Raw genomic sequence first — 121,896 nt, forward strand, 5'->3', positions numbered from 1 at the left:
AGAATAAAATGGAAATCTTGTACATTCTGGTGCCGAGTGTGGCCATTCCCCTGGCCATCGCCTTCCTCTTCTTCTTCATCTGTGTCTGCCGCAATAACCAGAAGTCATCATCACCGCCAGTCCAGAGGCAACCAAAGCCCGTCCGAGGACAAAATGTAGAGATGGCCATGCTGAATGCGTACAAGCCCAAGGTAAGATGGGTGGCATGCCTCATGCCTCTGGGGGGAGCATGGACCACTGCAACCCTCCCTCTTAGCACCAGAGGAGACACACAGTCAGAGTCCAGCCAACACTGGCCCTATACCTCTGCCTTTGCCAGGGCTGCTCACGCTTCCTTTCAGCAGTGCATCTGCCCTAGACCAGGCCAAGCCAGACCACAGCCTTAGACTGGAGCCACCCAGCCAGAAGGGCTCTCTGCCAGGCCCCTGGGGCTCAAAGTGTGAGCTGGTTTTCAAATTCAAAGAAGGAAATTCCATGCTGTTTTAACCAAAGTGAAAAAAAAAAAAAAGAGCTATCTAACATTGTTTACAAACTCGCCTGTTTTATGGCACATGATATGAACATAGAAATCTCTTATACTATACTATATAATTTTGAATGATTAAGATGGTAAATTATATGTCATGTACTTTTTTTTGCTATGATTTTTTTTTTTAAGAATTCTTTTTTTATGCCTAATTTAAATCCATTTCCCTTTGCTTTAATCTTTTAGTAGAAAGGTTTTTCTCCCGGCCGTCTTTGAAGCTGTCCTATGATAGTCCACCTGGGCCTTCCCCCCTCTCTGCTAGACTCACCCCCTCCCCCTTTTCTTGTTGCTGTTCCTATACGTCTTTCAACATGTAGGCTACTTGAGGTCCTGGTGAGGATCCCGGGGTCACTGGCCTTGCTCTGAATGCAGCTACTGTTCAAGAGCATCACTGTAGTCTAGCAAGTGCTGCCTCTCAGGGAGGCCAGCATCTCAGTCCCAGGCCCTTCTGCAGGGACACATTTCAACAGCTCAGAATTCTTGTTTCCAACTGCTTAGCTTTTCATCTTCTTCCAACTCCAGAGGATCCTGCATGCAATGAACGTCTGACTCCTCTCTGTGTTAGGGGCCACATTATTCTTTTGACTTTGATAATAAACTTTTAGGAAAAACAATGTCTTCACACTCAAATTAACTCATCATCTTGCTTATTAAGTATAATGGAATTATGGAGACTATCATATCTCATATTATTTTGTTTTGCTTGATGTTGTAGACATTTTTTAAGTCTTCAAAACACATTTGCAGGTACAAAGTCTATTTTTTGGTGAAGTTTTCAGGTTCTTTACATGCCAAAAATTCACTTTCAAATACTGTTTCTTAGGCCAAACCACTGCTCAATAGTTAAATGTATATTTCTACCACTTGTTAAAAAATAATAATAGTCTACACTCCTAGAGGAAAGTTCATGTCATGGAGACTGTGGGTGGTGAGAGTAGAGCTTTAATGCTTTTGAAGTTCCAGCTTCTGGCTAGCTAGTATAGGCGTTAGAGTATTTAATGTTATGCCATACTCAATTTTTTTTGTTTTTGTTTTTGTTTCTTTTCTTTCTTTCCTTTTTTTTTTTTTTTTTTTTTTTTTTTTTTTTTTTTTTTTTTTTTTTTTTTTTTTTTTTGTTTGGTTTCAAGACAGGGTTTCTCTGGGTAGTGTTGGCTGTCCTGGACTTGCTTTGTAGACCTGGCTGGCTCAAACTCATAGCAATCTGCCCACCTCTGCCTGCTGAGTGCTGGGATTACAGGGACACACCACCACAAGTGGCAGTCATACTAAGTTTTGACTTCATATTACTGCAAGGGTGAAGAAACGAGAAGGGGCTGGTGTCAGTGCACATTCTCAAAGTAACAGTGGCCTTTGCAAGTACTTTTACGTATGCTACACCTTCAGCAGTCCCATGCAACACTCACAGTTTATTTCCCTATCATTTCTGTGTCACTCAATTAGTTGGTTGCAATGGGCACAGCATGCAATAGCCACTGTCCTGTGGAGATAGCCCTGACAACTGCGCTGGAATCCATGGAAAGTGACTTCCATTCAGGAAAAAAAATCCATTTTGTAGATTAGCCTTGCTTATTACCTTAATTCTATTCTTTGTGGAGGCTTGCTTGTAGGACACAGTCTCTAAGAGGCAGGAATGTCTGAATGAACAGTTTTTTCAAAGAAAAAATCAGAGACCTCTGTGGTCTAAACACAGAATGTTAATATAGACCGATTAATACAAATTACCAAGGCGTATATATTGGGAGCTTTTACTCTCATGATCACTTTTGACCTTCATAGCTACTATTAGGCTGTTGTAGAAATATGGAAACCTAGCCATGAAAAAAACAGATATCACAGCCAATATCAAAGCCTCAATAATCTGTGGATATAAAATGGGAATAGAAGATTTCCCAATTCTAAAGAAAACCCCTGGTCTCGCCAACACATAAACTTTTTGCAAAGAAAAGTGGGAAGGAAGGATCAGTAAGCAACTGGTGGATCCACTTGGCCAGTGCATGCTGGGTAGCCAGAGGCACCCCTGGCTTCTCAGAAAGCTTAGAGGCCAGGATTAGTAGTGATAAGACCCAATGCCAGGAGAAACATGTAAATTTTCCAATAAGAGGCCAGAGTAAAACCCTTCTCCACCCTCTGTGATCAAAGGGACAAACGTAAGAGATATTGCCAGAGACAAATGTACCAGACTAGATAGGGCAGACACTGTTTTCATTGTTTCTGACAACTTTTTGACATGTTCCTTGAAAATTTTCCCGGTGTGGAGACTTCCCCAATGCAGGATTTGGAATTTAGCCATCAAATGGCTCCACAAGCTTTTCTGGACCAAACAAACCAGGAAGTAGGGCTGCCTTGAGTTCTTGACTGCTTTGGGGAAAAGAAACAACAAAACTAAGCGCTATCTCCCCCGCCCCACACCCTCGCTTCTCCTAAGAGAGTTGGCTCTGGGTTACCCAGCGGTTTGTTTTGGTTCTTACCGAGTGCCTGTCCTGAAAGGGCTTTGTGGCCCTTCAAGAAAACTCCCAAATGCAAACAGTCAATCTCTACATCTTCTTTGAAAGGTCACTGCCACATAAATATGGCGTGTGTCTATAAAATCGAGGTGGAAGAGACACACATAAGAAAGGAAGGGGAGAGCCCTGAGATCAAGCAAGCTACCAGAGCCGAACGGAAAGGCTGTTTGGCACCAGGGGTGAAAAAGGATTGAGGGGTCTATGCTGGCCTTCTTCAGATTTGTCCTTGTCCTATTAAAAAGGCAGAGACTGCCCACCCCCACCAGCCCCCAAGATTCAGAGTGCCTTTCAGAGTGGAAACTATCTGTTTCCATCTTCCCTCACTGTGGAGCTGCTAACATTCCCCCTTCAGTGTTTGCATTAAGGAGAGACTTCTCCTGGGAATGAGAAACCAACCCCACCGCCCTCCTTCCCAGAAAACAATAAGCAGCAGACAATCTGTCTGTGAGGTGGGCCTGGGCCCCAGAGCAAGGTAAGGTTGGGATGCAGCAAGGAAAGGCTCTTGGTGGGCCCCAGTTCGCCAGAGAGGTGGCTAAGCAGAGGCGTGGGCAGACATGGGAGGTGGGACACTCTCCCCAGGGACCCTCTCATGGCCCAGAGCCTCTAAGAGGCCTCCTAGCCCTTCATCACTTTCTCAGCTCTTCAGAGAAAGCCGACTCTGTCTGGGGGAAGGGCTATGTTTCTTTGTTTGTTTGTTCGTTCGTTCGTTTGTTTTCCAGTAAAAGATTTCAAGCGGCTTAATGTTTTTAAATGTGTTTTCAAGTGGTGCCTAAACTAAACCAGGTTTTTCCGTGTTGCATGTGAGTTTTATAGTTGATGGGAGTTCATGCTTGCCTTCTTTTCTGTCTTTGGGTACTTTGGATTGGTGGAGTACTTTAGAAAACGAGGAGCCTGAAAGCAGGCTTCTCTCGGATTCTTTCCCTCTGCCTCCACTTTCCCAGACCTTCCCTTTCCTCAAAAAAACAGATCATCCTGCCTCATGTATGGCGAGAGTGTGTGTCCATGGAATATGTTCCTCAGCCAAGACAGAGGACATTGAGCCTTCTCACCTGTCTGCCTTTGGTTAGGCAGGTGGAGAGGCGAGGGGGTGGGGGAGTTTTAGAACAGCAGGAGGAGAGGAGGGCAGGCCTAGGCAGGCTGAGGCTCAAGTCCAGGTAGCTCCTGACGGAGAGAGCTAGAGCTGCCAGGCTTTCAGAAGCTGACAGCCTCAGGTGAGTTCACCCTCATCTCTTGCCATCTGTTCTGTTTTTTTAGCTTCCAGGCTAAACTTCTGTCTTTCCTCTTCAGCCAGGTTAATGGCTGAATGTGCTGAAATTTGTTGTACACATGTTTGGACCCATCTTTTTTGCCCTGCTGTGGTCTGGCTGCCCTTTTTGAACAGCTGTATTTTCCATGTGTCGGGTGTCACACCCTTTTGTCATGAACTGTCTATGATAACTTTCCCCGTCAGGGGCTTCAGATATGGTTCAAGCTTTAAGAGTACCAGCTGCTCTTCCACAGGAGCTGGCTTCAGTTCCTGCCACCCACATGGCAGCTCATGACCACTAGTAACTCTAGCTCCAGGACATCCGATGGCCTTTTCCAACTTCCATGGGCACCATGCATGTAGTGCACAGACATATGTGCAGGCAAAACACCCAAATACATATTTTTTAGGAAAAGCCTTTTCTATTTAGTCTTCCAAAGCTTTCTAGCTCACTGTCCTATTGACACGGCCTTCTGGGTCCCCCTGATGGTATGACAATGCAGCCATCCTCTCCAAGACCTCATCCTCTTTAATGTCACTAAAGCTTCTAATAATCTTAACCACCATCGTAAGATCCTTCCTTTCTTCTTGGTTTTCCTCCTGTCTCTTTTCTTTCATTTCCTTTTCTGTGGCTGCTCCCTCACTTCCCTGAAGGGAAATATCTCTTTTCTATTTTCTCTGTCTCATTCCGTTCTCTGGTGGGCCTGTAGCTCCCCATGGGTAAAATGACCAGTGTCAATCTCTAAAGTTCATCCCCGCATCCCAGAGTCCCCCTCGTCTGAGCCTAACTGTTCCTAGCCACATTTTTCTCCCAGGGTACTGCTAGGAGGTAGTCTGATAGTCTTCAAAGAGCTGGGATTTAGAGGTAGAAAGATTGGATTACAGGTCTTGGCTCCATTATCCACTGGCATGAGATCTTAAACAAATCGGTTACTCAACACGTCTCTGAACCTTTATTTTTCTCACCTGTGAAGGAAAGATAAAAATAGTGCTTAAGAAAAATATGTTTGACACTTAGAGGTAGTATGTCTGGCCCCTTGCAGGTAGAAATGGCCAGAGGTTGCTATTGTTTTGGTTGCAGTGATAATTCCAAACCTTCCTGAAGCCTGTTGCTCTGACTAGGGCAGTGTGGGTTTAGAGGAAAGCGAAAGAGCCCATCAGCCCCCAGCACAAGTGGGAAGAAAGACAGGCAAGAGGTTCAGAGTTAAGACATAGACCTAACTCTTCGGACGGCTGTGGTCTTGCTGGTGCCCATCCTGGTGGAGGAAATTCCAGCCTCACTTCCCGGATAAAATGCCTAAGGGTTGCTGTAAGGGCATCTGCTCCCTCACCTCAGCTGGAGAGGCCCTGTCCACAAACCGCTTGTGGGGAATGGGCCCCATCAATAGGTGTCATGAACGGGTTGACTTAATATATGTCATCACTGAGGAATGGCTGTGGCATCTTGACAGATTTTGCATAACTTCCTTGGGAAGAAATTCTCATTTGAGTCTAAGTTTGGGGTGAAAAAAAAGAATGAAGCTTGAGATTAGTAATTCCCCACAGTCTCACAGCCAGCAGGAAAAGCCAAACCTCCTACCCACGGCTATATGTCCAGGGTCCAAAGACTTCTTTTTTAAATCCACTGCTGTAAGTTTCATGTTTGCAGAAGCACATGAGCCCATAGGACCAGAGTGCTCGATCTGGTCTCAGAATTGTAGACTGGAGATCACTAATCAAATTAGTGACTGGAGATCAAAACCAGGGGCTAGAGAGATGGTGAGGCAGTTAGGACCATGCGCTGCTCTTGCAGTAGACAGGAGCTCAGTTCCTAGCACGGGCGTTAGGAAGCTCATAACCGTAGTTCAGAGAATGGCAGCCTCTTCTGAACACAGGTATATGCACTTGTATCCATGTGTGTGTGTGTATGCGTGCGCACGCACGCACACACACACACACATACACACAAACACACATACACACACACACACACACACACACACACACACACACACCTATTTAAAAAACAAAACAAAAAAACCAGACCTCTGTTCTGTTGAATTTCTGAGTAAAAGAGAAACCTACCCATGGACATTTTAAAGAAACTCCCAGAATCAATACGAGGCACCACCAAACACTCACATGATCAGACAGTTGCAGAGAAAAGCAATACTTTAAAGTTAAATCCCCTCCACTGAGGGAATCTCAGATCAAAAGTAGCAAAGTCTGGGTTGAACCTTCCAACAGAATTTGATTGCATAACCCAGAAGCCTCTTAGTTAAGCTATAACAGGAACAGCCAAACCTCCTACCCAGGCCTGTATGTGTCCAGGGTCCAAAGACTTCCTCTTTTAACCCACTGTCTTAGTTTTCATGTTTGCTGAAACACATGAGCCCATACCATACGGATAATTTGAAACTATCAATAATCTTCCCAAGGGCTGGGTGCTGAGCTTTTACTAAAAGAATGTAGTCATCTCTGTTTTATGACTGGAGTCTATTGTTTCGCAGACCCAACGCTGTTTACCCAAGAACCAGGAAAGCATACTGGAAAGGAAGGTGGGCTCTCAAGGCAGAGGCCACATGCTAAGGCACCTCCCATTTAAGTAACCTTCTAGGCTCTTGTGCTTATTTCAGTCAAAGGTGCCATCCCTAGGTTGTGTTCACTTACCCAGTAACCAACAGAAAGTCAATGGGTAAGGTCAAGCTCAGAGGCCAGAATATTCCTCAGTTTTGGACATTCTACTTGTGTACCAGTAGTCACCATGGTTTTAGGATGGAGAGCTCTTCGGGGATCAAGTGAAAAACTCCACAGCCCTTTCTAGAAAAATGCTAAACTTTGGAATCAGATTTACTTGGATTTGAATCTTGGCTCCCTCAGTGAAGGGTCATGCTTCTCTAAGCCAGTTGTTTAACTGCCAAAAGCTTTATTATCTTCATTCATGAAATGGAGAAATCACAGGATGAACTCCAAAGAACTATGATAAGGATCAAAGCAAGCTGTGGAACAAGTACTTATGACAGAGAGACAAGAAAACATCGTGGAGTTGATAGCAAAAGAGTTCTGAAGTCTGAACTGAGCTTCTACTAGCCACCTATACAACCATTCAAACCTAACATAGGAGGAAAACATTATATATACATATAGAGTAATATTCTATATAATATATATATATATATAAAACCAAAATTATGCCCTTGAAGTTTAGCACATGACAAGGATTCGATATGTGCCTGCCATAGGCTGAGATTATGACATTAATGAAGGAGCTGTGTTTCCTCTCACACACAAGTCAGTATGCAAACCCTGGCTATTCCAGAGTATTAGTATCTATGTTAGCACAGGATCTAGTATATTAATATAGATTGGAAAAGTTGTATGACAAGCTGTAACCAGTCAATAAAACACATCTTAAATATCTGGATTTATGTTGAAGGCATAGCCCAGGCTTCATGAAGAACCTTGAATCTCACTAATAATACCACAGGACCTGCTGATACAGCGTGAGACAGAACATAAGCCAGGAGCTGGTCACTGCTCGGTGGCTTGTACTTTCCGTCCACCTGCAGTTTCCAGGGCACCTCTTTAAGCACCTTGCTTGGGTCAGAATTGCTCTAACAAGGCATTGTCTAGGTAGATCTAATGTTTGCTTAATGAAGATGTGCTGATTGGTATTTGAGAGTCAGAAAAGAGTGTGTCTCCAAGGCAAGCAGACTTCAGGGAAAACTGTGCTGCCCAAGAAAAGGCAGACCTGGTGATACCCTCTTCTAACATCCTACTACCAAAACTACCTCTTTCGTTTTTGTAGGGCCAGGGCCCATCTCATCACTCATAAGGTAGGCCAGCACAAATACCATGGTGTAGGACCTTCTCTGCCATTCCGAAAGTTTGCGTTCAGGTACCATCTGCTTCTAAAACAAAACACCATGGGGTCATAGCTGGCCTGGACATCAAAACATGGGAAGTGATTTTGCCTTGAGTGACAGGGATGGCAGGGGATGCCAAGAGAAGCTTCATGGTGGCCCTGTGGCTATGAACTTTGGTCTCCCCCCACTACTGGAGCTCCCTTCCTGCTCTCGGCTCCCTGCCCATCCCATTACTATACTGTAGCTCCTTCCAGTGCCAAGGAGTGGAAAGTCGTAAAGAGACCTTAGTATTGTAAATGGAGAAGTCCATAGAATCTCACCTCACTTCCTCCAGTCACCTAATCACCTGTGCAAAAGGAGGAAGTGGTAGCAAGCCTAACATTGGGTGCTTGGAGCATCATTTCATTCACATTCTCACGTGAGGTGAAACGCCCCCCAAGGTTAGAAGGATACAACCATTGAGATGGCTATCGCTACCCATCGGTGCCCATCCCTATCCTAAAAGCTGTTTTAAAACTCTGTCCATGACTTATCACTTCCATATCACACATTGACAGATAGGATAAAGGGACGGCTCTACTCACTGCTCATCCCCGAAGCAAAAGGGCACCACCATCATCTTGGCCTCAGGATCTGGGTCTTGGCAGACCTAGACCAGGTACCTATCAGACTCTTAACTTGGATGGTCTTCCCTTTCTTTTCTGCAGAGAGCTCACTTCCACTCTACTCCAGTGGCTCTCCAAAAACAACTAGGGGAAGAAGCCCAATTAGACCCTGGCCAATGTATCAGCTTCTCCCCTCCCCCTCCACCGAAAATTATATAATTTTTAAAGCTGAACTGAGGCAGATGTGTGTTTACTTTGAGAAGTAAAAATGTTAACATTTAAACTGAAAGCCTGTTTCAGTTTTAAGGTACTTAATTGCCTTACAGTGCATAATAAACGCAGCCCGTCTTGTCATTCAACTAATGGAGGGGTGATGAAGAGATAGGAGCCCGGGACCCTGTTCTTTCCAGGGTGCCTTTGTACTTGGTTTACTTTGGCACTGTGCCTCGTGTGTATTTTACACTTCTTTACATTTTGTACATCCCTGTATGACAAATACTTGTCAAACAAAAACTAAACAGATTTATAACCCCTTAACTTGAAATGAGCCAAAATTGAACTGCCAAAACTTTATGACTTCATTTTCTTTCATAGTTTTCCACTGCGTTGGTTCAAACAGACAAACCCCACTTGAGGTCAAGCAGAGGTCATTTCACTTTCATTACTAAAATATAATTTACAATATGCCAGACCTAAACAAGTTTAGCCTAAAGGGTTTGTCTAATGTAAACCATCTGTTCCTTAACAATACAGCTAATTTCCTGCCATCTCCGAGCAGTCTACTGACGCCTTCTTTTAAGGGGTTTTATGATTTTTTAACTAGTTTAGGATTTATGGAAAATTTGAAAATGAGTCTGTAGTTAAGACTCATTTGTACCAAGTAACTTGAGCATTTTTTTTAAATGCAAATCACTGTGTGAACGGCTCTCCTGAAACCAAGCATGGAGTCACTGGTTCTGGCCGTGCTCTAGGCTAGCTGCTGCACAGGTGTTCAGAGGAAAGCTTTGCCAAACTCTGCCATCTTAGGTGTTTCCCTTCTCGTTCCCAGAGCAAGGGCTCAAATTTGGCTCTGGGTGACTCTTGTAAACCTCTCCTTCCTTAGATAAGTTAGAGAGGACACACTTAGCTGCATGCTGCCTAGCTGACCAGTGTTGATGCCAAGAAGCAACTGGGTCAATGTGTAGCCTTTTGTGTGTGTGGATAGAAAGGAGGAGCCATCTGCAGCACCCTAGGGTATACCACCATGAGACAGGTGAGTCTCAGAGCCCTGCTCAGCCTCCTGAGCCATAGCTCTGCCCGGTTTTGCTGGCCAGGACTTCAGGACAGCCTTCCTGAACAATCTATTCTTCCTCCTCTCCCCCTTCTTTGGCTGTAAAACGACAAGTCCTTGGAAAGGTGGATGTGAAGGAAGGAATGTGCTTAGCTCAGTGGAGGGGAAGGACAGCTCCAAAGCCTGGGACCATAGGCCAAGCCCTAGACACCCTCTCTTCTTGTTCCCAGAAATTTGGCCTGTTCTTGTCTCTGTTCCACTTGATCTCTGCCTCCACCCACACATCTCAGAAAGAGGAGCAGTCTGCAGGCTACACCTCACCTGCCTTCAGGGTCCAAATGACTTCTACATCAATTTGAAGAACCCTTTTTAAAGAAACTAAACAATTATACCAGAACAGAAAAAGTCTAACAATGAAAAAAACCTAAAACACATTTTTTTTAATAAAAGGAATCACAAGAACTCGGTAGAACTAATTAAGGCTGTATGTAAATCTAAATCATTCACAAAATTTAATTCACTTCTGGATGGGTGCAGAGAAGTTAAAAAAATTTTCTTTCAAGGTCATCAGCTACCATGTAGGACCTACCCTGCAGGTCGTGGTTAAATGCTGTTCAGGAATTAGCCTATATGAAAAAACAAGCCCCGGGTTAATTATTGAATTATTCTTTTTTGTTGTTGGTTCACTTCAAGATGTGTAGCAGAGGGCACTCCAGTTCCAAGTTTTGTTTTCAGTGTGATAGTCTAGTGATATATTTCCTGATTCTCATTTTCCTGAAAGGGATTAGAGTGCTCGGGCCGCTGCACTTCTCTACCACCAAAACCTGGAAATCTGGTTCAGGTTGAAAAGTAGTTACTACCTACTATACTGTTTAAGAGGCCTGGGCACCCATTGGCTCCCTTTGGGGTTATTTCATTACTGTCAGCTATCATGGGAGTCCTTACCTCAACACCACAAGGGAAGGATGCATCTTGGGTTATTCTCACCAGAAAATGTAATACCATCCCATGCTATGAAAAAAAGCAGTCAGTTTAACTTATTGCATTTCTCATGGCCACACCTTCTCTCACAAAGGAAGTCCATCAGTTTCCACAGAGCCACACCCTAGAGGGTGAGGCTGGAGTGTGGTAGCCAAGTGTGCATAGCATGGTGTGGCATGGGGCCCTGGATTCAGTCACCTGAACCAAAAAGCAGAAAGAAACAATCTAGACCAGCGGTTCTCAATCTGTAGGTCGAGATCATGGGGAAACATATTTCCGGTGAGAAACTGAGACATGACACTGCTCAACAGCAGAATTAGTCATTTTCTACCTGTTATACCAACGGTTCTCAACCTGTAGACCACAACCCCTCTGGTTGAAGAAAGACCTTTTCACAGAGGTTGTCTAAGACCATCAGAAAACACAAATATTTACATTACGGTTCATATGAGTAGCAAAATTGCAGTTATGACGTAACAATGAAAATAATTTTATGGCTAGGGATCACCATTACATGAGGAAGCATATTAAAGGTGCATAGTTAGGAAGGTTGAGGACCACTGCTATAGACCTGTAACTGCAGAAATGAAATTCCTGAGTAGTCAGATGGAAAGATTAACCTATTATTTTCTTGGCTAATTAACGTTACTTAACCTAGTCCTAAAATGTTAAAGTGTAAAAAGCATGAGATGCAAATCTCTCCGGCCACTGCTTTTCTAATTCCCACTCTGTATTCCCTAACGGCCACTGCTGTTCTGAGCCTCCTTTTATCTGTTTCCTGTTCTCTTACGAGTACAAAGAAATAGGAACAGTCTCTTTCTGTTTCTCCTCCTTAAGACAAAGGTTATGTATGGCATTAGCTGCTTTGCTTTTTATGTTGAACTAAAAGCCTTTGTTGTTGTTGTTGTTGTTGTTGTTTCAAGACAAGGTCTCTCTGTGTAGCCTTTGCTGTCCTGGAGTCGCGTTGTAGATCAGGCTGGCCTCAAACTCACAGAGATCTGCCTGCCTCTGCCTACAGAGTGCTGGGATTAAAGGCGTGCGCCACTATGCTCTGCTTTCTGAATGCTGGGAATGCAGACATATGCTACCATGCCTGGCTCTACCTTCCCCCTCCAGCATCCCCTTTTCTGTTTACTTATTTGATCTTTTGGGGTTTTGTTCCATTGTTTAGATAGGGCTCACTGGGTAGTCTAAGATACCCTCAGTCCTCCTGCCTCACACTCCAGAGTGCTAATATTACATGCATCTGCCACCACACCCAGCTTCTTCAACAGTTATTAAAATCAGTCTCCTCCAGGGAGATGCTTGAGTCATTCCAGTCCCACAATGGGCAGGACTGCATAAACAAGCCTCGATCTGCAGGCAGCTGCAAGCACCTTACCATTACCTTCAGCACAAGTATCCCATTTTTTACCTTTGATGTATGCTCCACCCCTCCTTTCAGTGCCACGATGTCTTGCTTTAAGAAAGGTTTTAGCCGGGCGGTGGTGGCACACACCTTTAATCCCAGCGCTCGGGAGGCAGAGGTAGGTGGATCGCTGTGAGTTCGCCACCAGCCTGGTCTACAAAGCGAGTCCAGGACAGCCAAGGCTACACAGAGAGACCCTGTCTCAAAAACACACACACACACACAAAAAAAGTTTTAACCCACACTTTCCTTTTGTTACAGAGCAAGGCTAAAGAATTGCCTCTTTCTGCTGTACGTTTCATGGAAGAATTGGGTGAATGTACCTTTGGAAAAATCTATAAGGGCCACCTCTACCTCCCAGGCATGGACCACGCACAGCTGGTGGCTATCAAGACTTTGAAAGACTGTAACAACCCCCAGCAGTGGACAGAGTTTCAACAGGAAGCCTCTCTCATGGCTGAGCTACACCACCCCAATATTGTATGCCTTCTAGGTGCTGTCACCCAGGAGCAACCTGTGTGTATGCTCTTTGAGTACGTGAACCAGGGCGATCTCCATGAGTTCCTCATCATGCGATCCCCACATTCTGATGTCGGCTGCAGCAGTGATGAAGACGGGACAGTAAAGTCCAGCCTGGACCATGGGGATTTCTTGCACATTGCAATTCAGATTGCCGCTGGCATGGAATACCTGTCTAGTCACTTCTTCGTGCACAAGGACCTTGCAGCTCGCAACATTTTAATTGGAGAGCAACTGCATGTAAAGATTTCAGACCTTGGGCTTTCCAGAGAAATTTACTCTGCCGATTATTACAGGGTACAGAGTAAGTCTTCATTGCCCATTCGCTGGATGCCCCCTGAGGCCATCATGTACGGCAAGTTCTCCTCTGATTCTGATATCTGGTCTTTTGGGGTTGTGTTGTGGGAGATTTTCAGCTTTGGACTCCAGCCATATTATGGGTTTAGTAATCAGGAAGTGATTGAAATGGTGCGGAAGCGACAGCTGTTACCATGTTCTGAAGACTGCCCTCCGCGAATGTACAGCCTCATGACCGAGTGCTGGAACGAGATCCCTTCCAGGAGACCGCGCTTTAAAGACATCCACGTCCGGCTTCGATCCTGGGAGGGCCTCTCAAGTCACACCAGTTCTACCACTCCCTCGGGTGGAAACGCCACCACACAGACCACCTCCCTCAGTGCCAGCCCTGTGAGTAACCTCAGCAACCCGCGCTTTCCCAATTACATGTTCCCGAGCCAGGGGATTACACCACAGGGTCAGATCGCTGGTTTCATTGGCCCAGCGATACCTCAGAACCAGCGCTTCATTCCCATCAACGGATACCCAATACCTCCTGGATATGCAGCCTTTCCAGCTGCCCACTACCAACCTGCGGGGCCTCCCAGGGTGATTCAGCACTGCCCGCCTCCAAAGAGTCGGTCCCCAAGCAGCGCCAGTGGGTCGACCAGCACTGGCCATGTGGCCAGTTTGCCCTCATCAGGATCCAATCAGGAAGCAAACATTCCTTTGCTACCGCACATGTCAATTCCAAACCACCCTAGCGGAATGGGTATCACTGTTTTCGGCAACAAATCTCAAAAACCCTACAAAATGGACTCAAAACAACCATCTTTGCTTGGGGACTCCAATATTCACGGGCACACCGAATCTATGATTTCTGCAGAAGTGTAAAATGTGAGACTTTTGTAAAATACACTATACCGGAAAAAAAAAAAAAAAAAAAAACTAGCAGATGTCAGGAAAGATTTATATTCAAATGTTTTTATTGAAGGTTCTCATTTAGCAGACGTTGCAACCAGTATCTTCTGTGAAGTTTAACTGTGTCTTAGGAGACAGACACCAGCCAGGAAAACTAATGCATTGTGGGCTTTGCACTCCACCAGAGTGTGTGATGTGTCATTGGGAACAGACCATTTGAAGTACTGAAAACTTCCAAACCAATGAAGAGGAATGGAACATTGTAATTAAATAGCAAACCAAAAAAAAAAAAAAGTGTCAAATGGTGCTGTGTAGTTGCCTTTGGTCACCATGACTGGTCTACTCCCAAAATGTATAGACTGTAGCATGTGTCTACCTGCTGTCTCTACTTCAGGACAGATGTTCAAGAACCATGTTGATTCAACTTAGACTCTAGGCATGTTTGAATCAACATGGTACTTAGCACCACAGAGGGAGCTTTAGGCTACATTTTAAATCTCGCATGGAAATGAACCATACAGATGTGCCCTGACCACAGAAGTCCTCTCAGTAGCCGGACTTCTCGGGGATGGTATGGTATCTCCGTGTGAACCTCCTCTTCTCGCCACGAAGGCCTTTTCCAAAGTCTTTTCCCACAACGTGTTTACACATGCCCTAAAGAAGGTAGATGCAGATGCTAGAAATGGCTGTAGATTACAACTTGGGTTATTGCTTTTGGAATGGGCCACCCAAGAAGGTAAATGGTCCCTCAGCCTACATCAGTGTCCCTGGGAGGGGAATAGGGTGGTTTCACTGCTTCTGTATCAACCTCTCTAGGAGCTTTCCTAGACCACTCATGCTGCGAACAGGTAATGCTAGAAGCACGCACACCCACACCCCATGCCTTGTAGCCTGTTTACAAATTGGCCAAGGTCTCAGGGGTGCTTACTGTCAACAGACTGAACGGGAGGGAACCCTGTCCTGATACCAGTAGCTGAGAAACTTAAGCTCTCACTTTTCTTCACGTCTTTCCTGGAGATGTTCACCGATTCTATTCTAGTGCCGAGAATGGAAACATTTTATTTGTAGAACTAGCTCTAATCCAAAGACAATACATACTATTTTGCAAAGCATAAATGCTGAGGTCTCTCAAAGATTACAAAACTCTACATTCCTTAACTTGGCAAATAAGAAATTTGATCCTTCTTGCCTTCCTGGGGGAATGACATCAAGTATGCCCATCCTGGCATTTACTTGCCAACCATCTTTTACCAAGTTCAGAATCCTTATAGATTTAAGTTCTACATAAAAAAAAGAGATTTTAGATTTGATTTTTTCTTTTATTAAAAAAACTCATTATAGATACTTAAACAAGATGCATAATAAATGCTGGAAATATTTCATGAGGGGAATTATGGAGTTAGGAAGATCCTGATATTTCTGCGTTTAAAGGTAGAATTTGCGTAAGAGATCAAGGAAATCTGTCAACCAAAATGTGCCTAGGTTTTCCCAAACAGACGTGAACTTACAGGTACTGTGAACTCAAAAGAGTTGGCTATATTCAGATTTACTGGGCAATAAATTAAGACCATTTTGTGACATGAATAAGCTGATTCTATGTAACATTTCTTGAAGTGGAGTAGAGGAGAAGATTTGTGTCCTTTTGTTGCTATGCAACTGTTTAGTGATGACGCTTCAAACCACGATTTTGTATATCATATGACAATCAACTGTTTTCCAAGAATATTTATTTTGAGTAAACTCGGTCTCAGTGAATCTGAGTTTTCAAGGAATCCCTTAAAGAGGGGATTAACATTCCATGAGCCAGTAAGATACCATCTCTGGAAAGTCATTATTATGGTTAAAAAATAAATAAATTCAACTTAGTTTTTTATAAAGAACTATAACATTTATTTTTAAGCCTTTTATAATAACTGAAGCCATTAAGGTGAGGAAAAAAATCTCAAAACCACTTGTAATAATGTATTAAAACAGCACTGTGGTGCTGCAGAAAGCAGCCTCTTTTGTATTAAATGGTACCTTTTTCACAAGCTGAAAAATCTCTTTCACTTTGTTAACAATGTTTTGTAAGGTGATTTTATTTTTCACGTTTTTTCCCTCTGCACAAAATTGTTTATGGTTTGTATCACAGAAATGAAAATATATCTGCATTTTTATATCTGGTCTGTTTCCTTGTTTCCTTTGCTTGTTTTTAACTCAATGTAGATTTTCTTCAAATATATAATGGCAATGTTCAGATAGCTCACTTTACCATATCTTTCTTTATTCTCACTGCATGCATTTAATCACTGTATCGCTTAATGTTTGTTCTTATGGGCATTCCAAATAGAAAAGCATGGACTTGTAATGGCCAAAAGACTATTTTATATTAAGGATATATGCATTTGTATTTCACCACCAGAGATGATATTAAACACTGATTATTTTATGCTGCTGTTTATTAAAATGTTTACTATAAAATATGTCCTGAATATTGCTGTCATGGGAGCATTTGGAAATCTTCACATTATTTTTAATGATTGACATTTCTTAAAAAGAGAAAGCACAATTCTTCTTTTTGTCTTACTTCAACTAAGTCATATTTTTGAGTGTAGTTTTAAACTATACTCGCAGGGCTGGGAGCACCGCTCAGCCATGCAGCACTTGCCCAGCATGCATGATGCTCTGGGTTCAAGCCCCAGCACTACAAAAGAAGCCAGACATAGGCATTGCTGTGTTAGTGACCACAGTGGGGGGGGGGGAAGATTCCTGATGATTTCATAACCAAGTATAATCTGCCTGTAGATGGCAAGCTTTGGACTTCTAAAATCAAAATGATATATTTATCACAGAATGCAAACAACTGGAAATAAGACTGAAGATGAATTATCTTCTACCTTGATGTTTCCATGCGAACGTAACAAAACTCGTGCTTTCAGTCTCTTAAGATTAGGGTATGTGTACCCTATCATGTCTAACTTAGAGTCCAACCATCTTGGTAAAATAAAAGAGATGTAGCCATTTATTCGACACAACTTATCACTATAACCTAATTTGCCCAGAAGAAAGAGCTCCCCATCCAGCAATTAATACACACAGTCAAGAAAAAGGAGTATCGTTATGAAAGTTGAAAGGACGTGTTCATCTCTGCTGTTTAACGCAGAGGGGAGCAGAAGAAAACCTTCAGGGCCTTCCTCCATCTGTTTTAAGTATAGTTCTTGTCACCACCTCAACCATCAAACTCAAAAAAACCAACCGCATCCCAACACAGTGGGGTCTGTGTGGGATTCTGCCTCACACTTGAACGCCTGGATCTGCCCTTCACTCCTACTTACTCTTGATGTCTCTCCTGACTCCACTCAAGCCTGCGGCCCTTCATTCCCCTAACTCCTAATTATCAACATGTGCAGGTTCCTGGTACCACACCACATAACCTGTTAGCACTAAGGTACTGGATTAGTTCCTCTCTCTACATGCCCTCAAGGATGATTACCCATTTTACTGTTTCTTCCAGAACCAGCTACCAAGAGCACCCAGGAACGTGCCAGCAATGTAAACTATCAAGCACTTTCTTGACTGAAGTACTAAATCTACATTTCTAAGAACCCAGCAATCTGTGTTTCAAGAATCATCCATGTGCAGGGGGGTGGTGTTGCTCACTTTAATCCCAGCACTCGGGAGACAGAGGTGTATCTCTGAGGTCCAGGACAGCCAGGGCTACATGGAGAAATCCTATCTTGAGAAAACAAAATCAAACAAAAAAGAATCTTCCATGTGATTCTGACAGACAACAAAAATGAGAACTACAGAATTAAAAGGAACAGGGTAGAGATGGGTGGCCTTTTCATCTTTAGTAATGTGACTGGTATGCACTAGTCCTCTTAAAGAAAACCTGGTCACCCAAAACTAGAGCACTAAACTTGGAGCCATTTGAGACTAAGTTGCACTTTTCTGAAGCTAGGGCTATAGACTCAGTTGGCAAATTGCTTGCCTAGAATTTGCAAAGTTAGGGGTAATGCCATCAACAATCCTCCTCCCAAAAGTTATATTTTTCTATACTTATTCACTTGGATAGGAAATGAATAACAGGCCACTGAGCTGGCTCAGAAGTCATAGTCCTTGTCCCTGGCACCCTAAGTTTCTTCTCTCCCTCCATTCTTTACACTGATTCGAGGGGAACAGACTCTCCAAAGTTGCTTTTACCACCTCATGTGTTCCATGGCGTTGTGGATCCCTACACAGTAATTAAATAAGACACAAACACATTTTTAAAAAGAAATAAATGCAGCACAGGCTGTAGGTCCATGGCATCCTAAGGGCATCCTGAAAACTCTAGGAGGCTCTGTATCTTCCGCACCCTTCAGAGGGTAGGATGGGGAGGGAAGGTAGGAGCCAGGGACCCCTCCCTCACCTTCTTGGGTCCTGAATAAATGCATTTTCCCTTCCTATGAGCAAGCTCAGAGAAGCTGTTTTCTTAGTGCAGCTTTGTAAAAAATTTTTAAATATTTATTTATTTATTATGTATACAGTGTTCTGCTTGCCTGTACACATCTACACCAGAAGAGGGCACCAGATCGCTTTATAAATGGTTGTGAGCCACCATGTAGTTGCTGGGAATCGAACTCAGAACCTTTGGAAGAGCAGACAGTGCTCGTAACCTCTGAGCCATCTCTCCAGCCCAGCTTTTTGAACTTCTAAACTGATGGTTGAAAAAAAAAGTAGAGGGATAGAGAGATGGCTCAGAGGGGTGTGCAGGCACACATGCTGTATAAAGAATAAATAAAATATTTTTTTAAAAAAGAAAAAAAAAGTGAAAAGAATTCCCTCAGTGCTGTACCAAAAAATACAAAAACAAAACAACAACACAACACATAAACAGAAACCTCTAAAACGCAGGGAGTCTTGTCTGTGACGTTTGGTGGAAGTGCCATGCTTTTTTCTGCATCACCTGCAGTCCATCAGCATCCTAGGAGGTGTCCTGTGTGAAGGCCTAGCTCTCCAGGGAGCTACAGAGACTAAAGCTCAGGGGGAGGACAGCAAGAGGGATCAGAATGGTGTCAGGATGAAGTTCATACTCTTAATTTATAGAGCTATTTTTTTTTTTTCAGTCCATAGCTCAAATGCTAAAGAGGAAATACCAGATCGGAGAACAAAAAGAAGTAAGGAAGCACACACAGTGGTTTTGCAGCCCACGTCAGACCTGCACCTGAAGTTAGTTACCATAAACGCCAAGAGCACTGGGTCACTGAAACCTCGGGAGAGTGAGCCTTACAAACCATCAAAGCTTCAAGGTCAAGGCAATCCACTGGGAAGTTAGTGTGGGAAGTTTTAAAAACATGGGGATGTAGAGGAAGATAGACTGCTGACACATTTATGACTAGTTGAGTTTTAATCACTTAAGAGTTGCTTGTTAATAAATAAATACCATAACACTGGCTGCCCGGGCTGGCCAAGACCCAGACTCTTTCCTAAGTGACTATGTCAATGAATGTTCTCATCTGCTAGCGAGGAAAATCCTGCCTGCAAATTGGTAGAACATGGTAATGTGCAGAAATAAGAACTCATGGGATGTTTAATGTGAAGAAAACGAGCCTACCTGTCAGTTTTCATGGGCCTGAGTGCTTGACTGGAAACGTAGACATTAAAAGGACTAGCTCCACAAAGCCACAGATCAATGCTCAAATTCTCCTGATCTTGGAAGCAAAGTGGAACTCACACAAACAACAGGTATCACCCATGCCTGCCGGAGGAAAGTGTGCTGTGGCTTGCCTGTGTGGGGTCCCTGAAGAACATCTGTTTCGTGGCATAGAGAAAGCGAGAGTCCTAACAAAGACACAATCACTCCTCCGATCTTAGCTCAGACTTGCTGCTTATTAGCTCACAGCTGCCTGTCAATACAAGTTCTGAGGCCAAACCTGACTGGACAGCATCATCAATTTCCACCTGTTAAGAGGCAATGAAGGTCTCATGGTCCTGAGAAGGATTCGAATATTAATCACTCTTAAAATAGCTTGTGTATTAAACAGTGACCGTCACCATGGCGTTTTAAAACATATGTCATTGTATTTTGCTCACAACCAGCCCCTATAAAATTTCCTTGTTGGCTCTCCCACCTTTCCCCACCAGTCCCCTCCCTCCCCAAAAATGGCTCCTCTTCTGATTTTAATCATATGATGGTTGATAGATGATAGATAGATAGATAGATAGATAGATAGATAGATAGATATGGATAGATTCCACATATGAGAAGAATGTAGTATTAGTTATCCTTCCATCATTTTTCCTTTCATGTCCCCATCATGTCTTCTATTTTAATGTCATTAATACATCACATAATTATATATTTAAATCTAAATTTTGCATATAAAAGAAAACTTGATATTTGTCTTTCTGGGTCTTTGTTTCACTTAACATGATGATAAGCCCTTTTCCTGAAAATGACATAATTTCACTTTTTAATAGCTAAATACAACCCCATAGCACCCATATGCTACATTTTCTTTACATATTGCCTGTTGGTGGGCATATGTGCTGGTTCCATATTTTAGGAATTATAAACAGTGTAACAGTCATATGGCTGTGCAAACACCCCTGTGGTGTGGGGATGTAGATTCCTTTGGAGATATAACAAGGAGCGCTGTATAGCTGAAACATAGGGTAGCTCCATTTTGTAGCTCTATGAGGAATGTCCCTATTAACTTCCATAGTAGAGGCACGAGCTTGCACTCACACCAGGAATGTCTAAGTGTTCTCTTTCCTCACATTCTCAACAGCATTTGTTTTCTTGTGGATAGCCTTTCTCATGAAAGTGAGGTGGAACTCAAAGCAGTTTTCTTTTTTCGTTTTTTTCATGGATTAATTTTAACTTATTATAATTTATTCAGATTATATTCTGAATGTTATCCCCTCGCTTGTATCTTTCCATTCCCACTCTTCCTCCCTCTTTCACCCTATTCCCCTCCTCTAGATCTCTGACAGAGGGGACCTCCTCCCCCACCATATGGCCACAGCCTATCAGTTCTCATCCAGATAGCCTGCTTCCCCTTCCTCTGTGTGCTGCCAGGCCTCCCCACCAAAAGGAAGTGATCAAATCGGGGCACCAGAGTTCATGTCAGAGGCAGTCCCCGCTCTCTCCATGAGATGTCCATTGGCTTTATTGCATACATTGTCCTTGGTTGGTGCAACAGTTTGTGCAGGGCCCCCTGGGTCCAGATCCACCAACCTTGATGAAGACCATCAACGTAGTCTTCGTTTCTACTTCCCTGATGGCCAAGGAAGCTCAACATTTTTCATTTATTTATTGCCCGTTTCTATTTCTATTTCTTCTTTGAACTATCCAGTTTATTTTCATTTATTGAGTTACTGTGATTTTTTGTTTGTTTTGGGTTTCTTTAGTATGTATATTTTGGAGGTTTAATATAGTTAAGATACTAATCTTCTAACAGATGTATAGCGTTAATAAATATTTTCTCCCATTAATGCAGGCTCTCTCTTCTCCTTTGTTGTGCAAAAGTTTTTTTTTTTAATTTTATACAATCCCATTTGTCAATTCTTGTAATTACTTCTCGAGCTGCCTAAATCCTTCCAGAAAGTTCTTGCCTATGCTTAAATTTTTTCAATTTTTGAGATTATAATCACATCATTTTCTCCTTCACTTTCCTTCCTCCAAACCCTCCCATATACCCCTCCTTTCTCTCTTTCTAATTCATTATATCCCTTTTTCATTAATTGGTGTTATGACATATAGAGACATATTCCTAAATACATAAACACAACCTGTTCAATATGTTTAATGTTCATTGTTTGAATGTTTTCAAGATTGCCCATTTACTATTAAATAGTCCCTAGGGAAGATGATTTCTCCCATTCACAGTGTTCCAGTGTTCCTCAGTTGTCTTTAGTTCTTTTTGTAGGGTGAGGCCTCATAGACTTTCCCTTGTCCACTTTGGATGTTTATTGTTCTCTTTCACCTTATGAGTAGGCAGTCATTTTGGTGAGATTTTATGGGTGTAGCATCTGACACTCCTCGGACACACGTAGCAAACTTCCTGATCCTCTGCCTCATAAATCTGTCCTCTAAGCTGTATGTGAAGAGGTTGATTTGTAGGTATGTCCATTGGGACTGGCCTCCACAACTCTCATTTTGATTGGTTGTGGTTTTCTGTAGTAGTCACTCAAAGAAAAGTTTTCTTGATGAGGGGTGAGAACTACACTTATCTGTGAGTATAAGAATAAATACTTAGAATGTAGTTAGGGATTGTGCTGGTTTAGTACAGTGGCAGTTGTGGGTTCTCCTCCAAGATCCATGACTTCACTGGCCCTGAGTAGTTGGCTAGATTTCCATTACTAGACATGTTTCCATCTTGTTGAACAGGTCTTTAGTGCAATTAGAGATCTATTGGTTACTGCCAGGGTAACGCATGCCACCACTTCATCAACCTAAGGGGTATGGTCATGCTAATTGTTGTGGTCCATGGGCATTATAGCAGGGTAGGACTGTTGGTTGCTTTCCTCCTTTGGAAAGCTTGCATGGTGCCTCTGGTTCCATGAAAGCTAGGCATCATGAAGGAAGCTTCTGAGTCCAGCTCAGTAGCCTTGTGTCCTGTTTTCTGAAGTGCATAGAGTCTTCAGCAATAGAAACAACTTCTACCCAGTTGTTGGGGAGAAAGCTACCAAGAAAAATAGAAATGGTCTTTTGGACAACAATTCAAAGGAGGACTTTTTTCATGCCTGGTTTTGATAATATGACAATCATGAGTATTAATTTTTTCTTAAAGATTGATAGACTTTATCTGTGAACACACCTGGTTTTTATTTATAGGGAGACTTTGTTTCCACTTCACCATCATTGCCTGTTACAGATCTATTAAGTCATAGTTTGACTTAATTTTGGTAGCTCATAGGTATCTGTGAGTTTATCCCTTTCTTCTAGATTTTTTCATAGTTCTAGAATATAAGCATTTAAAGTGCTGCCTGTTAAATCTCTATATTTCATTGGAATCTATAGTAATGTCCTCTTTTCTCCTAATTTTATTAATTTGGACCTCTTTCTTTTGGTTGAGGGTCATTCAATCTTGTCTATTTTAGCTATTTTTCTGATTCCCTTACTGTACATTTCACTAATTTACATCCTGATTTTTTTCTGTCTACTGTTTTAAGCTTTACTTTTTTAATTTTCCTGAGACCTGAAGGCACGTGATTATAATATTTGAAATGGCCCTGGTCTCTTAGTGTAAGTACATATACCCATAAACTTTTCCCCTAGAACTGCCTTCACTGTATACTAAAAGTCTTGATAAGTTGTGCTTTTATTTTCATTTCATGTGTTTTTTAAAATGTTCTTCCCTAATTTAAATAACTCCATGCATCCTACCTGACCATCACAGACTGAAGCTGAATATCAGCAACAACAGAAAAGGCAAAGGTATACAAACTCATGGAGACTAAAGAACTCACTTCCGGCTGAAAAATTATGTCAAGGCAGAAATTTAAAAGGAAATTAAAACTGAATGAAAATGAAAACAAAACATAACCCAACCAATGGAACACAATGAAGGCAGTTCTAAGAGGAAGGCTAATAGCACTATATGCCTATGTAAAATATTAGAGAGATCTCATATTAACAACTTAATGGTACACCTGAAACCTCTAAAACAAAAAGAAATAACACACAAGAAGAATAGATGGCAATAAATAATCAAACTCAGGGCTGAAATAAATAAAAAGAAACAAAAAATCAATAAAACCAAGAGTTGTTGCTTTGAGAAAATCAATAATATTGATAAACCATTAGCCAAATTAACTAAAAGACATAGAGAGAAGATCCAGATAAATAAAATTAGAGATAAAAAGGAGAGCACCAGGCAATAAGGAGTGCCAGAGATTCATAAGGACACACTATAAAATTTGTATTCTAGACAACTGGAAAATATAAATGAAATTGATTAATTTCATGATAACAACCTACCAAAGTTATATCAAGAAGATAATCAATTTAAGCAGATCCATAACCCCTAGTAAAATAGAAACAGTAATTGAAATTCTCTTAACAGAAGAAACCCAGGGCCAGATAGATTCAGCACAGAATCCTACCAGACCTTCAAAGAATAATTAACACCAGTACTTCTCAAATTATTCTGCAAAATAGAAACTAAAGAAACATTTCCTAATTCTTTTTTCATGGCCTCAATTAACCTTAACCTGATACCAAAATCATCCAAAGATCAAACAACGAAAGAGAATTACAGACAAATGTAAAACTTCTCAATAAAATACTTGCAAACTGAGTCCAAGAACACACCAAAAAGATCACCTACCATGATCAAGTAGGCTTCTCCAAGAGATGCAGAGACAATTCAATATACTTAAACAAACAAATTTAATCCACCACATGAAGAGACTGACACAAAAATCACATGATCATGCCAGTGGATATAGAGATGGCCTTTGACAAAATCTAATATCCCATCATAATGTAATTCCTGGAGAGATTTGGAAGACAGGGGACATATTGCAATATAATAAAGAAGAATTAAAGCAAACCCACACCTATCATCAACTTAAGTGGAGAGAAATGCTAAGCCTTTCCGGTAAAATCAGGAACAAGACAGGGTTTTCCACTCTTTCTATTCCTATTCAATATAATACTTGAGTCTTAGCTAGAGCAATAAGATGACTGAACGAGATCAAGGGGATGCAAATAGGAAGAAAGAAGAAAGGAAAAAGTCAAAGTATCTTATTTGCTTATGAAATTATTTTATGCATACGTTATTTTATATACAAAAAAAAAACAGTGAACTTCTACAGCTGCTAAACATTTTCACCAAAATAGCAGGATATAAAATTAACACACACACACAAAACAAAACAAAAAAACCAAAAAAACAAAAAACAAAAAACAAAAACAAAAAAAAGAGTCACCTTCCTATATACAAATAACAAACAGACTGCATTCAACAAATAAAATATCTTGGGATAATTCTAATCAAGCAAGTGACAGAATTATATAATAAAATTTAAGACTCCAAAGAAAGAAGTTGAGGAATACATCATCAGAAGATAAAAAGATCTCCCAAGCCTACAAACCAGTAGGATTAACGCAATGAAAATGGCCATCCTACCAAAAGCAATCTACAGAGTCAATGCAATCCCCATCAAAAGTCCACAATGATTCTCCTCTACAAACTTGAAAGCACAATTTTCAGCTTCATATGGAAAGACAAAAGGCTTTGGATAACTAAAACAATTTTGACTAATAAGAGAACTTCTGGAATTATCCCCATCCCAGATCTCAAGTAGTACTACAGCTACATAGCATTAAAAGCAGCATGGTATTTACATTAAAACAGACACATTGATCAGTAAAATCAAATTGAAGACCATGACATAAGTCTACATATCTATGGACAGCTGTTATTTTGACAAGGAAGCAAAAAATATATACTGGGTTTTTTTAGACAGCGTCTTCAACAAATGGTCAAACTGGATGGCTGCATGTAGAAAAATCCAGATAGAACTGTATGTATCACCCTGCACAAAACACAACTCCAAATGAATCAAAGACCTCACCATAAAACCAGATATACTAAATCCAATAGAAAAGAAAATTGGAAATAGCCTTGAAATCATTGACAAAGGAAAAGACCTTCTGAACACTGATAGCATAGGAACTAAGAATAACAATTAATAAATGGTACCTTATGAAACAGAAAGGCTTCTTATGGCAAAGAACTCTGTCATTCAGAGAAAGCAGCAGGCTACAGAATGAAAAATATTTTTAACCAGATGGATTTAACCAGGTGGATCTTATAGAGGCCTAATATACAAAATATATAAAGAGCTTTAAAAAATAACATAAAAATTAAATCCAGAAATCATCATATAGTCCAATTTTAAAATGGGGTACAGACATTCTTTTTTAAAAAAGAAAGTAAGAAAGAAACACAACCTCTTTTTAAAATGTTCAACATACTTAATCATCAGAGAAATGAAAAGCAAAGCTACTTTGAAATTTCATCTTATACAAATCAGAATGGCCATGATAAAACAAACAAACAAACAAATGGCAGCTCTGCTGGCAAGAATGTAAACTAAGGAGAATATTCATCCATTGTTAGTGGAAGTCCAGACTTGTACAACAACTGTGGAAATCAGTGTGGTAGTTTCTGAGGAAGCTTGGATTTAACCTCAAAATCCACCCACTCCATTCTTAAGCTTATATCCAAAGGATTCCACATTCTACTACAGAGAGAGATACTTGGTCATCCATGCACATTGCTCTTCTGCTCATAATAGAACTTGGAAACAGCCTGTATGTCTACCAATGGGTGAATGGATAGTGAAAATATGGCGCATTTACACAAGAGAATGTTAATTGGCTGTTGAAAAAAAAATGAAATTTTCAGGTAAATGTATGGAGCTAGAAACAACCATCTAAGGTATCCCATCCCAAATGGCAAATATTGTATGTATTCTCTTAGATGTTGGTGTCAGCTTTCAATACTTGTGTACGCATATTACAATCCATGTTACCATTGAGGGTATAGATATATCGTTAGGTATAGATTAAAGGACTGGTGTGGCAGAGAGGAACTCCAAGGGAAGGGGGTGTAAAATATATAGCTATGGAAACAGAGCAGAAACTATAGCAAGAGTATAAAAAAGAAAAGGGAGTGGAAGAGAGGGGTGGGGGGATACGGAGAGGAGCAACTAACACTAATGACGATTTGAGGGATCATATGGAAACCTACTACAGGAGAAGCTTTTTAAAATACATAGAAAAAATCTAAATGGAATCACCAAATAATGGGGGAGTTAATGCCCCTAGACATCTTTTGGCACCAAGTTCAACCTCTAGTGCTAGGAATGAATTGCATCTAATCAAGTTGTTGGCCAAAGAGTCCCCATAGAAGCCACCCAAACAACCTAGGCTTATCATCAAAGCTCTTGGTTGCGCTTCACAAACTGATGGTAAAGGTTTGTTTCTAAAGATATTACTTAAATATCTCTTTGAACACAGAGAAGTCAAGCTGGTACCTACCTAGAGCTTTCATCCGTACTGACTAGTGTTCATGGTCCTGGAAGGTTTTCTGCATGCTTTGAGAGGAGAAAGGCAAACACCAACCCATCTACAAAACCTGTGATCTACAAAGGTGACCTGCCTTCATGGCATGCTGGTGCAATAGTGGCACCAACACTGTGTGAGCAACCAACCACTCTCTGGATGGATTTAAGGCCCATTCCACAAGGTGGAACACATGCCTGACTCTGTTAAAGTGGCCAAAATCCTGAGACTGGATAGGCCATGGGCCCAGGGAAAAACCAAATAGCTATTTTTCTGTTAAAGAACCATCACAGTAAAATGTCTCCTAATGACATTCTGCTATACTCACAGATGAGTGTCTTACTCAGCCGTCATCATAAAAGCTTCTCCTTCTAGTACACAGAAACCCACGTCTGTGCAAAGTACAGAGAGTAAGAGAAATTGGAACACTCAGTCCTAAATGAGATATCTTCATCAAACCACTCCCCACTGAGAAAAGGAGCCAATTGTATGAGATAGAGGGGATGGGTAACACAAAGAAGAGTGTCTTTCAGACACAACAGAACAGATGCACATATGAACTCATAGGGACTGTGGCATGCACAGGGCCTACATCGGTTCAAGTCAGAGATGGTTCCAGCAGTGAAAGGGAGAAAGTGGACAACCAAGAAGCTGTCTCCAACTGACATCCACTTGCAAAGAAAAAATTAGTTTTCCCCAATGGTGTCCCATTGAGTTTATTAATTACAGTTAAGGGTAAGCTTCATGCCCAGCAGTAGAGAACACAAAATGAATTCAGTGATATTTTTGTAAAGACTTTTGGTCTCATATTGCTCTGGTTATGTAATTTTTTGTCTTATTTGTCTTTTGTTTGTCTAATATTGTTTCTGATTTTGTACTTTCAAGGGTTTTGTTTTGTGGGGGTTTTTACTATTCTGTTTTCTAAACGGAGAGATAAAGAAAGGACTTGAAATTGGGGAGGAGGAGGGTGTGGGAGGAGTTGAAGGAGGGAAAACATTTTTTGTATACCAAAAAGTCGATAAAAATATTTTAAAATAAAATAATTTAAAAATAAAGAACTTCAACATATTAGACTAGACAACCTAGCACTCAGTCAGAAAAGCTTAATAATCAATGACATATATTAGGTACCCTTGTGCCATAGTAATCATTGTTTAGTTTGGTTATTGCCACACTCGCCTACAAAGTATAACCCATCAAGACTACTGCAGAATGTATCATAAAAGGCGCCTAAGAAAAAGTTCTTAGACATAGCATGGATCACCATATTCAGGCTTCCTTTTTTTTTTTTTTTTTCCTCTTTTCTTTTTCTTTTTTCCTTTTTTTCCCTCTGTTATCCCTCCCTTTGAGACAGAGTTTCCTGTGTGTGTAGATTTGGCTGTCTTAGACTCATTTTGTAGACCACGCTGACCTCAAACTCACAGAGATTTGCTTGCCCCTGCCTCCTGGAGTGCTGGGATTATAGGCATGTACACTGTACCTGGCTGGCTTCCTTTTTCTTAATGAAAGAGTAGAAACCTGTTTTCAACTCCAGCAGCAGAGGAGCTCATGGCTGGCCATGAGTAACTAATGCACCCTATTTCCTTATCTAGGGTATGGTCTAAGTATAGCATTATGGTTAAAAGGGTTCTGGGCTGAGAGTATAGGTGAGTTACGGTAAGGTGCATGCTTAGTGAACTCAAGGACCTGGCTCAATCACCAATATCATCAAAGAAAGGCAAACCTTGTGTTATCTCCCTATCACTCACTCACGGACATATGAACTTCAATTACTGAGCCAGTTTCTTCACCCCAACCTATATCAGTTTCATAAGATCTTTAAAATGAGCTAAATCATTGTAATTTTAGAGAAAAAGCCTGACCTAAAGTTCTCAGAAAATTCAGTCTATACGATTTTATAGCTTTTTTGTAAAACCAATCAACCAGAACATCTAGTAAAAGTATACTTACATATGTACATGTAGATAGAGACATAAATATATATTATGAACAAATAAGTATCTGGTATATGGTACTTGCTCAAAAAATAGTAATATTACAATTTCTCCTGTTTTATACATTTTTATAAAAGGATACATTATTTTCAAGTGAAGTTAATAGAGCTCAGAACATTCTTTTTATTCATGCCTATGTTATAATGTAGAACACCCCAGCACTGATGCTGAAGATGTGGGGGTGTGCTTTGTCCATCAGTAGTTTCCATCATCTCTTTTCTAGCCAGCCCTCATAAGCACACAATAAGTAAAAACAGCTTCAAGAAGCATCCCTAAGCCATCCCTAAACCATATGTCATCCCTACCCTTGCAAGCTGACTACCACCTCAAAGGCTCACCCGTGTTGAATTTCTAGATCTACCCCTAGAGGGCAACTGAAAACACCATGGAAAGGTATATTAAAGTGACATGCATGAAGGAAGCCTGGAATAATTGTGCCTTTTAAACGCCCATCCACAATTGCACTCAGACATTATAAATGCTGTGCCTCTCGACAGATGGCATTTTCCGGTGGGGAAATGAAAAGAGACCCTGTTCTCCTAAAACACTTCAGCACATGTAGCGTCCCTGGTGGACCCTGCACACCTTCATCACAGACACCTCCAGCATCTTCCCCTAACATGATTTGAGCATGACTTTCATAACTTTGATTGTGGGGGCTTGAATGCCAGCCTGTCATAGGAAAGAAATTGGGTGCTTTTTAATGGCCAAGTTCCAAAACAAGTAAGTGGCTTTTATCAAGTTATTACACAATTCCCACTAAAGAAGAGAAAAAAAAGTACCATGGAACTGAAGCTCCCATGACAAACCAAGCCAGTTTGCTCGGGACTCTTCCAGGGTTGGCACTGCCAAGTCTTTTGTCCCAGGCACAGCAGGGTCATACCAGCCAAAGCAAAGATGGCCAAATAAAGGCCAGTGTGTGTTGGTTCTGAGGTCTTCTGTTATTCATATTTAGCTCTAAATAAAGATTAGGGGTCTTGCATCTCAGGTGTCTCAACAGCAAAAGGTCAAGTTACGTTGTTAAATAATTCTGAAATCCGGGGGCTCCAACTTTGAAAAGAAGAGCAAGTGTGCCTTCAGCTGAGGCTTTTTATTAGTGAAAATAAATGTTTTAAATGAGAAATTTCAAGAATTCAAGCCACTGAGTTTGGCTGCCCACCTCTTTCTTCCTGTTTGATCTTTGAAGATTAGCATTCGGTACTTTTCGTGACATTTATATTGAGGAAGGAATATAAGATTATTAAAAGCAGAGAAACTCAATATTGGGAACGCACATCAAAAGGTCTTCAAGACAAAGAAGAGATCATCTGATTTGAAACCCGTGACTAGAAGCATGTGTGCTGCACTTAGTTTTCTGGTTAACAGCGTATCATACGTCAAAATATGATCTAAAACACGTCTCACAGCTGAGCTGACATTTGGCGTCCCTCCATCTCCTTGTGCTCTTGAGGATGGGGGTTCAAATCCAAACGAGGTTAGCACTTTGTACTGGGACATATTCCTGGTGGATGAGGAAAACAGTCTTTTCGTTGAGGCAAAATGAAAACATCTGTTCAAGTCCTGAGGGAAAGAATTATTTTTAAAAAGGAAGGGGGGATGGGATGCCTGGTTTCAAAGCTGGAGACAGCCTCAGTAACATTGCATACGTCAAACAATTACACAGTCTGATGCCAGGCTCACCAAGGATGATGAAAATTTGTATGTGAGCTCTAGCTGATCTTGAATTTTAAAGATTGCTTGTTCATATTTATCCCCTTACCTTGGCCAAAGTGAAGTGGGAATAGCTACTCACTGGTTTCAGGTTCTTTTTGCAGCAAACCGGGATAAACACAGGTCAGTAAGGGGCCAGTTTTCCATGATACAATATTTCTTGCTCAACAGTTGTGTCCTCTGGATAGATGCTGTATTTATTCAATATTGATGCAATATGAAATAAAGTTGAACATCCTTGATCCAAAAATCCAAAATATGAAGGTCTTCAAAATCTGAAACTTTCTGAGTTGCTAGCTTCAGATCTTGGTGTATTTTGGACTTCAGACTTGGGGACTAGAAGTGCTCACCCAGCACAGTACATAATAAATGTTCCAAGGTCAGAAAAACTTGGAAACCAGTTCTACCCCTAATTTCAGATGCAGCATGCACAAACTGCATATAACTTAGCATCTCAACATAGCATCCACTGATTACAACAGTTCCATCAACATGATCTCAGCATAGCTTGATGTCATTATCTGCTCAGGGTCTCACAGAGTGCTGGATGTTATGATCTGGAATTCTAGTTCCCTTCCAAACTTAGGAGATTGTGGCAGAACTCCGTGTTTTGCAGTTGGTGGATAGATACTCTGAGTCTCTATTGCTGCTGGCCTTTTGCTCCTTGCAGCTCTTGGATGCTGCCCACACCATCACATGGCCTCTTCCATTTCCAATGTAGCACGAGAGAATCAACCTGTCATGCGTGGATTCCCTTGCGTCTTATGAACCACTGACTTCTGGAAGGCCTTAGACTCACTAGTGCTCACTTGAGTTGGTTACGCTCACACCACAAAATTTCCTCCTCTCAAAAGCAAATGTTCACTTAAGTGTAGAACAAAACCCATCATATCCCCCAGTCTGAAGATGGTGCAAGGGGTGTGTGCATACGTGCTGCGTGCATGTGTGTTCGTGTGTGTGTGTGTGTGTGTGTGTGTGTGTGTGTGTGTGTGCGTGTCTTAGTGTCTATGCCTGTCATAAAAGTAAAACCTTTCAAACCCATAGGCCCATTTTTAGGAGGAAAAGACAAAAGTAAAACTCTGAGACGCCCTTACTTAAATCTCCTTTCCACCCGATGGGATGAAAATACTAAAATAAAACATATGATAAACTATTCTCAATGGCTAAGCATTTTAAGCCATATATATATATATATATATATATACATATATATATACATACATACGTATGTTACAGAAATCAGAGACCGTCCTTAATGAATAGATAATGTTCAATCAGGACTCACCTTTAGTTCCAAGTTGGAGATGGACACTGTTCCACACAGTGATGGTCTGCCTTTCCTGGATGGACAATTTCGTGAGATAGAAGCTCCAAAAGCTACAGGCTGGCCCCACCTGCTTTTCCTGCTCTCCTGCCAATCTCTAAGCTTCTGCTAAGAGCCATCTCCCTACCTATGAGACCACCCAGTCTTCCCACATTCTCTTCCAGGGTCTAGCCTGGTGAAATACCCCTACTACCACTCAATGCTCATTTGCTGCAACCTATTAGATTTAGCCTGGGTCCCATAACTAGTGCAACAGCTTTATCTGGTCTTTCCCGTATTTTATTGTAGGGGAGCTCTAGGTTTGGCTAATTGCCTGCCAATCCACAGTACTCTTCCATGTCATATCCAAACTTTCCCCTCAGACCTTTCTATGCTCACACTCCCAACTTAGAACAGGAAGCACATCCTGTACACCAGGTCAGCCCGCTCTGTCCATATGACTTCATTCCACCCAAGCTATTTTCAACCTCTAGACCCAACACATCTTATCTTTCCCAGAAACTTACTTCATCCATTAAAAAAAGACCTTAGAACTAACAGAGGAAATCCACATGCCCAGATCTCATTGCAAGAATACCAACAACATGAAATACCAAGCCAGCATCTTCTCTCTAAGACCTACCAGTCCTATAGAACTACTTGCCAATGGTAATTACCTAGATGAATTCCAGGATACTGAATTTAAAAGAATCATAATCCTCATCAAAGGATTCAAGGAATTTAAAGATAACACAAAGAAACAACTCAGTGAAATCAAGGAGAAAGAGCTAAAAGAGAATGAATGCCTGAGTGATGCCCAAGAAAACATAAGTATAAGGTTGATGGAAATGACAAAACAGTTCAAGACTTGAGAATGGAATTCAATCAGGAGATGAAAACATTGCAGAGGACTGAAACAGAAATGGAGATGGAAAAAAAAAAAAAAAAAAACAATATACCAACTAGAAAATTCAAAGGAAAGCCTTACAAGTAGAATGCATCAAACGGGAGACAGAATATCAAAATATCAAAATAAAGGGTCTAGGCAGTAGTTCTCAACCTGTGGGTGGCAATTTCTTTGGGAGGCCAAACGACCCTTTCACTGTCAGAAACCATGAAATGCTGATGGTTTGAGGAACTGAGACACTGTTCCTCAATCCATGCCTGGCAGGTCCCCCCACACGCAGATACACATGCATAACAACAGCATCATGCCAACCCATCCCATACACCTAAAACAAATACAAGTGTATGAGACAGGGTTGGTGCCATAAGGTACCTACAGCAGACAAGTCACACATGTAGAGAGTGTCTACTGAGTTAGAACCAGCAGTATTGGAGGTAAAAACAACACTGCATGAACTATAATTACTGGGTAAATGTAAAATCATGTACCTGTAAAATCATCAACTACTGCAGTGTGTGTGTGTGTGTGTGTGTGTGTGTGTGTGTGTGTGTGTGTGTGTGTATGTGTGTGTGTACCAGTCTAACTTAGTCTGGATCCTACTTGGTCTTTTTATATTTCAGCTGAGGCTGGCGTGAATATTGCCCCCTTGTGATGGTAACAGGTATGTAAACACACACAGAGAGAGAGAGAGAGAGAGAGAGAGAGAGAGAGAGAGAGAGAGAGAGAGAGAGGGAATGGTAAATCACAGGAAGCCCTAATGAACTGTATTGACTGAACTATGTCATGTATCAGCTTCTGTGTCGTTAAGGCTATTGTTATGTATCATTTTCATTAGAAAGCCATTGCATGACAATGGATCATCTAGAAAAGAATGTTAATGAAAAAATATCTCAGCAAACTGTCTTTGTCATCTCATTTGCCAAGTTATTAACCTGCACTCCCTGTATACACAGGTAAACTGATTTTATTCCTCAAGTCTCTGATGGTGTTGAAGACCAAATAGTTTAGTTTTACTATTAAGCTTAGTTGTATAGGGGCTAAGATGTTTTTAGGTCTAGATAGATATTTTAAGTTGATAATGATGAGATATGATAGATATTAAATTACATTCAGAATTTTAGATGCACCAAGATAGGAAAGTTTTTTCTTCAAAGCTGCCAAATACAAATAGCCAAAACACTAAGAATGGAACATTTATATCATTTCTGATTGTTTCATGGTTCTTCTTGCTGTAGGTAGTTTATTGTATATATGTGTAGTATATAAATGTATATGTAAAAAATAAAAAATATTTAATAAAAATACATTAAAATTATTTAAACTTGTAAAGAGCTATTATTTAATATAAATTCACTAAAGCTATTTGAAAGACAAAAAAAAGAAAAAATATGTAGTGAGGATATTTTACAGTAGGGTTTTACCTCAATAATTACAGGAGGAATTGAGAAACTAAAATGTGTTATTTGTTGTGAAGTTCTATCAGCTGAATCTATGAAGTGGAACAAACTAAAATGCCCTTCTGATAGCAAGCATCCAAGGTTTGGGAGCAAGGACACCAACTATTTTAGAAGCAAAGCTGATAGACTCAAGAAAGCCAAACTTGACACTAGCGGCAAGTACCGCAAACAAAACAAAGCAGCCACTGACGTTTCATATTTGATCGTGCTCAGAGTCACCAGAGCCATGAAACCTCATACCATTGCTGAGGATTTACTGTTGCCAGAAGCCAAAGATATTGTTTGAGTTATGATCAGAGACAAATTTGTTACACAATTGAGTGTAATTTCCTTATCTAACAACACTGCAGAATAGGACATGTTTCTTGGTTTTTTAAAATATTTGTTTTATGTATATGAATGCACTATCGGCATGTACACCTACATGCCAGAAGAGGGAATCATATCATAGTATAGATGGTTGTGAGCCATCTTGGGATTGCTGGGAATTGAACTCAGGACCTCTGGAAGAGCAGACAGTGCTTTTAACCACTGTCCATATGTCCAGTGCCTCTGCTGATATTCTTGATCAGGTAATCCTGGAAATTAAATCTGTTCCACTTCCAATATTTAATATCCATCTTGATAAATCTATAGATGCTTCAAGCCATTCACAGTTACTGGTTTATGTGAGGCATGTTAATGATGGTGACTTTAAAGGTGAGTTTCTTTTCTCCACACCTCTTGAGACAACTACTGCACATAACATACTTATCACCGTTGGTTGGCTCATTTCTAAAAGAGCACAAGATCTCTTGGGGAAAGGTCTGTGGGGTTTGCATATACGGCGCTCCAGCTACACTAGGGTGTTGATCTGGATTTCAACATTTGGTACCAGATGAGCCAACAGAATTCACCAGAATTCACTGTACAATTATTGGCAAATACTAGCAATTAAGACACTGCCACAGCGTTACAAGAAGTGTCATAAGTTCCATCAAAATTTGTAAAGGTGAGCACTCTCGTTGTCACTGTGAAATGATCTGGATGGTTGTCAAGGGGGAAAAAAATTTTAAACATGTTCTTGAGCTTCGTGATGAACTCAAAACATTTTTTTAACCAAAAAACAAAACCATATTTCAGAGCACTTTTCAGCGATAAAAGTGAATTACAAAAAAACAACTTACTTGGTTGACATCTTTGCCATTTGAATGAGTTGAATTTATCACTGCAAGGACCAAATGCAACATACCTTGGTTTGTCTGAAAAAATCTGATCATTCCAAATGAAACTGCACTTTGGGGGGGAAAGGATGAAAATAAAATTTGCATGTTGCTTACATTATCTGCTTTCTTTGAAGGACATGACACTGAATCAGACAAAAGGACTATGGTGATCATTTCTGTGAAAGAACACTTGTATATGCATATAGATAAAATTTCATCATATTTTCCAATTTTACCTGACACACCATTTGCACTTTCCAGAAGCCCATTCACAGTCAAAGTTGATGCTTCTAAGATAGCACAAGAGGACTGTACTGAGCTTACTAACAATGATGCAGTGAGAGTTGATTTCTCTACAATGCCAGGTAGAAAATCCAGGATTAAGTGTTTGTAGTCATATCCTGTTCTGAGACTTTGTTGCACCTTCTTCTTTCATTTCCAAAAACACATCTCTATGAAACAGGGTTTCTAGCTTGTTGGTTATGAAATCTAAATATGGATGAAGATTTGTTGTGGAACATGATCTTCGCTGTGCTCTTGCAAAGACTACCCTGAGAACTTCAGATCTGGTGAGGAAGAACCAATCCCAGTCTTTGCACTGACCTTGCAAAGGATTTTCACTCATACTGTCATAAAATATAGTGATGTAATTTACTGTTGTTGTATTGAGACTGTTATCAGAGAGGGACAAGATGGCGGCACACAATATATACCATGTCTAGAGAAAAGAGGAGCAAAGGCTGGGAAATGGACTGACCAACCTCCCACTTCATCGCAAATGGACAACTCCCAGTTCGGAAAGCACAAACTTTGAACACCCTGCACTCCTCTGAATATTGAAGAGTGAAGAGCCCCTGGATAACAGAGCTATTACTCCAAAACACAGTCTTGGGGACTTCTCAGACTGAACAATTGAGAAGGTTCAGAAGAAGCCCCCATGTCCACCCCATGGTGGCTGCACATACCCCAAGTTTGGGAGTCACACCCTGAGCATCCTGTACTCCTCCAAATACTGGAGGGAGTGCAGGCCCCATGGGGAGCAGAGGTTCAGAAGCTCAACAATGCTCATGACCAGACAGGCTGCCGGTGCAAATCCCACTCTTGGGGACTTCTCAGACTGAACAATTGGTATGGATAAGAAGAAGTCCCCTCAGGGTTGGAGATATGGCTCAGAGGTTAAGAGCACTATCTGGTCTTCAAAAAGTCCTGTGTTTAATTCCCAGAAAGCACATGGTGGCTCACAACCATCTGCAATGTGATCTGATGCCCTCTTCTGGCCTGCAGGTGTACATGTAGGCAGAGCACTGCATACATAATGAATAAAAAAATTTTTTTAAAGAAGAAGAAGCCCCCATCCCCACCCCCACCCCCACTGTAGCTGGACTTTCTTCACCATTGGGAATCACACACTCCAAACATTCTGCACTCTTCTGAGCACTAGAGCAGGTAGTCCCCCTGTGGAACAAAGGATCAATGCACTGGAAACAACACAGCATTTTCTTCTACTCTGTGGCTGACTCCTTTGAGGAGAACAAGTAGTCAGAGGAACTCTACTAAATTCCAGATCCAACATGGCAGAGCTTAGATGAATCTAGCTCCAGGAGGACAGTGTCTGCCAACCCAGTAAATGAAGCAACTACTTTCCAAAGGTACTCACCCCCCATGACTGCCAGCTTAGAAATCCCAAGCTCCCTCAGCAGATGCCTAAAGGAAAGGATAAGAAGACAAACAAAACTGAAGACAACGTGGCTCCAACAGAAAGCCCAGACAACAACAGATACTCTAATGCAGCTGAATCTCATGAAAATGACATGAAAGCTATGCTTATACAATTATTTGAGCATTATAAAGAGGAAATGAATAGATCCTTCCAAGAACTCCAGGAAAATACAAACAAACAAATAGAGGCCATTGAGGAGAAACAGGAAACCACAGTCAAACAGGCAAAGCAAATACGTAAAGCTGTTCAAAATATGAAAACAGAATTAGAAGCAATTAAGAAAATGCAAATCAAGAAGACTCTTGAAATGGAACAGTTAGAGAAGAAATCAGGAATCCAACAGACAAGTATAACCAACAGAATTCAACACATGGAGGAGAGACTCTCAGAGGATGAAGAGACAATAGAAGAAATTGATATGGCTCTCAAAGAAAATATTAAAACATAAAAATTCATGACACAAAGCATCCAAGAAATCGATGACACCATGAGAAGGCATAACCTCGGGATTATAGGAGTAGATGAAAAGGAAGATGCCAGGTTCCAAGTACCAGAAAATGTTTTTAAGAAAATCATAGAAGAAAATTTCCTCAACCTAAAGAAAGAGATACCCTTGACCATACAAGAAGCTACAGAACACCAAATAGGCTAGACCAGAAAAAAAAAATTCCTCCTGCTACATAATAATCAAAACACTAAATCTGCAGAACAAAGAAAAGATATTAAAAGCAGCAAGGGGAAAAGCCATAACATAGAAAGACAGACCAATCAGAATTACTCCTGATTTCTCAACAGACCATGAAAGCCAGAAAGGCCTGGGATAAGGTCATCCTGACACTAAGAGACCAGAGATGCCAACCCAGACTACTATGTCCACCAAAACTTTCAATCACCAAAGATGGAGAAAACAAGATATTCCATGACAAAACCAAATTTAAACAATATCTAAACACCAACCCAGCTCTACAGAAGATAGTAGAAGGAAAACTGCAACACAATGAGGTCAACTACACCCAAGAAAATACAGTATATAGATAATCTCACAACAGCCAAACCAAAACAGGCACAGCCACACACAATCACCACTAACTACACAATAAAAAGATCCAACAATCTCTGGTCACTAATACCTCTCAACATCAATTGCCTCAACTCCTCAATAAAAAGACACAGACTTGGGGCTGGAGAGATGGCTCAGCGGTTAAGAGCACTGACTGCTCTTCCAGAGGTCCTGAGTTCAATTCCCAGCAACCACATGGGGGCTCGCAATCATCCACAATGAGATCTGGTGCCCTCTTCTGGCCTACAGTACATGCAGGCATAATACTGTATACATAATAAATAAATAAATATTTTTTAAAAAAAGACACAGACTAACAAAATGGAGGCAGAAACAAGATCCAACATTCTGCTGCATTCAAGAAACACACCTCAGCAACAAAGGTAGACATTACCTGAGAGTAAAGGGCTTGAAAAAGATTTTCCAAGTGAACAGACCCATGAAGCAAGCAGGAGTAGTCATTCTAATATCTGATAAGTAGATTTTCAATTAAAATTGATCAAGAAATATGGAGAAGGACACTTTGTTCTCATCAAAGGAAAAATCCACCAAGAGGACATTAAAATCCTGAATATCTATGCCCCAAATGATAGGGCATCCACATTCATAAAGGAAACACTATTAAATATTAAATCACACATTGATCCCAACATAATAATAGTGAGAGACTTCAACACCCTATTCTCACCAATGGACAGCTCTTCAAGGAAGAAAATAAATAGAGAAATAAGCTAACAGAGGTCATAAATCAAATGAACCTAACAGACATCCACAGAACTTTTCACCCAAATACAAAATAATATACCTTCTTCTCCACACCACATGGAACCTTTTCCAAAATTGACCATATACTCAGTCACAAAGCAAGCCTCAACAGATACCCAAAAATTGAAAAAAAAATCCCCTGCATTTTATCAGACCACCATGGTCTAAAGCTGAACATCAACAACAATAAAATTAACAAAAAGCCTATAAACACATGGAAACTGAACAATGTTTTACTCAATGACAACTGGGTCAGATATGAAATAAAGAAATTAATACTGATTTACATTCAGAATTTTAGGTGTACCAAAATAGGAAAGACGTTTTCTGCAAGGCTGTAAAATACAAATAGCCAAAAACACATTTATATAATTTCCTATTGTGTCATGGTTCTTCTTGCTATAGGTAGTCTATTGTATATATGTGTAATAATATAAATATATATGTAAAAAGTACAACTGTTTAATTAAGAAAAAAGAACAAAAAAGTAAGTGAATGATGGTAGAAAAAAGAAATTAAAGACTTCCTAGAATTAAATGAAAATGAAGACACAACATATCGAAACCTTTGGGACACAATGAAAGCAGTGCTAAGAGCAAAGTTCATAGCATTAAGTGCCTTCATAAAGAAATTGAAGACATTGCATAGAAACAACCTAATGAAACACATGATAATCCTAGGGGGAAAAAAGCAGACACACCCAAGAGAAGTAGACAGCTGGAAATAATTAAACTCAGAGCTGAAATGAATAAATTAGAAACAAAGAAAACAATTCAAAGAATCAATAAAACCAAGAGCTGGTTCTTTGAAAATATCAACCAGATAGACAAACCCTTAGCCAAACTAACTAAAAGACAAAGGGAGAGTACCCAAATTAACAAAATTAGGAATGAAACTGGAGTCATAACAATGGATACCAAAAAATCCAAAGAATCATTAGGTCTTACTTCAAAAGCCTATGTGCCACAAAATTTGAAAATATAAATGATATGGACAATTCCCTTGATAAATTCCACTTACCAAAGTAGAATCAAGACCAAGTAAACAAATTAAATAGGCCTATATCTCCTAAGGAAATAGAAGCAGTCATCAAAAGTCTTCCAACCACAAAAAGCCCAGGGCCAGGTGGATTCAGTGCGGAATTCTACCAGACCTTCAAAGAAGAACTAATACCCATACTCCTCAAACCATTCCACAAAATAGAAACAGAAGGATCACTACCAAACTCATTCTATGAAGCCACAGTCACCTTAATACCACACAAAGACCCAACAAAGAAAGAGAATTTCAAACCAATTCCCCTTATGAACATAGATGCAAAGAAATACTTTATAAAATACTTGCAAACCAAAAGTCCAAGAACACATAAAAAATCTCATCCTCCATGACCAAACAGGCATCATCTCAGGCATGCATGGGTGACTCAATATATGAAAATCCATCAATGTAATCAACCATATGAACAACTAAAGAAAAATTCATGATCATCTCTTTAGATGCTAAAAAAGCATTTGACAAAATCCAACACCCTTTCATGTTAAAAGTCTTAGAGAAATTGGGGGTACAAGGCATCACATACCTGAGCATAGTAAAGGCAATATACAACAAGCCTATAGCAAACATCAAACTCAATGGAGAGAAACTTAAATCAATTCTACTGAAATCAGGGACACGGCAAGGCTGCCCATTCTCTTGGGTTCTCTTCAATATAGTACTTGAAGTCCAAGCTGGAGCAATAAGACAGCTAAAAGAGATCAAGGGGATATAAATAGGAAAGAAAGAATTTAAAGTTCACTGCTCACAGACGATATGATAGTATACATCAGTGACCCCAAAAATGTAAGAACTCCTACCATTGATAAACACCTTCAGCAAAATGGGGGATACAAAATCAACTCGAAAAAGTCAGTAATCCTCCTGTATACTAATGGCAAATGAACTGAGAAGGAAATTAGGGAAACCACAAGTAATATAAAATATCTTGTTATAACTCTAACCAAGCAAGTGAACGACTTATATGAAAATATAATATAATATATTATATATAATATATATAATATAAAATATCTTGTTATAACTCTAACCAAGCAAGTGAATGACTTATATGAAAAAAAAAAAAAAACTTCAAGTCTCTGAAGAAATTGAAGAAGATATAAAAAAAAAAAAAAAAAAAAAAAAAATGGAAAGATCTCCCATGCTCATGGATTGGGAGAATCAACACAGTAAAAATGGCCATCTTACCAAAAGCAACCTACAGATTCAATGCAATCCCTATTAAAATACCTACGCAATTCTTTACAGACCTTGAAAGATCAATTCTTAATATCATATGAAAAAAAAACCAGAAGAGCTAAAACAATCCTGTACAATAAAAGATCTTCCAGTGGAATCTCCATCCCTGATCTCAAGTTGTACTATAGAATGACAGTAATAGAAATGGCATGGTACTGGCATAGAAATAGGCCAGTTGATCAATAGAACTGAATTGAAGACCCAGAAATACGTCCACACATCTATGGTCATTTGAATTTTGACAAAGAAGCCAAAACCATACAATGGAGAAAAGACAACAAATGGTACTGCTGTAATTGGATGTCTACTTGTAAAAAATGCAAATAGATCCATATTTATCACCCTATACACAACTAAAGACCAAGTGGATTAAAGAACTCAACATAAAACCAGACACATTAAATCTGTTAGAAGAAAAAATGAAGACGAGCCTATAGCTTATTGGCACAGGAGAGAACTTCATGAACAAAACACCAACACAGCTCAGGCCCTAAGGTCAACAATTAATAAATGGGACCTCATGAAAACGAAAAGTTTCTGTAATGCAAAGGACACTGTAGATAGAACAAAGCAATCGCGTACAAATTGGGAAAAGATCTTTACCAACCTTACTTCCAACAAAGGGATAATATCTAAAGTATATAAAGAACTCAAAAAATTAAACAACACCAAAACAAATAATAAAGTTTAAAAATGGGGTACAGAGCTAAACAGAGGATTCTGAACAGAGGAATATCGAATGGCTAAGAAACAAAGAAATGCTCAGCATCCTTAGTTATCAGGGAAGTGCAAATCAAAAGGACTCTGAGATTTTGTATTACACCTATCAGAATGGCTAAGATAAAAAAAACTCAAGTGACAACACATGCTGGTGAGGATGTGGAGAAAGGGGAACACTCCTTCATTACTGGTGGGAGTGCAAACTTGTACAACCATTTCGGAAGTCAATCTGGTGCTTTCTCAGAAATCTGGGAATAGTGCTACCTCAAGATCCAGCCATACCACTCCTGAGCATATACCCAAAAGATGCTCCACCATACAACAAGGACATTTGCTTAACTATGTTCATAGAAGCCTTATTCATAATAGCCAGAATCTGGAAAAAAGCTAGATATCCCTCAACCAAAGAATGGACAAAGAAACTGTGGCACATTTACACACTGGAATACTAGTCAGCTACTAAAGACAAGAATATTTTGAAATTTGTAGACAAATGGATGAAACTAGAAAGAGTAATCCTGAGTGAGTAACCCAGACCCAGAAAGACACGCATGGTATATACTCACTCTTCCAACTTTTTGTCTCCTTAGCTCCACCAGCTGTGGGTACTTTCTCATTTCCTTTACCTTCTTTTTGGTTGCTCTGGGGTTTGGGCCCACAACCCATCCTTCCTGCACTCTGCTTCTTCTTTGCTCTGTCGGCTCTGGTTCTCAACAAAGGATGGTTCTGCTCCATGGCTGCCCTCCTTACTACTCTCTTTTAGACATTAACCTCCTAGATGCTGAGGGCTAATTAAGCCCCCCAGGCATCCCTCATCTCTGCACATCTGTACCAAAGTCTTGCTTTGCTTGTAACGAAAACTTCTGCTGTTCTCTCTTTCATCCTGTTCAGTCTAACTCATTCAGCTATATCATGATGCCTTTTTTGGGCCACATGATTTGGAGGTGGGAATGCAGTGAGGAATAAGCACATCACCATTTAAATTCTAGTGAGAAAGAACATCAGTAATAACATGGCAATAGTACGTGAAGATGAGCCCAGGCTAAATCGGGCACAACTCATCTTGGTGGCTCAAAAAGGCTTTCAGGAGGAATGTAGATGCTTCTGATTTGTAGAAATTGATGATCAGAAAATAGCAAGGAAGGCCAGGCAGAGAGGACGGCTGGACACAGGCAGACTGGTACCTACAGGGAAAAGGCATGGCAGTTCTGAACCCGGGGTGCCTCAATGTGAAACAGGATGGGAAAACGGTAGGATAGTCAGTCGATGTTTAAAACACAAAATGGTCTGGGGAGTTAGCCAGGTCCCATTAAAGTATTTAAAGAAGGAATCACATGCTTGCATACTAGTTTAAATCTATGGCAAGTGGTGCTATGAGAAGATAGCCTGTGTCTAGGCAAAGTGACAAGATTGTTAGTACTGGGCTGAAGTTTGGTGAATGAAAGTCCTGAAGATGAAAAGAATTGGCTTTGCTTTCAACTACCCAGCCTGGAAGAGAGAGGAATAATTGGGAGTAGAAGCCTATCTGGGAAGCAGGAATGGTTTTAGTTTTAGAAATAGGATTTTGGAAGGTTTTGCAAAGGGCAGCCGGCTTTGGATACCAGTCATTTTTTTTTTTTAAGTATAATTCCCATTTTATTTGTCTGAGGCATTGTTTTTCTTCTGTTCTTCTGTCTTTACATGGACTCTGGTGCACTCATGGTGCAGCACCAGCAGGTCTTAACGGTGGTGGGGGAGGGGTGTTTGGTCCTTCTGGACTTCCTGACCACCTTGCTATGAATGGCACAGCTCTTAGAGTAATGCAGCTTGACACAGAGCTCGGGAAGCACAAAAGCGTCAAAGACGCTGGCTTCGGATATGTCCCTGACAGCAGTGGCTCTACAATGTTCCGAAAGACAAACTTCTTAATGGCCTTGTCCTTGGGCATGCACCGGGCACAGTGAATTGGCTGCACATGGCTGAAGCCCTTTTCAGCATAGTTTTTTCTCCTTTTGGGGGCGTCATCTTGGAGCCAAGACCTGAAAGAGCCTGTCATGTGTTTTTATTACCTGACAGTCCTTGACAATCAAAGAGAACTCCTCATGGCGGACGAGCACTCATGTGAAGCTTTTGTAATTGACAGTCCAAGTGCTGGGAGGCAGAGAAGACACTCTACAACAGCCTTGTCGGGTGCACTGAGGGGCGGAGGATACTGTCCTGGATGCTGACTTCATTGGCCATCCCCACTGAGACTGTTCATCGATTGGCTAAGATGACCTACAGTCCCGTTGCTGATTAGACTAGAGGCAGCGACCTTGTGCCCGCCTCCAGAAGCCTGTTGCTTGGCAACTGGTTTGCTTTCTCTCTCCCCCCCCCCAACACACACACACACACACACACACACACACACACACACACACACACACACACACACACACACACACACACACACACACACACACACACACACACACCTTCCCTCCTGTACTGACACAGGCTTCACCTGTAAGGTAGAAAGAGAACCTGGCCCGCGCTGCTTTGGGCTTGCACTTTTTCTAATCCCTCTTCGCCTGCCAACATCACCAGCTTCTCTCAAGTGGTTCACCAATTTTGTCTTGCAGTAGAGGCTGGCAGTGAGACAATACCGATAGGAAAGACCCCAGTCTTCCTTCAGGAAGTTCCGGCTGGGAGAAGTCAGGAAAAGAACGTCACTGTTAAATCCTAAGTATAGCAGTCATATAACCAGGGAGTGAGTAACCGTTAACCTGGGGTCAGAGGGTGACCGGAGACTCAGTCAAGAGCTCTGCCCTGAGTAACATTGAGGAGATCCGGGACAAGTGACAGCCCCTCCGCTGCCTCGCCATGCACTCCAGAGCTTACATCTTGCTGGAAAGCGAGTTTCGGCAGTTACAGCACAGCACACGTGAGGTAAGTGCGGGACACGGAGGGATCTGTTTCAAATAGTGATGCTGTTTAAGAAACAGGTTAGTCTGTGTTTATTCTGTAAACCATGACTTAATTAAACCAACTTTTTCACTATTACTGTCTACTGCTTCGAAGAAGTAATAACAATTTTAATTAAGTACATTGTGCGAGGCAATTTCTTGTGATCTGAAGCCCTGAATATCAGAGTGTGTCGAGCCGAGACTGGCAGATTCAGGTTGTACCCACTAATATTGTAAACTAAGTTGTACTTTGTTTTCTTACCAGCAAACTTAATGCGAGGATACAAGGCATGGGATAACAATTGAGATGTAATATGAATAAATTAATAAAACATATTTTTAAAAAACAAATGCAAAAAAAAAGAGTCAATATAGATTTGTCTCCAAGATCCACTACATCATTTCTTTCTTTTCTTTTTCTTTCTTTTTTGTTTTGTTTGTTGTTGTTTGTTTGTTTTGTTTTTCTGTTTTTTTTTTATTTGAGGGGTTTGTTGTTGTTTTGCTCTTGCTTTTGGTTTGTTTGTTTGTTTTGTTTTGTTTTTCAAGACAGGATTTCTCTATGTAACATCCCTGGCTATCCTGGAACTGACTTTGTAGACCAGGCTGGCCTCAGACTCACAGAGATCCACCTGCCTCTGCCTCCCGATTGCTGGGATTAAAGGCGTGCGCCGCCACCACCCAGCACACTACGATATTTTCTTATCCTTCGTTTTTTATTTATGTGCGCTACTGCATACTCTCTAGTACCTGTCTCTTTTGTCTTTGCCTTCTAATTTTAATACAGAAGAAAAAAAATACCCTTTGAAGTTATTGGCATTCATTTGCGCCATGGACTACTATATGGAAAATGAAGACTGAAGAATGAGAGAGATGAAGGGAAAGTACAATAAAAGCAAACCCAGAAGCACAGCCATGCAGAGAAGCGTGTGCACAGTGTTGCCAACGACAGACCTGCTGGTGGTGGTTCAGAGTCCATGATCTAGTTCACTCCCACTATAAACACATTTGAAAAGGACAAAAACCCTCCCTGGAGACACTTAGGATCTACTGTATAAACATCAGACACGGGGGTCTCGTGGCAAATACTACTTCTGTCCAGTCTACACGTTGTTGTGCTCTGGCATAACAAAGTGTGTTGATGGGTTGTGTCTGTACACACAGTGTATACAGAAGACAAATACAGTGCTCCCCTCGACAGTCACTTAGCACATTCATTCACTGTGCTGGCTCAGAAATATTCTGCTGGGGGCTGGAGAGATGGCTCAGAGGTTAAGAACACTGGCTGTTCTTCCAAAGGTCCTGAGTTCAGTTCCCAGCAACCACATGATGGCTCACAATCATCTATGATGAGATCTGGTGCCCTCTTTTGGCATGCAGGTGTACATGCAGGCACACACTATACATAATAATAAATAAATCTTAAAAAAAAAAAAAAGAAATATTCTGCTGAACTTACTCTGGTACACTGAGCATGGCTGCTAGGGTTTTCTGTGAAGCACATTCTTAACTCTTCATAGGCACACTATTTGAATGTGGGGAAACAGTTAATCTCGAAATTTTCATTTTATTAAATATGTTTTATAAAGTTTAATATGAAAAATGAAAAAAAAAATTAGTCCTACATCACGATTAACCAGGCCTAAAGTGAATACATTTCGCTGAACTTCCTCACAGTCAGAATGCCCGTTTTGAACAGATGCTGTCTGGCTTCATGTTGGGTTTTACACTTTCACTGTTGAACATATTTTTATGCACTTATGCATTACCAAACAAACAAAAACCCATAGCAGAGTTAGAACTATAACTCTCTCATAACACAAGAAAAAAATCCAAGTCATAAACACAGGTGATGTCCACGAGTCTGGAGCCTGTTAAGGGAGGTGTTCCTGAACCACACCTTCCATGTGGCATCCAAATCTTCTTCAGAAGCCCGCAGGAAACACACACTTCCTCTCATCTCCTAATAGGGATCATAAATGGCCCGTGTCCCACATACACTGTAGATACACAGCCCAGACTTGTATTTCCTGACATCTACCTTAAGACACACAACACCTTGCCATGTCAACAAATGTACCGTAAAGAAAAAAGTCAAAACTTTAAAATTCAATGTAACCCAGTATTTGACTTTCAAAACTATGATGCATATTTCAGATGGCATTTGTTTGTTTGTTTGTTTGTTTGCTTATTATTTTGATGACAGGGTATCACTGCTTTTCCTACAAGTGAAGACATGATGAGTTGGAGAGCTGTGATTAAAGGACTTCAGAACACAATTTGGGAAGGTTTGTGTTTTTTTTCTTAATCAACCTGTCTGGTGGGGGAGGGTCTAGGGTTCAAATTCAGGGCCTCACTCATATCCTTAAGTTTCTGTATTTTTAAGAAGCAAACACAATACAGTATATTTATCAAGACTGTCCCAACAGTCTTCATGAGATCAGAGAATACCTATCAAAAGTCCTGTTTTCCACAGTTATTTCTTGGCTTTCCTTTATGAGTTTCCCCTAAATTTCCAGAAGTCAATTCTTCAAGGAAACTGGCTTGCTATAAACTTTAATTTATTTCAGTTATTTATTTAAAAGAGATTCTTTGGATACAGTGAGTGAGATAAACACATAAAACAAGAATGACAGTGAAATATCTGTTGCTATGGATTTCGGAGAGAATTCCAAAGAAGTGAGGGCAACTAGCAGTCACACCTATAGGAGTCAGGACAGCTTTCTAAGGAAAGCAGTTGGCAAGATCTAAAGGAACATTCGTGCTACAGAAAGGAAGGGTTGCCACAGACCCTGAGAAGGGCAAGTTCAGCCATCATGAGAGAAGGTAGTGTGAAGGGGACAGGGGTTGTGAATGGACAGAACTGTGGGGAGACCTCATGCGGTCAGGTGGGAAAGGGTCTGGTCTGCAACACAGAATGCTTCGTGCACTGTGATGGGATTTAGGAAGTCACAGGAAGCACCTGAGGAGATGGCACTTACTGCCAAGCCTCATGACACGAGGTCCATCCCTGGAACCCATGTGGTAGAAAGCAATAACTAGCTCTGGCAAGTTTGTTACACACACACACACACACACACACACACACACACACACACACAGGTGCACAAAACAGAGAAACAAATAAATACATACTTATATACAGTAAACATTTAAAGAAAAATGACATTTATGAAAAAAATAAGAAATGTATGTAGGTTTAATTGTTGGAGAGCTGCAGTGTTCAATTGGGTGAAAGCATTGTTCATTTCTATATTGCAGGATGTATTTTCCACCTGACAATAAGTTTTACACAAGAGTACAACCTTTTTCCTCCAGTTGTGAAATTTATAACAATTCCTTTTCATCCAAACGGTAAGGACTAACTACATGATGCTCTTACTACTGTGGCTTTGTCTTTAGCAACTTATAATTAAAGTAAGAATACTCATTTCGGAAAACTTTAAAAGGCAGAAGACTTGGCAATCTCTTTGAATCCTGAGAGTTAATGAAACCATTTCCACTATTTTACCAAATCCGTTCTCATTTTTCTGTGTACACATTTTTCTTTTTTTTTTTAACATTTGTTTATTTATTTTTATGTATATGAGTGTTCTATCTGCATGTACACCTGGATACCAGAAGAGGGCACCAGATCTCATCATAAATGGTCATGAGCCACCATGTGGTTGCTGGGAATTGAACTCAGGACCTCTGGAAGAGCAGGCGGCACTCTTAACCACTGAGCCATCTCTCCAGCCCGTACACATTTTTCTACAGAGTACAGATGTTACATACAGTTTTGAATCTAGGTTTACTTTAAGTGGTATGGTCTTTTTTGCAGAATTTTACATTTCTTATTTTTAATAGTGTATGTATGTGGGGCGGGGTTGCATACGTGACTGTGGTGCTAGTGGAGGCCAGAAGAGGGTATTGGATCCCGAGGAGCTAGAGTTACAGGTAGTTATGAGTGACCCAGTGTGAGTTCTGAGAGCCAAACTCAGTAGTACCCTTAACCAAAGAGGACATCTCTCCAGCCCCTTTCCTGCATTCTTGTACATTCCGTAAAGGATCATTTTAAAGAGTTGAATAGAACGCATAATCCGTGCATCATCTGCTATTTTAGTTGAAAGTAATTTTTCACTTTATAAAAACAATATACCAGACAACTTACCCTTTGAGAAAGAAAATACATAGATTGCTGTGTTGCGTTACACATCAAGCAATTTCCTGAAGTCCTGCATTTTTTTAAATTGAATTCTACCAAAGAAGGCAATGAGGTGTTGCTGTTTGTGGGACTGTGTCGAAGCATTTCCATGACACTACTGAGAATCATGACATTTAACTGACATAAACCTTTAAAAACCTCTGTAGCTACGCACATTATGAACAAACAAAAAAGAAACATCACTACACTCTGCAAACTTGGAAATCACTTATGGTCCACAGGACAGAATATCTATACCACGTAAGGAATTCTTGTGAACTAGCAGAAAACATTGTGAAATCCACGAGCAAACACTGGGTAGAGGAAACAAAACAACAATTTCATTGTGAAGAAAATAGATGCAAATTAAGACACAAAATATTGTGATTCCTCACTTCTACTTAAAAGACATTAAAACTCAACTTTAGTAGGCTTGGGCAAACATTATTCCTTGACATGACGGTTACCTTTTAGGGAAGTTATTTGACAATTTCCAATCAGCTATAAAATACATACGCCCAGCCAGGTGTGGTGGCACACGTCTGTAATCCCAGCAGTTGGGAGGCAGAGGCAGGCGGATCTCTGTGAGTTTGAAGTCTGCCTGGTCTACAAAGGAAGTCCAAGACAGGGAAGGATACACAGAGAAACTCTGTCTTGAAAAAACAAACAAAAAAGTCCTTTCAGGCTAAAATTCTAGGTTTAGATTATTCTGTAGGCAAAGTAGCACAAGAGTAAGTTATATTGAAGGGTGTTCACTTGACCCCTAGCCTTGCTGCAGCCTCTCATATATACTTCAAATTACCACTGGGTCACTTAGCAATGAAAATGCTTTGTGTATGGTTTGTAAGTTATATTATTTCAAAACTAGTGACAAGGAAAAGACTGTACCAAATCAGAATGAATGCTGTTTTTTCTGAATAATTTTGACCGTCAGTTGAATCCATGGATTTTGAACCTATGCATGCAGGGAACATGCTATAATTACACTGTCTATTGACATGGGATTTTGTTTTATGTAAGAAGTTTTAAAGCAAAACTTCCTTCATCCTACATCTTTCCCCTATGTAAAAAATGGAAGCCTATCAAAGCTGGATTTTCTTGGTCACTGCAGCAGTGTTCTTAGAGTCATCATTGCTTCGCACATAGTAGGTGCTGGCATCTCTTTTTATAAACGTATCTGGGGGGCAAGCATTGCTGACCAGCCTGAAAATTCCTAAAACCCACATGGTGGAAGGAGAGAGCCAACTCCCACAAAATGTCCTCTGACCTCTAGGTACATATTGGAGTACATGTGTGTGTGCCCATGCACACGACACACACACTACATGAAAGGGAATTTTAATAAATACAGCTAGAAATATGTTGCAACTTTATTTTTAAAACCATCATCTTCTGATATAAACAGGTGACACTTGTGAGTATTTATGCAGATGCAAGTTTGTAAAGCAGTGTAACTTTAGAGGGAAATTGCTAAGCAGAGAACCTTTATATCTTACGTTATATTTTCTTGGATACGTTTCTTCTCCAGAGTCCACTATTACTTTTGTAATTAAAGTCTAGTTTTGAAGCTGGACAGATGGTTTGTGCAAGCAGAAGGATCTGAATCCTGAGCACCGCATGAAAAAGTCCAGCCACAGCCACACATGCCTATAGCACTGGCATTGAGGGGGACTCCAGGCAAGAGCATCGCTGAGTTGGCTGACTTCCAGCCTATCACAAAGCCTTTCTCACAGAACTCAAATGGAGCCCGAGCAGGGTGCCTGGCCTCCTCCTCTGCCTTCTCTGGGCATTCACAGGCATGCACACCCATACACACTTGTACATGTGAATCACACACACACACACAGACACACACACATACACACACACACTTCAAATAAAAAAAAAACCTAAATTTGACATTTATAGTATGAAATTACCACCCAAGGAGCCTATAATCAGCTAAAGACAAAAACTGCTAGACATTGGTTATCCATCCAGTGTTTACAATGGTAAGAAATAGGAAAAAAGAAGTAAGAGCAGAAGCAATAATTTTTTTGATATGTCGCTATGATGCTTTATATGTTTTGAATGATAATATCAATACATTATTTTAATACAGTAGACCCATATACTGGTCAACCCAGTATAGACATTTTGGACAGCCATGAGGCATGGGACACAAATTATACACTAAGAAGCATTTTACTTGCTCTACAGGTAAGAATACAGTTATTGTAACTTGTGTGTGTTTGTCCACATGTGTGTGTTTGTGTTTGTGCGTGTGTGTGTGTGTGTGTGTGTGTGTGTGTGTGTGTGTGTGCATGTCTGTGTATCTCTTTAATATGAGGCCTCCCTCTCTAGCCCTAGTCTGGCTTTGAACTTGTGAACTTCCTGCGTCCACCTCCTGGGGACTGGTATTACAGGCCTGCACCACCATGCCTAACATGGCATTTTAACACATTTAACTTTCCCTCCTAATCATCATACAAAGGTTAGCATGCACACAGCATAGTTTCATGCTCGAAGGATTTGAGCAAGCTTGTGTCTATTTACATTTCTTCATTAGGAACTGAAGAGTAAGTAGATCTTTAGCTGCAGACTTATTTTGCAATTGATAGCTAAAGCCCTTCATAGTCAAAGGAGACACATTTAGGAAGGAGGAAAAACACAGTGAGATGGTTTCAGCTGTGGAGATAGAGCTTTATTTCAGCTTCTAACACTGAATGCATCTCTTGGGTCTTTCCTAGTCCTTGGGCCTTGCCTCATAGAGGTGAGTCACTGGCTACACCTTAGACTGTTCAGCTTTCTTCTGCATTCCAGATAGTGCTAGCTGCGCTGTCTCTCTGTCTCTGGTCTCTCTGTCTCTGTCTCTGTCTCTCTGTCTCTCTCTCTCTGTCTCTCTCTCTCTGTCTCTCTCTCTCTGTCTCTCTCTCTGTCTCTCTCTCTGTCTCTCTCTCTCTTTCTCTCTCTCTGTCTCTCTGTCTCTCTCTCTGTCTCTCTCTGTCTCTCTCTCTCTCTCTCTCTCTCTCTCTCTCTCTCCTCTCTTCTCTCTCTCTCTCTCTCTCTCTCTCTCTCTCTCTCTCTCTCTCTCTCTCTCTCTCTCTCTCTCTCTCTCTCTCTCTCCCTCTCTTCCAAGTCCATATCAAACCCGGAGAATAATGATACTGAAGACACTCTCGTCTCAGGTCAATGTCTGGTTCCCAAATGCCACATTCACCATGTGGATCACATCCTTAGAAGCATACACCTCCATCTTACATTAGCCTTTACCCAGAAGTGTCCTCCTCATCTAACGCGAAATTTAATTATTCCTGTAGCATTGCTTTGACTGCTTAGGTAAAGTTTAGCAATATCCTCCCTGGGAATCTATTTGCCATCAACAATATTGGTGATAAATTAAGTTTTGACCATCTGGAACACCTGGAGAATAACTTTTAGCATAATTGGAGTTTTTCACCAAAATTATAATTAATATATATATTATATAATTACTATTTCTGATTCATGAAGTTGATACTCTGGTGAATCATCTTAACAGACAGCATAAAATATAACTTTTTAAATGATTCAGTTCATTCATTCATTCCACAAACATGTATTGAGGCTCTACCATGTGAGACTGTGTTCTGATAGAGACAGCTGAGACAAGGAGTTGGAGAGTTGGCTCAGTGGGTAAGAGCCCTTGCTGTTCTTGCAGAGAACCCAAGTGTTTCCCAGCACCCACATGGTGGCTCACATCTATGTTTAACTCCAGCTCCAGGAGAGCCACTACCCTCTCCTGCCCCAGGCATGCCTGTGGTACGCACTGGCTCCCACATTCCCTTCGGGGTTAAGCACAATCCTGTCCCAGAGCAGGAAGACCTGCTTTTCGCATTTTGCGCCAACTCACAATATGCAGTCAATCTCGCTTTTTTTTTGCCTCTCCATGCTTTTCTGCACTCACATTGCTTGATGTAATTCAGATCAAACAGAATTTGCAGAGTTGTAAACTCCAAAAGGTACAAACCCAAGCAAGGCTTGAGCCTCAGGTAGTGCTCAGCCAACTCCCCATCAGACGGCCACCCATCTCCCCCTTCTTCCATCTTCACATCACAGTCGGGTCGAGCGAGTTTCCCTTTCATGTGTCTTTTCTGATTACTTCTCCTAGGGCAGGCATATGTCTTTGGTTTGCCGGGCACTTGCGTTGCCAGGTACTCAACAGTATTTAGATTCCCATCCGAACGCGGCAGCACTGCAGGGCACACACTATCTCCCGAACTGTTTTCTATTGGACTATACCCTGATTGAAATGTGCCAAGGAGCTCAGTTTTCACTATTTAGTAATTTCATTTAAATCCCTCTCTATAACCAGCCCTTACTAGTAATGGATGATGCAAATACAAGCTGTGATTATTGCCTACTTCCTTTTGAATGAAAAAAAAAAAACCCACCACATTTCTAATTATCATGTTGTTGCTGTTCACAGATGGTACTTTTTTTTTTTCACAGATGGTACTTTAAATGTCATCTAAAATATTTTTAAAACACCAGTCATCTCCACCCAAAAAAAAAAAAAAAAAAACAATCGTAAATAATTAGAAATTTTCTAATTCCACATAATATAAAAAGGTAAATATCAACACTCATTCATAAAACAAATTTCAAAACCATGGGCTGCAATCAAATGGATATTACAAAATCTGTCTCTCTACCATTATGGTCACTTACTAAAGAGCCAGAATTTTCTGTTTATCCCCCAAACAACTTCTCTCTCTCTCTCTCTCTCTCTCTCTCTCTCTCTCTCTCTCTCTCTCTCTCTCTCTCAAGTCCATATCAAACCCAGAGAATAATGATACTGAATACACTCTTGCCTCAGGTCAATGTCCTATTGAAATGCCATCACCACATGGCTAATTTAAAGATTAAGCATTTATTCTCTTTGACTCCCTTAGCAGCATATCTGACTTGCACATAAATTAATACCTTATGTACTATACTAATAACATATACTAATATACAAACTTTTGTTTTGTTTTGTTGTTATTGTTGTTTTAGAGACAAGGTTTCTCTGTGTAGTCCTTGCTGTTCTGGACTCACTTTGTAGACCAAGCTGGTCACAAACTCAGAGTTCTGCCTGCCTTTGCCTCTCAAGTGCTTGGATTACAGGCATGTACCACCATGCCTGGCTAATATACCAATTTTCTAAAATCATCAAATACATGCAATATCTATGTACATGCTATGTGAATAAGCCTCTCACACAGCAGTTAATGAGAAAATACAGAATAAACTTTGCCAGGTGGGCCTTGATGAGGAAGGCCCTCCCCAGACAGAGACCAAAGGCTTGCTCCGAAGACTAGTTTCACCTGCTTTCCATCCACTTTGAAAGGTATAGTAGGATCCGCACTGAATCCTTATTTAGGCAGTTTTGATTGTGGAAATGTAGCTTGGATTTGCTTCCTAGAGAGAAAAGTGCAGTAGTAATGGAAAAGTTCTGGATGTTTTTGCAACATCAGATGTCAAATGATTATTTTCATTAGTGAAAGTCTGCTATAACTTTCATAATTTCATTTTGGTTTTGCTTATGCTCTTCTGTATGCACTTATTAGTTTGTGTGCATGTGTGTCTGTGCGTGTGTGCGCGTGTGTGTGTGTCTATGCATGTGTGCGTGCGCATGTGTGTGTGTGCACTGCAATATGCATGTGGATGTCAAAGGACAACTTGCTGGAGAAATTTCTTTCCTTTCACCCTGTGTGCCTGTGTATCAAACTCAGGTGGCAAAGCTTGGCATCAAGCACCTCTGCCCACAAACCATCTCTCTTGACCTGTTTGCTTGCTTGTTTGTTTGCTTGCTTGCTTGCTTGCTTGTTTGAGGTGGGGTCTCACTATGTAGTCCTGGTTAACCTCAAATTCACCATCTCCTGCTTCCATCTCCTAAGGTGTGTGCCACCACACGTGACTATTTTTTTTTTTAATAGTTCTCACTTTTAACTTTCTTACATTTGTCTCTTTATTTGGAAATGGCAAGCCATGAAACACAGGTGGAGGTCAGAGGACCACTTGTAGGAGTCAGTTCTCCTTCCACAATGTGGTGTCCAGGCACTGAACTTAGGTAGCCTGGCTTTAACCACTGAGCTATCTTGCCTGCCTGACTTTTTTCATAACTTTGAAGCAACAATTGTTCTTGTGATTGTAGATGCCCTGCATCTATGTTGAAGTATTATAGGAGTGTCGCGGTTTGCTTCTCTGTTGCTGTGTTAAAATATTAACCAAAGTTAACATTTAGAGGAAAAGGGCTTATTTGACTTACACTTTCTGAACACAGTCCGTCCCTCGGGGGTAGGCACGGCAGGAAGTTGGAACAGAAACTTGGAGTCAGGAACTGAAGCAGAGACCATGCAGGAGGGCTTGTTTCCTCATGGCTTGTTGGGCTTGATACAGCCCAGACTTACCTGCCTGGGGGTGGCACTGCCTACAGTGGACTGGGTCCTCCCACATCAATCATGAATCAAGAAAAGGCACCTTGGGCTTGCCCACAGGAGAAGCTGATGGAGGCAGCTCCTCAATTGGCATTCCGTCTTCCCAAATGGCTCTAGTTTGTGTCAAATCAACAAAAGCAAACTGGCACAACTAGTAATGCATGGAAGTAATTCTTTTGACCGTATTTTATTAGCCTGCGTATTATAACATAAAGTGCTCAAAATGTTGAATTACTAAATAAATACTTGCAGTTTAAGGTAAAGCAATCTTTGAGGTTGCCAATAAACAAATCGTAGGCTAGCAGAGCAGTTTTGGTCACCACTGGTCCTCTGGCCGTAGACTCTGTGGGACGCAGAATTTTAAAGAGGTTCCCCCTAAACACTGTACTGCCCAGCTGTTCTGTGTTCCCTGTCATCTCTGTATGTAGCTCCAGGGCTGTGCATGGTAGTCACCCACTAAGTGTTTGTTGGGTTTATATGTATTTGTTTTCTTGTTATTCCAAGAAACTTTTATTTTAAACTTGTTTGTTGTGTTTTCTTTTAGGTGTTGCTTTCTAACCCTATCCTGGAAAATCCAGTAAATTTGGAAGCAGCCCAACTGTTGATTAGAGACGAGAATATGTATAGAATAGTAACTCAGAAACTATTTCAGCCAGGATCACAAAGTAAGAATCACTTGCATGCTTTTCCTTGGCAATGAACATCTATACATAAAATGTTCAAAGCAAGTAAATGACATGTAGGGAATATTTCAATATTTTCTGTGTCCATTTTCAGTAATGAAATGACATTCCATTTTTTTCTCTCTTAATGCTACTTGTCAAACCAATCAGTGAGATTCTTTTAATTTTTAAAAATTGTATTTATTGTTAGTATGTGGTTTGCATGTGTGGGTAGGCATAGTGTATGCTTGGAGCTGAGAGGAACACTTGAAGAAGTCAGTTCTCACCTTCCACAAACATGGAACACATGTCATCAGGTGTGTGTCAGAAGATTTTACCTGCTGAGCCATCCTGCCTACACAGTGTGCTCCTTTCTAAGAGATCATCAAAGATCTTAAGTGTGGTGTATTTACATGCTATGGTCATATAAGTGGTAGAGATAGATGCTGTCAATTAAAGTTCACCGACCCATTATCATATGACATCTAACATTAATTCTCACATCTGTATGATGCATGTTTTCCAGACTCTTTCTGTAACGCCCCAGATAGTGCTGGCCCTAGGCTCCTTTCCTATTACTTAACAAAATAGTTAGCATTTTTTTTTCCTGGGCATTCTTTCCCAGCCATTCCTTCTAATATCCCTGTGGGAACGACACTGGACACTCTCCAGTCTTCTGCTTAGTGACTGATACTCTTGGGTCCCTGCCAGCATCCTCCACTCTTTGTGCTGGCTCCTTCCACCTCCATTTTCCTGTGTTGTGTCTCCAGCCAGCCAAGCCCAGAGGGCTTTCCCACAGGCAAGCAGTGAGACATAATTCTTTCTTACCTATCCTGCCCGTCCTAGAAGCATGCAGCAACATTGCATACTAGTACAATTGCCTCTCCAACCAGCAGACTCTGATCACTTAGAATGTCCTTTTCTCTCATATTTTTATTGACTCCGCCCCCCCACCCCTCCACTTTCCTTCTAAGACTCCACATTTCCCAGTACATTCATAAGGCTTGTAAAAGCTCATGCCATCTTGGTCAACTCTAAGTTTGCCTCCTCCACAGGTCTTTGGATCCAATGTAAATTAAGTGGTATTAATAAGAAATCTTTGCTGGTGTCGCTAGATAGGTACTCATTTTTTTCAGAGTTCTTTCAGCTATTGCCGTCACTTTTGAAATTAACCCATGCATAGAGGAATATCATTTCTTCACCCTGGCAGCATTCCTGGACTAGCAGGACTCTGTACTACCCAGGTACATTCTCTAGGATAGTACTAGCTCTAAGTAAATATTTGTAAGATGAGGGAAGAGTATTCAGTATGTGACCTTTCACTGTAACATACTATACTCTCATTACAAAGAAGCACTCTATATGGGTGGCTTCTGTCCAGATGCTGGTGCATAGCAGTTTTGGTTCTATACAATAGACTCCAATTTTGCTCTGCTGTGGGATAAACTTGAAATCAAAGCTAAGTATGGTGGCACATATTTACCATTCCAGTACTTGGGAAGCAAAGGCCAAAAGATGGTGAGTTCTAGGCTAGCCTTAGCTATGCAGCAAAAACAAGCAAGAAGACTGGCTGTCTTACTTTTTCTGATTCTGTGATAAAATCATGTTATTAATGCAGAAAGAGCTTGTTTTGGTTTATTGTTGGAGGTTATAGTCTGTTGTGTGGGAAAGTCACAGGGATAGAAGCAGGAAGTAGCTGGTCACGTTGCATGTACAGGCAAGATGCAGAGAGTACTGGTGCTCAACCACTTTCTACTGTTTATGCAGGCTAGGATCCAACCCCAGAGAATGATGCTACCCACAGTGGATTGTTTTATCCACCTCAGTTAATCTAGAGACTATAACGCAGCCATGCCATAGTCCATCTTCTAGAAGATTCTAGATCGCAAGTTGACAATAGAGATCAACCATTACAGTTCTACCCCTTGTCAATATGTCACCCAGTTACATCACTTTCAACCAATACCTTCCACCTCTTGTCCCTAAACTCCCATGTTCATCTCATACCACAAAATATAATCCAACTATAAAGGACCCCATAGTCACTAACAATTCCACCAATTTAGAAGTCCAAAGTTCTAACTTCATTGGAGACTCAAGAAAATTATTCAGTTAACTCCTATATAAAATAAAAGGAAGTTTGATCCTTCAAATATACAATGGCACAGAATAAGCATTCATAATCCAAAAAGGAAAAATAGAGCCATAACAAGGAATTATAACATCAAAGCAAGACACAAATCCATTAAGAAAAATCTCAAATCCTGCAGCCCCATGTCTGGCATCTGGAGTTCGTGATTTGATCTTCTGGGCTTAAAAAGGTTTAATATATAGAATCTCTCCTACCAGCTCCATTCTGTGCCTGTCTGTAGCTTGCCTTTGTAGACATCCCATGGTCCTGGCACCCCCGACACCCTGATATCTCTTTGTAACTTAAGGATCTACCTTTAATGCCCACTTGAGGGCCTCTTGCAACTCTGCCACCCTGGCTTGCCCCATACACTGTCTGAAACTATGAATCTGGACTCCATGACTCCCTCAGTCTTTCCAAGCTTCTTTCAAGCTTGTAAGACTAGTGTCATACAGAGCAGGGAACCTCTCTGGTTTACCTTTTCTTTCTTCAGATGAATTTGGATTCTCACCAGCTTCAGCCTCTGATGGCTGAGGTTTTACCCTTAGAACACGTTCCCACTGTCCTACTGAAACTCTAGCTCCTTTCAGGGGCACTCGTCTCTGAAACAATTACAGTTATTTTCTCAGCTCCAGCCTAAATGCTCTCTGGTCTTAGATTTTTTTCCCTGCTAGGCCTGCACTGTCCTTGTGTCTTTGGCCATTTTTGTTCTTTAGGTTCCCATCAGAACAGCTCTACTTGCAACATTGAAGTGTGTCTCTGGCTCAAAGCTCCAAACTGCTTCCTCAAACCAGTTCCAAAGACCTAGGAACACTATGCTCAGGTTTCTGACAGCAAAGGCCCCACTTATCAGGGCTAAACTTATGTATTATTAATTTTTCCTGTTGCTGACTAAAGCAGCATAAATAAGGAAGAGCTTATTTTTGGCTCACGGTTTGAGGTTATCACCATCCACAGTCATTGCAAAGAGCCATGAGTGCCAGTGCTCAGTGAGCTTCCACCTGTTTATACTTCAGGACGAAAGCCCAAGAAATAGTGCTAACCACAGGGGGTGAATCTCTCCACCTCAGTTAACCTAGTCAAGATAATAGCTCACAGACAGGCCCCGAGGCCCATCTCCTGGCTGATTCTAGATCTCAGCAAGCTGACAATTGAGACTGGCCATCACACTGACCCTGAAGTCAGTCTCCTTTTGTTCTCCATGAGCAGACCTCATCCTTACAGCTGTCCAATTTTACCAGCACACCATTCAGAAAAGCCAATCAGATCACCCAACACCCATCAGTCAAGCAGTGAACCAAATGGATCTTTACTAGTCATCAGTATTTTACTTGCATGTTGTTAGTGAAATGTGTAGAAATTAAAGCCAGTTGGTATGCATCGGCTGACTTGCCATTTTGGCTGTTCTGGGAGTCTGGGAGTCTAGGACCCCATGAAAGAAATGACTTTCTGACATTGGTAGGGGAAGAGAATGCTGATTTGGAGGCATCGGCTGCCTCCGTCCACCAGAAGGAGGAAGTAGCAGGAAGCTTGCCCGACTCAATGTTAGACAGAAGTACATCTGTGTTGACCTGTGTGAAAACTCCATCCAATGGGAACTAACTGCTTATATACACTTGCAAGAAGGCCTCTTAAAGATTGTAAGAACCCTCACTTTTATACAATGCTTTTAAATTATTACCAACGAGATCCAGGAAAGTCATAGGAATAATTATTGTCACATTTTAGACAATACAAATTTGGGTCAATACCTGAGAAACATGGGGCAGCTTATTTTACCATCTCTGGAGACATTTACTTAGGATTAGAACTATGTCCTCAGTGTCCAGGGTAGTAGCTGACAGAATGGAAGAGTGAGTGAGAAGAAAAAAGTCCCCACAAACTTAGATCTAGGTTTCACTTCATAGTTTCCCTAGTGTTTGCAAGAGCCTATAATCATCTTGTCTTGACCACCTCATCCTCGGGGAAGAATCCAAGGATGAGGTGACTAGTTGAAGGCCACGAAGCACCAGAAACTCCACACAGGCCTTCCCAGTGTCTCCTGCTTCCAAGTTTAATGGGTGAATGCAATCAATTGTTTAGGGTCAAACTGTAAGAATTTGAGTATGTAAAATGGATGACCAATGTGATAGCCAAATTCAGCCCAATGAGTAGGTTCCTGGGGAAAACTATTTACTTAATGTAAACCAACAGTAGGAAATGTGTCACAGAAATCTACCCTTTCCTGTTTGGCGGAGGGGGGGGGGGTTAACTGGAATGCTCCACTTGGAATGTCACATTTCTTATGGCTAAAACTCCGCTTAGCTAATTCAAGATCAAAGGTGGTGGTGAAGGCACTTTGCAGACATTTGCAGAGGTGTCCTGCAAAGGACAGATTTCTTCTGTGTGTCTCCTGAAAACTAAAGTCCCAATGCTTACACAGCAGCCAACCTGCCCCAGGCCCTCTAGACAGTACCCACTGAAGTCCGATGTTTACAGGCCTGGCCCTACCTTACACCAGAAAACATTTTGATTACACTGGAGATGGTTTCCTCCATAGTCAGTGTCTGGAGTTAGTTGATCCTAAGGCCCAGGCCGACCTGTGATATGTAGACAGGCAAATGTTGTCTGGCCTACACAACAATCCATGCTCTGAGTTCAAGCTTGTTTGCTGGTGACCCAGTGACTTCTTCATGCCCTAACAGGCGCTTGTCCTTGTAACCTATCTCCCTCATCTAGAGTGCTCACACACCCCAGGCTGCCTGGTACCATCCTGATAGAGTTGTTACTGGTGACCCCTTCTACTTGCAGTGCATTAATTTGGACAATGAGTTATCAATCCACTGACAGATGCCTAACTGACCAATCCTAGAAACAAATGCTGCTATAGTTGTATCCCTAGTGATAGACAACATCTCACAAGTCCTAGCTGGCCAAGCGTGAGGAGCAGCTCTCTAACTCAAGTTGCTTAAATGAATGGACGAGACCAGTGACCAAGTATTAACCCCATCAAAATGATGGTCTGTTATAGCCACCAGTGTTAATTTAGTAGTTTAAAAGCCACTTCCAATGTTATCAAAGAGGCTTGCTTCCTGGTTAAATCAGGAATTAGAAGACATCCAAGCACTTTCCAACTCACACTTGGTAGTTATTAAAATTTGGAAACAGAAAGGTCTAGAAGGTTTAGGGGGTAAGATGTTTTTAGGTCTAGATAGATGTTTTAACTTGATAATGATGAGATACGATAGATATTGATTTACATTCAGAATTTTAGACGCACCAAGATAGGAAAGATGTTTTCTTCAAGGCTGTCAAATGCAAATAGCCAAAACACTAAGAATGTAACATTTATATAATTCCTGATTGTAGCATGGTTCTTCTTGGTATAGATAGTTTATATGTGTGTAATAATATAAATGTAAATGTAAAAAAATAAATAAATAAATAAATAAAAAGAGAGGAAGGAACCAGTGTGTAGCAGTCGTTTGCCTTCCAGACTCGGATTTCTATGGCCTCCTAGCTTGTCATGAAGGAATTTCACAGTGGACTCTGTGCCCTTTGTTGCTCCGCAAGCTGTCCTTGTGAAGTTTGATTTTTCAGTGCTTATATGGCCAAGATAATGTTTATCCTCTGAGTACTATGGTTGCTTTGACATTTTAAGCATAAGGTTTATATAATTTAAAAAAATCTTTGCCTGAGGGAAGAGCTCAAGTATTAAAAATAGGAAAACTGAGTAAATGGTGACTAAAACTGCTATAATGATTTTTGAAGCCAGGTATCTTCTTGTAGCTTTTGATAAAGGAAAATCATCTTAAATTTCAGATGCTAATCTGAACAAACTATAATATAATAAGTTGGGAGATGATTCGATAAGCTAGTATATATAGTCAGCAGATGAATTAATATCTGAATAAAGGGAATCACAAAAGTTAGGAGGATTATAATACTTTTTAATATAATATACTTTTTCAAAGCTTGTGTTCTGTCTAGTCTTATGTCAACTTGACACACAACTGGAGTCCTCTAAAGGGAGACAACCTCAATTGAGAAAATTCCACCATACGATCTGGCTATGAGGCGTTTTCGTAACTAGTGGCCCTTGGGGAAGGGCCCACCCCATTGTGAGTGGTACCATCCCTGGCCTGGGGGTCCTGGGTTCTCTAAGAAAAGCGGACCAAGCAAGCCATAGGGACCAAGCCAGTATGTAGCACCCCTCCCTGGCCTCTGCACCAGTTTCTGCTCCGGGTTTGCTGGCCTGTTTGAGTTCCTGTCCTGGCTTCCTTCAGTGACAGACTACCTTGTGAAAGTGTAAACCCAAGAAACCCTTTCCTCCCCAACTTGTGGGGTTTTTTTTGTTATGGTGTTTTGTCACAACCATATAAACCCTAACTAAGACAACTTGGTTTTGAAAGTAATTCCCACTAGACATAGTTTTCCACACAAGTCCACACAGAAGTACCCTATCTAATATAGAGTATGCTTCTTGCCACTTCCCCTTCCTGATAAATAAATAAATATATATATATATATGTATATATATTCAAATACATTTTGTTCAAGTTATATAAAAAATATATATTTATATATTTATAATATATTTATATTTTTATTTATTTAATATTTCTATTTATATTATTATATTATATATTTATATTTATTTATTTAATGTTTATATTATATTTACATTTATGTATATATATATATTCAAATACATTTTGTTCAATTTATAGTTAGGAAAGTATAATAGCATTTGATTCTCTAGTTCAAGCTCCCAATTATTTCACTGATTTTTTTTCTTTTTACATTGTTATATAATATACAGTAACTTTAAAGAAAATTTTCTCTGCACAGGAAACTGATGAAGTCCCATAGGATTGTGAGTCTCCACATATATTTTTATTATATATATATATATAATTTTTATATATGGGGAGTTATGTAGCAGCGGAGGCGGGGGGTAGTTGTAGAAATTCTTCTCTCCCTGGAAAATGCATTTTCTAGACACCAGGGAAAGAGAAATTTAGTCCAGTGGCACTGCTCACTTGTCACAGAACAGAAGCGTCAGAAGTGTCACCGAGGCCCAGCGACACGGCGTTCTCACACACATCCTGTCACTTAGGGCAGCGTTGCGGGGGAAGAGGAGCTGCAATGGTCCTCAGTGTGCATCCTCCTGCTGCAGCCACACACTACACGGCTTCTTCGCTCTTTATGTTTTTTTAGCAAAGTGTCTAAGTTGTTAATTGTGGCTAAAATGTTAGATTTTTATTTTCATCAAAGAAACATATCAGTAGCCTTGAAAGACAAAAGGTAGAACTTGGTTTTGAGTAGAGTCCTTTAAGGCCCTTCCAAGCCTGTGGCGGTCAACGCTGAGTGCTGCCCCCTGCAGGCAGCAACGCTCACCGCGCTTAGCTGCTTCTATGGACATAGACAGCCACGTTCTCGATCAGCCTCCAGGCTAGTAGTGACTCCTGAGGTTTGCAGTTTCACTTGTTATTTATAGACTTTATCTTATGAAACACAAAGATTGCCATCTTATTTTGCTATTCACATTTACACCTCATCTGCCTCTTAGTTCTGGTTAAATTAATATGACTTTGTAAATAGTCCTCACAGTTCAGGCTTGGTGATTATCTTTCTTTTGTTGCCCCAAACACCCTGATCTACTTTTTTTCCCCTTGCTTCTGTAAGACTATCCTATTCTCCCATCAAACTTCCTGGTTAAACTATGAAATCAATTCTAGCTATTTGACCGATACTCTTTTCTTATTTTTGTTCCTGTTTTACTTTCTTAGGTTAATGTGCCAAATAATGGGATTGGTTTCATCAAAGTGTCTTCAGACATATGGGTGCTTAGCCTTTTCTCAACTGTTCTTCTCTTCCTCTCTGCTCCCCCAGCGCCTTCCGCTTTTCACAGGTATTATGTTATCCTTCCTACATCCCATCTCCTTTAGGAATGTTTCATCCAGTGTCATGATCAGACACAGTTTTTGCAACTTTTTTCTGAGTGCAGCTTATTTCACTCGACCCAGTGGTTTTCCATTGTATCCGTTTCCCTTTACAACTACATGAAAAATCCACTGTATATGTAAGCCACATTTCCCCTGTCTGCCAGTGCTGATGGACTTCTCAACTGCCCTTTCATGACTACTATGAAAAGCGCAGCCGTGAGCGTGGATATACCAGTGTTTCTGTGCTACGTTGGCTGAGAGCCTACAGAAATGTACTAAGCTTTTTGGTGAGTCTCCACACTCCTTTCCACAGTGGCTATGTGAGTTTATCTTCCTCCTCTCCAATGTCCACAGCAGCATCTTTTCTCACCTGTCTCCTTGAGAGCTGTTGTCCCTGGGATGGAATAGACTCTAAGAGCAGCTTGCCTTGGCATCCCCTGAAAGCTACTTACTTGGATGTCTTCTTTTCAGGGTGTCCATTCAGTCCCTTGGATATTCCTTGATAGATGAGCTGATTTGGGGATGTTTAACTCCTGCAGTTCTTTACGGATCCCATCTGTTAACCCCCTGTCTGATGTGTGATTGGCAGTTTTTCTATAGGCTGTCTCTTTGCCCCATGAGTGTTTCTTTTGATGTGCAGATGCTTCTTAATTTCACTTAATCTTGTTTCCAGTTGTGGAGATCATTTTCTGTACTGTCCTATACTCTTGTGTTGTGCAGACTAGAACTCTGTGAAATCCTTCCCCATGCCTGTACCTTGAAGTGCTTTGCCTGCCTTCCCCCAGCAATTTCAAAGCTATGAGTCTTACATTAAGGTCTTTAATCCATTTTGATTAATTTTTTGCAGGGTGAGAGATGGCCATCTGCTTTCACTCTTCTGCAGATGGGAATCCAATTTATCCAGTGCCATTCATTTAAAAGGGCTCTTCCTTCAATATATGTTTTTGATGGCCTAAAAAAGGTATCTATAGACATAGAGGCTTCTTTCTGGCTCCACTGCTCTACTTCATTGCTCTCCGTTTTTGTGTCAGGGCCGTGTTATTTTTGTTACTATGGTTCTGTAATATATTTTATAATAAGATATTATGATGTCTCCAACATTTTTCTTTCTACATAGGATTGTTTTAGCTATTCTGTGCCTTTATGTTTCCATGTGAATTTTAGAATTGAATTTTCTAGCTCTGTGAAGAATGTCATTGGAATTCTGTCAGGAATTAACATAAATCTACAGATTATTTTTAATAACATAGGTATTGTTCACTTTAATTAAGTCTATCCATGATAATAGGAGATCTATCTTCCTGTGTTTCCTTCCAGTTTTTCTTCTGAGGGCTTTCATCTGCTTGGTTAGGATTTTCCTTAGTTATTTTTTGAATGGGTTTTTTTTTCAGGTCTCTTTCTTAGCAAATTCACTATTTGTATATACAAAGGGTTCAATTGTGTGTGCATGCAAACTTCCCTCATACATAGGCCCATGTGTTTGGACACTTGGTCCCCAACTAGAAAGGTTACAGAACCTTTCGGCGGTAGAACCTCACTGGAGAAAGTGTATCACTGGGGTGAGCTTTGAGGATACATGGCTTGCCCCCACTTTCCTCTGCTCTCTGTGTATGGAGCCAGCTTCCTGCTCCTTGCCTGGCCTTCCCCGCCTGTTGTGATGTCTTCCCCACCATAGAGAGACTTTACTGTTCTGGAACAGTAAACCTAAATAAGCCCTTTCCCCCCTAAACTGTTTTTTTCCAGGGTATTTTATCACAGCAACAGAAAGGATACTAATACAGTTATTAAGTCTCTAGTTTATTTTGCATCTCACTACTTTGTTTAAAGAGTTTGTCTACTATTAGAGTTTTGAGGTGGAGTATTTGGAGTCTTAACCAAAGATTCAAGTTCTCTGAAAACAGGAATGGTATAGCTACATCCCTTTTCTTTCTTTTTGAATTTGTTTCATGTAATGTGTATCGGTGTTTAACCTGCATGTATGTCTGTGTACGGTATTCAATAAGGCTAGAAAAGAGTGTCAGATTCATTAACTCCAGTGTCAAACCGGAGTTAAAGATGGTTGTGAACAATGCTGTGGATGCTGGGAATCGAACCTGGGTCCTCTATTAAAGCAATCCATGCTCTTAACCTATGAGCCAACTGTTCATCCTTCTTTTAGTTTTGTTGTCTTATAATTCCACCTAAGACTTTGAGTACTATATTAAATAAAAATGTACTGAGTAGGCACCCTTGTCTCATTCCAAGTTTTTAAGGAAATGTTCTCTATTTTTCCTGTTTAGTTTAATGTTGGCTATAGGGTTTTTATATGATCTTTATTATGTCATGATATATTTGTTATGTTCTTGCTAGCTCTACCTCTGTATCTCTATCTATCTCTATCTCTATCTCCAAGGTCTCACTAGGATGACATGGAACTCACTATGTAGATCTCCCACCTCTGCCTTCTGAGTGCTAGGAAATTGAAAGCATATACCACTGCACATAGAATATTCCTAGTTTTCTTTTTAACTTTAAAACATTTATTTTCATTTTAAGTGTATGAGCATTTGCTCGCATACATGGCTGTGTACCATGTGCATACCTGGTGCTTCCCGAGGCCAGAAGAGGCCATTGGATACCTTGAAACTGGAGTCACACAAAGTTGTGAGCCACCATGCAGGTACTGGGACTAGAACCAGGTTTTGCTACCAGAGTAGCACACGCTCTTACCTACTGAGCTATCACACCAGTCCTTGTTTCTAGTTTCTTTAAGGCTTTTCTCATGAAGAAATGCTGAACTCTGTTGAAGGGTCTTTTTTATGTCTATTGAAGTTTCTACCCTTAAGTCTACTTATGTCCTGAGTTATGCTCATAGATTGGTATATGTTTAGCCAACTTTGCATCCATGGAAGAAACAAAACTTGATCATTGTTCTCACTTGATCTCTGTTGCTGTGATAAGGTATTCTGGTCAAAATCAGCAGAGGGTAGGGAGGATTTATGTGGCTTACACTTTCGGGTCTCACGCCATTCTTGAGGGAAAGAAGATCAGGAACCTAACCAAGAGCTTGGAGCAGAAACCATGCTTCCTATTGGCTTACTTAGTCACACAGTGGCCTATCTTTCCTGTACATCCCATGACCCCCTGCTCAGGTCATGGTACCACTTATAATGGTAACCAAGACAGTCCTCCACAGACATCCCCAATGTGGTAAAGGCAATTCCTCAATTGAGGCTCCTCCTTTTAGATGACTCTAGCAGATCAAGTTGACAGTTAAAGCTCACTAGGACAACCATGATGTGAGATCTTCTTAATGTGGTCTCCAGTTTTCTTTGCAAGAATTATTTGAGAACTTTGACATGAATGCTCATCAAGGAAACTGATCTGTAGTTTTCTTTCTTGAAGTTTCTTTACGTGGTTTGGGTGTCACAGTCATACTAGCCTTGTAGAATGACTTTGGTAGTGTTCCTTCCCTTTCTATGTCATGAACAGTTTGAGAAACATTGGTATTAACTCGTCTTTGAAAGCCTGGTAAAATTAGCAGTGAATCCATCTGGATCTAGACTTGTCCTTTTTTTGTTTTGTTTTGTTTTGTTTTTATTTTAATTACTGCCAAGTTCATTGGTTTCTGTAGATTTGTTTCAGTAGTTTAAATATTCTTAGTCACATATATATCAACCTGTCCCTTTGTTCTTTCTTCTGCTTGGTTGGGTCTATTTGTGCTTTCCACTGTGTTTTTTATTTGATTTATTTTTTTCACTTTCAAATCTATCTCTTTTTTAATCTCAATTTCCTTGAAGTTTGCTCCCATATTGCTGACTTTTCAACCATATGGTTGATTTCTTATCCATCTTTGACCCTTTCTTCTTTGTTGTCCACTTTCTTTTCTAGGTCAAGATAGAATTCTGTTTCTTTGTACCCTATATCGGGTCACTGATAAATTTAACCAAAACTTGTAAGAAAGAACCAAGTTGAAGCCGTTTGAGTAAAGCTTCCATTTTGAATAGGGCTCAAATAAAGTTGAAGTTCCCAAGACCTTCCTGACATCCTGGTTGGCAGAGAGAGACATGTCCTTGGGAGACTGGCGTCCTGCTTCACAAGCTGAGCCATGAATGTTAGGCAAACCACCCTGCAGCCATTGAATAAGCCAGCCCAATGAGAACGGGATAAATGGACCACATAGGGAATGTTCTTTGGAAAGTTTCCTATCTCTAAATCCTGACTGGTTGAAAAAAAAATGTAACGGTAACTCCGCACAAATGTTTGTGGTTTGTAAGCTTTAAAGCTCTGTACCGTTCTGACTTCAGGGTGAGGGGATGGGGAACTGGGTAGGGAGGGGGCGTGGTCACAGTTCAGCTCCCAAGTCTGTTCCGTATCCCTGATCAATCAGCAGTGACTTGAATACAATAAATTTTTGTTTTCTATCTTGACTTAGTATTTAAGTTATGTTGGATATAATTGAACCTTACAATAAAACCTTTGAAATTTTCATCTGAAATCTTTCTTACTTCAGCATCTTTCAATTTAGGGATTGAGGAGTTAAGAACTTTTATAGGAGTAATTTTACCTTGCCTTTTCTAGTTTCTTGCATTTCTGGGTCGCAGCATGTGAATCCTTGGTTAGTAAATGCTTCTGAGTTGGGAAGTAGGCATGTAATCTCCTCAACAGCACTCAGCTGGGAGAAGATAAACTCCCATGCCAGCAACATCAACAAACAAGATATGGTAGTACACTTGTTGTGACGTGTGTGTGTGTGTGTGTGTGTGTGTATGCCTGTGTCTGTATATGTGTGTATGTGGTATGTGTATGTGTGTGTGTGTGTGTGTGCCTATGTCTGTGTATGTATTCATCTGTGTCTATGTGTGTATGTGGTCTGCGTGTGTGTGTGTGTGTGTGTGTGTGTGTGTGTGTGTGTGTGTGTGTGTGTGTTGTCATCCTGACAGGACCTAGAATTACCTCAGAGATAAGTCTCTAGGCACATCTATCTATGAAAGATTTTCTAGATTAGGTTAATTGAGGTGGTAAAAACTACCCTGACTAACTGATTGAGTAACAGGGAGAAAGTGAGCTGTGGACCAGCACTCATCATGCTCTGCTTGCTGATTGTGGGTGCCGTGTAACCTGCTGTCTCCAGCTTCTTCCATCATGTCTTCCTTGCCACTCTAGACTATATTCTCAAACATGAGCAAACTAAACCCTTCCGTTCTTAAGTTGTTTCTGTCAAGTATTAGTCCAGCAAGGAGATAAGCAACTAGCACAACACTCACAGTCAATTACAATTCACTAATGTGCACCAAAGACCACAGAATCCAGAATAGCAAAACTCCTGTAGCATGCACTATGAAGTCAGGAATTAGTTAAGTGTAGAAATAATAAATGCATGGGATTTGAGGAGAAGGGGAAAGCTGGGAAGAAGCAAAGTTAACACATGAGGCAGAGAATATAGAGAATGGGAAGGAGCATTGTAGAGGGGAGAGAAAAAAATTACATAGAATGCAGTGGTTAGAAGGAGAATGACCCTCAGAGGCTCATAAATTTAAGTGCTTGCTCCTTAGTTGGTAGAACCCTTTGGGAAGGTTTGGCAGGTGTAGCCTTGTTGGAGGAGGTGCATCACTGGGAGTGGGCTTTGAGGTTTCAAAAGCACATGCCAGTCTCTCTCTCTGTCTCTCTCTCTGTCTCTCTCTCTCTCTCTCTCTCTCTCTCTCTCTCTCTCTCTCTCTCTCTCTGTCTCTCTCTCTCTCTCTCTCTCTCTCTCTCTCTGTCTCTCTCTGCCTCATGGTTGTTTTTTATCACCATGCAAATTCTCAGCTACTGCCCCAGTGTCATGCCTGCCTATATGCTGCCAACCACTCACCATGACAGTCATGGACTCTAATCCTTTATAACTGTGAGCTTCCAGATTAAACACATTCTTCTATAAACTCTGTTGGTCATGGTGTCTTATCACAGCAATAGAAAAGTGACTAACACACAGTTAGTCACTTTTGGGGTGGAGGAAGAAAAAGGGAAGAAGAAATATTTCCCAACAGTTAAAAAAAAATTCAAAACCAAAATCAGATAAATGTAAGAAGAAGAATGAATAAAACCATGAGTATTTAAGGAAAAAATGTCAATAAGAAAAAGTCAAAGTACCACTAAATGTAAGTGATGGAGAAGGAAGAAATACAATGAGCAAAAAGGAAGAGGGAAAAAACTAGAGAAGAAGTACTCAATAGTGGAAAAGCAAAAATAATTAATAAATGTATGATGGGGAAAACAAAAACATTAAAAATATAAGAGAGGGCTGGAGAGATGACTCAGTGGTTAAGGACACTGGCTGCTCTTCTAGAGGATCTGGGGTCCAATTCCCAGCATCCTTTTGGCAGCTTACAACTATAACTCCAGTTCCAGAGGACCTCACATAGGCATACATGCAGGCAAAACCCCAATGCATGTGGAATAAAAAGAAAGAATAATGTGTGTGTGTGTGTGTGTGTGTGTGTGTGTGTGATACAACAAATTAATCTCCTGCTAAAAATGTTTAAGTAAAAAAAGGGAATCAAGTTAAAAAAACAACAATAACAAAACAAAAAAGAGAACAAGGCTGACGGGTAGGAGCAGCTGATTGCTTTTATGTTTAATATACAAAAATGATAGGATTATACCAGATATTATATTATATGAGGTTCATTAAGCAAGCTTCGGGAGAGAATGAAAGGGGGAAGGGGTACCGGAGGAAGGGAGAGAGAGAGAGAGAGAGACAGTGACAGAGCCAGAGACAGTGACAGAGAGACAGAGACAGAGACAGAGAGAGACAGAGACAGAGACAGACAGAGTAGGAAGAGGTCTATTTTTCTATATACTGGGCAGGGCCACGCCCTATGGCAGGTAGGCAATGACATCACAGGTAGGCAGACTGAAGCAGAAACCTAACAATTAATTACTGGCCGGGCCACGCCCCCATGGCAGGTAGGCAATGACATCACAGGTAGGCAGACTGAAGCAGAATCCTCACAATTACTGGGTTGGCAAAGCCTGCTAGCCTTGAGTAAAGGCTGCTCAGCTAGTCTTGTGGCCCCTTTGGTGTACGCTGTTGCTGCTGGGTCTGTACTGGACAAAAGGGTGATATCCAGCGTTGTCTCCTCAGCAGCTGGCTTCACTCTTTGAGTGTCAGGCACCTCAGCGTTCTTTGGGCTAGGTGAGGTCTTTTAGCTTCACAAGAATCCCCAGATCTTGTGTTTCTGAGTGTCATTTTAGCTGAGGGTGTGTCACCGTGTGTTGGGAGTATAGGAAGTACGGACAACACTACGATATGTGCCAGCGAAGGACCTGCCTTTGTACTTTTCAAGTCTCACTGATTATGTTTTACTCTGCTGGGGAAAGCTGTTGCGAACTTCAGACTCCTCGGGCTGTGCAGGAGTGAATGACAACTCCATGGCTCCAGTATTTGACACCCTCAGACTTCAGACTCAAACCCGACAAGCTCCAGGGCCACTCTTAGTCAATCATCTGTGTTCCTGGACGCCAAGGATAGGGCTATGTCTCCTCCTCCTCCTCCACTCTCCAGCCAGAGCTAACTTCCTGGGGCCCCCACACCTTTGAATCCTTCAGCCTCGAGCCCTCCTGCTCTGCACAGCTGCCCTTGTGTGCCTTCCCTCTGTGTGGCCCTCTGTGGCAGGGCCCTGGGAGTCTTTCTAACCTATGCTTGTTTCTAATCTCAGGCCCTTGGGCTAGCTCAGTAGTTAACAATAGAAGGGCCCAGCTGCTGCATAACAAAATGGAATCTCTTCTCTACTGACTCTACTTTGAGGAATTGCTGTCTCCCCAAATCCTGCAGCTAGACTTGAGGCTTGTGGGAAGTGGAGGATTGTTTTGAAGGTAGGCCTGCCTATCTTATCTAGGGCGTCTCAATTCCCTCCCCCACCGGGAATCCATGCCAATGCAGCTGCCTAAAAGTAGAGCTAGTCCATGCTTGTGTGACCACAGTTTGTAAATAGTTTTCTCTAGGAAATAAAACCTACTATTACACTGTACTTGCAGGTGCTGCTTTTGACTGACAGATGCTCTCCGATTCTCAGTTCGTCACCTGTGGTTTATATTTGTTTGTTATCACTCTATTCACAGGGATCAATGATTTTTGCCAACATTCCTTGGCATATCTTATTTCTCCCCTCTTACTGTGTCCTTAATAAGCTGGTGAAATATCAAACTGGAGCCACTCTGGCTCTAGGGAATTCTCTTATGCAGCTTGTTCTATGGTCTTCCCTTTCTGTTTCTTCTGTGATCTCTTCTATATTTCTCCTGTGTTTTAGATGTTGGTCCTACTGTCTAATCCTCCAATTTTAAAAAACATACTTTTTTCCTAGTACTCCTGTCTTGTTGGTGTAATAATGATTGTATATTCTGGGAGGCTTTTAAGGAAAAGATGTTTGGTTTTCTTATTTAGTTGTATAGATTGTTGCTTTCTCTGAGATCAACGGTCTGGTCATCTTTGATGGTCCATTCTTGTGATGAAAATGTGATGATCAGTCTTATTAAAGAGAGTGGACATTCTGCATACAAACAGGACCTTGCTGATGGCTTTGCTATAGTGAGAAATAGTCTAAACAGATTGCGGGGGGTGGTTCTGGGAACCAGACAAGGAGAGGTCAGGAGTTTTCCTGTTGAAGGTGCCTTCTTTTTTACTTATTCCCTTGTTTCTGTCCTCAGTACTTCCATACTTTTCAGCCTTGAGTCTCCATGACTGTTTAGCACCCTCCCACCTGTCTGGACAGGAGACCCATGTGGTTCCCCGGGGTGAGGATGGCAAGTGCAGCAAGTGCTCTGCCTCCCCGGCCCACCTGGCACCCTTGGTTTCTGAGTTCCTTCCCAGGTTCCCGAGTAGAGCTCCATTTGTGGTTGTTGGCCTTTCCTCATGGTACAGCTGGCCTTCAGATTTCTAAGACCATTGCCATTCGACCGCTTTCCATCGTGACATCTTTTTTTTTTTCCTCAACGTTTTGTGCCATACTTCTATCCTTTTACTGTGATTTTATTGAGGTTCTGGAAAGAATGCACCACCTATCAGACTCCAGGTCACCAGAGCCTTTCTTATTTTCTCATTGCAGAAGAAGAGAGCAAGCTGGACTTACCCGCAGAGCCACAGGAGCCCATCAGGTATGTTTTTCTCTGCCAGTTCTCCATGTAAACGAATACTAAATGATACTGCTTTTATGGTTTATAAGGAAAACTTTTAAAAAAGATTTATGTCTGCCTTATTTTTGTGTATGTGGGTGTCTGTGGAGAAGGAAAGAGCATCAAAAGCATCAATTGGTTCCCCTGAAGATGTGGTTTCAGGTGATTGTGAGGTGCCTGGTGTGGCTGCTGGGAATTAAGTCTAAGTCTCTGCAAGAGCAGCAAGTGCTCTTAACCACTGAGCCATCTCTCCAACCCCATATTTTAATTAAGAAAGGGAATTATTTGTTTTGCTTATAGTAAATGTTTTTAGGAAGAATATGGGAAATTTTTTGCTCTTTCTATTGGCTTTAACTTCAATGTAACTATAATAAACTGGTCTATTTTATTTGTATTTTAATGTAAAAATGTACTGTCAATAAAATAAGCATAAGCCATTATAGAACACAAACTCCAAGCATTTTAGGAGAAGATACGGTTAACTGTATCTCAGAAAGTAAGTCAAAGCTAAAACTCTTGTATCTTCTCTCTCTCTCTCTCTCTCTCTCTCTCTCTCTCCTCTCTGTCTCTCATTCTCTCATAGATTTTGTATTGTGATTTTTAATTCTGTGTATGTGGAAGGTAAAGAGCACATGAACCCAGTGCCCAGAGAGGTCATAAGAGGGTGTCAGATGCCCCCGATGGAAAATTCTAAGGGATCGTGAGCTTTGAGGTGATATGCGTTGAGAACAAAATAGGTCCTCAGGAAGAGCAGCAAATACTCTTGAGCCCTGAGCCACCAATCCAGCCCCCAGGGTACCTTTTAAAGGATAGCCTGGCAATGCAGCATTAGTTCGGCGTTGGGGATCTGAACAAGATGCCGTCTATGGAGTCTCTCAACTGTAAATACTTGGAACCAGTGTTCCAGCCCTAGTTTTCTTGAGCTCTAAATTTGAAACCAAATTAGCTAGTGTAGAATTGGTGCCTGATTTAGCCCAGGTTTCCTTGACTGGCATTATATAAAAGGTAAGCAAACTTCAGCCACTTACATGGCTTCTGTTTATGACATACATGGTCCTGAAACCCTGCATAAAGATCATGTACAGTCCACTGAGTGGCCTGCTTGGCTGGGGCCCAGTGAAGGCACTGCTGTCCATCCAGCATGTTAAGGAGCCAAGAGTACCTTCCCAATCCTGCACGAACATACACTGTCAAGTGCACACATGCTGTTTCATCATCTATGAAACATGGGTATCCCACAAACAGCAAAGGTTCTCTCTGCTTGGGGTTTTAACTATTTGCAGCATTCATCACAAAGCGGCAGCACCAACTAACTAGTCCAGAGGACCTGGTTAGAAGACTGACTTTTGTTCCATTTCAGCAGTTCCTCTAAACCTAGACAAGGATAAATGACCTAGAATCGGGTCGGCTTGCTTTGTGCAACCCCGAATTGTCTAGAGAAGCCTTCAGATGGGACACAGATGGAGCTAGAGAGTTGGGACTTCAGTAATGTTCCATGTTTACGGTCTGGATCATGATGAGATTGGTTCCAAGGTTTGCCCCTGATATACTGAGTTCAATGGTATCTTCTTTGTTCTTTCTTTATTGGTGTTCGTATGTGCATGTGATGTGATGGTGTGTATGTGTGTGTGTGTGTGTGTGTGTGAGAGAGAGAGAGAGAGAGAGAGAGAGAGAGAGAGAGAGAGAGAGAGGAGAGAGAGAGAGAAATGGAGATAGGGAGAAGAAAGAGGTCATGCATGTACTATGCAATTCATTTGGAGATAAAAGTACAGTTTTGGGGAGCCGCTTCTTTCCTGCCTTGGTGAGGCAGGTTCTCTCTTGTTTCTGCTGCTCAGGGGTATACTCAGGAAATCTGGCCCCGAGCTCCTGTCTGCCTCTCATCTGTCTTTCAGAAGGCTGGGGTCACCGATTCACAATACCACATCAACTTTTTTTCACCGAGATCCCCGGGAATTGAACTCAGATCCACTGAGACACCTGGTTGGGCCCTACTTTTTAGTTTTGGAATAACACATCACAACGAGGTCTTGTAGAAATTATCCAAAGAGAAGTACCACTCCTCACATTGGCATATCTATCCATTGGCTTTGAGCTTTGCATTAACTTCATGAGCAAAAAAAGATCTATGTATAGAAACATGTTCCAGAGGGGAAATCTTGGAATGCAAAGGGCAAGACAAAACTCAAGCAGATTATGATCAACTGCATGGAACATAGGCAAAGGGTTTCTATCTATGTTGAACTAGGGGTGTAAGGGTCAAAGCTAACCTGTAAGTTCCACTTGCCCAAGGACAGATACTTCCTAAAATGTTGGCAGGAGTGTGTCAGGATGTATGCTGGTCCCTGATTGGACTTGATGGGAAATATGGTGGCCTTATAGTTTTGCCCTTTTAAGCTTCTGCAAAATGTGATTAATCGCCAGATTCCCAAACCCCACCCACGCCCCGACCCCATCAAATGGACCTGGCCAGAATCCGTCATCCTGGCCAATATTTAATTAAAGTTTGCTTCAAATTGGGCTCAAAAATTCTGAAACTGGGCTTTCTCTCAAGAATCTCAGGTTCAACAGGGTTCTGTTGACACTGAACTTGTACAGTCAGCTAGAGTTCTTGCATAGCATCTAGAATATCTCTCTACGGTTATGCAGCAGACTTCACCACCCATGGAAGGGAAGATGCTTTATTAGTGTCTACAAAACTCACTCACTGCGCATACTATCCTATAGCAGGCACTATGTGTTGGGGACACACCCTGTAATGTGTGATCCCTAACTCATGAGCTTCATATTCTAGAATGCAGTGCTCTTCTGCCTAAGAGAACACAGGGACAAGGACTGTGTGGGAAGCATCTTCCACCAGATGCCCAAGGCCATGGGGCAAATGCTAGTAGTGTGGCTAAGAAGGAATTTGAAGAATGCTAAGGTCAGAGTGAGTTCTATTTAAATGAGCCATTTTGAGCAGAAACATCTTCCCCACAGCCTTTTCCTTTATTTCTTTTCTGTCTGAGCTTTCCTCTAGAAGTCACCAAGCTCCGAACCCGTTATGTATATGCAGCTTGAGTGATCACTTATTGTTGAGTTGTGTTGATACAATATAATAAGCTCAATGACAGATGTACAACCAAGATACCCAGGCAATAATGAGAAGAAAGTTTCCTTGACAAGACATAGAAAATAGCATGTAGAGGCCTACTCTCAAAAGGATCCCAGGCTTGAGGTCACTTTTTCCCCCAGGGGGTTGGAGGTTGTCGGCTCTTTTCAAGGCCAGGCTTCTCTGTGTAGCCCTGGCTATCCTGGAACTGGCTCTATAAATCAGGCTGGCCTCGAACTCATGGAAATCCACCTGCCTCTGCCTCCCATCAAGGCAGGGAAGGAACTCCCCTGTGGACTGGGGAGCAGGGCTTTGTTTACAGAGGGTGATATGAGAACACATATGTTCCATTAACTGATGAACACAGTAGTTCTAGCTCATCCACAGGCAGTGAGTGCGTTCCAAGACCCCTGGCGGATGCTGAAATTCTACACAGTACCAAACTGTATGTATATGTGTGTGTGTGTGTGTGTGTGTGTGTGTGTGTGTGTGTGTGTGTATTTCCCCCTATACATCTGTATCAGTTACTTATCTTCTTCCTATAACAAAGCACCTCACAAAAAACACTTAAGGAAGGAAAGGCTTATTCAGGCTCACAGTCTGAGGTAGGGAAGTCATGGTGGCAGCTGGTCACATTGAGGACAACAAGAAGAGAGGAATAAGTGTTGTGGCTTGGCTCTCCTTTTCCTTTTAAAAGATGGTTTGGGACATGGGAGTAGAGAGATGGGTCAGCGCTTTAGAGCACTTGTTTCTCTTGACAGAGGACCTGAGTACCATTCCCAGCACCTACATAATGGCTTTCAACCATCTGTAACTCCAGTTCCAAGGGACCCAACACTGCCTTCTGACTTTTGGAGACACCAGGCACATACATACATAAATGCAGGGAAAACATTTTTATGCATAAAATTAAATAAATAATCTTAAAAATGAGAAATCTGAGACAGAACAATTAGGACAACATTCTGTGATTAAAGAGCTGTGGATATAGTTCCTCGTGTCTCTGCTTTTGTCTTAAACTATTCCATTGCCCTACACTCACCCTCCCCGTCACTATGTGAGGTGACAAATGCCTACATGAAAAGATGCCATGAGATGAGTTTTACAGACATTGTGACATAGATTAGCACTGCAGCAGTCCATCAGTCTAAAGGGCCATTGGGTGACTGATGGACAAGGAGTCCACTGAGTGTGGACACACTTGGAGAAAAAGCCAAGTCTCCTTCCAGGAGAGAGAGAAAAATGGCACAAGATTCATCCTGCTGCTTAACCTGTAAGCAATTTAAAATTTATGAAATGTTGTTTTTTTTGTGGAATATTCCATTTGACATTTTTGTAGCATGATTAAAACTATGGAGAGAGAAACTATAGAGGGGGCTACTACAACAAATTAAGTCTTCACAGATGACAAGACTATGTCCACAGTTAAAACCAAGTAAGTAAATAGTAGAGTAGTAAGCAAGTAGTAAAGGAAGAGTGAAAACTGGCAAGTGAGTATAGCAAAGACTCTAGGGACAAGAGGGATTTTTTAAAATAAACTCTATTTCTATATACTCATAAATAACAATAGAAAAAATGTCTTTGAGATCACTCACCATCTTCTTGTTTCAGCCTCCGTAATACTGAGGCTATAGAGATATATGCCACCAGCAAGAAAAGCTTTACATGCAAGAGGCATATGACACCTATACTGAAATCTTCAAAATATTTCCGAGAAAAAAATTTAAAGGGCTTAAGGAAGAGAAACATCCACTACTTGTTGCTTGAAATGCTCCACATTATTACATGTGATGATTGTTCCCAAAGAATTTAATCTGTTTTTATCCCCAGAACCTTAGAAGCTGCTTTTAACACTTGCCCCAGTCAAGATAAACAAACTGGGCTGACCTAAGATAACTTGTGCTGTCCTAGAATGTTGCAATGAACCTCTGTATGATTCAGTCCTGTATGTATACGCATGAGTGCTCATGTTGATGTGTGCATGTGTGTATGTGTGCTCATGTACCCATGTGCACTCACACGGGGACCAAGGAAAGACACTGAGTGGGTTGAACACTGGGTAGATTGCTCTATCACTCTCTCATTACCTTGAGGCAGGTCTCTCACTGAGCCTGGAGCTTGCCACTTTTTGACTAGACTGGCTACCATCATGCTCTAGCCATTTTGCTGTCTTACACTTGCAACCATGTTGGGACTGCAGGCACAAACAGCCACACCCAACTTTTACACAGGCCCTAGGAACCGAACTTGGGTCCTCATGCTTGTGTGGCAAATGTCCTTACCCATAGAGCTACCTCCCCCAGTCCTGGTTTAATCTTTGTAATGCATGTTCCTAACCCTGAAATAAATGTCCTGGTCAGACAGCCTGAGCTGTCAATCCTGCTCTCATTTAGAGCCAGGTCTACATGAGGAAGGGCATGAGAGGTGAAAACCCCAGATTGTTACCTATGACAGCCCTTATACACAATTGTTTGGCTAGGCTTTGATGAGAAGCAATGTGGGCATCGCTAACTAGAAACTTTTGCACAGAAGCAGAAGTACGGTGTTATAGGATATTCAAGATTTATGGGAACTGCCGAGAGATGGGGACTCTGAAGAGAGGAGTGAGAGCCCAGAAGAAGGAAGGGTTGGGCATGGCCATTTGCAAGTGTTGAGACTTCACCCCCTCTAGAATTAGATGACAAATGCCATTTCGCAACAGAGGTGTCACCCTCCATGGCACAAAGGGCAGAATGTAGAAAAGCAGTTAACAGGCTACACGAACTGCTGAGAGACCAGCGACTGTGCGTGTGGATGAGGCTCTTCTCAGGCATGATTTCACTGGATACCTAGGACAACCTCTTGAGAAAAGTACCTCTTCTCTTAGTGATGGGGAAACAAGTGTGGAAAAGTTACATAACTCACCTGTCACCCAGTCAGTTCCAGGCCCTGCAGTCTTACCCATATTGCTAAGAACTAGGTGGTGTAGGAGAAGTTTCCAAACAGACAAAGTTCAGGCTGCGTGTTGCTTCCATAAACTAACATTGCTATTATTTTTCTTTTTCCAGGCAGTGAGCCTGCCTTTTCCCATCACTGGCTTCCTTCACGTTAATGGCTTTATCTGTCAATCTTTCTTTTTTTTTTTTTTTTTCCATCCCAAATTTTACCATCAAACCCTAAAGTTCACTTTGGCTCCTCTGTCATATAGTCACCTAAGGCCATATCTAAAATTACACTCATATTTTACTTGAGTCCCACATAATGTTTTCTATTAATAGACAACTAGTCTTCTGGGCTTCAGAAAAGTACTTGAGCCAACATTCCTTCGCCTTTCATGTGTCTGGTAACCAATCAGATCTTTCTTCAGCATTGTCTTGGTTTTGACTGTGCCTGCTCCTAACCCTTGCTCCCACCCCTGTTAACTTCCAGGTAACTCACACCTGTTAGCCTTCCTTATGGAACTCACCCTGTGTGAGACCCCCAAGGTAACCCTTGCTCAGGCCTCAGCTTGTTTTCTACTTTCCAGTTTTGGAATTTATCTCACATCTGATGAACCAAGTTGTCAGCAATTTCAACCACTCTCTGCACCACCAGGCGTCCCCTGCTTGAACAGCCTCCACGTGCTCTCAAGCTGAACTCCCATCGGAACTCAATGGCCTCACCCCGGTCTTCCCTTCCTCTGAGATCCTCTGTGTGCACATGCATCCACCACAGCCCATCCCTAAACCTGGCTGAGGCTGGTCCCTGAGCCCAGGATACCTCCTTCCTTTCTGCAGACAAATGACTCCCGGATGACTTCCAAACACAAGTTTTATTACCTTTCTCCAAATTCTTCTGTTTATTGCCACTTCTAAAGAAGTATGGTCAGTGTATCATATTATCTATATATTCAACCCTGCAGCACCATATTATGGGATAGAGAAAGCTGTTCTCTTCACTTGCTCAGGGAATATGCCTTATTTAAACAGAAAAAAATCAGCTCTGATGTCTACTACAAACTTACAAATTTATATGTCCTTCCTTTCCATTGTCAAAAAGAGTATTCCGTATGTTCTCCGTGTTGGTGGGAACTACAAACACATTTGTATGCCATTTATCTCCTCATTAGCTCCATAGTCTATCTGAATAATAGTAAATATAGTTAATTCTTTTAAAGGACTGCTTCCTTTATAGAATTGGAGATGCAAATATTTAAGATAGTCCTCTTTGTGTATTCAAGCTAACCACAGTTACACCTTTTAGGGTAATATTTTTAATTATTCTGGAAGAAAGAAAAGAAATCCCCAGAGGTCTAACAGTTTGAAACTGAACGGGACACCCCTGGGAGGAGAGAGGGTCATGGGTCATCCTCAAACAGACAAAAGACAAGGGAGACGATTGTGTCCAAAGACGGCATATGTTTTTTCATGAGACAGTGTGTTGACAGTTTCCTTCCTCGTGGGTCATTGTTGTCTGCTAAATGAACTGTGACGGCAAACGGAGCTCAAGATTTTCATGCAGCAGATACAGGGCCGCCCTTTACTTTTTTTTTTTTTTTTTAACCCTTGCTGCAAATGGCTGAAACAGTTTTGAGGGCAAATTCACATTACTTTAGCATATCGTTTGGTAGTGTGAAGACATAATAGCAATGGTTAATTTATCTTCACCCTGTTTCCGAGTTCCACTTATGTTTGATTGGAAAAGGAGTAACGCACTTGAAAAACGTTAGTCTTAAAAGTAGGTGTCCTAAACGGCTAAATAAATGAATGCACTGATCCATTTAAATATTGCTCCATTAATTTCAGCAATGAGTCAAATATTTACCTTAAGGAACTTAAAAGTTGACCTATAAAAATTAATACTAATGTATTTGTCTTAACTGATAATGTGTTTCTTCTTCCAAAGAACCGAAATGTTAAATGGGAAAAGACCTAGGGGTAGTTCACCTGATGCTTCAGCATCCACCTACACCTGTCAGCTGGTGGGTTCACATGGCTGAATATTATCTCCGAGTGATGTTTTATTTACAGAGCTGTGTTCAACAAGTTCATAGTAAAACTGCGAAGAGAAGTGGTTACTGAGGGTGTTCTACAGTTGCCCTTTACTACCTCACAACAGCCTTCACCTTCTTGCCAGGGCCCTGCCTCTGCCTCCCTGAGTGATGGGATTGAAGGCATGCGCCACCATGCCTGGCTTGAATGTTTGAATTTCAGAGATGTATGCCCAAATCCCAGCATGGTGGCGCATGTCTCCATTCCCAGGAATCCCAGCACACAGGAGGCAACAGCAGGAGAATTGTGAGTTTCAGTCCAACCTGGACTACACAGAGATCAACACCTACCAGGGACACACATTCCGGGTCTCAAAAAATGAAGAAATAAAAGAACTAAAGGTAGAGATTATTATAGTTTCTATGTCAGTCTAGTTTGGTTGATATTGGCTGAATCATGTGCTCTGATTAGGTAATTTTAAGGACAAATTTACAGATTATATATGGTCTTTTGTTTATACTTTCAGAGTAACTAAAACAATCTCATTTAATGATTACTACAAGACATGGTCTGAGATAGCCACGTCAAAAATCGCAGAACACTCCAAAAATCCACGTAAGCCGATCTTGCCTTATTCTTTATCCTTTGAATATCTTTTAATTTGTTGATTATTCTGTTTGTCTTGCTCTCATATTAAGACTAATTGACACATATTTGCTATTCAAGAGCAATAAACTGTTCTCTTGGCTCTCTATACTGTACTCTTCACACAACAACTATTAATTTAGTTCCTTTTTTTATGTAGAGCCCTGACCTGAAGTCTGTTTAAAGCCAGAAGGAAGGGCAGGCAATTGATGGAGTTCTTACTCTTACAAGGTTTCCTTAACTGCCTCCATCCCAGAGAGAAGGGTTCACAGCAGGGTGGACTTTTCCATTTCAAATAGTTATCCCCTAAGCGGGGAGAGCAAATGCATGCAGAAAACATGAGAGCTGGGGGCTGTTCAGTTACGTCAATGTAAGAAAGCATTGTCTGGGCACCACAAAGACAGAATATGAGGGCTGGACAACTGGTTCCACTTAACTGAACTTTCTGAGTATGTGTTACTATTTGCCTCAAAGTAGGCAATCCAGTCTCCACACACTTAAGTGAAAATGTGCCTGTGCCCTAGCCATCCTGCGTAAGCGGCACTGGACATTGTGAAATTAGAGGGGATGGACTGCAGATGCCAGAGTCTGTGGTGACTTTTTATAGTCCTTTTCTTTCTTGGCTGTTACAGTCTATATTCTCCTTGACATGTTGCACTCATGAGTCTTCTTCTGCCTCTTTCCTCAGTGATGACCTTTCTCCTATCCTCCTCCCAGTCTCTGAAAAGCCTCTCCTACTACTGTGTTTTTCATCAGCCAGCGATTGCCAAAACCACACTCTAGCCAGACCCTCTTCTGGAGCCACATGCACATTGGCAGCCGTGCCCTGAGCTTCACCTACGTACAGTACAGGCATGCAATTTAAGATAGCCTGAACCCAGTTCACCTCCATACTCCCAAACCTGTCCTTTCTCTGTTCTCAGTCTTGGGCACTGGCAGCTCACTACTTTTGCATTTTCTTCAGCCTCAGAATTCTTAAAACAATCTTATGCCTCTTAATCTTTCTTCTTTGTAGTCTTGATTTATCTCTCAACATTATTCTGCTATCCTACTCACATCCACCCTTATGGTCACTGCTTTAGTTTTAAGTCTCATTGTTCATCTCACTGTAATAGTTTCCTAACTAGAAAAAAAAAGTTGTATTTACTTTTTTAGGCATAAGTTAAGGCAAAAGTACTACTAAGCTTAACACCTACAAAAACAAGGAAGACTGACGTTCATGAACTCACATGTTCTTTCTGGAAGTTGTTTATTGATTACATTGGGATTATTCATTCTCTCTCTCTCTCTCTCTCTCTCTCTCTCTCTCTCTCTCTCTCTCCCTCTCTCTCTCTCTCACACACACATGATTGAAAAAAATCATTCAAGGTGCATTATGAGTGTTAGACCATACCACCCTGAACATGCCCGAGCTCCTCAAAGTGTATTACAATACACAGATTTTAACAACGCTGTCAGTTCAGAGAATTTTTATTTTTGATATCAGACTTCATGGGCATTTAATTGCAAAGTTTGGTGTCCACATGTGCCTTTAGCCAATCAGTTTATGTCAAGCGCCTACTATGTATGAATAGAATATGGAGGCACACATGGATTTGGGGACAATAAACATTTGTTGTGAAAACCTGGTGTTGAGAGATTAACTCCAGGGACTAAGAGATAAATTCCTCCAGTCAAAAAAACAAACAACACAAAAAAAGCCCAGATTTTTGCAGGATGGTAACATGTAAATACATGGGGGTCCTCAAAAGATACAATCAATGTGCCAAATTTTGAGAAGACTTGGGTATGATTGTCTCTTAATAAAAAAAAGTGACTTGAAAATAGAAGGAAATTATGGTGACTCCCTGCCAATGTTTCTCCCTCAACAGTGGTTGTCTCCAACTTGTTGAATTGTGTTGTTTGCTACATCCGTCTGTCACTAACCCAGTCTGTTACCCATCCTCTGGGAAAGCAACAGCCTGGGAATAGTTGTCTGTAGCCCAGAAGTATTTCTGTGACTTTGAATCTAACACTGAATGGCAGATTTCACAATCCCACTGCCTCTTCTTCCCATGGAATTGTTATAAAAATAAAACAAAAAAAGTTCCAAGAGTCTCCCTTCAAAAATAACTGGCACCTAATTTTAAAAAGTAAATGTAAACCTGACATGTGCTGCTGGCCATGTTGTCTTTTGATAGTTCAGCTGGCTGACTGCCAACACTTTCTTTTTTAATGGCCTAATTTCCTGGCAATAACGAAGATAAAGCTTTTAGATTATAGAATGCTTCTTCAATGACTCAGAAATGCAAAGAAAACTTCTTATAACTTCATTTCTACCTTTATATTCTTATCACTGCTGAGATTATTAAAATCTCATGCATATTTTAAGAGCTTTGTAGTTTACGAGTAGGAAGTAGTTGTGTTTTGATTTGGATATTAACACTTTTCCATATTTTTGAGCCACAAAAGCCATGTCTAATATAATATGCCATAATAGTCACGAGTATATTCTTTCACAATACAGCCTTCAGATTATCTGTATATATTGTGCTTTTAACTACCCCAGTTCATATTCCTTTATTTATTCAACCACTATTTATTTACTGAATGCCTTAGTATATGTCACAAGTAGTCATACATCTGCCTGAGGGACTAGACATTATTCTAACCTCCTTTTTCAGGTGAGAAAATAAGACAAGACTAAAACAGGTGATTTAGCTAAGGTCATCTATATAGGAGAAAATAGTACATATCAATAAAGAAGGTAAATTCTAGAGCCAAATTCCCCTGGCTTATCTTTGCTATTATTTGCTAGCTGTGTGACACTAGGAAGTCTATCCCCCTCCTTGGCCCAGTTGCCTTGTTTATGAGATGAGAGTAATCACATACGCCATAGGGTTGCAGTACCTAGAGTGTGCCCAGTGTACGGCATCAAGAACACATGCCTATTCTCAGTTACTAGCACTGTGGTCCAGAGGCTTGGACCAGACCTCTGGCTCTACATTCCTTCCTAAGATACTATTCTGCCTTTATAATATGACAACACATTATCACAGCACAGTGTGAGATTTATATTCAAACGCTGAAGCATAAGCAGAATTTCTGAAATGCTTGTCATTTTCATTCACAATCATAGGAGATCATATAGAGAAATGGAGAGTGACCCCACTGTTCTCTGCCCATCACTATAAAATGTCAAGTAAAGGGTTTGGCAGAGAGAAAACCCATGCATATGGTTGTAGGAACAGCTCTTTAATGACAGAATACGATCCCCATACGGAACTGCTTACGTTCCAGGAAAGGAATTCCTGAGCGCGGGCAGCATGCTGTGCAGTGCTGAGTGGAGGCTTCCTGGTGCTTGTTTGCTGTCAGCAGGCAAACCAAACAGCCTCCAGCGTCAGGGGGGTGCTTGCTTTCACCCCGGGAGACTTTCATTCTTTGAGTCTTCCAAAGGCCCTTCCTTCCATGCAAGAGGCGGTGTGCCTGCTTCCAGAGCCAGGCCTCTCAGCCGCAAGGGCTCATTAGAGCCACCTGAGGAGCTTGTAAAAATTCCAACATAAAGGGCACACCCAGACCAGTTCCATCAGGGTTGGCAGTAGGACTGGCGGACTGGCGAGTGGTAGTTTTTGAAAGCTCCCCTGATGACCATAACGCGCAGCCACAGCTGGGACCAGCATGATGTCAGAAGTTAGCAACTCCTTAGGCTTGGCTAGTTTTGCAACCCACAGGCAAGTAAATTCAAGTGAGTAGCTTACCTAACTGCCATCTTCATTCCTATTAATGAGCAAAGACTATTCAGTCACGTACGGTTGCATGAGGTAGCATGTACGTAAGCAAAACCCACTAGTCCACGCTGGTACCTCATTTTCTGGACTTGAGTGTCCTGGAAGTGAAGATAGGCAACTTTTAAGTCAACCTCTGTGTACGTAGGACAGTAGGGGGAGGACAAATTGACACACAACAACCTGAATTTTCCTAGATTTTTAAAGACCTAACTCAGACCAAACCAGGGTTCCTGGCTTCAATGTCAAAGATGAGGCCAAGTTGGAAAGTCTGTTAAAGATATTTAACAGATTTAAGCAAGAGAGTTAAGAAAGACAGACCCGAGTGGGTTATGTGTTTCTTGAGAGAAAGTAGGAAAAATAAGGATAAGGCTTGGGCTTCTCAAAGCAGAGTGGCAACTGTTTCGTATTACCCACTTGTAGCGTTATGGTGACTCTCAAGTGACATCTCCAAAGCTTGCTCTGAGACCCAACCCCTTTTTGTTCGAATTTGATTAAGTGAGATTATAAGGTGGTTCAGGAGGTGTGTTGGATGGAATTATGACCTAATAAAGAGGAACCAGCGTCTCTAGGGTTGCCCAGGGAGTTTAGTGTGTATGTGTCCTTTCCCTGCAAATGGGGCTTCTGGTTAGATTCCTAGAAAATTACAGGTTTACAACTGGGAAGGGAAATAGTTGTTAATTGTGCATTCTTGGTTTCCTGCTGGTGAGGGGCTTCAACTTGATTCCAAGGAAAGGCCTATTTCTCTCTTCTCATCAACCCCACCCACCCAATACACAAAATTTCCTTGCCTTTCTTGTCTCATTATTTAAAAAAAAAAAAAAAATGAGTAGGGAGGCACAAGATCCTGGGTTCTGTCTCCACTGCTGCAAAAACAAACAAATCCCAGAGTAGATACAACACTGTAATTTTCAAGAGAAAGCATTACCTTACAGAAGAGAAAGAGCTATGTGGTAAAAAGCATGGAGGGGGTGCTTTTATGTCATGGCTTACAAAACTGGGCCACAAGCAAGAGACATGAGGCAAGGATTTCACCCTCTAGAACTTAGGTGAAAAGATAGATCAGGGCCCCTCTCCTCCTCCTGTCTCTTTGCTCCCCCCATTCCTTGTGGTCTTCCTCTAGTCAGCTTCATTCATTGGAGACATATATCCAAACAATTGACTGTCTTGGAGAGAAGATGCATATTGTAGGTAAGCTGTCTAAGGAGTTTACGGGCAGGTGGTAGAACACAATAAGCAAAACAAGCAAAGGAACAAAATATCCAAACAACAACAACAACAACAAAAACCATACAGGTATATGAGAAGTGTTCAAAGTCTGTAAAAAGAACTGTGGTGTCGTCATCTCTGAGATGACAGCAGTGAAGCCAATCGAACATGCGTAGACTTCTTGGAAGAGTTGGCCTGGTTACGCTGGGTTGGTACCATATAAAGTAGAGACTGTCTGCCACACAGGTTCACATTCATGACACAGGAAAATGTAAGGTAAAATAGAACCTTAGAAAAAATTTTAATTTTGTCCATGTAAGTTGAAGATGGTTGTTAAGAAGACGGTCTTGAACATTTTCAGGAGGTGTAAGGGTGCCCTCCACAGTTATTCTGCACACATGGGCCTATAGTAAGAATTGTAAGCCCGGCTGAAGGTGCACGCTTTTAATCCCAACAGACAAAAGCAGAGGAATCTCTGTGAATTTGAGTCCAGCCTGGACTATGGAGTAAGTTCCAACACAGCCAGGGTTATACAGAAAAAGAGAAAACCTGCCTCGTAAAAGAAAAGAAAAGAAGAATTCCAGTAATGTTACTTATAATAGTCACCCAAAGGGAAGATGGTTCTTCACCAAGAACTCTAGAGAACTGAGATTTGCTTCTTTAATGGAAAGCATGCTTTCCTCAAATGCCAGCACAAAGTCTAATGAGGCTTGGGAGACAGTGTGGGTATGTATGTTCATGTGGATCTAAGGAAGAAATCAATCAAAATGCATAGAAACCTTCCTGGTAAAAATGATGCAATTTAACAGAAGAAGAAGAAGAAGAAGAAGAAGAAGAAGAAGAAGAAGAAGAAGAAGAAGAAGAAGAAGAAGAGAAGAAGAAGAAGAAAAGAATGACTTGTTTTCTATCAAAAGCAAATAGCATTGCATTACAAAGAAAAAGTAGACCATTGATATGATAGAGACTCCAAGTAGCATCAAGACTAGTGAAGAGCATCTTGCCAGTTAAGTGGTTCAACTACAAACTCAGACTTAAGAAGGAGAAGAGGAACAAGAGGGAAGGGGGAGAAAGGCAAGAGAAGGGAAGAAGATATGTGATGTAGGTTAAGAGAACAGTTTTCAGTACTTTTTGTTTGGTTGGGGTTTTTTTTTTTTGGGTTTTGAGACAAGGTTTCTCTGTGTAGCCTTGGCTGTGCTGGACTCACTTTGTAAACCAGGCTGGCCTCAAACTCACAGCGATCTGCCTGCCTCTGCCTCCCGAGTGCTGGGATTAAAGGCGCGCACCCCTATGCCTGACTCATTTTATGTGGATATAAGCAGAAGCATGTGAGCTGGTAAGGTAACATGATTTCAAAATATCCTAATGAAGACATGAGCTGGGCTGATGGAACCACAGGGGGCCAGCAAGTCCACTTGTACCTGTCCTATTCAAACTAAATAAAAGGCCTGATGTTTGGGGGTGCTAGGCAAGGGACCCCAGTGCTCTGCTACTGAGACTCTTGCTCTCTGGAAGACAAGACCAGAAATGCTACTGGAATGGAGTTGCCGGCCTTTCCCTGCTGTGCATACGTCCTGGGTTTTCCCACAACTGGAAACAAAGTAAACAGTTTTCAGAATATAAATAGAAATGCTGTTACTTCTAATCCCAAAACTTAATTTTTTACTTGAACAGCTAAATTAGACAACTGTTATATGATTAAAGCTGTAGTTGTTATGAGTTATCTTAATACATTGTTACTAGTATGATACAAAGGTTCTTCAAGTTTAAAGATGGAACTGGCCTTTAGTCATCAATCAGGTACATTTTAACTAAGGAACAGGAACCAGGAAACAACAAGGTTAGTTTTCTTTCAAGTAGAGGGCAGAGGGTCCCTTCCAGTTGCTTGCTAGGAATGGGATTTGTTTGTGGAGTCTTCTGCTTGCCTGAAGTATGCATAATACCTTGAACATAAAATGAGGAACTCCACTGTTTTGTTTTTTTGAGACAGGGTTTCCCTGTGTAGCCCTGGCTGTTCTAGACCTCTCTCCATAGAACAAGCTGGCCTCAAACTCAGAGATCTGCCTTCTCTGTCTCCCGAGTGCTGGGAGTAAAGGTGTGCAGCACCACTGCATGGCTTGAGGAACTTTATCTTGTGTTGGTATTGGGGTATAGAGCAAGACTTTGGTCTAAAATAATGGTCTCTCATAAATTTTAACTGCACAAATGATATATAAACAGATGTCATTATAATGAAAATAATTTCCAATTCACAATGTACTTATTTCAACAATATTGAGTATTACACTGTTCCTATAAAAAGACATTTGCAAAGTCCCTGAGCATTGTAACATGAACTACACAATGTGCGCAATTGCCACATACCAGCTTAATGACAAGTGAGTTACTCTCAACTCTGAACTATATTAAAGAGTGTATATGAATACTTCTTTCTTTTTTAATCATTTTATTTCAGTTGTTGGAGATCCAAGTTTCATGGGAAAGTATTACAAATGGAAGCGACAGGAACTGCAGCATCCTAAGCAATGGAAGTTGAAGTAAGACATCCCAAATGCCTTGAATTCATGATAGTGTTGATCTTGAGTGATTCTGCTCTCTGTCATCTACTGAGCCATTAGCAGAAGTCCCGGGAATAGCAGCAACCTGTACCTTTCCTAAGCATGAGAACAATAATAAGAAAATATACTTTGCTTTCCCGGCAACTCAGGTAGGAAAGCTGGCAAACATGGAGATGGGGCATGAGTCACAAGGAAGAGCCCAGCCAGTCCTCTTCCAAGTTAGTTATCACCAATTGTCCCGTCCAGCAGGACCAGTAATTCCGGGGTCGCGAGGGGAGCCATACCTGAAGGATAAGATGGGAAAGAAAGAGGCGAGACCAAGTAGCGTTCCTATCAAGGTCTGTTTATTGAATCAAAAACAGAAGCTTATATGGGGTGGAGGCAGGAACTAAGCAGTAGCGGGGGGGGGGGGGGGGGGGGGGCACGAGAATGTCTCCAGATAATACCATCAGGGGAACATCCTGTGGTTTTTCTCGGAACAATTTCTATCTTATCTTAGCTAACTATCTCTAACTATCTCTCGGAAAGTCCCGAGCTAACCTGCTAAACAACATCTGCAGAGGCTGAAAGGAGGAAGTTAGATTTGGAACGGGGCATCAGTATCTTTCAGTAGACTCTTTTAGCCTTGAATGACCCCGAGCTGGCTCTGAACAACCAATTACTTGTTCATCTTTCTCCTAGCTTCAATTTGGCTTTCCCAAAGAGTTCTCATTTAGGAAATATATATACATATACGTAATATATTATCTTTATTCTTGTGTGACTTAAATTTTTATTTGAAGAAGGTCTGGGAATAGAGTGCTTGCCATGCAAGTATAAAGACCAGAGTCCAGATACCCAGCACCATGTAAATGCCAGGGTGGCCTGGTGGTCCTCCTGTAACTCCTGTGCTCAGAAGATGAAGACAGGAGATCCTGTCAAGCTGCGATACTTTCTCTACTGACCAAATTTGAGAGATTCAAATTAAGCAAGGGACCCTACCATAGTGGAGCAATCAAGAAAGGCATCAGATGGCAACTACTAGCACCCCCACACACGCTAACATGCAGGTATACATGCACACACATCCCACACACACACAACAAAAAAGCATGTATTTACTGTACAAAGTGATGGTTTTTATAATGATTTTATTTAACTGTAACATATACTCATACCATATTAAACACTTTCTTTCTCTCCCTGCACATCTCTCTGCTAGACCCCTTTGTCTTCCCAGTCTCCCTTCTACTTTTATTGTGTGTGCATGTGTGTAAGTTTGTGTGTGTATGAGTGTGTGAGTGTGTATCTGTGTGAGCATGTGTGCAAATGTGTGAGCGTATATGTAAGTGTGTAGTGTGTGTAAATGTGTGTGAGTGTATGTGTTGTGTGTATGAGTAAGTTTGTGTGTATATCAGTGTGTGAGTGTGTGTCTCTGTGTGCGTGTGTGTAATTGTGTGTGTGCCTCTGTGTGTGTGTGTGTTTGTGTGTGTGTGTGTGTGTGTGTTTGTGTGTGTGTGTGTGTGTGTGTGTGTTCTGGATTCCACATAGGAGAGAAAGCATATGAACAGTGTACTTTCTTCACAGTGCTCAGCAACTGTGTTGCCATGAGACCTGGGGAGGGAAGACCCGTTGCACTCACACTCTTCATCTCACATTTTAGCTCCTGCTGTCAGCAGGCAGTATTCTGTGGTTTTCTAGTGGAAATGCATGATCATTAAGCAATGTAATGTATTATGAATTTGAGGAAAAGTCAAACATGTTTTTCTATCCTTTTCCCCCAAAAGTTTACCAACAACTGTTCTTTGGCCCATGGTGAAGAAAAGTTTTTGTATTACTTTTCTGCTCACAGCATAAATTATAGGCAGGAAAAAAAGTGTATTATGCTGAATTTGAAAGAGTACAAACATTTTTTCCTTGATGTCATGTTTCAAGTTTGCTTTGCAGTTGAAAAATTTACTCAGAATCTAAGATGGTCATTGCTTTGACATGACTTCCTTTCCTATTTCCTGTAACAGAACTGTTTTGTTTCACTTGTTTGTTCATTGGTTCATTATGAAGTGCCAGCATCTCACAGAATCCCAAGATTTAGAAAAACGAGGACCACGTCAATTTCAACTTAGTCACTCACTTCTACATGTGGCTGAAAAAGCTGAGCTGTTTGAATGCTAGAACACTTCAAAATACATTATTTTGAGTTTATGGGCTAACTTATATGCAGTGACCCTGTCAAAACAAAACACTCACACCTTATGCCATCTGGTGGCTGATGAGAGTATATATAGATCAAATGTTATTTGCATCTTATAAATGGCGAAATTGAGTAGTCAGGAGGAAAAAAAACCACTTTGAATAAAGTTTTAAAAAGATTTTACATATGTGTACATTATATAGTGGCATAAATATTTGTATATACAAATGACTGCAAGCAGCGTCAAAACCTAAGGAATACCAAAATTCAGCTTCTTTCCAGCTAAGTATCAGCAATGTTCTTAATGTCCATCAAAATACATAATATGAGATAAAGTACTTAGCTGAGAGGCTCAAGTAGAAAATATTTCCAAATGAGTAATTGTGTAGGTATGCCATAATGTGTTGATGTGCCATTGTTTTGCTGTTTCTTTAAAGAATCATTGTTTACCTTTATGTATGAGTGTGTATGTGTGTATGCACGGGTACACATACGTATGTCTGGTCCCTGGTGATGAAGTCATAGGTAGCTGTGAGCTGTCCGGTGTAGGTTCTAGAAACTGAACTGTGGTCTTCTCAGAGAGCAGAAGGCTCTTAGTTGCCAAGCCCTGTCCCCAGCTTCCTTTGTGGTGTTTTTGTTTTTCTGTAGGGTGTATGTGTTAGTTAACTTTTTTCATTTCTGTGAACATACTCCTGGGGAAAGAGTGTTAAGAAAGGAAGTGCTTGATTTGGCTTACAGTGTGAGGGAACCAGCCATTGGGATGGGGAGGCAGAAAGCGGGACAGCATGGTGGTTGTCACATTGTGTCCATAGCTGGGAAGCAGGGGGTCCAAATGCTGGTGCCCAGTTTGCGTCCTCCTTTTCTCATGTTAGCCCCTCTAGGACCCTAGCCCATGGCGGGGAGTGCTACTCACAGCCAAGGTCCGTCCTCAGGCAAATCGCGCTGGAAATAAGATATGCCTAGAAGTGTGTCTCCTTCATGACTCTAAACCAAGCTAATAGCTGAAAGCAGCCATCATGGCAGGGTAAGGGGGCTTCAGTGCTGTTGAAGCCTGAACTGTTTGACAAGCCCTTGGCCACTGAGCTAAGTACCCAGCCCCTGATTTCTTGAGACAAGGCTAACTTTGAACTTTTTGTAACCTGATCTAAAGTCAAACTCACTATGCTCCTGCCTAACCTCCTGAGTCCAGAGACTACAAATGTGTACCATCGTGCCTGTCTTCTTTGTTTAAAATAAATGTTTGAAAGACGTAGTTTACACTGACATTCCCAGTTTAAATACAAAATCAGACTTGAAGATGCATCTCAGTGGTAGAGCCCCTTGCTTACCATACATTAGGACAGTGGCTCCATCCTTATTAATTATTCATTCATTAGTTCATTACTAGAAAAAATGAAATTTGAGACTCTTACTTGCATAGCATCTAGGAAAAATGCTTTTCCTCACCTGTCTCTGTCTTTGCATTCTCCGGTTTGCTCCCCTTTCCCTGTTGTCCCCTTCTCCTGCTGTCCCCTTCTCCTGCTGTCCGCTTCTCCTGCTGTCCCCTTCTCCTGCTGTCCCCTTCTCCTGCTGTCCCCTTCTCCTGTTGTCCCCCTTCTCCTGTTGTCTCCCTTCTCCTGTTGTCCCCCTTCTCCTGTTGCCCTCCTTCTCCTGCTGTCCCCCTTCTCCTGTTGTCCCCCTTCTCCTGTTGTCCCCTTCTCTTGCTCCCCTTCTCCTGCTGTCCCCTTCTCCTGTTGTTCCCCTTCTCCTGTTGTCCCCCTTCTCCTGTTGTCCCCTTCTCCTGTTGTCCTCTTCTCCTGTTGTCCCCTTCTCCTGTTGTCCCCCTTCTCTTGTTGTCCCCCTTCTCCTGTTTGTTTGTCCCCCTTCTCCTGTTGTCCCCTTCTCCTGTTGTCCCCTTCTTCTCTTTGTCCCTCTTCTCCTGCTGTCCCCTTCTCCTGTTGTCCCCTTCTCCTGTTGTCCCCTTCTCCTGTTGTCCCCTTCTCCTGTTGTCCCCCTTCTCCTGTTGTCCCCCTTCTCCTGCTGTCCCCTTCTCCTGCTGTCCCCTTCTCCTGTTGTCCCCCTTCTCCGTGTTGTCCCCCTTCTCCTGCTGTCCCCTTCTCCTGCTGTCCCCTTCTCCTGTTTGTCCCCCTTCTCCGTGTTGTCCGCTTCTCCTGTTGTCCCCCTTCTCCTGCTGTCTCCTTCTCCTGCTGTCCCCTTCTCCTGTTGTCCCCCTTCTCCGTTTGTCCCCCTTCTCCTGTTGTCCCCTTCTCCTGCTGTTCCCTTCTCCTGCTGTCCCCCTTCTCTGTTGTCCCCCTTCTCCTGCTGTCCCCCTTCTCCTGTTGTCACCTTCTCCTGTTGTCCCCTTCTCCTATTGTCCCCATCTCCTGCTGTCCCCCATTTCCTGCTGTCCCCCATTCTCCTGCTGTCCCCCTTCTCTTGCTGTCCCCCATCTCCTGCTGTCCCCCTTCTCCTGTTTGTCCCCTTCTCTTGCTCCCCTTCTCCTGTTGTCCCCCTTCTCCTGCTGTCCCCCTTCTCCTGCTGTCTTTCATCTCCTGCTGTCCCCCATCTCCCGCTGTCCCCCATCTCCTGCTGTCCCCCTTCTCCTGTTTGTCCCCTTCTCTTGCTCCCCTTCTCCTGTTGTCCCCCATCTCCTGCTGTCCCCCTTCTCCTGCTGTCCCCATCTCCTGCTGTCCCCCTTCTCCTGCTGTCCCCTTCTCCTGTTTGTCCCCCTTCTCCTGTTTGTCCCTCTTCTCCTGCTGTCCCCCTTGTCCTGTGTGTCCCCCTTCTCCTGTTGCTCCTCCTGCTCTCACCCAGCAATACCATACTCAATTTTTTTCTCACCCTTCCATGAAGACCTAAGATGTCTTCCCCATTGGTGCCTTCTACCTAGAGTATCTCTCCCGGTAGAGGCTTTACTAGTACCCAGGGTTACATCTTGGTCTGAGTCAAGTGATAGCCTGGGATGCATGTGTGTAAGAGGAGGTCCCTGGAACTGAGTCCTGACCTGTCGACTTATCACCTCTGGCACCTTGAGCATCCTATGTCACTCCTTTGTTCTTCGGCTGTATTCATTCAATAACATCTGCCTTCCAAAGAGGTCCTGAGGACTCACTGTTTCAATAGATGTAAGTGCTTCTAATGCTGCCTTGCACAGAGACATGCCCATAACACTTGGAATTGTTTCTTCTGCTTCTTCTATGGGCCATGATCCTTCCAGAGAAGAAAAACCTTTCCTTCGAACTAGCAGGGGGAGGAGCAGACAGATCTTGGTGTGGTGCTTACTCTCTCAGAATGTGCTGCCCTGGCCATAACACTGCCTTCCTTGCAATGCTGTTTTACATCGAGTTTCTTGAATGATACCACGTATTTAAAGTTTAGCATATGAAATCCAAGAAACATTATTTGCTGAGGAGGGAAGAATATGAGAGTTTCTGTCCCCCTCCCCCAGCTTTCCACAGAATGAAAATAATCTCTGGCAGAAATATGTAAAAAATGTAAATTTATCTCAAGTTCAAAAATAACATGTAGCTGACCACATGTATCTAGTACCATTGTGCCTGTAACTTGCATTCTCCTTTCTACCTCTCTTCAGCCTGGCACAGTACCCCATAAGGGTGACAAGGACCCAGCACACTGTCCTTTGTGTGCTCAGGTGTCCCAATTTCCCTGTCACTTCTCCTGTAGTATGCTGCCCTGTCTCAGTCGGAGCCCATGCTGTTCAGATTTACCTGTTCACGAGGAAGTACCCAGGCTAGGGGATTGGCATAGCTCTGCATTCCCAATCCTCAGTGTAGTGCACAGTACATAATAGGTTAATCTTGTTGGAAGAAAAATGCAAAAATGCAAAAAAAAATGCAAAAAACATCGTGTCTTGCCATTTAACAGTAGAACTAAATAGAATAAATTTTAGGGGACTAAAACCCTGAAATTGAAGGTATGTGATGTAGACAGTGTGGCTCTGTTTGGAAGATCTAAGGCATAATCCATAAACAGGGATTGAAAACTGGAAATATGACCATCATAAATATTTTATGCAAAGTCTAAGCTCTTACATGTGTTTTAGTTACTGTGACTATAAACTCGTGATCATAATCAGATCATAAATACTCAGCATTCAATCATATGACTTGGTGTTCATTTCTAAGGCTTTGTTTAATACTACCTTGACTGTCATTTGAATATTCATAAGTGCCTTATTTATTTCTAAGAATAAGGAAATGGGAAAGAAAATGAATCTAATATCCGATCTGTGGTTTGTGCTCATTTTCTCAAAAAAACCGGAGAGCACATGAAATCAGAAGTAACAAAGGCTGTCCTTTAGTGTGCCCTTGCTTATTCATTCCCATGCGAGCCTGCAGCACACTACAGCAAATGGTCACTCCCCTAGCAACAGAAGCAATCTCTTATCCAGAGTTTAAGCTCGTGCAGCCTGCAAGTTATCTAAGCTTTTGATTCTGGTGGAGACTTAGGCTCAGTATATAGCCTCTTCTTAAAAGAATGTTGCCCCCCACGCACACATGGCAGATTGTTGCAGTCCAAGTGTTACGTGTTCCCTGAAGACCATGCGTCCCTCTTGGTTTTCTGTCACCTTGATACAAGCTAGAGTTATCTGGGAAGAGAAACCTTAATGAGGAAAATGCCTTCATCAGATTCCTGTAGGTAAGTCTGTAAGGCATTTTCTCACTAGCTAATTGCTAGAGGAGGGTCCAGCCTATGGAGGCCGTATCACGCCTGTGCAGGTGGTCCTGGGGGATAGAAGAAAGCAGCTTAGCAGAGCATGAGGAATAAACTAGTAAGCAGTGTTCATCTATGGCCTCTGCTTCAGGTCTTGTCTCCAGGTTCCTGCCCTGACTTCCTGTTTTCACATTCCATGACTATAGACAGTAACTGATAAGCCAAATAACCCCTTTCCTCCACCAAGTTGTGTCAGGCCCTGCTGTTTTATCACAACAACAGTAAAGCAAACCAGTAGACCATGCTGGAGGCTCGGTCTGTGCTGCTACCAGGAGTTAGTGAGAGCCTCAGGAGGAACGGCCTAGTGGAAGGAAGTCACATCATTGAGGCATGCTTTCGGGCGGGGGGAGGGCGACACTAAGACCCCAGCCCATTCTTCTTTTTGTTTTCTGACCACCATGAAGTAAGTAGCTTTGTTTCTCTATCATACGTCCTGCCTTGTCAAAGGCTCAAAGTGATAGGACCAAGTAGTTATGAACTGAAACCATGATCCACAAAGAAACCTTTTTTTTTTTTTGGTTGATAATCTCAGGCATTTTGTCACAGTGACAAAGCTAAAGAGAGGTATAGAAGGAACAGGAAGTCGCATGAGAGAACAGTATCTACTCGCTAGGCATTTCTCCTCCATCTCTAACGTTCGTCGGAGTTGACAGGCAATGGTATAAATATAAGACCCAAAGATGCACATCAGCATCCAGCAAAGCCACAACTAACCAGCCCACATCTCGTCACTCAGCCTGCCCCATCGCACAGCATCAAACCCAGGCTCCTTCCTCCATTGTCAATGTGTCACCACCTCTGACACTTCCGTCTAGAAGAATTTTCTCTAATTTACCTATGTAAGAAAAAATTAAGCCACCAAGAGCCCTCAAACTGTGTTGATGAGCACAAATCTTATTTGAGAATTAAGTATTTCCTACTTGCCTACCAGTACATACTTGCCAAAGCTTTAAAGTTTCTGTAAGTATCCATATCCTGTCTGCATGCAGGCAAGAGTGAATCACATCCTCCTTTAAGGGAAAAGATTTGTGTGTGTACATCAACATCAAGGTTGACTCTTAGACAATCTCACTTTGGTCTGTTGAAAAGGAGATGAAAACCTGTGTTATATCAGATACCGATGTAAGCCTTCTTGTATTTACAGAACACACCCTGGACTCCTTGTCCTGTGTTTTGAAGTTACTACGTATTATGTTTACATCTGATTTTAACTGGCTGTGGGCTTCTTTCTTTCTTCTTTCTTTCCTTTATGTGTGTATGGGAGGATAGTATTTAAACTCATAAAACACAAATAATCTTTCTCTTGGAATAGCTGGGTCCCTTTTCCTCCAGCTCTGTAGAAACATATTCATTTAACACTCCTTTCAGAGTGATTGGATTTAAACATCATTCTCATAGATTTACATAATTACACAGTGAATGTATTTTTTTTTTTTTTTAGAAAATCCAGCATTTTTATTCCCGAAAGACTAGACCTTGAGTGCCATCTTGTGTTTAAAGGGAGAATTGGCATCGTGTGGACAACAGTTCATATTCTAAGATATAAATAAGGGGAAAATAGAATCAAGAAAAAAAATATTGTAAAAATGAGTTCTTCCAAGCATAGTGGCACACATGAACAGTTCCTGCACTTGGTGGGTGGGAGACAGGAGGGTCAAGGGTTCAAGGCCGGCATCAGTTACTTCATGAGTTGCAATTGGAGTCAGGTGCTCTAAGAGAATATATCCTAAAACCAAGTGGCAAAACACTTTCTCAGCATTCCTGAGACCCCGGTTTTGACCTGCAGTCCACAAAACAAAGAAAGGCAAAGAGGGTAATAAGCAACAATTCCTCCCAGGCCAGTACTTTCTCTCTCCGTAGATGCTTTTAGAGAGTCTGAACTTCATACTTCATAGTGCACCCACTCAGCTCTAATCCTCTTTCCCTCTAGTTTGCCTGCGACACCTGATGATGTTCAGCCATTCCTAATGCCTTCTATTTGTCTGTGAAACTGTCCAGGAAATTAGAATGTATCTGTATGTTATAAAACTGTAAAAAAAAAAAAAAAGGGGGGGGGGAATGGGGGTTAAAAAACAAAGTTTAAGCAGGGTGGTCACCGAGGGCTGGGAGGGGGCGGGGCTGGAGCTGGAGCTGGGGCTGGGAGGGGGCGGGGCTGGAGCTGGGGAAAGGTGTGATTCAAAGGAGGTCCTGGCAGAACCAGAATGCAATATGTTCTCGGACACCTTAGGTCAGGCTGTGTCTGGAGTGTGGAATTGCTGTCTCAGAGGAGGGCTGCTGCGCTTTCCTCTTCGGTGGCGTGAGCTCCTCTTGAAGATAACCGTACCTAGTTCCTTAAACGTCCTTTAATGGATTTTTGATTCCTTTCTGCTCTTACGGAAATAGTTGGTTTCACCGATTTTGTGGCAGAGGATTTGGTAGACCATGATGTCAACAGCAGAGCTGAGGTTGCTGCCATCCACTTCTCTGCTAAATTTCCTCTGATTCTGCTACAGGTCTGAAGAGCTCTGGCCTGCTCTAGTCTCTCTCTCTTCCCCCGCCCCGCCCCCCGCCCCTCCCACTACTTGAGATTCAAGGAAGGAGGAAGACTAAGAAGAAAGATAAGAAATCTCATTAAAGCATGTTACCCAAAGTTGGGTTGTTTGCGGAAGGACAAAATAATTTCATGATTCCCACTGTCTGCGTAAACCTGCTTTTCAGGAGCTTGTTGTAAATTATGTAAGAATTTAAAGTGAGCAAGCATTAAGGGTGTTTTTTATTTTTCTTTTTTTTTCTTTTTTTTTTCTTTTTTTTTTTTTTTTTTTTTTTTTTACTTTTTTCACTGGGTAATTACGGTATCCTGTGTCATCATAATTTAATTTTCATTTCTTTAGTAGCAGCAAACATTTCGTTTTTATAATTTGGAAACACTATGTCATTGGTGCAGGCTATCCTTGAACTATCTGGGTCTTGATCTTGCACTCTTATTACTCCTGCCTCTGTTTCCCAAGTGCTGGCCCGCCATAGCACTGCAGTCGGTTAAGCCAGAGAGCAATGGCAGCCAGTGGGGAAAGCACTAACTGCACCAGCCTGACTACCTCAATCCCACCCCCTGGAGTCCATATAAAACACCTACTGCAGTGGTACACATCTGTAATCCTAGACTCCTTTTGTGAGCTTAGAGGCAGAGACAGGAGAATTTCCCAGAAGTTTCCAGGACAGTTAATCTGGAGCAGCAGGAACAAGAGGGGCCCTACCTCAACAAGGTGGAAGGTGAGAACCACTGCCCAGAAGTTGTCCTCTGACCTGCACATTTGCTCTGTACTCTGTGTATGACCCACACACACATGCACATACATGTGTGATAAATTATTTTAAGTCGGATTTTCTTTAAGACAGAGGTTTAGCAGTAGGAAGAAAATATGAAAGTCAATTGTTAGAGTTTTTTAAGTCATATTTACCCCAAAGAAAGTAAAGTCCTAATGATTTTTATAACTCTTGGCTGACACAGAGCTGGTTATTCCTCTGTATTCATGTGACCCTGGGTAGAGAGACCTTACTGTCCCAGAGGTTCTGGATGGCTGCGTCCATTAGCACAGGCCTGTGATCCCAGAATTTGAGAAGCAGAGGCAAGAAGGTCAGAAGTTCAAGGTCATTCTCAGCTACAGAGAGTTCAAAGCCGCCCTGGGCTCCATCAATTAGATCTTGTCAGAGAGCGAGAATGAGTACTAGATGGCTTAAGAGAGGTCATGTCTAGTCCCCAGGAAAAGGCTAAGCAAGAACCATAAAAACCTAAAACGAGCCCTGGAAGTCACAAGCTGATTCAAAGGTACTGAATTACATGTCACAGCAAGCACCACCACGTTTAAAGGAAGGTAAGAAAATCCAAAACATGACAACACAAAATGATAGCTTTTATTCTCCCATATAAAATGAGCAGTTATGAATATAAGCCGGAGATTCAAACCCAGAGCAGAAGTCACTAAGGTTGATGATAAAGTTAGTAGTTGTGGACCTTAGAGCAGCGATGTTGACATCTGATAGAAGACGGCCAACTCAAAATGAACTCAATACTTTTGGATATTTTTATTTTGCCTCTAATGCTTTGTCTATGCATTTTTTAACATTACTGATGTTTTGCTTATATATTTATGTTTTCTGATTTTGTGGTTTTCTGGGCATGTGTGTGTATACCTCAGGATTTTTACTTATTTCTTTAGTTTTCTACTCTGGGTTTTTTTTTTTTTTTTTTTTTTTTCTTATTTGCTGGTTTGTTTTCTAAAGAGATAGAGAAGGAAGGCATGGAGTTGAATGGGTAGGTGAGTGGAGAGGACCCAGGAGGAGATGAGGAAGGGAAACCATGATCAGAATATGTCTTTGGGAGAAAAATCCATTTCAATTAAAATAAAGTCATGAAAATGTGGAAGAAAGAAAAGGAAGACATGCAGAAGAATACAGATCATCTGTAGCTGCACGTAGTGCTCTCGGTTAGCAGTGACTCCATGCTTTCCTGGTTTTGTGGGTGGCAAGGAGAGCTCTGACCGTGTTCTCAGGTACTAGCTTTGGAATTGAGTTGCTGCTTCCATTGTTTTACCTTTCTCTAAATCAATGTGGTAAAAAAGAGAAAAAAAGAGGATGGGTATAATAGTGCATACTTGAAGCTTAGCAGTTGGGAGGTTGAGGCAGGGGGATTATGAGTTTAAGACTAAGGTGGATTAACTATATTTTCTCTCCAAAACTTATATGTGTGTGTGTGTGTCTCATTAGTACATTAAAATTTATATATAAATGTGTATTTATAACTTGGAACTCCACTAAAATTAATATCTGTATATGCACCTACACATCATCTTCTATTGGAAGACCAGAAAAACACTGTAGAAGAAATTTGCAGTGAGCTTAAAAATGTAGCAAATAAAAGAGAAAGGAGAAACATTGAAAATTAAGAACTTAGGCAACCAAGTAGCAGCAGAGTGGGATGTACCAGAAATACACTCAACCAAAAGAAGAAAGAATATCACGCAGGGATGACAACACTGTGCTCAACTAGCCATAAAGGAAAAACAGAGCATGTCCACAGCACCCAGGAACTCTGGGATATGATCAAAAGGCCTAACTAACCAAGAGTCTTTTAATCTATTCAATGAAATTAGAGTAGAAAACTTTCTAAATCTAGAAAAATAAGTGAACATTTAAAACAGAGGGTTCTTAGAACCCCAAATAGGCATGAGCATAGAAAAAACTCTATATGACTTAGTCTAGATGCAAAAAGTAGAGAGAAGAGAAATAATATTAAAAGTTGAAAGGGCGAATTCAGCCCTTCTCAGCTCCTTCTCCAGCACCATGTCTGTCTGCATGCTGCCATGTTTCCCGCCATGATGATAATGGACTAAACCTCTGAAACTGGTTTCTCTGTGTAGCCTTGGTTGTCCTGGACTCACTTTGTGGACAGGGTGGCCTCAAACTCACGGAGATTTGCCTGCCCCTGCCTCCCGAGTGCTGGGATTAAAGGCGGGAGCCACCACCACCCTGCTTTTCTTAACACCAGGGAAAAAGTCAGCTGCCAGTCTTGCCTTGGCAACAAGGCCACTGAAAGCTGCGATGGTACACATTTTCCTCCTTCACAAAGGGAATCAGCCTGACAGAGGGGGAAAGGAACCTGATTATTCACCATCTGAGAACCCTGTTGAGTTCCCAAAGCCAAGACATAAACATTGACCCCAGAGAGGAGAGTAAGGGGATCTCGCATTCCCTTTAAGACCTCAAACATGGGAAAGTCTCTTTCTCATTTACCTTTGCTTTCAAATAAAGAAGATGGTTATGATGGGACCACATCGACAGACAATAGGAGGAATGGATTGGTTAGCAGTGAAGTGCAAAATGAAGATGGAAGAAGTGGAGATGTGTCTCAGTTTCGGTATGTGGAATTTACTGGAAGAGACAGTGTCATTTGTCCCACTTGCCAAGGAACAGGAAGAATTCCTAGGGGGCGAGAAAACCAACTGGTGGTGCTGATTCCATACAGTGATCAGTGGTTATGGCCAAGAAGAACAAAGCTGTATGTGATAGCATCTGTGTTCGTCTGCCTGCTCCTCTCTGGATTGGCTGTGTTTTTTTTCTCTTTTCCTTTGATCTATTGATGTCGGCCTATGTTGGTTGTAATTTTCAGAAGCAAACTATATATTTAAACATTACAAACACACTAAATATAACAAGCAATAACTATTATTCTGTTGAAGTTGAAAACATCATTGCTCAAGTTTAGTTTTCAAAAACAGTTATTGGGAAGGCACGCTCAAACAACATAACTAACATTGGTATCAATCTGCTTGATATGACTCCAATGACTATACAGTACTCATAGTTATTGCAGAGGAAATGAGTTACATGTACAAATTCTGTACACTGATCTCCATCACAGTACACAACGTAATATTCATGATGCAAGTTACTGTAACAACAACATACTTTGGACACTCTGAGGAAATATCGCAGGAGAGGTACCAGTATGTCAACTGTGGAAGGAACACAACTTACCAGTTGGCCCACTCTGAGTGTCTAAATGTCCTGCAGCCACAACAGTAAACTCTATAGGAGACGTAATTAGAGCCTATGACACACCTGAAGCATCTTCAGAACTGTCAATGAGGAGGTACTGCCTAGAAGGACATCTTTAATTGAGCATGTCTAAAGTTTACACACGACACTGAGGGTTCAGCTAACAGAATCTGGTCCTTACACAGTTACTGGACTCTCGTTCTATGATGATGATTTGCTCTTACCAAGAACTTTTACCAGATCATAAGTTAACCGATTAGCTTTCTTCTCACCTTTGTTCCCAAGGTAAAAAATTGAGACTTCCTCTAAATACAATAAATTATTATAAAAGTGATAGATTCAATCTATATCTCTATTGATGATACAGTTCTATCACGAACATAATTTGATGGTTTTTATGTGAAAGTATTGAAGGCCTGTTGTTCATGGAGGACTTTTAAAAACTGACTTGTTTTATAAATTCCCATTCTTACATGCTAGTCTTTCAACAATATGATAGCAATATGATAGCTATTAGGTAAAAGTTTTTAGCCTTGAATTTGTTGAAATTCTACTCATTTGCATGATTTTGTCTTATTTCTAGCTAATGGTTGCGTAATATTTACCAACCATAAGAGTCTGCCAAATTCTGTCCTTCACTTTATAAGAACCTCTCAGTAAATGTTTCATGTGTAGCTTTTGAACTTTCTGTGTGATCTTCAAACATATTCCTTTAATGTACAATATTGTAAATAAACTGCATGGCTTAAAAAAAACTGAAAAGGAGGTAGTAGTAGATGTGGCTAAGTTGGTAAAATGTTTGCCTTCTGAGCAAAGGAACCTGAGTCTCATCCTCAGAACCCATGTAAAAATGCCAGACATGGTGGCATGTGCCTGTGACCGAGAGCAGGGAGGTACAGACAGGAGAGTTACTGACACTCACTGGCCTGCTAGTCGAGCCTAATTGATGAGCCTATAGGCCACAGAAAGTCCCTGTTCAAAAGAGGTTGGCTGCATTTCTGAGAATGACACCCAAGGTTGCGCTCTGGACTGCACACATATGCATGCATTAGAGAAAGGTGAAACAACAGAAGCAACAACTCAAGTTCCAAAGCTAGTACCTGAGAACCCTGTCAGAGCTCTCCCTGCCACCAATAAGCCAGGAAAGCATGGACCAATGCATCTCAAGCCCTGAAGTCACTACTAACCAAGAGTGCAAGATCCAGCAGCACAGCTGGGCACTGTAGTGCACACCTTTGATCCTAGCATTCAGGAGGCAGAAGCAAGCAGATCTCTGTGAGTTTGAGGCCAGCCTGGTCTACAACAAGAGTCCCAAGACAGTCAAGACTGTTACATAGAAAAATCCTGTCTCTTGAAAAAACAAAAATTATAAACTCAAATGCAAGTGAAATGCTAACAAACTCACTCTGTCAAGCCAGCTGTAACCAAATACAAAACTGGATAAAGATATAGGAAAAAAAAAAAACTAGACCAATGCCATTGCTGAACAGAGATGAAAAAGTTCCCTGTAAAATACTTGTAAATCAAATTCAAGAACACAACATGAAGATCATGGACATGACCAAGTTGATTCTTTCCCGGGGATGTAAGGTGTTCCATCTAAATATATACCATACACAAGTAGACTTGAAGACATATGGACATCTCAACAGATGATGAAAAGGCCTTTGATGAAGTTCAGCACCCTTCATGACAGAAGCCTTGAGGAACCTAAGAAGAGAAGGAAGATACCTCAACATAATAAAGGCTACATGACAAAGTTGGAGCCACCATTATACTACATAGGAGAAAACAAAAGGCATTTCCTCTGTCACAAGGAAAAAAATAGGGCTTGATGCCTCAGCTTAAGTTATAGACAAGAAAGAAAAACAAAAGGTGTAAATAGGAAAGGAAGAAGTGAGAATTCCCCTTCTTGCAAATAGCATGATCCTAGATTCCAGAAGCCCTAAAACTGTACCAGAATAGTCTTTAAAAGAATAGCATTTTCAGCAAAGTAATAGAAGACAAAATTAGCATGCAAAATCTAGCAGTAGCCTTTCTGTATATCAACATACGAAGGGGAAAAAAATAAAAAAAAAATCCCATTCCCAGTAAACATAAAACACTTAGGAATGAATCTGCGGAGGTAAACGACCTTTATGATGAAAACTTTAAGAGACTAAAGAAATTACAGAGGACATTAGAAAACGGAAAGGACTTGCACAGTCCCAAACTGGCCAAACTGACATTGTGAAAATGACTTATGTGAAGATTAACATTGTGAAAATTTTACCAAAATTGATCTACAGACTCAACATAAACTTCAAAAACCTCCTGTAACATTTAGGGGGTGTGAGGAGGACATAAGAAGGTAGATATAAGTGATGTTTATATATGTGTGTGTGTGTGTGTGTGTGTGTGTGTGTGTGTGTGTGTGTGTATAATGTACACATAGACAAATGCAAATGAAACTTATTTGTATGCTAACTTTAACTTAATATTTTAAAGAACTAGATCCATATAAACTAATATGGGGAAGACCAAAAAGATACTAACGAGCACAACTGAGCCATGGGACAATCACCAAACAAAAGGGGACCCGGGTAATTGAATGGGTTCAGACGAAGGAACAGAAAAATATTTGAAGAAACTGTTAAGGCTGAAATTGTTCCAAATCTGATGAAAATCTTAAAGTCACATACCAAGAAACTTCATGAATCCTAGGATAAGGAATATTCAGAGATACCAAAGTCTATGCTAATCAAATCTCTGGAACTCAGAGATGAGAAAAATCTTAAAACAGCAAAGCAGGCTGGCTCAGTGTTAAAGGGCTTGTTTGGCAAGAATGAGACACTGTTTTAACTCTAGCACCACAAAACACACACACACAGAGAGGAGGGGGATACTACAAGCTAGCAAAGGATTTTTAATTCATATGTAGAGAATAAATGATAACATCCAATAGCATCATGTCAGAAAACATGCAGGCAAAATATTATTATTTCAAGTACCATTAACTGCTTGAAACTGTCCAGCTTGGATCCTATACCCAATAAATGTTATCTTTCTGAAATAAAGCTATCAGATTAATAAATCTAATGAAGGAATTTATTGCAAGACAATGGCCAATGAGAATTAAAAATAGACCACTGGTTAGTGGTGGAGCAAGCCTTTCATGCCAGCACTCGGGAAGCAGAGGCAGGCAGATCTCTGAGTTCCAGGCTAGCCTGGTCTACAAAGCAAGATCCAAGACAGCCTGAGGTACAGAGAAAAACCTTGTCTTGAAAAAACCAAAAAGAAAAACACTAGGCAAAGGCTTGTGGGGAATCTCATTGGCGCAGCACTTGCACAGCATCCATGAGGCTTGGGGTTTGGGCGTCAGTACTACAGGGAAAAAGGAAAGAAAACAAATGGATAACCTAAATAATTACATGCCTGACACATTGAATCTAGGCCTAAAAATACCTGCACAGAACACTAAGCTCAGATGGTATCCTTGGAGAATTTTCCTACACACTTAGGAAAATAACAGAAATGTACACAAAACCTTTCAGCAAACAGATGAGGAAGGAGCAGCCGCTAGCACCTGTCGCAAAGTGTTAACATGATGGGAAAGCCAAGTACACGTAAAGTGGGACTCAGTGTGGGTCGTGTGCATGAATGCAAAAGGAAAGAGCTGGCCACAGAGGCACTCACCTGTCACCTCAGTACTTAGGAGACTGAGGCAGGAGGCCAGCCTGGGCTATAGAAAACAGAAGAGCAGGGGGCGTAGAGATCTTCCTCAACTTAATAAAACACATCTGTGAGCAATCAATGCCATCCAGCAAATGCCTCATCTCTATGTCTCTTGATTTTCACTAACAAGTTTTTCGCAAGAAGCAAAACAAAACAAAAGAAAACAAAATGAACAAGCCATTGTTTACTCCAAAAGATTTATTCCAAAATTGTCATGGAAATTTTCACATCTGGACTGGTCCCTCGGACACTCTTGGTAGCATGACTTAGGCTCTCCACCATCTTTACCGTCTTGGTCACTTTTCCAGAAGTTAAGATTTCTTTCTGTTAAAACAACCTCCTGTTGTAGTGGGTTGAATAGAGACCCCCCTTTTCCGTTCTTACCTTTCCCCTGGCTGCATCTCATACTAAGATATTTGAAAAGCAATGTCTACAAATGTAATTAGTCACAGTGAAACCCCACTGAACAGAGGAGTGTTCTGCAGCCAGGACGTTGGCCTTGAGAAAAGAAGACTGGACATGGTGACACACACCTGAAACCCCTGCACTCTGAGGCAGGAAGCTGAGGCAGAAATAAATGGAGTGTGAGGTCTGGCTGGACTTGCTTTGGGGGCAGGGCAGGGCACAGAGACATGCCAGGGGAGGTAGCTCCGTGGAGTGGAAGCGGAGGTTGAAACAATGAGCCAAGGGCTGCTGGGAGCCAATAGAAGCTGGCTGTAGACCAAGGAGGATTCTTTTGGATACCTTCAGAAGGAAGAGGCCAAACCCAGACCTCCAGCCTCTCTGAGGAAAAAATATCTGCTGCAGTAGTCCTTTACCCACAGTTCAGCTATCTAAAGTCAACCGCAGTCTAAAAAGAATAAGTAGAAAAATCTAGGAAAAAGAAATATTCTTCAAATGCATGCATTCTGAGTAACATGATAAAATGGCAGCCCCGTAGCTCACCTTCTCACCCAGCATAGGACCTGGCACTCAGTCCAGCACTCCACCACACACTATCCACCCACGCCACTCAGTAGCTGACTGGGTCATCAGGCACTGTGATAGTATCTCAGAAAGCACTTGTTTTCCTTAATAGTAGCTTCCAAAGCATGATGTAATGGTGATATAATTTGGACATGCCAAAGAAGCTATAAACTGCTTCCTACAAAGAGAAATTCTGGCTTAATCAGCAAACTCCTTTGCTGATTAACCATGTGGAAAGTTACCTTTGAATCTTCTGTTTGTGAAGAGACAAACAGAAATGTGTCTTAGTGCCATTGCCCCTCACTGCACAGTCAGTGTGAAAAGTTAATACACAAGACATAAAAGGCATTAAGTGTATGCTGGTATGTATGGAGGCTGCACAGGTAGGACCTGACACTGGCTGTGGTTCCAGGATTCACTGGAGGTCCCACACATATGCAGGAGAGGGGCAAAGAGGGCATTTCAAAACAAAGTTTGTGGTCATTTCTCAGAGTGGCCCTCGCTACGCAGCATGCTAATTTTACCTTTGCAATATGACAGCATTTACCATTAATCCCCAGCACATGTGTTTCTCTCGTTACTGTTCCTCTGGAAAGTGTACACTGAAATAAAGTCATGGTTGGTCAACATTCAGAATGACATCATGTCCCAAGTCCATTGTTCCAGGACACTGTTCTATCTTTCTGTTTCATTCAACCTGCTTGATTTGTCTTCCTTAAGTGTAATTCATCTCCCACAGTTTATAGATGCCTCTGTTTTCCTGTTTTACAGGTTTGGGCTCACTAAGTGTCAGTTCGCTAGAGAAAATAAATTGCCTCAACGCAGTAACAATCGCTTCTTCAAAAAGAAGGTTGTCCACCCATCTCCAAGTAAGTTGGATTTAGCTTTTTTTTTTCTATCTAAACTATTGTTTATAATTATAAACTTAAACTATTGCTCAACTCAAATAAGTTTGAGTACATGCGGCTTAAAGAGCATTATTTCAACCCTACCAAAAACCAGTTCAATAAACTAATTACATAGGAATTGAAGATTTTAAAATTGGACTAGATTTTGTATTTTTAAGCCTACTATGCTTCTTAATATGTTAATATACAATTTGAAAAGTCAATGCTAGGCTTCAAACTGTGGAAAAGTAGCCAAACCCAAAAAGACCTGGACACTGACTCCTGATGTTTCATGTTGGTGCAGAGATACAGGCAACATGGTTGAGAGGAAAAGAGTAGCATCTATTGTAGGTTTATGTGTTTAAAAACCAGTTTTTCAGTGAAACTGTGGGTAGTTGGGAATGAAATGCAGGTCATGAGATGGAAGAGAGAGCTGGTAACTAAAGCAGAAGTCCCCTAGGAAGGAGAGGACAGCTTGGCATATGGGATCACAGGACTTAGGACTAGACTCTTCACAGTCTGCTCTGGAGTCAGTCGCTTCCCACTCAGTTGGGGCTGGGGCTCTGTCCCCAGAAGACATTCTGTAAATATTCCTTCTAATAACTGCTCCAGCTGACGGGATTCTCTGACCACGCACTCTGTGTGTGAAAAACTCCTTGTAGGCTGGAGAGTCCTAAAAAGCACTAGCCGGAGATGCTCCCTGCCACCTAATTGTTAAGCCATCTCAGTGTATGAATGCCAGCCACAACAGCTTCCTTCACTCACGGTTCTAAGGATCCCACTCCAACCCTTTCCCCTACTACCTCTCACTGTCCTGGCTGCCTTTGTGCTGCCTCAGCAGTGCCCTCTTTTCCTCCTCATCCTGGTAGCTACACTCAGTTCCTCCTCCTGTGAATGGCCATCCTGTCAACTCCCTTCATGGCTCCCCACAGACTAAGGGATCTGTAAGGGTTGGTAAGACACAGTTCATTCCAGCCTTCTCTACTTTTTCCTTGAGGTCTCTCTCCTCCCTTCACTCAGTCTCTACCTTCCTGCATCATCACCATTTTCACGTGTAGATGAGGTCATTTGTTGAAGTTGATAAGTATAGTGATGTCTGTCTATGCTTTTTCAAACTGTCTCCTACAGCTTGCATCTGCTACTGTCACCAGATCTCAAATGACTTCATCACTTCCCATTTCCTTTAGGGTGAAATTGAGGTTCCTTGATTTTCTCAAACCTGTCTTTTTCAGTAAGATTTCTTACCCTTGTCCCTGCATCTAGTGGGTCACATTTCTTCATTATCTGCATTACTTTTTTCTTTAAAAAAAAAAAAAGATTCTATTATCTGCATGTATTCCTGGAAGCCAGAAGAGGTCATTAGAGAGTATAGATAGTTGTGAGCCACCATGTGGTTTCTGGGAATTGAACTCAGGACCTTAGGAAGAGCAGACAGTGCTCGTAACAACTGAGCCATCTTTCCAGGCCCCTATTTTTTCTATTTAAAAAAATTTTACCATTATTTATTTACATGTACATGTGTATGTCTGTCTATGTGCATGTGCCTGAAGTTAGGAATATCCCTTGGAGCTAGAGTTGTAAGCAGTTGTAAGCTGCCTGGTGTGGATGCCAGGAGTTTAATTCTGATCCTCTGCAAGAAGAATGCATGTTCTTAACTGCAGAGTCATCTCCCCAGCTCTCCTGCATTATTTTAACATTTAAAAAAGCACAGTTTCTTCACTTCCCACTTCTAACACTATTCTCTCCTCTTAACATTCTAGTACCTAGGCATCCTCTTCCATTCAGTTCACATAAAGGATGAGCATCTCTCATGCAAAAACTGATACCAGACATGGTCCACTGCACTGCCCTGCTGACCTATGTATAAAATTATTTACATGTACAAAATTACCTTCAGTTCATAAGTTATATGTGAAACCTTTTAAAATTATTATCAGTTCTTTGAGAATTACATACAGTGTGTTCTGATAATATTCATCCCTCCCCCAACTACAGGTAAGTTTTATGTGTAAGCTTGGGCCATCACAAGAGATTTCGTTACGTGTGTGCATATATTCCAAAAATTCAAAACACCTCTGGTTTCCCAAAGTTTTCATAAGGCAAACTCAGCCCATGCTAACCTTTCTAGAAGTTTCCCAAAAGGTCTAACAGCACTTCTCTCTTGGCCATATCATCCTATGATTTCTTTTGCTGTATTAACAAATTACCCCAGCACACACTTAGTGTTTCACAGTTCTGGGTGCCAGGATTTCTGGCACATCTTAGCCAATCCTCTTCTCACAGTGTCGTAAGTCTTGTGAGAACCTTAAGGCTGGAACTGGGGAAGTCCCTATATCTTCAGTCTCAGCAAGGTAGAATGCCTTTCCCTAAGATGTAACTATAAGGGGCTGGAGAGATGGCTCAGTGGTTAAGAGCACCACCTGCTCTTCCAAAGGTCCTGAGTTCAATTCCCAGCAACCACATGGTGGCTCACAACCATCTCTAATGTGATCTGATGTCTTCTTCTGGCCTGCCAGTGTACATGCAGGCAGAGCACTGTATACATAATAATAAATAAATAAATCTTTAAAAAAAAAAAAAAGATGTAACTGTAAGCCAGCACTTATATAGTAAGTACAAGTCCGCAGAATGAGCTAATGAATAACAAAAAGGTTGGGAGAAGAGTGTAAAATGTATCATTTAGAAGGTTTTAAAAAGGAGGAAGGCTGGAGAGATGGCTCTGCAGTTAAAAGCTCTTACTGCTCTTGTGACAGCTGTTGCCAGCACCCATGGAGGGTGTTCACAACCTTCCAGCTCCAGGGAATATAACAGTGTCTTCTGGCTTTTGCACACACTGTATTTACATATATAAACATCACACACATTCACACACGCACGCACACACACATGCATGTACATGCACGTACAGACATTCAATACACAGTAGTTTCTATAAAAAGTTTTTAAAGGATGTATGTCCTCATTCAGATGATTATCAGCATTAGCTCTCTCATTGTTTTTCTCACTAAGTCCAATATATTTTTCTCATGTTTCCCACCACAGCTGAACGTTCTCATGATTATGAAACAGAAAGTGAAGAAGGGGTTTATGAAGTACCACAGGAGTGGAAAAATAAAAACTCACCAGAAGAGAGTGAATACGAAGTACCATTGGAAGACGAAGTGGACACCCTGGTTGCCTGGACCAGTTCTCTTAATGTAGATTCTTTGGAGTACGACAGCTAGCCCACAAGGATTTCACACAGCACCCAGCTATAGCGCAGCCTCATTGGATCACGTTTGGAAGATGCTCAGAACATGGCTTCTGCTCTCTAGCCCTGTTGGTCTCATCTTTCTACAAGCACAAAATACAAATATAAGTCAATGAATTTGTTGCTGTAGGTTTTAAAAACTCTATTCCTGTTTGGAACTAAGTAGTCAAAATTGAGTGCTTACTGCAGTGTTCTGTCAATGCTGTTACACATATTCCCACAATCCATAGGGTACAGGAACTAAGTTCTTACCAGCAACAGGCAGTGGGACAGCAATAATGCTGAAGGACAAAAGGAAGGACAGGCATTTCAGAGCATGGGCTTAACCCAGGTAGAGAAACCTGTGACTTCACCTGTACCTGCCTAGGACCCTGTGTCCTCTGTCATGAAGAGAGGAGACACCAAATCCACATTTCAGTTTTCCTGGATGTCCACAAATCTCTAACCATCTTCTATGTTTTTTTATTTTTATTAATTTATTCAGATTACACCTCAATTGTTATGCCATCACTTGTATCCTCCCATTCCTTTCTCCTTCCCACTTTCACACTATTCTCCTCCCCTAGGTCTATGACCAAGGAGGACCTCTTCCCCCTCTATATGGTCATAGGCTATCAAGTCTCATCTTGGTAACCTGCTTATTCTTTCCTTGAGTGCCCTCAGGCCTCCTTATCCAGAGGAGGTGGTCAAATACGGGACACCAGAGCTCATGTCAGAGTCAGTCCCCACTCTCCACATAACTGTGGAGAATGTCCTGACCATTGGCTAGATCAGAGTAGGAGTTCGATGTTTACTACTTGTATTGTCCTTGGTTAGTGCAATAGTTTGAGCAGACCCTCCTGGACCCCAATCCACCCGTCACAATGTTCTTCTTGTAGGTTTCTAGGACCCTCTGGATGCTTCTATTTCCCCATCTCCTATATTTGTCTTACCTAGAGTCCCAGTAGGCTGTCCACACATCTATCCCAATCTCCTGGTAAGTGAAGACTTTCATGGGACATGCCCCTTGGGCTAGTGGTCAAAAAGAAGTGAGTATGTACCATGTGAATCTTTCTGCTTCTGGGTTAACTCATTCAGTATGAAAATTTCTGGTTCCATCCACTTGTCCACATATTTCGGGAATTCATTGTTTTTTAATAGCTGAGTAGTATTCCATAGTGTAAATGTACCACAGTTTCTTTATCCATTCTTCTACTGAGGGACATTTAGGCTGTTTCCAGGTTCTGGCTATTATGAATAAGGCTGCTATGAACATAGTGGAACATATGTCCTTATTGTGTGGTGGAGCATCTTCTGAGTATATCCCAAGGAGTGGAATAGCTGAGTCTTGCAGAAGTCCTATTCTCAGTGTTCTGAGAAAGCACCATGTAGATTTCCAAAGTGGTTGTACTAGTTTGCATTCCCACCAGCAATGAAGGAGTTTTCCTCTGTCTCCACATCCTCACCAGCATGTGGTGTCGCTTGAATTTTTTATCTTAGCCATTCTGATGGATGTAAGATGGAATCTCAGAGTCATTTTGATTTGCATTTCTATGATGACTAAAGACGTTGAGCATTTCTTTAAGTGTTTCTCAGCCATTCGATATTCCTCTATTGAGAATTCTGTTTTTCAGCCTCATTTCTCAGTTGGGTTATTTTATTTGGTGGTGTTTAATTTCTTGAGTTCTCTATATATTTTGGAAATTAGACCTTTGTCAGATATAAGGTTGGTGAAGATCTTTTTCCAGTCTGTAGGCTGTCGCTTTGTTCTCTTGACAGTGTCTCCTGCCTTACAGAAGCATCTCAGCCTCATGAGGTCCCATTTATCAATTGTTGACCTTAAGGCCTGAGCTGTTGGTGTTCTGTTCTGGAAGTTGTCTCCTGTGCCAATGTGTTCCAGGCTCTTCCCCACTTTTTCTTCTAACCGATTTATGTCTCTGGTTTATGTTGAGGTCTTTAATCCACTTTGACTTGAGTTTTGTGCATGGTGACAAATATGGGTCTAATTGCATTTTTCTACATTTAGACATCCAGTTAGACCAGCACCATTTGCTGAAGATGCTATCCTTTTTCCGTTGAATAGATTTGGCTTCTTTGTCAAAAATCAAGTGACCATATGTGTGTGGATTCATTTCTGGGTCTTCAATTCAATTCCATTGATCAACCAGCCTATTGCTGTGCCAGTACCATGCAATTTTAATTACTATTGCTCTATAGTTCAGCTTGAAATGGGGTCTGGAGATTACTCCTGAGGATCTTTTATTGTACAAGATTGTTTTAGCTATTCTGGGTTTTTTGTTTTTCCATATGAAGTTGATAATTGATATTTCAATGTCTTTAAAAATTGTGTAGATATTTTGATAGGGTTGCATTGAATATGTAAATTTCTTTTGGTAAGATGGCCATTTTTACTACATTAATTCTCCTGATCCATGAACAAGGGAGATCCCTTTGTCTTCTGATGTCATGTTCAATCTCTTTCTTCAGAGATTTAAAGTTTTTTCAAACAAGTTCTTCACTTGCTTGGTTAGAGTTACTCCTAGATATTTTATATTGCTTCTGACTATCTTGAAGGGTATAGTTTTCCTAATTTTTTTCTCTGCATGATTGTCATTTGTATATAGGCAGGCTACTGACTTTTTTGAGTTAATTTTGTATCCAGCCAATTTGCTGAAGGTGTTTATCAGCTGTAGGAGTTCTCTGGTGGAGTTTTGGGGATCAATTATGTACACTACCATATCATATGCAAATAGGGGTAATTTGACTTCCTCCTTTCCAATTTGGATCCCCTTGATCTCCTTTTGTTGTCTTATTGCTCTGGCTAGAACTTCAAGAACTATATTGAAGAGATATGGAGAAAGTGGGCAGCCTTGTCTAGTACCTAATTTTAGTGGAATTTCTTTGAGTATCTCTCCATTTAATATGATGTTGGCTATTGGCTTGCTGTATATAGCCTTTATTACGTTTAGGTATGTGCCTTGTATTCCCTATCTCTCCAAAACTTTAAACATGAATGGGTGTTGGATTTTGTCAAATGCTTTTTCTGCACCTAAGGAGATGATCATGTGAGTTTTTTCTTTCCGTTTGTTTATATGGTGGATTACATTGATGGATTTCCATACATTAAACCATCCCTACATGCCTGTAATGAAGTCTAGCAGGTCATAGTGAATGATATCTTTGATATATTCTTGTATTCATTTTGCAGATATTTTATTGGGTATTTTTGAGTCAATGTTCATAAGAGAAATTGGTCTGAAATTTATCTTTTTTTGTTGAGTCTTTGTGGGGTTTAGGTATCAACGTGACTGTGGCATCATAGAATGAATTTGGTAATATTCCATCCATTTCTATCTTTTGGAGTAGCTTGAAGAGCATCGGTATTAGCTTTTCTTTGAAGGTCTGGTAGAATTCTGCGCTGAAACCATCTGGCCCTGGGCTTGTTGTTGTTGTTGTTGTTGTTGTTGTTGTTGTTGTTGTTGTTGTTTTTGCTGTTGTGAGACTATCAATGATTGCTTTTATTTCTATAGGAGAAATAGGACCATTTAATTTATTTATCTGATCTTGATTCAATTTTGGCACGTGGAATCAATAAAAAAATTGTCCATTTCCCTTAGAGTTTCAAATTTTGTAGCATATATGCCTTTAAAGTAGGATCTTATGATTTTTTTTCTTCAGTGTCTGTTGTTTTGTCTTCCTTTTCATGTCTGATTTTGTTGATTTGGATAGTGTCTCTCTGCCTTTTAGTTAGTTTGGCTAATGGTTTGTCTATCTTGTTGATTTTCTCAAAGAGGCAGCTCCTAGTTTTGTTCATTCTTTGAATTGTTCTCTTTGTTTCTAATTTATTAATTTCAGCCCTGAGTTTGATTATTTCCAGATGTCTACTCCTCTTGGGTGTTCCTGCTTCATTTTTTCCTACAGCTTCCAGATGTGTTGTTAAATTGCTTATGAGGAATGTTTCCAATTTCTTTATAAAGGCACTTAGTGCTATGAATTTTCCTCTTAGCATTGCTTTAAATGTATCCCACAAATTTGGGTATGTTGTTCCTTCATTTTCATTGAATTTCAGGAAGTCCTTAATTTTTTTCTTTATTTCTTCCCTGACCCAGGTGTCATTTAGCAGAGAGTTGTTTAGTTTCCACGTATGTATAGGCTTTTTGTTATTTCTGTTGTTGTTGAAGTGCAGCCTTAGACCATGGTGATCTCATAGGATACAAGGTATTATTTCAATCTTCTTGTATCTGTTGAGGCTTGCTTTGTGACCTACTATGTGATCAATTTTGGGGAAGGTTCCTTGGGGTGGTGAGAAGAAGGTATAATTCTTAGTGTTTGGGTGAAAAATTCTGTAAATATCTGTTAGATCCATTTGATCCATGGTGTTGGTTAATATTATTTCTTGGCTTAGTTTCTATTTCAATGACCTATCCTTCAGTGAGAGTGAAGTGCTGAAGTCTTCCACTATTAATTAATGCGTGGGGTCAATGAGTGGTTTAAGTTTTGTTTATAGTTCTTTTACTAATGTGGGTGCCCTTGTATTGGGAGCATAGATGTTCAGAATTGTGATGTCTTCTTGGTTGATTTTTTCTTTTATGAGTATGAAGTGTCCTTCCTTGTTCCTTTTGATTAATTTTTGTTGAAATCTATTTTATTAGATATTAAAATGCCTACACCAGCTTGCTTCTGGTGACCGTTTGCTTGGAATATTTTTCTAGCATTTTACCCTGAGGTAATGTCTGTCTTTGTGGGTGAGATGTGTTTCTCGAATGCAGAATGTTGGATCTTGTTTATGCATCCATTCAGTTAGTCTGTGTCTTTTTATTAGCAAGTTGAGACCATTGATATTGAGAGATATTAATGACAAGTGACTGTTAAGTCCCTTAATTTTTGATGTTGGGTACAGTAGAGAGTTTGTGTGGTTGTGTTTTTGTGATGCTGTAGTTATTTATTTCCTGTGTAGTTTTGGTTGTGGCTTGTCCCTTTGGGGTGGAGTTTTTCATCTGTAAAGCCGAATTTCTGGATAGGTACTGTTTGAATTTGTTTTTCTCATGGAATATTTTGTTTTCTCCATCAATGGATATTGATAGTTTTCCTGAGTATAGTAGTCTGGCCTGGCATCTGTAGTCTCTTAGGGTTTGCAGGACCTCTGTCCAAGCCTTTCTTGCTTTTATAGTCTCTGCTGAGAAGTCGGGTGTAATTCTGATAGGTTTGCCATTGTATGTTACTCTGCCTTTTTCTCTTGCCACTTTTAAAATTTTTTTCTTTTTTTATTTTTTTATTAATTTATTATCATTACATCTCAAAGGTTATCCCATCCCTTGTATCCTCCTATTCCTCCCTCTCTCCCATTTTCCCCTTACTCCCCTCCTCTATGACTGTGACTGAGGAGGACTTCCTCCCCCTATATATACTCATAGGGTATCAAGTCTCTTCTTGGTAGCCTGCTATCCTTCCCCTGAGTGCCACCAGGTCTCCCCATTCAGGGAACGTAGTCCAATATGAGGCACGAGAGTACGTGTGGAAGTCATACCCCACTCCCCTCAACTGTGGAGAATGTCCTGCCCATTGGCTAGATTTGGGTAGGGGTTTGAAATTTACAGCCTGTATTGTCCTTGGCTGGTGCCATAGTTTGAGCGGGACCCCTGGGCCCAAATCTGTCTATCATAATTTTTTTCTTATAGGTTTCTAGGATCCTCTGGATCCTTCTACTTTGCCATTCTCTTATGCTTCTCTCATTTAGAGTCCCAATAGGATGTCCTCCCCTCTGTCCCAGTTTCCTGGTAAGTGAAGACTTTCATGGGACATGCCCCTTGGGCTAGTATGCAGATATAAGTGCTCCTCCCGTGTGCAGGGGCATGCAGGTCCTCTGCACCCTGGTCCCTTCAAACCGTGGAGCACTACTGCTGCAGTGATGTGGGGACCTCGGTGTTCCTGGTTCAGAATTCTGTCCAATTCTCTGAATTGTTTACTGGAGCTTCTAAACATGGTCCACACTGCTCACCGCCATCTTGAATCTCTAATATTTTTTCTTTGTTCTGCTTCAAGATCTGTGATTGTATCTTCTAGACCTGAAATTTGTTCTTCCATCTCTTGGATTCTGTAGAAAAGCTCACCTCTGTGTTGCTCACCTTCTCCTCTTGTTTTTCTTCTGTCTGTGTGTTTATCATTGACTCCATTTTCATTTTCAGATCTTGAACTGATTTTTTTATTTCTTTCATCTGATTGTTTGTATATTCCTGAGTTTCTTCCATTGCCTCTTTATAGGTCTTCAGAGCGTGAATTGTTTTATTTATTTCTTTCATCTGGTTGCTTGCATTTTCCTGAAATTTTTCCAGTTCCACTCTATGTGCTTCTTTTATGTCTCTCACCTGTTTGGCTGTGTCTTCCTGCATTTGATTACAAATGTTACTTGTTTCTTCCATTATCATCCTCATTACTAAGGATTTGAGGTCATTTTCTTGTATTTCCGTTGTATTTGAGTTCTCTGGGTTGTTTTCTTTGGGATTGCTGAAAACTGGAGACGCCATGTTGTTTTGGGGATTTTTGCGTATGCCTTTTCGCTGTCCTTTAGACATCTTGCTGTCTTTATTTTTGTTGGGTAGCTTCCAGAGTTGGATGAAGGGAGTCTGATGATAGATTCACTTGTTTTCTCACGATTTCCTTAGGCTGGGAGCTCTAATGCTTCACTGGTGTGGATGTTAGGAGGTTAGCCCTGTTGTTTTGGACTCTCACAGCCAGTGATCTTCAGCTCCCCTGTGCTGTGGGTCCTGCAATCGTTCTGGGTCTCTGAATGAGCGTTGGGTCAGTCCAAGGTATCCACAGCCTTCTTTGCCCCCTGCCCAGTCCAGCCAGGACCACTGGGCCCGAACCATGGGCTGAACTCAACTAGATTCTCAGGGCCTGTACCATCTGCCGAGCTCAGCTAGGGATTCTAGGCCCAAAATGCACACAGAGTCCAGCCAGAATTTTGGGGCTGGGACTACACACAAAGCTCAGCTAGGGGCTTTTGACCCAAAGTGCACGCTGTGGCCAGTTATTGGACTCAGGGCTTGAACTGTCCACCAAGCTCAGCCAGGAATTCTGGATTCAAACTGCACACTGTGTCCAACCAGAGTTAGAGCCGGTGGAACTGAGCGCTCTGCCCAGCCTGCGTCACAGCAAGAGAACTGCGGCTGCGCCGAGCAAGGGCCTCCAGTGGAGCTGAGTGCTCCGCCCAGCCTGTGTCACAGCAGGAGAACTGCGGCTGCGCTGGGCCAGCGCCGGTGGTGGAACTGAGCGCTCTGCCCAGACTGCGTCACCTCAGGGGAGCTGCCGCTGAGCTGAGGTGGTGCCTAGGGTGGAACTGACCACTCTGCCCAGCCAGCGCCACAGCAGGGGAGCTGTGGCTACACTGAGTTAGTGCCTCGGGCAGAATTGCTTGCTGGGCTGAGCCAGAATCCGGGACTCTGGGGCCGAACTGTCCACCGAGTCCAGTCTGGGTCCCAATGCACCACGCAACCCAAATCCTGCCCAGAGTTCCCTCTCCTGCAGCAACTCCCACCGGCCACCACACCAATCGCCTCCACTGGAAGGCTATGAGCTGCAAACCTCAGCCACCACCGCTGCTGACGCTGGTGCCGCTGCTGCTGCTGCCTCTGCTGCTGCTGCTCCGATCCGAGAAATCCGCGCTCCTCCCGTGTGCAGGGGCACGCAAGTCCTCCACACCCTGGTCCCTCCGAACCGTGGAGCACTCCTGCTGCCGTGGTGTGGGGACCTCGGTGTTCCTGGCTCAGAAATATGTGCAGTTCCCTGAATTGTTCACTGGAGCTTCCAAACACAGTCCACACTGCTCACCGCCATCTTGGATCCCCACATCTCTTTCTTTAAATTATGGAAATTTTCTTCTATGATTTTGTTGAAGATATTTCCTGGGCCTTGGAGTTGAGTGTCTTCACTTTCCTTGATGTCTATTTTTCTCACGTTTTGTCTTTTTATTGTGTCTTTGATTTCTTGGATGTTTTATGTCAAGAATTTTTCAGATTTAGCATTTTCTTTGATAGTTCTACATTTGCATCTTCTAGTCTCGAGATTCATTCCTCCATTTCTTGGATTCTGTTAGAGAAGCTCACCTCTGTGTTGCTTACTTTCTTCTCTACAGTCTCTCATTCCTGTTTTTCTTCTGATTGTGCTTTTATCACTGTTTCCATTTTCATCTTTAGAGCTTGAACTGCTTTTATTGATTTCCTTCATCTGGTTGTTGGTATTTTCCTGAATTTTTTCCAGTGCCTCTCTATAGGCCTCTTTTATGTCTTCCACCTGTTTGACTACGTCTTCCTGCATTTGCTTATGGATTTTATTCGTTCCTTCCATTACCATCTTCATTACTAAGGATTTGTGGTCATTTTCTTATATTTTGATTGTGTTTGAGTTCTCAGTGTTGCTTTCTTTGGGATAGCTGGGATCTGGAGATGCCAAGTTGTTTTTTGTTTTTGTGTTCTTATGCTGTCCTTTAGTTATATCGCTATCACTGATGTTGGGTGGTAGCTTCTGGTGTTTTCACTGTTCATTATGAGTGGATAGTTGGTAAGTGATTATAGGTCATGTGCCCTTGCCTGGGGGGATCAGGGAGTTCTTCTCTGGAACCAGCAGGCGACCTGGTTTCTGCTCCAGGAGACTTTGTTCTACACTTTAAGCTCCTGGCTGGGCTTTAGCTGCCCAAATGTCCAGGCCCAGACCACTGTGGCCCACAGTCAGGTTCTTGCCTGGACCAGTCTAGATAGCAGACCAGTCTAGGTTGCGTACCTTTGACGGTTCAGTCCCACTGAGTTGTGGCCCCAATTCAGACCCCCTTCTAGACCCCTCAGGGCAGTCCAGCTTCTCCCACAAGCATGGGAGTCCCTGATAGGCCATGGTGATTGTGGCTTTATCTATCTGCCCAGTTGTCCAAGCCCAGACTACTGTGCACCCAGACAGGTTCCTGCCTGGATCAGTCTAGATGCTGGACCAGTCTAGATTGTTCACCTTTGGCAGTTCAGTCCCGCTGAGCTGTAGCCACAATTCAGACCCCCTTCCAGACCCTCAGGACAGTCTAGTTCTTTCAAATTCCTGCTGGCCATGGGGACTGTCCTGGCTGGGTTCTATCAGCCCAATTTTGTGGGCTCAGCCCACTGAGGATGGCTGCTTGGCCCCAGCCAGACCCACCCAGACTGTGCAGGCTGTTGCTGAGCACCAAGGGCTTTGCCGGGGCCTCCGTGGCTCCCTGTGGACTGGGGTGGGGTGGGGGGTGTCTGAGGGACAGATTTATTTGTCTCCCTGAGACTTCCCCAGGCCAGGAGCTCCGGTGTTCCACCACCGTACACACTGTGCCTGGGCTACAGAGCCCGGCTGCAGACCACAGGTGGGTTTCCATTCCAAAGCCTGGAGAGTGGGTTCAGGTCCTCCCTCTAACCATCATCTTTGTTCTCCATCTTTTTACTGTGTTAGCATGTACATATGCATGACTCATCTATGACAAAACACATCCTGCCGTGGCATGCAACCCTCCTTCCCTCAGCACACTCTCACTCAGACTTACCAATGGAAGCTGTCACTGCATTCTCTATTCCTCTGGTTCACATCACAATTCTATATGCTGCACAGTAAAACCTATCCTCTGCTTGTAATCCATAAACTCAAGGTTTCCAAACAAGTCCATACTGTGGAAGCCCAGCAATGCTCTCTGGGCCTCTTAGCTACACCTTTTTTTTTTTTTTTAAGATTGGGTTTTTATCTTTAATTGTGCATGTATATGTTTTTGTGTGGGTATGTGCATGTGTGTGCAGT

The 121,896-nt window shown here is 41.4% G+C and overlaps 2 protein-coding genes and 1 pseudogene across 2 annotated transcripts in view; all 3 read left to right on the forward strand.

The window, feature by feature from the left end:
* Positions 1-14,395, forward strand: part of Ror1 (receptor tyrosine kinase like orphan receptor 1) — a 353,553-nt gene extending 339,158 nt beyond the window's left edge. Inside the window, exons 8-9 of the mRNA XM_051164708.1 lie at positions 1-191; positions 12,647-14,395. The exon at positions 1-191 is cut by the window's left edge and continues 21 nt beyond it. Of these exons, the coding sequence (XP_051020665.1) occupies positions 1-191; positions 12,647-14,074 (1,619 nt within the window). The 3' untranslated portion in view covers positions 14,075-14,395. The remainder of the gene's footprint in view (positions 192-12,646) is intronic.
* A 30,563-nt stretch (positions 14,396-44,958) lies between these two features.
* Ube2u (ubiquitin conjugating enzyme E2 U) lies at positions 44,959-112,464 on the forward strand. The gene is made up of 9 exons (XM_051156912.1): positions 44,959-45,183; positions 47,404-47,485; positions 48,459-48,551; positions 51,485-51,582; positions 56,368-56,488; positions 73,541-73,657; positions 89,783-89,864; positions 108,754-108,983; positions 111,912-112,464. The coding sequence occupies exons 1-9, from the start codon at positions 45,118-45,120 to the stop codon at positions 112,091-112,093; spliced, it is 1,071 nt and encodes a 356-aa protein (XP_051012869.1). The 5' UTR covers positions 44,959-45,117; the 3' UTR covers positions 112,094-112,464.
* On the forward strand, positions 102,485-103,329 carry LOC127205521 (transmembrane protein 106B-like; annotated as a pseudogene).
* Positions 112,465-121,896: the final 9,432 nt, after the last annotated feature.

This window comes from Acomys russatus, chromosome 2, assembly GCF_903995435.1.
Source record: "Acomys russatus chromosome 2, mAcoRus1.1, whole genome shotgun sequence".
NCBI classification, from domain to species: domain Eukaryota; kingdom Metazoa; phylum Chordata; class Mammalia; order Rodentia; family Muridae; genus Acomys; species Acomys russatus.

What these genes read in the sequence shown, in the direction of transcription:
- Ube2u (XM_051156912.1), top strand. Translation starts at nt 45,118, where the DNA reads ATGCACTCCAGAGCTTACATCTTGCTGGAAAGCGAGTTTCGGCAGTTA. An exon ending in ATTTCAGCCAGGATCACAAA is followed by an intron (nt 56,489 to 73,540) that starts GTAAGAATCACT and finishes GATTTTATTGAG; the next exon opens with GTTCTGGAAAGAATGCACCA. An exon ending in CCTAAGCAATGGAAGTTGAA is followed by an intron (nt 89,865 to 108,753) that starts GTAAGACATCCC and finishes CCTGTTTTACAG; the next exon opens with GTTTGGGCTCACTAAGTGTC.